Source organism: Gordionus sp. m RMFG-2023, chromosome 4 (assembly GCF_954871325.1).
Source record: "Gordionus sp. m RMFG-2023 chromosome 4, tfGorSpeb1-WG-v2, whole genome shotgun sequence".
Classification (NCBI taxonomy): domain Eukaryota; kingdom Metazoa; phylum Nematomorpha; class Gordioida; order Chordodea; family Parachordodidae; genus Gordionus; species Gordionus sp. m RMFG-2023.
The window spans coordinates 15912327-16042553 of NC_088778.1; the positions used below are offsets into that span (position 1 = coordinate 15912327).

The 130227-nt window shown below is 27.2% G+C and overlaps 3 protein-coding genes across 5 annotated transcripts; all 3 read left to right on the forward strand.

Moving 5' to 3' along the window:
• Positions 1–1177: 1177 nt before the first annotated feature.
• On the forward strand, positions 1178–68160 carry LOC135928477 (calcium/calmodulin-dependent protein kinase type II delta chain-like). 2 transcript variants are annotated; one of them, XM_065464941.1, is made up of 17 exons: positions 1178–1310; positions 12210–12304; positions 26586–26645; positions 28799–28853; positions 35250–35315; positions 35499–35571; positions 38329–38431; positions 39391–39474; positions 39664–39758; positions 40043–40165; positions 40494–40577; positions 40660–40702; positions 42651–42737; positions 55822–55897; positions 66016–66110; positions 66239–66353; positions 67472–68138. In XM_065464941.1, the coding sequence occupies exons 1-17, from the start codon at positions 1261–1263 to the stop codon at positions 67665–67667; spliced, it is 1500 nt and encodes a 499-aa protein (XP_065321013.1). In that variant the 5' UTR covers positions 1178–1260; the 3' UTR covers positions 67668–68138. The 2 variants fall into 2 exon arrangements, with proteins under 2 accessions (XP_065321013.1, XP_065321012.1); XM_065464940.1 differs by lacking the exons at positions 1178–1310; positions 12210–12304; positions 26586–26645; ... (8 more) ...; positions 40660–40702; positions 42651–42737 and adding an exon at positions 53397–54714 and having other exon boundaries at positions 67472–68160.
• An 8611-nt stretch (positions 68161–76771) lies between these two features.
• LOC135928356 (myosin light chain kinase family member 4-like) lies at positions 76772–95886 on the forward strand. 2 transcript variants are annotated; one of them, XM_065464805.1, is made up of 7 exons: positions 76772–76878; positions 87098–87193; positions 90195–90398; positions 92011–92352; positions 92747–92899; positions 94957–95080; positions 95163–95886. In XM_065464805.1, the coding sequence occupies exons 2-7, from the start codon at positions 87123–87125 to the stop codon at positions 95859–95861; spliced, it is 1593 nt and encodes a 530-aa protein (XP_065320877.1). In that variant the 5' UTR covers positions 76772–76878; positions 87098–87122; the 3' UTR covers positions 95862–95886. The 2 variants fall into 2 exon arrangements, with proteins under 2 accessions (XP_065320877.1, XP_065320878.1); XM_065464806.1 differs by lacking the exon at positions 90195–90398.
• Positions 95887–106560: 10674 nt separating this feature from the next.
• LOC135928670 (uncharacterized) lies at positions 106561–108062 on the forward strand. Its single transcript, XM_065465125.1, has 4 exons — positions 106561–106678; positions 107229–107622; positions 107670–107876; positions 107927–108062. Exons 1-4 carry the CDS (start codon positions 106561–106563, stop codon positions 108060–108062), a joined length of 855 nt encoding a protein of 284 aa, XP_065321197.1.
• Positions 108063–130227: the final 22165 nt, after the last annotated feature.

Consider the following 130227-nt stretch of genomic DNA (forward strand, 5'->3'; position numbering starts at 1 on the left):
CGAAATTCAAATTTGATAGATGGTACCTTAAGGTACCAAGCATCATTAACCCACAATTGCAATTAGACATCTGGAAATCCCGGTTTGGAAAATAACAATGTTGGGTTTTTTAAATATATCACTCAATTTTTTTAATATAAATTGATATATTTTAAAATGATTATATAAAACAAGGCGCCAATTATTTTAATTTGTAGAGTATTTTTTTACAATTACATGTGGGCTGGCGGACAAATAGTTTATTTTTATTTCGTGTCGGGCTTTACCGAAAACTAATTTAAAAAAAAGTGTTCGGAATCGGGCTGGAATTTATTAAAAAATATTTTGAATCAAGCTGGGCTTGAAAAATTATGCCCGATGCAGAATACTAATTGTAAATATAAGAAATTTAAAATTAATTATTGTTTTTAAAAATGTAAAGATTTTTATCTATAAAAAATAATTTATTTATTTTCATTAGTTCCGAAAGTTTGTTGACAATTTAATTTTTTTGATGGACACGACCTAACGTAATAAATTAAATACACCAAATAAAAGATTTTATTAATTTTATTTAAGAGTATTTTATGAAAAATTACATAGTAAACGATACTTCCCTTGCTTCTATGAACTCTTCCTCGCTTTATTTTGATATTTTAATTTTATTATATTAACTTAGTTTTAATGACTTTGATATTTAAGCCTGTGTCCGAAACTATTTTTAAAAAAATTTACAAATTTAATGAAATCCATGTGTCAAATTTTAAAATTTATAAATTTCCTAGAATTCGATTTTGGCCATACCTTTTTTAAAAAAATTAAAATAGCAAATTTATTTATTTTTAATAAAGATTTGTTGAAAGCTTGAGAATTTAATTTATTGATATTTTGGATATGATAACAGCCTAGAGAACAAAATTTATATACTTTTTATTATAATGTAAATCTTCAATAAAATATATATAATCTAAAATGAAAGTGGAAAATAAAATAGATGATAGAAAATGAAATAGACGATGTAAAACATAAAAGAGATTTTTAAATAAGATAATGGTAAAATTGTATTTTAAAATAAAATAATATAACAAACAATGAAATATCATACTGATAATCCGAAATACATTCGACCTAAAATCGGCCTGCCACGTTTACATAATATATAATAGAAAAGCACACTGGTATGATTTAGCATATGTCATATACCTTTCGTTCATTCATTTATTTACTATAATAATTTTTTTGTTTTATTATTAACATGTGATTATAATTTGTACAAGACGTATGACCAACAAATTTCTTGAAAAATACGAGCTAAAAGAAGAAATAGGAAAGTAAGTTAGTGCTTTAGCAGAACATTTTGCATTGATTTTTTTTACTATTTTTTGCATAGACCTAATCATAATGTTTCTATCAAATGATAATTAATATAACTAAAAAATGAATTTAAGCAGGATCTATTATTATAATTTAGGATATTCATAGGAATTTGTTTTATGATCATTAATGATAGGCTATAAGCAATTAAGGGGTAATAATTTTTGGTTAATTAAAATGGTTGAACTCATTTAATTTTTTATTATGATGAATTAATATATTATATATTTAAAAATGTGATTGAAGAATTTATGTTCGGATATTTCTTACATTATACTTATTATAGGATTAATCTAAAAAATGTTCACATATATGTTTAAAGTGAATAACAATTATAGGCATGCTTTTTAATCAAATTGCTTAGTTTATTTTATTAAAATGCTAAGTTTTTAGTTAGTTTTACATTGTTTTCTACCACCCTTTTTAGAAAACATTTATATATATAGATAATATAAGAGTAAGGCTAGTTTAAGTTTAAAAACAAATAAAAAATACTTTTCACTGTTAAAACTTATATCAATAATATAAAATTTAGCAAAATTATATTTTTTTACTATTATAAAAAACATTTTTTATATATTTTTTATTTTATTTAGGATTAAAATCAGATCCTAATTTCAAGTTATTGAATAATCAATTTTTCTTATATTTAATGATTGGTTGATAAAAAATATGCTCAAATTTTTTTATGTACCTTATAAAAATGACATTTTTAACAATAAATGTTTTATGGGTAAGAATTTATTTAAAATTTTAAATGTTTTATGTGTAAAATTTATTTCATTCAGTAAATTATGTATTTATACATTATTTATGGTAGACACTAAAATGTTGCTCTAATTAACACAAGTATTCTAAATATTTGTTGCAATGAACAAAATTTGGTACTTTTTGACATCTAATATAAAAACGATATGTTACATAGAGAATACACTCTGAAGAAATTATATTAAGGTTTTATTATATACAATATAATATAGATAGCCTATACGTAAGAATTTGGAGAACAGGCACTAGTGATTTTTAAAATTAATATATGTAGTCTATTATAAGACCAAAATTACTTATATACAAACTCTTATGACTATGTTAGTTTTGTATATTAGTTTTAGAATGTGAATTTAACAATATCCAGCTTAGGCCTCCAAAGAATCGAATAACAAAATATTAGTATTCCATTCTTAAATTTTGAATCTAGTTATTTAGTGTTTATTTTGTGCACATTGAACAAATGTAATATTTTGTAGGAATTGAATAATATGAATAATGAATAATTCGATTTTTATTAATTTGCAAATACAAAAAATAAAACAATTGATTGATCGTGGCTTTTTTAAAATTTTTTACTAATATTTGCATATAATTCTTAAATAAAATCAAAATTAACAAATAATTGGAATTTTTATAAATTTACGATATACGAATAACCAATAATTATGCCACAGAATCTATTATTCATTTATATTTGTAAATTTTGAGTAATACACCTTCATGTCACGTGACATTTCACTATAAATTCTTCAGAATATTATTTAAACTTTAGTAAAAATATTTAGTGGCCTTACCTAAGCTTAAAAATTAAATGATAATATTAAATTTTTTTCATCAATTTATTATATATTATATTTGTAACACTAACAAATAATACATAATATAGTATTGCCTTAAATGTAAATTTCAACAATAACAAATTAAATAAATAAGATTTTATCATTAAAATATTTAAAAAGAGAAACAAATTTTTCAGCTTTTATTCAAAGCCTGTTCCTAAATTTGGATTAATTTAGGCAAAAAAAGGAAACCAACTTTTTTGCAGAAGCTACTACACCAAAGAATTGAGTATACATTAGTTTTATTTCTGTATTATCACCAGCTCTAATTCTATTTTAGGGTCTCTCATTTATAATTTAAGACATTATTTAATATATCCAAAACATTGTTTTGCTTTTTAAATAATTGAAATTATCATCTTTAAAAGATCTTATGAGGTTGATATTTATAACTTTAGGTAAATTTGTCAGGTTTCTTCACAAATTTATATAGCATAGAGCATTGACCATGCTTGGATATTATCTGTTAGTGTTCTATTTGACCTCACTAGGATCCTTTTTAATACACCATTAAAATATTTATTATCTGTTCCTTTACATTTTTAACTTCTGAATTATTAGAGTGAATTAAGCATATATGACATGAGAAGCACATTTATGAGTTAAAATATTTCCTAAACAGAATTTATACTAATAGTTATTATCTTCAACATGTGTTATGCATTTCCATTACTACATCTGTAACTGTACAATTGAAATTTATTGTATCTTTTCAAATTGTAAATTTAATCTTATATTTGTAAGATGCATGAATTTTATCTTTTCATGTATTTAAATAAAAATATGATGGTATTCATTCCTCTTTAATATGGATAAGGATATCAAATAAGATGATATAAAAATTTTGTTCATTAATCTCCACTTTTAAAGCTTTGGTCATTTAAATTAAATCCGATTTAAATTGTAAAAAAATCCTCTAAAGTCTTAATCTGAGTTTTTGATTTAGATACATTCATACTTGTATATAAATAAATTGTTATAAATTACTAATCTATTTAATATTCTCTTAGTATAAAACTCATTTTTGCAAAAATTCTCCTAGAGTGGGGGATGCCTTTCATTTATAATTATGACCTTGATAATATAAAAAGTGTATTTAGTTCCATTGCATTTTCTGATATAGTGGTAAATTAGGGTCATAGGCGAAGCCAGGATTTTCCTAACGAGAGGAAATTTTTGGATAATTTTTTCTCGTATGCGTTTAAATAGATAGCCTTGATTCCGCTTTAACAGTGGTTAATTTACATGTCTTGAAAATAATTTTTTTTGCACTTTCTTTTTTTTAAAAATGATCTTGATATTATAGTCATTTTTTTCTAAAAAATTGTTTAATAATTATCATTTTTTTCAAGAGTGGAGGCGGATGGAAAGTAGGACGATACTTACTTTAATTTAGCAATGATATTTACTAAAATTATTTTAATAGTTTTTCAAATTCTACGTTTTATACTCTATAAATTATAAGATCTAGAAGTAAATTTATATTTCATAGGATATCAAAATAGCATTTTAACCAGGGATGTGAACCCTTCAACAAAAAAAAAGGGTCCGGGTTCGGGTCCTGTAATAAATTTTTAAAGGACCCGGGTCCAGGGTCCGGGTCCAGGGAACATAAAAATAATGACTCAAAATAAGACTTTTTTTTCATTCATTTTTATTATACTTCAATATATATACACATTCATAATTCAAAATGAAATAATTTAAATTTTAAATATTTTATTCAATCGAACGATCATAATATCTTCTAAAATATCATCCTTGAGATTTCCACGTAAATTAGACAATATGTATTTCAAAGAAGAAAATCCACGTTCTACGCTGACCTAAAATAGATAGTTATCTTTATAATATATAAATTATTGTACCTGTGTCGCCGGTACAGCCATGACGAATCTAGACAAGGTATACAATTCAGGATATATTAGAGAATTTTCCTCCCAGAATGTTAAAATATTTTTATCCCTATTATTTCTTTTAACTTCTGAGAATTTTTCAATTAAAGATACAATCGATATTTTTTTCACCTTTCTATCTGATCCTGATGATAATTTTATTTTTTTTTCTCTATCTAATAATAAAATTTCGAGATCGTCAATATTACTATCATCATTACTATCGCTACAACCATTAGATGTTGAAGCCTCCAATATATTGTTAATAATAGAGTTATGGTTATGCCATAAATCGTCGAGATGGTCTATTGCCATTTGCTTTTGCTCAATACTTAATAGAACTTGATATCGAGGATCTAAATATATTGAGGCATACACAACACTATTTTTCAAATATTGTTGCTCTCGTATTTTCATGTTTTCTAATATTTCGTATGAAAAGGAGCTTGTAAATTTTTCTAATTCTAATCGACATCTCACCCATATGCCATAAAAATCGGATAAACACAACTGTTCTGACTGCAATCGTAATGTAGTAATTTTCAAAGGAACCAACACCCTAGTAAGGTCTTTGATTTGATTCCAATCATCCTCTGACAAAATGATTTCATATGATCTTATAATAAAATCATCACAGAAATCTTTTAAACTTATTAATCGCTCTAGCATCATACAGATAGAGGACCAACGGGTTGTGCAATCTAATATTGCCATTTGCCTTTTCATGGATTTTAATATTCTAGCAATTGTGGGAGTTCTTAAATATTTTACAACATCCCTTGCTTTATCAATTATAGTTTTAAAGTGACTATTTTTTAGGGAATCATTAATAGCTACTTGTAGTGTGTGGGCTGCACATCTGATACAGTATATCTTCGTGGAAAAATCTTTTATTATCTCCGGTATGTCAAATTCACTTATGTCCTCAAAATTATTATCATCATTATTTATATCTATATCATCCATTTCGTCCAATGAACATTCATTTAATAATTTAATAGATTTGACTAGATTAGCACCATTATCCGTAGTAATGGTATAAACGTTTCTTAAAGGAATATGGAATTTATTTAAAGTTTCTATTATCATTCTTTTTATATTTTCAGAAGTTGAACTTTCTCCTTCATTGCTAAATTTCTTAAGGTTATATTATTTCCTTTAATATATTGTATATTTATTCCTAAAATATTTCTCCCTAATCTTTGGGCGGAATCTATTTTTAATGAAATTAATTTGTTTTTTGTTTCTTGTTTCTTTTATAATTTTTGCTTGTATTTTTTTCGATTCATCAACCACTAAGCCCTTAGTTTTAAAACGGTTAATTGATGTTCCAATTGCCTTACTAAAAGGATCAATAATTTTTTTTAAACCGGAATCCTCAAGAATATTGAAAGGTCTTCCATTTATTGTAACAAGCTCAACTAAAGCATTCATCAAATTCTCCTCAGACATTTGAATATGAATGCTTTTTTTTAGGCAAAAAGCATATTAATAAATTTACATAATAAAATATTATTACTTACACTAGAAAATAATTTATAAATAAAATGAAATGAAGTCCAGGAAGAAAATCAAAAGAAAAGCGCGAATATAAAATAAATGATTCCACGAAAAAAATTAATATTTTTACATTATTTAAAAAAAAATATTTATATGTTAAAATTTTTACCCTGAACCCTTGAATCCTCCACTTTTTAAAAGGGTTCGGGTCCGGGTTCGGGTTCAGCCAAAATACGAGGGTTCAGGGTCCGGGTCCGGGTTTACATCCCTGATTTTAACATTCCAGTAAAATGATTTTAGTTTTTTGAAAAGAATTTAAGACAAAGTTGTTGTAAATATATAAATTTGTAATAATTTATTTTCCACATGCTAAACGGTTGTTCAAATTAAAATTATGCATGTGAATTTTTTTTAAGAAACATCAAACTATAATTTTTTTAGCACTAATTACATAATGGTCAAAAATTAAATACATTTTATTTTGTAGAATAATTTAGGGGAATATAATACGTTTTACATTAATTATTATAAATATATTTCACTGTCCAACATTTCTGATCACCCTGTTGGACATAGTTCATAATTATATTGAACACATAAAAAATAACAATATTTCGATTTGGTTGGGTGACTGTAGTTGGGAAATATAAGAAAAAAAATCACACCTCAGCTTAAATCTTAAGCAAGAGAGTGACGGATAAAAATGAATACCAAATTAATTGCACTATTTAAAAAAGTCATTAATTAATGGATTATATAAAAAGATATCCAACAAATTCTTTCATATTAAACTAGTGTTATTAAACGGCTCGATTTTTTAAAAACGGCTCGATAACTTAATATTTTATAGGGAAAAATATTATTCAAGCCTGAAGATTTTGCTCATAGATGGCACAAAGGTCTAGACATCTATTACCAAAATCTCTAACCTTAGGGAATTTTTTTTGTGGTTAAAATATTGAGTTAGCTGTTTTTAAAAAGAGTCGTTTAGCAACACTATCCATACCGTAACTACGCGGTTGACTGGTAGACTACCACAATTTTTTAAAAAGTCGAAATCTACCACATTCAACTCAACTACCACACGTTTTTGAAATTTTATGCCAAAATCTTTTATATTATAATTTTTTTCTAAAATTCATGTTTTTTGAAAATATTTTTATATAAAAATATCATGTACAAAAAAGAAATTTCATAAATCATGAAATTCAATTCCCTCTTTCTATTGGATCCCATGTTCTTAAATTAGTTATGTTTTATCTGATAATGAATAAAAGGCGGGATTTTATATAATCAGCTAATAGCGACGATACATACCATAGTAATATTATATATGTTTCAAAATGATAAAATAAAAATTTAACGAAAATCTACCGCAATGAATAATTTTTACTTGGCAACCCTTTGCGATGGAAGGCATATGCGGAGTTCCAGACTTCTAAATAAATATATATCCATCCCCCCAAGTGACAGAATTTGTTTTAAAAAAATATATTTCTCCAGAAGTACAGAGTCAAACTGATCACTAAGAAAATTAAGGCGAGCGATATCATTCGAACTACTCGCCTTGCTTGCTCAGCAGACTAAATTCCCTAATAGACTAACCGATATTTAACTTTTATGCCAATTAACATCCTTCCTCGTTATCCAATTTCATACCTTCTTTCTTGCTTAGATGGGGTCTCAAACCTTAACATATTCAAGACATTATAGACCTTAATTTATTTATTAAGACATTTACTAAATTTTTGAATGAAATATTGCGACACTATCCTTAAGCCAGTTTTTTGGTGTTAGACTTGTATAACGATCGCGGCATTAGACTAATAGCCAGAGAATCTGTTTTCATAAAACTGATTTCCAAAACTGTAGTTAGAATTAGAAACTAAGTGATAATTTTTAGCCCCTTGTTTAGAGAGGCTTTGTCATAAAAGGATGGTATGAAATAGCAGTTCACGCTGCCCAAATTTACCGTAATAACCCATCCTCTGAATAGATGATATCAAACCTAACTTCCAAAACGATTTTAATAATTTTTACAGGAAAAACTTCAATCTTTCATTCTTATCTAACTTTCCCGAATACCACTAATTCGTGAAAGCCTAATTATGGTTACAAAACCACTCTTAATTTTAGCCCTCTTTGCACCAATTCACAGGAAAACATCCAGAGGTGCTCTTTTTAATCTTGATATAATCTGAATATATGGTAAAATCTTTATTAAACGATCTACTTAATGTCCAAAGTGATAATGAGTATACATATTTAGTCTTTATCTTGTAATATTAAACTCTCTTTGAATAAAAGTAAATATGAGATTCCCCTTCTACCCCCAATTGCTCACAACTTTATATTTTTTGGTTATTGAACTTAGTTGACTCAATGTTGAGATAGCCTAATTGGCAATTCGCCTTATATGCTTTATTTATTAAAATAAGGCGAAAAACCTAGGAATTTATTCCTATATTTAAAAAATATAAACGGCGTTTGTTTTGCTGCATTCCTTAAGGATTATCATACCTAGAATAAAACTTTCTTAAATTTCCTTGAATCCAACTAGTCACTAACATTCTTTCATAAAAATAGGCGGACTCTGGTTCAATAGTTTCCATAACTGTTTTTTTATCTTCGAATAACTCTTGAAATCATAGCGGAACAAATAACATCCACACCATACACTTTTTATGGCCGTGCATTATAAGAATGGAAATATATTCTTCATCATTCAAAATGTCTTTTTTAAATGGTTTTTACTAGACCCTTAATTAATTTATTACGCATTAGAAATTGCAATCCTCCTTTGTATCTTACCTTGAATAAATAAACAAGACGATGATTTTTGTTTTGCAGGAATATTATTAAGAGATGAAAAATTAATAGTCACAATAGGTCTGCGATTAGACCAATAGTAAAAATTTCATCTAAGTCGAGATCCCAATTCAGATGCAGCTAATCGGTATATCATTTCAAAATAACATGTGTCTGTCCTGATGGGGTCACAGCGCCTTGACATAGAAGGAAGCAATTCACATGGGAATACTCACGTGTTGCTAGGTTTCCTTCAACTGGAATCTTCTTTATTCGAACTCCTTATATCTAATTAATTTTGATATATAGGTCCTAAATTTGAAGACTTTTTAAACTCAATTGGCCAACCCTAAAAACATAAAATCTTGACTAGTGACCATAATCAGATTTTATATTTAGCCAAAAAACAGAACTTAACAATGTGATAAACTTTAGATGTTGCATAATACACTTCCTCTTCCTAGTTAGAGGCTATTATAAACGCCTTATTAATTATAGTTCTTTCTTTCTTATTCGATTAATTAAAATACTTATGTAAAAATAAATGGGATACATACATTATCTATTACAAAGAAGCCATACATCCACATTATATTTTTCTCAGAACACCAGTTAATAAACAAGAATAATAATTATAAAATGTTTTTACTTTGTTCACTTCAAAAAATAAATAGAAACCGGGTTTAGTATGCGAGAAGGTTAGGATTCGTAAAAAAAAGGTCAGTGAACTCTAGTTCATAAAATGGGATCCTATTTGGAAGCCTGGGTTTTTTTTAAAAAATCTATAAAATCAAGAATTTACTGATTCTATTTTTGTTTTTCAACTTCTTTAGAGCTGAGTAATGTTTCGTTATTATTTTATATTTTTTATTATAAGATTAGATGAATTGAAATTGCTTTTTACCTTTGTTATCTTAGAAAATAAAAAAATAGGAAATGATCATTGCTAAATTATTCATTTAATTATTAAAAGAAGCTTTTGTTTAAAAATTATAATATTATCGATGGAATATAAATACTCTTTAAAAAAATTGAATAATCAAATGTATATATATATCTCATCCACTTCCACCATTATCCAGGTATAAACCAAATATGACATTTGGTAGTTTGATTGCTATAGGGTTTAATTGCACTTTGATTAATTTTACAGGCTATAACAGTTTTTAAAAAAATGGAATCAATCTGGCTCTATTCTTCTTTTTTTAAAGAATATACCATTTTAATTTTTGCCCTTGCCATTCACTATCATTTGAAACATTACTATAAAATTCTATATTAATATAGAACTTTCAAATTATTTCCATCACGAGACTTCTTCAGCTCCCTAAATTATTTAGAAAATTTAAAGAAAAAAGTAATATAAGGAAGTGTGCGGGGGGGGGGGGGGTTATCAAGGAAAGAGGGGCTTTATCGGAAACTATAACACTACACGACTAAATATACAAACAAAAATCGATATCAGACGTTAATATTATATTAACGTCTTTTTCTTGTTTTAATTTTTATTTCTTCTATATATTAAATGTGCGCAAATATATAACATCTTCTATCCACTAATACTACTATACTTACTCTTATAAATATTTTTTTTATAATTAAAATTTATTAATTTTCTTTATAACATCTATATTGTAATTGTAATATTTGTATTAAGAGATGTATCTGCCATCTTTTTTTGTCGAAGAAAATTGAAATCCCTCCCCCTTCCCCCCACTGCCTTTCCTCAACCCCCCCCTCCCCCTCCCTTTTTTTATATCTTAATGAATTAAAACCAAAGAGTTTAATTATTTTCTTTTTTTTCAGATGCTAATTACCAGGATATCGATCTTTAATTATATAAAGTATACTATTAAATCTTTCATTCTTTAAATAATTATTAAAAATCGACCAGTACTTTTTGGGATTTGGAAATAATGATATAAAGAGAGAGAGAGAGAAGATAGAAAATGAATGATGGAAAATATTAAAAAGCGACCATTGCTTGGGATTATATTATATTTAACAGGGTCATTCATTTCTCTGTTTACAATAAAGAATTTAGTTTCTTTTTGTTTTTTTTATAATTGAAAGACAAGAAACAAAAAAATTTGTCAAATTGATTATAAAAGAAATTGATTTCCTAAGCTTTAAAATAAAATATTTTTTTTCGATTTATAAAATTTTTTACAAAAAAAGAATTAAAATGTTTTACTCACAGCCTATGAGAAATTCATATGGTAAAGGGAATTGAAAAATAGAACTATTTTGCAAATGAAAAGAAATAGAAGTAAGTTGATATGAGAAGTTTCAGAATTATTAAGAGTGTTTCATTTTTTTTATTCAAACATAATTATGATAAAATAATACTTTTAAAAAACTACAGTGATAAAATTTCAGGCATAGGCATTTTGAGATAGTGGCAATACACAACATCTAGGATGCTAAAATTTACCGAGTTCAAAATTCATTTCCAAAAACTTTAGGATTAATTTAGGAGCAGATTCGAATAATCAAAATACAAATAAGCTAAAATGCTCCAACTTTCTAAATCTAAAAACCCAACTCAGTTATAAATTCGAACAGGCCAGAAAAACCAAATACTAATCCTGATTATTACGAATTTTGTAACTTGTTTACAAATTTTTCAATTTTAAACTTTATTGATCCTAACCGAATTTATAAAATAGGGAATGAAACTCTTTATATGGAAGGCGCTTTATATGATTATGTTACCAGTATAAAAAGGCTTTGTATTCACCATATCTTCTGGAATTGACTTTGAATGACCACTTTATATATAGAATTCTTTTATTTAATTTAGATTCCTTTATCAATTAACATTTTCTCTTTATCATTTGACACTTTTTTTTTCAACAGAAAATTACTAATATTTTTTTTGATGAGATTTAATTATACGTTTATCAGGAGGCCCATCAAACATATTCTACCCCAAATTTATAATTACAAAAAAATTGTAATCATATTTTAATTTAATTATTGACCAAATTTAAATGGTTCTACAATATATTTAATTATATATTTAAAAAAAAACTAATGTTAGGGGTGCTTTTTCAATCGTAAAAAGATGCGTTCAAAAATCAACTGGATTAGAATTCGCTGCCAAAATCATAACGACAAAGCGTTTAACCGCGCGGGGTATAATATTATCTTTACACATAATTGTGCACATTCTCCAGCATCGGACCTGTTTCGGATAAATTTTTGTCCTTATTGCCAGGTCTGAGCCCTATGAATCTCCCAGAAAATTTTTCCATTAAGGTCTTCCTAATCTGACAAGAATCAAAATTTTAAACGTATATCCGGCACATCTAAGTCCGACTTAGGGTGGATGGACTCGGACAAGTTAGCGCATGGCTCTACGCACAATTTTGAATAATAGTGATTATTATTATTGCAATAAGTTTTATTTTTAGATTTTTGAATAATAGTGATTATTATTATTGCAATAAGTTTTATTTTTAGATTTAATTATCCTAAATAGGAGTATTAAATAACCAGTTTATTATTAAATTATAATAGCTTAGCATTTGAACTGTTTAATATAATTGCCCCCCCCCCCCCTAAGCCATCATTATCATATCAAAGTTTTTTTTAGTGAGTTATAAATACCAATGTTGTTGACATTAAATAATAATAGCGCATTACCTTTATGGCGTTATTTTCCTTTACTTTACTTTTATACCACCAATAATAAATACTAATTTCCCTATAGATATAAAGCATCCCTATTTTCCTAGTCACATCCACTGATCCAAAAATCTAATATATCAAATCTCAGTCAGCTAGGATTTAAAAAAATTATTACGAAATATTATGCTAAACAAGAAGATAATCAAATTGATAGAATCTTTTACTAAACTCTGTAGGCTTGATAGATTACGGAAGACCTCCACAACTCAACCTGAAAAAAGATTATATAAAATTGCCCATATCGAAATCTATTAAAAAAAGACCAAAATGATTGGGCCTTTTTTTAAACTCAACCCGAGAAAAGCAAGAAAAAATTGAAATGCCAGAGTTATAAAAAATATTAATAATAAATATTCCTTAAAACTAAATAAATCACAACCTATCTAAATGGCTGGCATACATTTTATGCCAAATTAAATATTAAAATAAATTATATTATATCGAGATTTATTAGAATTACTTTTATTAATAGTATCAGAGTTTTGCGGAAAGTTAAATTTCTCTTACTGGCCTAACCAAGATTTATTTTTCCATTTCAAGTCCGGCCCGAGTTTTTAAAGTTGGTCATTATTTTGGCTGTATTTTATAAATGTTTTCAAAGAAAAATCGAAAATATTGGTATAATTTAAATTAGCTACGGGTCGGTAGGGCATACAAGTCTGAATAGTTTAGTATTTTATGGGAAAGCCAAAATCCTAATGAGACCTTTTTTAAAAAAATTCTCTTCTCGATTTTTTTTCATCATTATAACTAAAGCCAGCGATTAATAAATTTATATAATTTTTTTTTGTCACTCACACACCATAAAAATTTATCGAAAATTCATCAAAGCTTAACCATATTATTTGTAACTTGATAAGTCTAATTATTATTATTTAACTCGCGCTTGTCAAGCTACATCGAGGAATGGTTCGAGCTGATTATTTCACGAATTTCCAAGCCACGCCCATTAAATAACACTATTTTTTTATTGTTTTGCTAAAAAATATATATACTTAAAAATATTTTGCAATTTTTATACTCATTTTTAACGTCTTAATCCCTTTTCATTATTCACAATTTTGCCATTTCTTATCCTGGATTAATTAAGAAAATAAGTATGTTTTTAAATATGCGTGTTCTGTCTCTTTTTACGAAACAAAATTTGTATAGAATTCTTACCTGACTGAGTAAGCCAAGGATTATGTAAAAGTTGACTAGCTTTTTTAAGTTACCTATTAATGGCAGGGCTGCTCATTGGTCATGCGTTGATTATTGACATTATGGTATCCAAAAAGTCCCCTTCCCCCCACCCAGGTTACCTTATTACTAATCTAAATTTTTTAAAATTTGCTATACACTGTATTAACTACCAATAAATGTGTATTAGATTTTTGAGCATAAAATCAATAAAAAATTTACAAACAAAATAATATTTTAAGATGATTAATGGTTGGTTATAGCTTATTTTGGGACTTTTTTATATTAAAGGAATCTCTCATAAAGTGGATTCTTAATGGCGGTTACATCCATATGACATTTGAAAATTATTTTTTTAAATAAGATTACGATATTGTGGTCAGATTTGAAGCTTCATAAAAAATTAACAAATATTTACAAATTTTTACTTTCCATTTTTGTGTATCACACCTTATCCGCTACTCATATCATGATTTTATTTAAATGATTTGGTGATCGAATCCTAGTCATCGAGTTTGACCCGATACTCAAAGGAATGGGCCAGGATTACCTCAAAATTCTTAGGCATCATTAATGCCATACCGAGAGGCATTATTTATGAAACTATCTCTAAAACTTCTATCATAGAACGAAGTATATTAGTATTCTGTCTATTTGTATAATTGAACATTTCACACACACACTATAAATTTTCTAATCATAGTTATTAATAGAGATAAATTAAATAGAATTCTTTGGTTGATAAAATTTTCTTATATCCATCACGGTTTAAGGTTTAAAATATGTAAGAATATAAACTTAATTTTCGTGCAATAAAATATTAATATACAAGAAATAAATATTTAAATTAATTTTAACTTTTGCTAATATTTAGAATAGAATATAACCTATTTGAAATAGAATATTTTGTATTACACAATTCATGAAGTCTTTTTATATTTTTTCAAAAATTCTTACTACGGCTACGCGCCTGTGTCCTTTTATATATTTTTTTAAAAATTTCCCCCCACTGGCTACGCGCCTGATTGTGTGGCTTTGTAAAAAAAATTCAGGTCTCAACTCGAGTTCAATATATAATATATTTATATATAATTACAATAAGCATTGATCACTCATTAAATGCTTCACCGATATATTTAGCTAAAATAAAAATCACTTTTAAAGGTGGTTTGCTCCTTCGAGGAAAATTCCATTTTTCAATTTTTCGCGCATCTTAACTATTAATTTATAAAATCAATATAACTCATAATTCATAGTTATTTAAACACTTAAAAAGACATTATTATATTTGTATATCTTTTTTAATAAAGATTAATTAAATTTAAAAAATAATCGATAATTATTGTTTCAATTATTATTTATAATAATTATTTTAAATGATAATATTTAAATGATGATTAATTAAGGTTGGAGTCTATTGCTGCTAATTTAAGGAAAGCGGAATTTTTTTTTAATCTATGAAAAATTAAATATTTATGGTGTAGTTATTTTATAAACAAGTTTATTTTTTATCCATATTATATTTATTTTTTATAGAAATTCGAAAATATCTAATAACGTTTTTACGTTTTGTTTGCACAAATAATTAAAATATAACTCATTAATATAATATATGTAGGGTATTTAAATTTAGTATCCGATATTACGCTAGGATAGGGGGAGGTCAATTCTTGAATTTAAATCACATTTATAGCTTACTAAAAAGAAAATTTCAGACTTTATTTTTCGGGAAGTGTATCCAGTAATGATATGCATCGGGCTTAATTTTTCAAGCCAGGCCTGGCCCGAAATTTTTTAAAAAGTTTTACTCGGCCCCGCACGTTTTTGAAAAAATTTACGGCCCGGCCCTGCCCGAATTTATTTAAATAAAAAAATTAATTTTTATAATTACTCAAAATAAACAATATATGTTATTTGGGTCTAGTTTCTATAAATAAAATCAAATATTTTTATTTTACATAAAAAATTCAACAAAATTGATAAATTTAGATATATTTAAAAAAATTTTTTAAATCCCAACCCAATCCGGCTTGAATTTTCTTAAAAAAAGGCCCGACCCATCCCGAATCCGATTTTTCCTAAAAATAGGCCCGGCCCGGCCCAGCCCGGGTACGTACCGGGCCGGCCTACTTTTGCAGATCTCTAATATTCAGTATACATATATAGTACCTACTACCCTATAAATTTCAGACAATTTTATTATGAAATTCTGAATCAATTTTAATTCAATTTCCCACAGATTTTTGTATATAATTAAAATTACCCATAACTTGTAGTGCTGTTTTCTTTAAAATTCATTGAACCGGAATATAATTCCGTCATAATCAGGACTTTTAAAATTTTAAAAAACGTAATCGCTAAATGATTAATTTTTTTTAAAATACTTTCATACCCTGTATTTTCACATAAATCCAGACCTTGATTTATTTTTTACCATTTTACAGTTCGCTTCAGGCTGGGTTAGGTTTTAGACGGACCTGCAGGCCTTTGATTAAAATGAATGGCTCAGAAAAATCGGTAAGTCGGGTTGGGAATTCCATGCTCATATCTAACCTCCAGGTCTTTATGCCAATTCATCATGATATGCATACACCCCTATACACCCCTTTGTTCCAATTTGGTTTGATCGATCCATTTGATTTATTGTCTTATCTTTTGAATGAGTCCGGGATGTTTGAATATCACAAGATTGGAATTCTCCTTAATAAGCCTATTACCTTTTTTTTGTCAAAATAAACCAGAATATGCTTCTCTATTTTTACCGCGGCATCGCGAGCTTTTCAACATCCATATTTGAAAGATTTGCACCTTTCGCCATAATAATTTTTAGAATCTTTTTTGTAGGAATCTTGGGGTTTCCCACAACAACCAATAAATTTTCACCCATATACCAATATATGTTTTTAGATATAAATTTTAAAGATTACTCTGTTCCAAAAATAAAATTCTGTCTTTAGCAAGAATGAACATAAATATAATTTTAAGTGATCATGAATTAATGGATGATGCTAAGATTTAAGAATTCTCAAAGTTTGATAGCATTATGCATAATATATTTGTCCAATTTAGAAGCTTCTTTGGCAAATATTAGCAGAGATTTTTCGCTACGTCTTTCTTTTTCATGTTTATAATAGCTTTTAAAATGGTTTGTCATTTTTTATTAGAAGGAGGGCCTTGATGTCATTACAAATAACTTATTTCTTTCCAATGTTATGGATAGGATTTCTTTGTATTAAAATTTGCTTTTTTTTCGAGCATCCCGACCTAATAGTAATAATATCTTTTTTATGAAGAACATATAAATATCCTTAGGAAATAATTTTTAATTTTTTAGTTTTTGTAGGTTACATATTTAAATGTTTGTATATTAAACGGGAGGGGGGGGGGGTGTTAATTTTCCGGGGGCCAATTTTCTGATTACATATTTTACAACCTGATAAGAATAAAATACCTCTATGTTTAAATATATAAAAAATATCGAGTTTAGAAGAATCCATAGTAAAACCGGCGGCTAATTTAAATTGGTGTTTATTTGCAAGTGATTACCCTAAAGCTTAGTCAAATAAGCTTATGACCTCATTTAAGACCAAATTATTTGACACTGGATAAAACTTTCTTCAACGCCTTTTCAGAAATACCTAATATTTATTAGGGGTGTACCGATACCACTTTTTGGAAGCCGATACGATCCTACATTCCCGATATTAAATTGATATCGGCCGATTACCGATCCGATATCATATCTAATTTTGTATTCTGTAAAAATACTAATGGTTTTAATTTTTAATATACTTTTTATTAGTATAACATCAATAATTTAACTATACGATAACATATGCCATTTAAATATATTATAATGATCAGTTATAGTTTATATTCAATTCAATTGCAATTCTAAAAGTATATAAAATATTTTTATTGAATCACTTATTTATGTAATAAGTAATAACATTAATCTATTTACATAAGTAATATAATATATTTTAAAATTTGATAAATATTTAAAATTAATATATCTAAGATTTCTTTTTAGAAATAAAAAAATTTCCATTTTTCAGTTTGCGGTGATGGGAACAATCATTATCACTAGCTTACTAAAAACCGATTCTGAAGAGATTATGCGAAAAAAATAACAATATGGCAGAATGTTTATTAAATAATTATTACTATTAAAAAAATTAAACATAAAAATGGATTTCGATTTTTTTAGATATAACTTTTTTAAAAAATTTTATATTTTATTTTTGTAAAACGCCATTTTTTATCGGATCGGATCGGAAAATTTTATAATATTTGACCGATATTTTAAAATGGGTCAAATATCGGCCCGATCCGATCCAATATAAAATATCAGTACATCCTTAATATTTATTTTATCAAATTATCTCGGATATAAATATTGCGCCTTGCTTTTTATTCGCTGAAAAAGTTCGGTCATATATTATAATTTGATAATTATACTTCAACACTCTAGAGTTAATTAGATCTTCCGGACCTTCATCTTTGCATTCTTCGCTCTACACATCCTCATTGTTCGACTTATTCTATTTTTTATCATTCATTTTGTACCTAGATGCTATCTGGCAGTTTTGAACAGATTTTTATTTCAATATGTTGCCATATTTTAACCTTTATTATGAATGTAAACGTAGTGCATTCATTTTCAATCACTTTATAAGCTACTGAGGTGTCCAATTATTTAAAAAATTTATATAATAAATTGAGCTGTAAGGGACATGGGGGTTTATTGTCAATAATAAATTGAAATACTATAAATAGATAAAGCATATTTTCCAAAATATTTAAAAGTAGTTTTATACTTTACATATATCTATTTCTACGGTATTAATTATTATGGAAAAAATGTTTTAATTTTTATTAATATAAAATTTTAAGAAAAATGAAAAACACTTGAGGTACCTTTTACCCTTTCGCGATTCGTATTATATATAGCACTTCTTTATTTTTAGATTTTTAAAAAAATATCATAAAAATGTTATCTTAAATAAATAAATAAAAATACATGGTAAATATGTTAAATGTACCAGGTTCATCCATATTTTATATATCACCCGGAAGAACTTGTTACTTAACGCTGTCATATAATTTCCTAAAAATAAATTAACCATCTTCATATTGTCATTAATGTCCCTAGATAAACTCGTGGTTTCGTGTTCTTATAAATATAGTTAATGGCTAATATGCACCAAAACCTGCCCCAGATCTTCACATTTAATTAAAATTTATATTAAATTACCAATATATTGTCAAAATTTTTATACATGTTAAAATTGAGATTAATTTATCAATTTGGTCTGTTATTTTAAAAAAAATTTATTAATAAAAATGTAAAAGTTACCTTTGATATGTTGAAATTTAAATTTGCATTAAGACTTTTCATGAGCATATTTCAGTGAAGAACCATTGAAGCATCTTATTAAAATACATTTATTACTTAAATTTTAAATATCCAAATTTTTTTAAAAATTATTTGTAAAGTAATTACCTGCCTCGGATAGCACTATCCTCGGTCTCTCCTATTTAGCTTTCTTAATTGGCACAAATCTTCAAACTTGAAACATTTTCTTCCTAGCTTCTTCTTTCTTGATAATACATATAAGATAAAAATCCCTAATATTAACTTATACGATAAAAAATATATAAATTTATTAGATCTACTTCTTTTTTGTTTTTTTTCTAATCGGCCTCTTTTTTCTTCTAGAGGTCAAAAATATTTACATTTTCTCGCTGCCTTGTATATAAAAACTCACCTACTCTTATGGCCAGCCGCCGGGCAGGACATAAAAACGTTCTTGATCAAAGTCTCTGTCATTCATTTCTATAATTTATTTGTTTCTTTTACTGTTATTATATATCTACATTTAGGGCTGTATCGATCCACAACTTATAAAAACATTTGTTTATTTTATTTTCTTTTCAGATCGGCTCTGGGAAATATCGGATTGAGTAATTAACACAGTCCTCTACATAAATGGCCACTATAAATACTATGAACAATTATTGAGAATTAGGTTCAACTGGAATATATTATTTTGTTTACTTTTTTTGCTCACAATTATTCGCACTTTAAGTATTTCAGTATAAAGCTTCCTCGCAGTTTCATTTTATAAAAATGGCCTTGTAAAACCGATTTGGAAAAATTCTAAATTTTTAGAAAATAAAATATGAATTATTTATTTGAAAATTTTGATTATACATAAGTGATTAAGCTATTAATAATTAATGATTTTCAAGGCAACTTAGCTATTGGTCTGTTATAGCAAACAAAAATTGTATATAATATTTATACCATAATTGCTAAATGCAAGTTATTTATTACTAATTGCTAATTATACAATAATTGCTAAATACAAGTTATTTTATTACTTTTTGCTACTAATTATAATTAATTGACAAAATTAAGATTTTTTTAAAAGCATATATTCACAACCTTATAATATTGTTTATAAATTTCCCCTCTTATAGATTAAAGTATATTATATTATAATATAATAAATGATAATGATCTGATGAAACCTCTAAATTATCATTAGGCAAAAAAAAGAGATCTTATGCATGATTATAATATCTTTGGTCGAATATTAATTTGTTGATATTTAGAGTTTATGAGAGTTGAATTTGAATTATATTGATGTTATTTGGAAAATGAATTCGCGATTCATATGATAAGTATTACTGATATCAGGCTTATTTATACCTTTATCCTGTGTATTTTTTACAAAGCCACCTTCAGAGCATACAGGCTCATGGGGAAATATGACCCTTCATCTCTTCTATCCCAATATGCTACAGAAATTTTAATAATAGTTATTTTGAATCCTGAAGAATATTATATATCAGTGACTTGAAGAGTAATTTAATAGGCCCGACCCGGATTTATTTCAGCCCCGGGTGGATTTTTGAAATTTATTTAATTAGAAATTCCTCAATAATCGAAATGTATTTTTCCTCCAACACATTTTACTTATTCATATACGTGATTTCCATTTCCCATACAATTTTTTGTGATTGTGATTTGTATTATAACAAAAGATTAAATAATATTAATATTATATTCTAAATTTACCCAACATAAAATTTAGAATATTAATCCGTTATAACAGTTATGAAATACTTTCACTTCATAATTCCTGTTTTATCTAAGATCTATTCAACTAAATAGCCTCAGATAAAATTGCTTATAGAATGGATCCAAATTGAAAACTGAAAAGATTAAAACAAGAATTTGAGACTAAAGAAAATACAAATGGAAAATCTGAAGTATAGAAAAAATCCCTACTTATATTTAATAAACAGGGTGAAAAATTCCAATTTTTTTTAGTCGGTCGTGTCGGCCTGGAATAAAAAATTTGTGCTTGGGTAGGGCTCGGACACGTATTTTTTTAAAATTCGAGATCGGGACGCGGAAAGATTACTTTGCAGGGCTCTGGGCTTACTCAAAAATATTATTTTGATAAGTTTCTATTTAATTTAAACTAAGACAAATTTTTTTATTAAATCTTATCCCTAAATTCAAATATTCATTGCAAATATTGCTGCCTTTTTGGGTATCTTAAAAATAGAAAAATATTTTTTAAATAAAAGGAGCCCTTTACACGTTTATGGGCACCTCACTCACTTGTATTCATAACAATCAGAAGATTGTTATTTAAATATCTAAGGGCTGACGTCAAAAGAAATGGACCAATGGAACTTCTTTTAAAATGTTACAATTGAACCTTCTTTTTGCCCCCCCCCCTTTATATGTTTTTAAATATAGATTTTATATTTTCCTTGTTTTAAATGTATACATGATTTTTTACATCTTATTTTAAGGTAGTTTAATATTTATGTTATTTTTTAATTAATTTTTTAAAATTTAATGAAAATCATTTTAATCGAAATGAGAAATTATAACCGAATTATTTAACATTACATCAAATAGATTTCTGACCGAACTTTCAAATATTTAGCAATAACTAAAGTTAATTATAACCTAGAGGTTTTACTATATCTTTTACATTATGTTATTAGGAAGCGAGGCAAGTCATCAAAGTATTTTTTTTAATATTTAATAATGGTGATATAATTACAAAATGAGATGTACATTTTTCCGGAGGGGGCTCCCCTTGTTCTTTCCTGCGGGTATCTGAGGTAGAGGAATTAACTAATAAATGAACTTTGATTATTGATTTACTATCTTATACTATTTTTATATACAATATATAATGTAATAAAATGTGTTTTAAAAAATGTCATCCATTCCCCTTTACTAAAAAATTATAATATTAATATTAACACCTTATATAGCCATTTTATTGGCTTTTTTTGTGTTCAAAATATATTCGCGTTCGTGATACGGTAAATGACAATTTTTGAAAATATTCTTATAATATTGACACCTTATTATATACGTCGATTAAAGGTTTAGCTAATCTAATTATTATTTTCTTTTCTTTTAATAATAAAAATAACCATTTTTTAAGCAATTTTTTTTAAAAAATAAGTTTGAAATTTATTTTATTTTGTCATCTTCTCGACGATGTATTTTTTTAAAATAATTTAATCTAAGTTATTTTTATTAGATAAAAAAATATACATTTTTATGTATCTTTAGTTTATTTATATGAATTTTACTTATAATATTAAAATCAATAATATTTATGACATTTTTTTTTGTAAAAACACGTTTAATTTATTTTTTTTTCAGAAAAAAAAAATGTAAATTAGTTATATTTATATTAATCTAGTCTACAGTTTTTAACCCTAATATGATGTTTGAAAACAGGAGTCAAAACGGATCAACCATTACCCGTAACATTTAGGGTGGGCGCGATAATTTTTGCCATAAATATCATAATATTATTATTAATCAAAGGAAGACTAAAATGGTATAAATTTACCCTGCATCTGATCTATTTATGGTTCTCTACGTTCTAAAAATAATTCGATTGAGCAGATAAAAAAAATGAATATGGCATTAAAAAAAATTTAAATGCACCATGAGAAATAAAATATGAAAGGCTGCTCATTCAAAAATTTTCTTAAAGTTTGAAATATAAGTTCTCGGTGTTTTTCATATCAGGTCTGAGTCCGCCAATTCTTTTTTACAAAATTTTGTCAGGACGACTCCATTAGTAACATCTTTAAGAGACTTTAATTTTTAAAGCAGCGTTATTTTTAAAATTAAGTTTCTTTTTTTTCACAAAGTAACGATAACGCTCTTACAAGTTAACTTAGATATAACAAAAATGCCTTTTACTCTCAATTATATAACATTGATCATTAACGACGATTCATATTTAACATAACCCATTTGTTCAAAATTATCTTTATTCCCAATAAAACAACAACAATCTAATATATAACATGTAGAAAAATATAATATAATAAATCATAATTATCCAATTCTTCATTTCCCAAAGGTCCACAGCTGACATCCAAAGGTCCGCCGCTGACATCTTATCCAATATCTCCTAATCTCCAACTAGGGGTTTTTCCAAACAATGAAACACACCCCGTGATCATCATCTCTTCTTCTTCCCCCAAGGAAAACTTAATTCCCCTGTCAGAAAATAACTGACATTTTATGCATTATATTAAATTTATTTCTTCTTTTTCAACAATTACAACACCCTTCACAACCCCAGCGTCCCTCTCTCTGTGGTGGTGTTGTATCCCCTCTCTCTGTGATAGTGTTGTATCGAATCACCTCTTTGAATTGTATCGAATCACCCCCTTGAATTGTATCGAATCACCTTTTTGAATTGTATCGAGACGCCTTGAAGACGTTCAGGGAATTTATCGAATTGTCTTCCCTTATGATGATTTATAATATAATATCGCCGATACCTTTCAATATATAATCGCGAAAACACATATTATCGATAATGACATGTACATTGGGGTATCTTCATTTATAATCTATGCAACATTATATGGACAATGTAATATCAGCAAAACATAATAATTCATTCATTTTAAGACATTTGGGAAATATGAGCTATAATACACATTATTTGGGTATGATTCATGGTAATTAAGAAATAATGATTTTACATATAATAATGTAATGTGAAAACATGGTCTATGTGTGAAAAGCAATTTCAACACATGTAATTTTCCTTCTGTCATGTGAAAAAAACAAAGCTACATCTTTATAAATATCTCAAAATGAATATAAAAATCCATCTTTAGGTATTAAAAATAATTGCAAAACTTTGCCGAACAAAGATTATAAATAAAATTACAATACATACCTATACAAATACATTTAATATTTTATATGAAGGAACAAATATAATATGTAGAAAATACAATATTCTCCATCTAGGAATTACTCAGTATCCTAAGAAAAATATACCATTTCTACCTAACTCTGTCATCACAATTGGCACAAATTTCATAAAAATGTAGAATGCCAAATAACAAAAATTGAGAATATAATGGGCTATATGGTATATACATAAGGAATTTTTAATATACCCTCACAATATAAAATAATTTGAGTCTTTTCTTTAAAAAATATGTTCATAATTAAATAGTAAAATGTGATGTATTATAAAATTATTAAAAAGATACAAAAAAAATGTATTATGCAGCATAAATTTACAAAAAAAAATTTACACCACAAAAAAAAAACTTTCCCCAGTATGCAAACTAAACAATATTCTCACCTCAAGGCATACCCATCAACACGGGCTGACCTTATCTGTAAAAATATTTTCCCTTCACATCATTGCATACCATAAACATAATATAATAATTGCAAATAAAACTTTTTATAAAATTTTATAATTAAAAAAAAATATATATTAAATATAGAGATTTCATAATTTAAAAAAAAATATTACGCATCAACTAATATATCATATAAATTCCTAACCAATTTATATATATATCAATGCAGACACTAAATCAAAATAACTATCCACCTCTAACATTGGATATTATTGACTTCATCATACTTCAATTCCTTTAAATTATCATTCATAATTTAATATATCATATGTGTAATTCACATTACACCCTATTTCATAAAAATGGTTAATTATTTCAAAATAAACAAAATTTAATATATCATATGTTTAATTCACATTACACTTTATTTCATAAAAATGGTTAATTACTTCAAAATAAACAAAATTTAATACATCATATGTGTAATTCACATTACACCCTATTTCATAAAAATGGTTAATTACTTCTGAATAAACAAAATTTAATATATCATATGTGTAATTCACATTACACCCTATTTCATAAAAATGATTAATTACTTCAAAATAAACAACCTTAACTCTACCATCAATGGATCCCTTAATAACATATCAACCTTAATTTAAACTAAATTACAAATACAATATATTAACATTAATTAATAATAAATGATCCCACACATGTCCATCCCTTTAAAAACCCAAAATGCATAATTGTAATATACACTTTATTCCAAAAGTCCATTTCCATATATATTTTCCTAAATTTCAAATATTTAAATATTTAGCAATCCTTTCTGTCCTGCTGATCATGAGGTCTAGCTTCCTATGACGGAATACCTATAACACCATTCAATGAATTTTAAGGCATATCAAATAATAATCAAAATTGGATGTACCATATACATCTAGACATAAGATAATATACCAAATATTACTGTCTTAAATTCCTGATCTTATTTCCATATTCTTGCCTAATACCCATTACCTACTTTCTATCGTGATCTTTGTAACCTAAATATATAAAAGTATAGAAATCCTTAAACTCACCCCTTCTTGTATAGTGGTTATTACATTGCCTTGTCAAAATTTATTATGTAATATGTATACAACAAAAATTTTGTTTTACTTTAAAACCGAATCAACCCACTCTTTAAATCCTGGTCATGGCACCACTGTTACAAGTTAACTTAGATATAACAAAAATGCCTTTTACTCTAAATTATATAACATTGATCATTAACGACGATTCATATTTAACATAACTCATTTGTTCAAAATTATCTTTATTCCCAATAAAACAACAACATTCTAATATATAACATGTAGAAAAATATAATATAATAAATCATAATTATCCAATTCTTCATTTCCCAAAGGTCCACAGCTGACATCCAAAGGTCCACCGCTGACATCTTATCCAATATCTCCCAATCTCCAACTAGGGGTTTTTCCAAACAATGAAACACACCCCGTAATCATCATCTCTTCTTCTTCCCCCAAGGAAAACTTAATTCCCCTGTCAGAAAATAACTGACATTTTATGCATTATATTAAATTTATTTCTTCTTTTTCAACAATTACAACACTTCCTTTTTTTGTAAAGTAGCTAATATAGTGTATTAACTATTAATTTATAAAGAACCATTTTAGGATTTTAAGATAATGATTTTAAAAATAAAATGAATTATATAATCTTTTTTAAGATTATTTTGGAATTATTGCTTTAAATTATATCATGGTATATCGTAATATAATGTACCTACTATTATTTATACCATTATTTAGGATCACAAACTTTTTGTTATAATAATCCATATATTTTTTAGATTTACAAAAATTGGAGAGAGAAGCTAGAATATGCCGCAAATTAAACCATCCTAATATAGGTAAACTAAAATTTAAATAATATTATTAATTATATCTTTTAGCGTCACCTTAACAACGCCTAATCTAATTTGGAATTATTTTATTTAACTTTTATAAAGATATTGTAAATAATCAGAATTTAAATTATTATTTTTTGTACCTATATATTATTTCTTCTTATAATTAGAAATAAAATTATAGTAAGTTAAAATAAGATTAAATTTTTTTAAATTACTTTTGTTTTTTTACGGGTAGGCTAATACTAGCAAAATATATAGGAGATCGGGGTAATAAGTCTGTATTTTGCATTTCTACCATAAAATTAAAAACAAGCACACATTTTGCTATTATTTTTAAAACATATTGCAATTAATATTGGAACCTTTTATCAATTTTCTTTTTTGTAGGACCTATTTGCTTTTTTGCCATTAAATTCGCTCTTGGGCATTATTCTAGGCGAAACAGCCATAGACGAAATGACGGTTTGCGCCTCTTATATTAACCCTTTCATGCACAGAGATTTAAAATTGAAAAGTCCGATTTTGCACAGATAAATTTTTTTATCGAAAATATTTAGTAAAATTCTCATAATGATACAGTTAAAAACAACTTCAACTTTAAGAGAGACATCACGCCTCAAATTTGAACTATGTTCATCGATAACTGTTGAATAATGAAAATATCTTCTCTTTTATTATTATCTTAAAGATAAATGTGAGGCTGTGCATCTCCTAATCTCTAAAGACACTTTTATTAATGATGGTGTTGGATGGCTGAGCTCTGCTGATAAGCTGTCTACATAAACTATCGTTTCTGCCAGCATACCAGCCCTCCTATGGTCTTTCATAGTCATACAAAGTCGGACTTTATAAAGTTTTTCGAAATCAAAAAATTCGCTTTGAGGGGTCAAAGTATTATTATTGTTTATATGGATATGGATAAGCAGCCATTCAAACCTATTTACAGGCATTAGTTTGGCTATATATTGATCGTGGAAATCAGGTACTATGTTCCAATAATTGGTATTTTTTCATCTCCATTAGCATGTTTATGGCTAAAAAAACAAAAATATTGGCAGATTTAAATTTATAAAATAATAATAATAACTATAAGTACTAATGGAAAAAATATTTATTTTATCTTTTCATACATATTGGGCTGCATATAATTATTCTTTATGGTGTTTTAGCAACTCCGATATTTTTTGGCCCATAAGTTTATTAAAGTTATTCGAGGATCATTTTTCCAATATGTAGGAGTATATAATAAATTTACAGAAGGCATATTATCTTCTAAAGCAGAGGATTCATCAATATAATCTAAACTGATATCCTTTCATCAGCTGACGGCATTCTGCTTAGTGGGATTCATTGAAACCCATTATAAATAATATAATTATTAAAAATGGATATGTTATTTATAAAAAAATGATATACATTTATAAGTTATATATATAAAATATTACCCTACCAAATTGAATACTTTTAGAAATATGAATTTTTAAAATATTCGTTTGGGAAAAATCTGGAAAAAAATACAAGATCAACCAATAAAAATCTCAATATGACTAATTTTTTAAAAATGTTAAATTTTATAAAAAAATAAATAATGTTTTAAGCATATGTAACAACGAAATAAATCCATTTTAAAGGTGGGTTAAATTTTGTACTATTATGCAAAATTTTGGAAAAATTGGTTGGTTATATTTTGGCCTAGGGTGAATAAAAGGGTTAAATTAGCTTTTATTTTGGACGAAATAGGATTTTTTGATTTAAAAAAAATAAATGATTTGACTACACCCTTGCTTTACTTCTAGTTTTGCTTTAAATTTTCAATAACTTTTACTTGTGTACAAAATTTAAAACTATTAGAATAAATATTTGTGCTATAGCAAAGAATAGTAAAAAGTGATTTTTTTTTTATAATTTATGGTTAATAAACATTCTTTTGGCAAAATATATCAAACCTGGAACATTTTCCAACAGATAAACATATGTATGAAATTATAAAAACATATTCGCTACCAAATTTAAAATTATTTCAGGAGTTAAAAAGTTATTCGCGCTAACTTTGTTACCCCGTCAACCGCTTTGCCCCGGTCTCCATTATACCCTTTAGACGACATCATATCAAAGAAATAATTATTTTAAAAAATCAATTATATACAAAATAGTAAGATTACACGCAAGTATCTCAGAAGAAGGCTTCCATTACCTGGTTTTCGACCTGTAAATACATAACTTATACACATAATATGGATATTTTAAGGATTTACATTTAATATCATAATTGATGTTGAAACAGTATTTTTTTTACCATTAACCTTAAAAATTTCCAGAGTTGTTAAAAGATACTTTTTAAATGGATCTAGATACAGATACATCGTCTAAAATAATATCTAGATACCGATATTTTAATCAAAAATCTATCTAGATACAGATACAGATACCACATTTTTATATCTAGATACAGGATTTAGATACTTGTATCTAGATCCTTTAACAACTCTGAAAATTTCTATGGGTCTGTTAATCAAAATGATGCATGTTTCGAAATATATTGTAATAAATATTATATCAAAAAATTTTTTTTATTTATTAATAAATAAATTACCGATATAATTTTATTATTAAAGTTTATAATTTAGTCTTATAATTTTACATATGGTACATTATATATTTTAATGTAAATTTTGATATCTTTTCAGAAAAATATTTTACCGTTATTTTTTTTAAAGTTTATAATTTAAATATGTCCTAATTTTACATAAGGGTAGAGAACATATTGAATATATTTAAAAAAATATAAATTTGGAGATATTTTCAAAAAGAATATTTTTTTTCTCATGAATTTACTGATTTCAATTTTTTTAAAATTATTGCATATAATATTTAAATTTATATTATAATATTAATTATGTATAAAATTTTATATCTTTAAAACTTATCAAGATACTTTTACCTTGATTTTTATAACGAAGATGATTAAAGTCTCAACAAAATAATGATGCTAGAACCCAATTAGGGAAGGTCAAATTTATAAAACCGGACCGATATGAGCCTTAAATTACGTGTCGGGCTGGGGCGAAATTTTGGAATTTTTTTAAAGTTGATATTTAGGCAAAATGTCGTTTTCCTACATAAATAAATATTACCGACCAGGCCAGGAAACTTGTACAAAATTATTTTTCCAGCAGGGAAGTAAAATCTTTTCATAAACTTCCACAAGCGGGCCCAGACCTCTAATCTCTATACATAAATTTATAAGATAAGAACATTATTTTACATATTTCGAAATTATTTTTATTTTATAATATTTGATTACAATATTAAACAAATTTATTGATATCAATCGATTCGATATAGTTCAACCAATTACCTAAATATGCTAAATCTCAATTCAGAACTAATTTGACAATACTTATATAAAGCTTCAGAGTTTATATCAAGCTCACTCTCAATAGAAATTACTAACAACATATTATCTTGGAAATAAAAATACAACACTCACATGCACTATTCATAATTAATTATTCTGATTCCATCTACAACAAAACCCTTATATACCAACATACCAGCAAATAACCCTACTCCAATGTTTTTGTCTTAGACTCAAACATACTCAAACATGAAAGAATCTGCCCAACCTGTCACAAACTTATTAATATAAAAATAAATGACCATCTATACAAACATGGCCCCCAAGCCCTCCCTTGCTTAGGTTCTAATACACTCTGCTCAAAACTAATAGAACCCCCAAATAATACCTAACACATACATGTAAATAACAAATCACTAGAAGAATTTATCTTTATTAAAAAAATACCAACAATAAAACGCATCCCATCTAGTGCTAATTACCAGATCACTGACCTTACTAAATTATGGAAAATTTAACACTATTAGAACACGTTAAAAATCCCAATAATTCTAATGAAAGTTTCAGTAATACCTGCAACAAAATATCCAAAAAAATAAATGAAGGCGACATATGCGGTGCACAAAAATTAATCTCTTCACAAACAAAAATGACGAGACCATTGACAACCTAATATCCCTCCACCCACATGCCTCTTATACTAGCTTACCAAACCCACCGCTCAATATCCCCACTTTTATAATTACAAACCAAGATATTCGCGAAACAATAATTGAATTTAATAAATTTTCAGCAGCAGGCCCGGATGGCTAGACCATCTTACTTCCAAACATTTCTAAAATCTCATAATTCCAATAATTTTTTTAACTCACTTACCACCTTCCTTAATTATATAACTACTAAAGATATTCCCACATTAGCTCATCAAATTATAATTGGAGCTAACTTGATTACTTTTGAAAAACATAATGGGGGCATCCGCCCAATCGCAATCAGTTCATTTTTCAGACGCCTGATAGCTAAATTTATTGCAAAAAAATAAAATCCGATCATTCACTGCTTGGCAAATACCAAATAGGATGCGGAACTAAAGGAAGCGTAGATAGCCTCTCACAACCTACGTATCTACCTTCAACATCCACCGATAAACTCCGTTATATGCTAAATCGATTTTAAGAATGCCTTTAATACAATTTCACTCGGCACTCGAATCTTTTTACGATAATTTCTCCCAATACACGCGCTTCATTGATATCTGCTATAACAATAGCACTCCTCTCATTTTTAATGGTAGCGTTATATATTCCGAAGAAGGAGTACAACAGGGAAACTCCCTCGGCCCTATTTTTTTCTGTCTAGCTATCCACAATATGATGAAAGATCTTAAATTCGATTTTGACCTAGACCTTAACCTATGGTACCTTAATGATGGCACCCTTAGCGGTAATCCACATCAAATTAGCAAAGCCCTTAACCACCTCGAAAGAGAATGCTCTAAAATTGGTTTAGAATTAAGCAAAACTAAAACTGAAATATGCTTCCTCAACCTTGAGATTTCCCTAGATTTATTTAAAGATTACACTATTATCGAAAAAGAAGAGATCCAACTCTTGGGCTCCTCATTACTCAATAATAATATATCCGAAAAATTATCGATAAAACTTTTTCTGAGATGCACACATTCCATCGCACCTGCTTTTTTACTTATTAAAAAAGTGTTTGTATCTCACTAAAATCTCGCATCTCTTCCACTCGTCCTCCTCATTCACCTCCGGTCACCAATGTTAAAACAACCTTATATTTTATTATTTTTCTAATCAGCACTCTTTTTAATATATATATATATTTATGTTTTGTTTCTTTTTTTGTTTTTACTTACTTCAAGTTTAACGCGGTAGTATTTTTTTTCTTTTCAAAACAACAAGTACAAAAAAAAATTTATTAAATGTTTTTCCTTTTTTTTCTTCAATTATATATTTATTTTTCACCACATCATCGTTATTCATCAAAAAAATAATAATAATTTACACAAACAAATAACAATAATTTATATAAAAAAATAATAATAATAATTTATAACAAAAAAATATTAATTTACAAAAATAACCATTCCTTTTTGCGTTCATCCTTGACACGCCCCCCTTCAACATAATCGATCCTCCGGCTATTCCTCCCAGAGGCTACCCCACTCCGACTCCTCCACCATAACGTCCAGCCATTCTCCTAGCTCATCCACATCATCCAACACCGCCACTAGATCTTGCCATTCTTCCGTTCCCATTACTATTATCCCCTACACGCTCTGCCTCCGCGGTAATATCCTCCCTCGTAATACCACTCGGACCCTCACTCTCGTCAGTCAGATCAACCACCGGCCACATCCTTGGCCCCCCGCTGGCTGCTCCCATATGCTCGAGCCGCTCCCCTTCTTCCAATCTCCTTGAATATTATGAATTAATTTCTTCAAATAATAAAAAATTGACACTATGTTACCGGTAATTTTTCCCTACAGGATGTATATCAAATTACAAAGGTTGGTAATCAAAATGGATTCGAATCATGTTCCGGGGACATAGAAGCTAGATCTGTGGAAACTATGAAGTAATACTCGGGATGCGGCCTCGTAGGACTGAGCGCCGGAGTATAAGAGGGGGACGGGGAAGCGAACGAAGTTAAAGAAGACAAGCGATGAAAGAAAGACGATGTTATCGATGTCAAGAGCGCAGTCATATTCAATATAGCTGCCCTTGGAATTGGAGAAGGACGGAGGGGAATCGAACATTGCAACAAGTTTGCCCAAGGGTGGAGGAAGTACCTACGAGGCAGATAGCAGCTGTTTTGGGGAAGCTAACGGAGCGAGTGCAAGGGACAAGCGATGAATCCAGACCGGTCGTCGAAGTCCTGGGAACAAGGAGCGATGAATCCAGACAGGTCGCCGAAGTCCTGGGAACAAGGAGATTGGAAGAAGGGGAGCGGCTCGAGCATCGTATGGGAGCAGCCAGCGGGGAGCTAAGGATGTGGCCGGTGGTTGATCTGACTGACGAGAGTGAGGGTCCGAGTGGTATTACGAGGGAGGATATTACCGCGGAGGCAGAGCGTGTAGGGGATAATACAGGAGTAATGGGAACGGAAGAATGGCAAGATCTAGTGGCGGTGTTGGATGAGCTAGGATAATGGCTGGACGTTATGGTGGAGGAGTCGGAGTGGGGTAGCCTCTGGGAGGAATAGCCGGAGGATCGATTATGTTGAAGGGGGGCGTGCCAAGGATGAACGCAAAAAGGAATGGTTATTTTTGCAAATTAATATTTTTTTGTTATAAATTATTATTATTATTTTTTTATATAAATTATTGTTATTTGTTTGTGTAAATTATTATTATTTTTTTTGATGAATAACGATGATGTGGTGAAAAATAAATATATAATTGAAGAAAAAAAAGGAAAAACATTTATAATCAAATTTTTTTTTGTACTTGTTGTTTTGAAAAGAAAAAAAATAAAGAAAAAAAATACTACCGCGTTAAACTTGAAGTAAGTAAAAACAAAAAAGAAACAAAACATAAATATATATATATATTAAAAAGAGTGCTGATTAGAAAAATAATAAAATATAAGGTTGTTTTAACTTTAATTTTTCATTCAACACAATATTCGCTTAAAGACCTTTATAGAAAGAATTCTCAACCTTTCATTATCAGACTTTATTTGTCACCTAGCCCAATTACCCGCTAAACTAGGTGGTATCGACTTGATCCCCTTAGAACTACTTTCCCTATCTATTCATCTCAAATCGCCTATCGCTCAATTCTGCGATCTCATCATTTATAACTCCCAGTGATGATTTAACAGCAGCAATTGAAAGATGGAATCTACCTACCGCAGACGGTTATACATTTCCAACCGAAATCTCTAACAAATTTATCATCGAACCCCTAATAAAGAAATTACAAAATAGTCTTAACCCTACCGATATTAGCGATATACAACTATTACAATTCAACGATAAATACGGCGGGTATGAATGGCTCGAAGCACTTCCAAGCCAAACCTTAGATAATCTCTTAACCAATGACCAACTGAGAGTTACTATAGGATTTAGACTTGGATGTTCACTTACACAGTCACACACTTGCCACCAATGCAGCTTACCCGTTCAATCTAATGCCAGACACGGCATAAACTGTACCCGCAGCCAAGGTCGCCATCTCCAGCATAAAGCTATTAATAAATCATCCATAACGCATTTAATAAGGCTAAAATACCCAACATCCTTGAACCAACCTCTCATTACAGGGCGGCCTCAGACCCGACGGTTTAATCTGCACCCCCTGGTCCAATGGGAAATCCCTTATTGGGCGCAACCTGCGTCTCCTCCTTTCCTTCATCAATTAATTCAAACCCTCTTACTTGTGGGAAAAATAAAAAAATTAATAAATATTCAAAATTAAATAACTTAATATTTCAGCCAATAATCATATCAACTAGCGGAAATTTTTCACAGTCTACATATTTTTTCTTAAAAACTTTATCGCGAAAAATTTTTAACATAACAAACGAAAATCGCGAATCCTTATTTCTTAAACAAAAACTTCAACTAGAAATTTTTAAACATAATTATACTTGTTTTTTAGGTACATTTTCATTATTAAATTAAGCTCTTTTTAGAGCCTTCGATACTTATAATATATATATTTATTTTTATTTAGTAATTTTACATATTTATATACTTGTTTTAATATTTTAATGTTTTATCATTTTTTTAAATAAATAAACATTTTAAACTTAAATTGATCTTATAATTTTTTTTCATTGGATATTTAATTTTTATTGCAAAGTCCTATGCAGATAATATATAGATAGGTTTACATTGGTATTTATTGATATGCAAAAACTATAAAATATTTGAAGAAAAGAAATAACAAATATTTAGCTATAATTTTAATGGGTAGAGATTTTTTTTAAAATTTATTTATAAAATACTTTTTATTTCTATCTAATTAAATTATTGTTAAATTAAATATTTTTTATCGGACTGAATTGTTAGCTGGTCTTCACTATTTTAAAACTTAATTAGTAATAATATTAGGAGATACATCGATAGCACTTTTTAGCCGATACTATCAATACAGATACCTATTTTGTGTAACGTTTACTGGTATCGATTTAAATAGAAATATCGGGGGATAAATCTTTCAGATATTTTTTAAATTAGGCGAATGTATAAAAATTAAAACAAATATATATAAGGGTAACCGGTGGTGAATTGTTTGAAGATATCGTTGCTCGCGAATTCTACAGTGAAGCTGATGCCAGGTTTATCATCAGAAATATTAAAAAAATTGCACCCTATAAATTCATAAAATTTTGGATTTCATTTTTTTTTAGAATTTCGCTATTCATATTTTTTTTCTGAATATGTAATTGAAATAATTTGGAACATAAATCATCAAAATAAAAAACAGTAAAAATATGTTTTGATTTTTTAAAAATATCTAGTCATTGCATTCAACAAATCTTAGAAAGCGTACACCATTGCCACGTTAATAGTATCGTCCATCGTGACTTAAAGGTTGGTTACTTTATTTTTAACAATTTCTTTTTAAAATTTCGTTTTTAACCAGAATTCAGAACTCTCAGAACCGCAATGAAAATAGGAGCCCCCTCCGGGTCATTCCATTTCAAATCAATCACTTTACAACCCGACCATCTCAGATTTTGCTAAAATTTAATGTATAAGTTCATGAGGTGTTGTAATTGACGATTCCAAAATATTAGTCGCTTAACTCTACTAGAACCGTAGATATAGGGTCGTAAAGTGGCTTTTTTGGTCATTTTTAGAAAAAAATGATTTTTTAAAATTTAGATAACTTTATTATTAGATGCACTATATATAAATCTACCATGGCTCATTTTATAGCCCTAAGTAAACTCTTCCTCATAATTTAAATGAAAAATTTTTTCCCCAAAATTTCAGATATTTTGTAAAGAGTACCAACCGTTTATATAACAATTTTTAAAATGATAAAAAAAAGTTAAATAGAAAAAATACTTAAAATAAAAATACAGCTAGATGGCGTTATTAATTTTAAATAGCTTAAGACTTTTTAAAAATATAAGTCCCTTTTTTTTATCCATAATATTATATTTGTTGAATAAAATCGCATTTAGGCACAAAAATAAAGTTATCGCTAGATATCATAAGTAATTTTTAAAAAATTGCTAATTATAATTTATATTTTATTATTTAGTAATATGTGATTTTTCTTAAAATTACTCTTTCATACTTCAAGATGATGTGCGTGTTACCACTGGGCTACTTCCCACGTCACCCTTCATCCCTTTATAATATATTACAAAGTTAATTCATTGAATCATATAAGTTTTGTTGCCATATCCGAATCGTTGGAACATAATACCTGCTTATTTCATTAATTTAAAAAAAAATTACTTTCAGAGCCTAGATACATTTATTATTATTCCGATGGGTCCGCGTCCCAATCTAAAAACAGGGAATATTTCATAAATTTGTGTTATCATTAGGTAGACTTCGCTATCCCAGCAAAATTACATTTCTTTGCTATTGCGCATGGGAAAAGTGCTTGCGATGGAATAGGGAGAACTGTAAGGTGCTTAGCTGCACGGGCCAGTTTACAACAACCTTATGAAAATTTAATAAAATATCCTTGCGATTTCTTCAAATTCGCTGAGGAAAATATAAAAAATATTTATTTTTATTATACATCCCATGAAGAATACCAAGAGGAGAAAGAATTTTTAAAGAATCGGGTTTCAAAAGCTCTTTCCATTCCTGGAACTCAAAAAATTCATGCAGTTTATCCTGTTAGCTTATCACAAATAATTACGAAAAAATATTCCAGTGCTGTTCAACAAACCACACCACAAAATATTCAAAATCGAATAGGCGAGATACCAACCAATGATATAAAAGGGTATGTAACATGTTTTTATGATAATGAATGGTGGGTGACCTTTATTCTAGCGATTATTATTGCTGATGAGGTAAAGGTAATATTTTTACAGCCTAATGGACCTTCTAATTCCTTTTATTATCCTTCAATACCTGATATTCTTATTCTTCCGAAAAATGATATTCTAACTGTCGTAAATCTTTTGACCACTATAGGAAGAACTTATAATTTAACTCTTTAAGAATCCGTAATGGTCATATACAAATTAAATTTAAGGAAATCAATATAACTAAGCTTCTATACTATAATAATTTTACTATGAATTAATTCAATAAATATTATCGAATAAATAAAAACATCTACTGACACATTTTACAAAAATGAGGTTTTTAGCTATTTTAAATTACTTGCGCTATCTAGTGGATATTTTATTTTTGTGCCAAAATGCGATTTTATTTAACAAATATTATAATTGACTTATATTTTCAAAAATTAAGTATTAAGCTATTTAAAATTATTAACGCCATCTAGCGATATTTTTATTTTAAGCATTTTTTTTACTTAACTTTTTTTTTTACCACTCCGAAAATATTTTTATGAACGGTTCTTGGTACTCTTTACAAAATAAAACTAACATTTAAAAAAATTAAATACAAATTTTTGACCTCAATTTTAAAAAAATTTATAAATTAAAAATTAATTTTATTCAAAATACGTGAACGGTATCTAATATTGAAGTTATCCCAATGAATAATCATTTTTTTCTAAAAATGACCAAGGAGAGCCACTTTGAGACCGAGTTAAAGGGCTAATTTGGATTAGTCAATTACAACACTTTATTAACTTGTATAGCTAATTTTAGCAAAATCTGAGATGGTCGGATTGTAAAGTGATTGATTTGATATGGAATGACACCCTCCCCCATAAAAATATTTGGGAACCGAACCCATTTTAAGATATCCAGGTACCGGTTCTAACAAAAGTGCGAGTAATATTTATGGGTTGTAATATATCGTTTAAATAATTAACTGAGTTTTATAACCTGGAATCCGCGTCAAATCAAAGAAGTATAATCCATTTTTAGGTACCTAGCACTTTTTAAAACAAATATTTAGAATCACAACTAGAACTCATTTTAGTCCCAACTTCCAATCTCAGGTTTTGATGCAAATTATTTTTAGGTAGAATTATTACAAGGTATGATTACAATGAATCATACTAATCAAAATGAGATTCGTTTATTTTTAAGGGATAGGCTAAATTTTGTTTATCACAATTATCTGAAAACGTGATAGAGAGAAAGAAATTAGAAACATAAAACAATTTGTGTTATGTTAATTTATGGATGTTACATTATGTTACTCTAAATAATTAATTACTATCAAATGAAAAAAAAGCCCGAGAATTTATTATTGGCAAGCAAGGCCAAAAACGCGGCAGTCAAATTAGCTGATTTCGGACTGGCAATCGAGATCGATGGTGATCAGCAATCTTGGTTCGGTAATATCTAAAAAAGAATTTTATATTCCTTACAATTAATTACTATGCGACCTGTTTTAAAAATAAATATATAATATATCTTAATGATTTTGCCACAAAATTTTAAAGGTGGTCATAGAAAGTTTGCTAGTTGTAAATGATTTGAGAACCATCTTATCTTATTTTAAAAATTGTGATAGAAGTTCAAGTTAAGTATATTAAAATTGAATCATTTCATTTGAAGCTTGTAAATTATTATATGATATTGAAAAATACCAAAGTTTATTAAAATTTATATCATAAAGATATAATTTATTTTAAAAATATATATAATTAATTATTCAACCTATCACTAAATTACCATGTTTTCAGCTTCAAACGGTTATATTGTTAATTTCATCTAATATTCAGCTAAACATAAGGGCGAAATCGAGATAGTATATAATTTATATTTATAATACGTAACGACATATAAGTTGGCAAATTATATTTTTCAAGACAAATATTTTCTTAAAAATGATAAAGGGCCTGATTGTTTAATTTAATTAAGATCCGGGTGGAGAATTTATTGGCAATACGAGGTTTTACTTTATTTTACCAGTATCAATGTTGTGATGAACAGAGATTATTAAATTTTAAAATTTTTACCTAACAACCTATACTGTGGAATTATTACGAGAACCAAAGTAATATTCGACAAAATATCACAAACATTACAAAAATTGTAAATTTTTATTTTACTTTATTTAAAATTCGCCTATGATATTTTATTAGTTTTATATAATGCTTTATAAAGTTTTAAATGGTACACTTTACAATTATTAAATGATTTTTACTAAATAAAATTTCGACTATATAATATCTAAATGAAAATAAGTATGTCATTTACAATTATTATTTTGCATATTTCCATGGAATAATTAAAAAAAAGGGAGATATGATTTCCCTCTTTGTTAATTGAAATTCAATTATTTTTTAAGGTTTTGCTGGTACACCGGGATATTTATCTCCTGAGGTTTTGAGGAAGGATCCCTATGGGAAACCGGTTGATGTCTGGGCTTGCGGTATGCACAAATGCTTCTTTTTTTTATTTCACGCAACAATTACTTTATAAATTCATAATATTTAAATGTAGCAGCATGTCGAAATTTATATTCTATTTCCTTATTATTTATTCTAAACTCCTTATCAAATCTAAAATACACTTTCAGTATTGTTTTTTATTATTATAAATATTTATTATTTTGGCTTAGGTGTAATTCTATATATTTTGTTGGTTGGATACCCACCTTTTTGGGACGAAGATCAACATCGATTATATGCTCAAATTAAATCCGGAGCTTATGATGTAATTATTATTTATTGTTGTATATATTTTTATTAAAATTAACATCAGAAAATGTTATATTACCTATTTAATAAATAAACGCTTTAATAAAATAGTAAATATTAGAGCCCTGTATAAATATCTTGGATCTGACACAGATTGAATCGGTCAGATTCGGGAAAACATTTTCCCGGACTCGTTCGAGCCGGACCTTGATTTTAAAATCATCATATAGGACGGATTCCGACCTCGACAATATTTTAAGCAATTGATAAAATCTGTCTATTTTTTTTACAATCATAAAGTTTCCCAGCCCCGAATGGGACACTGTAACCCCCGACGCCAAAAGCCTGATAACTCAAATGATGACCATAAACCCTTCCAAAAGAATCACAGCTGCTGAAGCCCTCAGGCATCCTTGGATTTGCGTAAAAATACTCCAATAAATTTCCATTTTTTTTAAACAAATTATTGGCTATTGCTTGATATCTTACAAAAATATTAAAAACATCTAATTATTAGTTATCTCAATTTTCATTTCTTTTTTTTTTAAAAATGAGCAACAAATAGATATTATACGAGATCATTTTATAATTGGAAATGAATGCAACCTTAAACATTAACATATTTTTATCAAATATTCTAATTCAGCAATATATACATTATTACAATTTTATTTGAAATGCATTTATGTCTACTCTAAAAACATCATATTGTTAAACTTAAATTACTTATTCTATTAAAATTTAATTTTAGCAAAGGGAAAAGGTAGCCGCCTCAGTGCACCGTCAAGAAACAGTGGACTGTTTAAAAAAATTCAACGCAAGACGAAAATTAAAAGTAAACTAATTATCATATTTATCGATTTTTTTTAAACTTTAAATTATCATTTATAAACCATAACAATATGTTATTTTTTTAGGGAGCTATTTTGACAGCTATGATTTCGACCAGAAATTTTTCCAGTAAATTTTTATTTTGTATATTCACATGAAAATAAGAACCGATTCTACCGGGTATCAAACGATTATCTACGATACCTAACAGTAGGCCTATTCAAAAATTTGATGCGAATCTAATAATAAATTATATGTATTCGATTCGTTTAAATTAATAGAGTAATTTCTTATTCGTATTCGCACGAATATTAAAACATTATTTTTATTCGAATGACGATATGTATAATTACGAATAGCAAATTTTTGCGATTCGTTTAAATGAATTTAATACTAATTTGATTCGTATTCATTTTTGAATAGGTTTATCTGACAACAATATTTTTATTTTTTAAAAATTACTGATAAATCATACACATTCATTTAACCAAATTTTGTGCAAATTTGCCATTTTTTTTAGTAAAATAATATAAAATAAATAAATTATTATTTGAAATTTATATTAGGTAATTTTTTTTATCAGGAATGAGATTTTTTCTTCTTGAATTATCAATGTTTCAATGTTGTCAATTTCCCTAAATATTTGTTTAGATATTGCTTTTTTATCAACGATAAAATAAAATTAATTTGAGATTTTTATTTCATTTTTACCTTTCCGATTTTTTTTAGAAACAGTCTTTATTGAAGGAACGAAAAGTAATAAAAGCATTTAAAAAATTAAATAGCTTTAAAAAACTAGGAAGCACTAGGAGTGCAAATTTTTTAAATTATTTTATTAAATCAAAATCTACAAACTAGCTAGCTAATATACCAACGAAATTGATTAGATAATGCACTTATTTTAATTTTGTTTTTTTGGTTAGCACAACAATATTATAAGATTATAATTCTGGAGTTAAAATTTGAAATGGATACCGCCGTATTTTCACTACCCTGCATTAATTAAAAATTGAAAAAAGATATAAATGTTAAAATTAACTAAATTTTAGACAATTTTTTGGGTAGTATAACAGGGTTTGTTATAAAATTTTTAGGGGCTATTTAAAATTAACACTACATTTTAGAGATCTGCAACACCCGATCCACCCGCTGCCCGGGCCAATAAAATTAAAAAAAAATAAAACGGGCTGGCAAAAAATTATACCGGGCCGAGCAATTCATACATGAAAAATTTTGGACCGGGCCGAGCTTGTCAATTTTAATTTCGGGTGATCCTAAGGACGGTTTTTACCTACGTCAACGAATTTTGATGAAAATTTATAGATCTCATAGTATATCAATCTATCCACGGTGCCATAAGCTAGATGCACCTCCTCATGTTCATATTACATTATTTTATTACCTTTTTAAAAATATATATTACATACATTGCGATACTGCCCAACTCTGGCTGTAACATATATAAAATTAGAAGTATAAAATAGGGTAATGATGTATGGTGTTGAACGTTATTGATTTTTATGTGTTTTATTAAAATATTAGATAGCGTTGTAATTTTATCTTTATATACAAAAAAATTTGATACCTTCGAATAGCGCCTGAAGTTCAGTCGGTTCATTGCGTGTATCACAATCCGATAGTTCTGGGTTCGAATCCAGCAATGATCTTGTTTTTTCTAAGCCAACTAGGTGGTTCTGTTTTTGAAGGGGAGGGGGGTGGGTATAGTGATTCCGTTAATATTTATTAAAAATAAATGGGTCTTATTGCATTTTAATAAATTTTGGTCTTTGTTTAGCAAGTAAAAAGCATTATATATAATTACACTATATAATATAAAATCAAAAGTGTATATATCTTTTTTAACAAGACCCTTTTCCAATGTCTGAGGGAAGCGCTATAAATGAGAAATGTTTATATGCATGAAGGAAAAAATTAAATATTATTGAATCACCTGTTAGTGACCATTTTTATTGATCTTTAAATCTAAGTAATTACTGCGTGTTCCCTATTATACAACATTATCAATTTGCACGAATCCTTTATCGAGACTTCACGTTAATGTTACTTCTAATTTTAGGTGGCAAAACCTTGCTCGGCAAGAAAATTGAAGGCATAAAAGAGTCCACCGAAAGCACTGTTACGATCGAAGATGAAGAAACCAAAAGTTTGCAAATATAACTCATATTTTTTTATCTAAATATGTGATAAATCAATTATATATATAATACTACGATCCGTCCATTAAAGTGTACAAACATAGGAGTCATCTGTAGACGCCATTTTATGGTTTGCGCATAGACTTAAATGATGTTTATCTTTTGATGTATACCAGACTTGCATTTGTAGAAATTAATCTAAATTTTTTGCCTAGCAAGAGATTAAATTTTTTTTTCAAACATCGACCCAGACTGGGATATTTTTTTTGGCCCTGCCCGGATTTTCGTTAAATTTTTGAATACTGAGAATCTGTATTTTAAAATATTTTCTAAAGGAAATGGAAAATATGACTAATACATTGTTTAAAAATATTGGAGTATGATTTTTTTTTAAAGCAAAGTAAATGCCATTTAGATAACGTACAGACCCCACTGACTTTTGTATATGTTCATTTTTAATTTATATGTTATATTTTATAGCTTTAACATATTAAAAAACTTTATTTCTATTAACTTTATTTATTATATATTGTGTTTTAATATGAGAACCAAGAATATATAAATTTTATAATAAGATAGTAATGGTATTTTTATTTAATATTCAAGTTAATATATCATTTTGAAATAATAACGGAAATGATCTTGAACAAAGATATCATGTAGACGATATTAGTTACAACATATCCTTTTTTCCAAAGCGAAATTGTCTAATCAAATTTCCTCTTCCCTAAGTTAATTTGTTCGTTGGGCCTATTCTTTTCCTTATTTAGTTTATATATCTCATCCTAGTCAACATATATTATTTCTTCAAGTTTCCATTTAATATATTTACTTCTAGTAACTATAATTATTATATACTGTTTTTGATATAGGAACTAACAATGTGTATATATGTTTTATAATATGGTAATAACAGCATATATCTTCGGCCTAGAATTGGAGTGCTCCATTTGCGCAAATGTTTAAAATGAGAAAATCAACATTAAAGTTAAAAATCAAATATATGAAATTATTGATCAATTTTGACAGAGCTATAACTTTGGCAAAAATTAATATTTTTTAATCTAGTTTTTATTTTTATATTGGGAATAAAAGTTATTATCCACTTTTAACTCAAACATTTTGAAAATGTCGAGTGGAGCACTCCAATTCTAGACCGACTATATATACTGATTGAAAAATTGAAAACTAAATATAATAATCAATTTCTAATAGGTAAAAATTTACCTTGTTCCCATTTGGGAACGGTGAGAAAAATGAGTTGAACGTTAATTAAAAACTAATTGTCTGTTAACAATCTTACAATCATATTTTATTTTATTGTAATTTTTTAAAAATTACTTGCAGACGTGTAATATAGAAATCTTATCCATTAATAAATTATACACATATTTCAAAAAAAAAAACGATTTGATAAAAAGGCATAAAAATTGACACCATTTTTTTAAAATAAGATTTCCCAACCTAATACCGATATATTATTTATTCATCGGGGATTTTAAATTTTACATACAGATTACGGTTCATGAGCAAATAGTATAGATATTCGCATTCGGTTTAGATTAACAAAATCCTAACTGTTTTTTTCTATTATTATATAATCAGTTAAATTTATAGCGCATAGTAACTACCATAAAAAAATTTCTTAAAGTTAATTAGATAATTTTTATTTTTTAAAAAAAAGTAGCTTTGAAATTCTAGGTAAAATAAATTTTATTCGTCTAAATTAAAAAGAAGGAAATTAAAATTATTAATCTTTGATCTTAAAATATAATTAAATACTTTGCAAGAAAAGTAATGCGATGGTCTAAATTTTACAAATATGATATGTACGAACGAAACCGATCAATGATGTTACTAGATCTTATGATTTGAGGGTGAAATTTAAAAAAAACAACTATTTTAGGCATCCCAACCCGACTAGCAGGAAGAAAAGTATTTCACCATTCATGGGTCGGGTTTTGTAGACTTCTAGCACATACCAATTTTAATTCCCAGTGACGCCACTGAGGTAGATCAAATTTATGGTGTACCGTTTCGAACCAAATTGTATTATCTATTTTGTTGTAAAGAAATTAAAATTCATATTTTTATTAGCTGACCAAAATCCTTTTGCAATAAATCGCATCACGTAGTTAAAAAAAGAATAATTCACATAAGTTTTTAAAATATTAAAAATTATTTTATATTATAATGTTTGGGTGATAACATTTTTAATTATGACGTAGGGGAAGGGAGTGCGGGGTTTAATTATCCATAAAAAATTGAAGTGGTATAAAAATTAATGAAAAAATTTAAGCAATTTAAGTTATCATTTACTTTTGTGATAAGTTTTGTAACAAAATTTGAAATTAGGTTTCTAGATTTATTTGGTAGATATGTTATAGTGGGTCCTTTTTTCCATTCAAAAAATCTTTTAAGAAAATCTGTGTTAATAGGAGGAGGATGAGGCTCAATAATATTTAATAAGGGTTTGAATATTGTTATAATTTCATTGGTTGGAGATTTTTGAGAGGAAGGACATGTTGTCCCTTTGAAACTATGTTTGTATAAAAGATTGGCCTTTGTCACTTTTATTAATTTTGCACAAATGTTACAAATTGTTGACATTATTTTTTTAAAAAATTTTTTTTTATTATGAGAATAAAAATTTCTTAGCAAAACTATGTATATAAGATTATAAATTGTTAAATTGGTGTTACAATTGCTTGTTACATGTTTGAGGGTATGTGTAATGTGAAAGTGGAAAACTATGAGAGGTATAGTTTGTAATATGGATCTTGCACATCTAGACAATGATGGGCCAATGAGACAAATGTTCTTTACTTAGGATTAACATTTTTATATAAAAAAAATTTAAAAATAAAGTAGAGCTAAAACACGCAGCGAGAAAAGCTAACCCCAGGTGTTTTTTTATTTTTCTACATTCATTTTTCCAAATTTTATATTACACATCTATCGCTCCAGCTGAATAGGCTGTTTTAACACTTTTAAATATTTTTTCATAAATTGCTAATATGTTAAATATACCAGGTTAATCCATATTATATATCACCCAGTTGAACTTTAATTTTAAACTGTTATATAAGTTACATAAAATAAGTCAACTATCTTCATAATGCCATTCGTGACCCTTGGCACACTCGTGGCTTCTAGTGTTCTTATAAATTTGGTTAGAATTTTTTTATTATTAAAAATAAATCCCTGCTTAAAAATGGCTAATGTCGATTTTTAAAAACGGATCGATTAAGATTTTAGCCAAAAAATATTATGTAAGCCTCGAGATCTGGTAAATAGAGATTCAACTTTCCTGCCACCTGTGAGCCAAATCTCCAGGTTTACATAATATTTTATTTTGGATTAATCAATTTTTTAAAATCAACCCAAATCACTAGTCTTAGATCCTCACGTTTAATTGAAATTTAATTTCAAGATAATAAATTACCATAAATATTGTCAATATTTTTATACATGAAAAAATTGAAATTACTTTATCAATTCGAATTGATAAAGAAAGAAAGAAAGGTCTAGGTTAGGTAAATTTTATAAAAAAATTTATTATTAAAAATGTATTTTTACATGTTAAAATTTAAATTTGACATATTTTCTTTGAAATATTTTTGAAATTATTTGAGAAAAATTTATCAGCCCCTGGGTAACACTACCACCGGTCTTCCCTAGTAATAATATAATCAATTGTTAAAAAAATAACCAATTATAAATATCATATTTCAGGCTCTTATGGTGATGATTATATTTCCTTGTTTTTTTTATTAATTTATTAATATATGAACTTAATTCGCATCACTATCAGTATTATATTACATAATATATAAAACTAGACGCTAAGATGGTAGATAAATATTATGATTTAAGCATTATAAATCCTTGCTATGGTGCATTAAAAAAATGCAAATACGATGTTATGTTAAGTCTAGACTCATGCGATTTAAAGGACCAAATTTTATAATTTATTGATTTTCACCCCATTAATATGCTTTGTTATTTTATAGACGATAAAATAATTATGAATTTATGTTGCTTTATCCAATTGTTAATTATTTTAAATGTACTTAAAATATAAATGGAAATTAAATCAGTTAGGAATAAAGCAATATCTTCTCCGTTTTATGGCGATTTCCAGGTTTACCCGGGTAAGCTAGTTTTCCCTCTGATTTTTCTTTTCCATTTTAACTGTCCTGAGCATCAATCTTTGTAAGATTTATGCTTCTCATATCCGCCGCTATCACATTTTTCCACGTCATCTTGGGCCTTCCTCTAGGTCTTGATCCTCCTACTTCCATAAAATGCATCTCTTTACCCAGTCATCTTTTGTCATACGTTCCACATGCCCAAACCATCTTAGTCTATTTCGTCGCATTACCACTCCAATCATTTCTAGACCCAATCTTGCTCGCAATTCCTTGTTAGTTGTTCTCTCTCTCAGAGATACCCCACACATCCATCTAATCATCCTCATCTCTGTTCTTTCTAATTTGGCTTAGTGAGTCGCTTTCATTGCCCATGTTTCGCCGCCATAAACTAAACAACTCCTCACACAGCTTACGTAAACTTTCCCCTTTAACTTCAGAGAGACTTTTTTATTTGTAAGAATAGACGACATCTATCTGAACTTCTTCCAAGCTTGTCTAACCCTTGCAACCACGGCAGAATCTACACCACCATCTGCCTTTAGCATATCACCCAAATAACAAACTTATCCACTTTTTCTAGGGTTAATCCATTGCCAATATCCAGACTACCATTTTCTACGTTATCATTATTATGTATCCCTTTCATACATGTTCTACAAATGTCATTTTTTCTAACATCAAACTTCATTTTTTTCCCGCTACATCTATTATGTACCCATTTTTGGCATCTGGTGCATTGGATTGAATTTCTATCCTTTTCCACATACACCACAAGGCCACTTACCGGATTCCTCCATCTTTAGATTTTCCCCACTAATCATCATCATTGTCTTTGATGCATTCATTATCAGACCCTTTGCTTCCATAGTCATCTTCCATATACTAATTTTATCCCTCAATTATTCCTCACTGTTTGCCATTAATACAAGGTCATCAGCATATAATAGCACCCAGAGAAGTCCTTCACACATTTCTCTAGCCACCACATCCATTACTAAGATAAATAATAATGGACTCAGCACGGATCCTTGATGAAGTCCTACTTTCACCTCAAAGCTTTTACTATCACCATAATCCTTCCGTACTGCATCTTCTAGGTGTTCTTAATACCATTAATATCAATTACCATTTTTCCTTCCATATTTTTCAAACATTTAATCTTGCCTCTTTTTTGCCATCTGCTTTGCCATTCGAACCACATTCCATACTCCTGCCTTTTTTCTTCTTGCGCCTTCACAATTAATTTCTTAGCATTTCTTTTCGCCATCTTGTAAATATCGTTATCTCTATTATCCTTACTATTATAACATTCTTTAAAACACCTGCGTTTCTCATCCACAACTTAAAGCAGAGTTAATATAAAGTTTATATTTCATTTGCAAGATATTTAAGTATTTTATTATAGAATTATCCTAAATTTGGGTTGCATTTGTACTAACATTCGATTCTCCATCATAGCTTTGACCTTGATAGAGATGCGCATCGAAACCTGTAATTTTTTTGTAATTTCCAAATTTAACTACAAATTTTATCGAGCGGGTCATAAATTTATTTGAATTAAATTTATAATAATATGGTTTATAATTAATAAATTAATTTCTTCGATTTACCTCTTCAACGCGAATTATAATTTATAAAGAATGAAATTCTATAAATGTTGTTGGGGCTCTCTCTCAGTAATAATCTAAAAAGGATATAAGAAACTTTTCTAAATTATATCTTTGCTTACCTGGTCCTATTTAAAATTTAGATTATCTCACCTTGTTAAGAAAGGATAAGGTGCGAAGTATAAGAATACTAGAAAGTTTAAATAGTGTCCATTAAGACTAAGATAATGCTAAACATTAGGTTGTATGAGCATACAATGAGAAGGCCTATGAACTACATAGGAAATAAGGTTGAGAGTTTGGAAGTGATGGGTAAACGTAAAAGAGGAAGGCCAAAACTTCAATGGGGCCATAAAGTTAGAGCCAAGAAGTATAAATTAGATAAACGAAATAGCATGAATAACATAAAGTGGAGAGAGATATTGAAGGAGCTTACCACCAGAAAAGGTGAAAGCTAAAGAGAAAAAAAGACAAAAAAACCTTGTTTAAAATAAGAAAAATTGCCTACTTAGACCTGCAGGCCTCGATTGACACATCTCCTCCAGCCAAGTAGACCTGGGCCTTCAAGTCAATTTTTCCAACTAGGAATGATGTCGAAATTTATTTTAAAAACCGACCCGCTCCTAAAAATAAAAATAAAGAGGGAGGGTGCATAATGATAAAATCAATTATTTTTTATGACCGGTCCAAATTAAGAGCGAATATAATACGATTAAAAAATATTATAGATATATAAACCGGTATGTAAATCACAATAAAATATAAAATTAATTTTATAATGATTTAAAAAGTTAGTAAAATATCTTTCATAAATGAAAATTTAATCTTTGTGGCAATTTTTTAATAATTTTTTGTGTTGGGGATTAGATCTCGATGAGTAAAGTTAATCTATTCAATTAATTTTAAGATTTCATACTTTTGGTATAGGTTTTTATTTCTACAATGAAGAAATGGTTCGCGCATTTGTGCTTGTACTAATTGGTATCATTGCCAAAATATATAGTAATTTTAATATATTTGGAAAACATAAAAAATATATTAAACTATGCAATGCTTCCACTGTATTTCGTGGAGAATTCTGAAATTAATTTGTTAGATACTATTGCCTCTGAATAAAATTTAACTAATGATTAATTTTTCAATATCAAGATTTTGAAATATCCGCAGATCAGATGGAGTTATGAGATATAGTATTTGTAAATTGGATAGAGCCATTTCATATATCACAAATCATTCATTTATTTGAGTCAAAATTAAATCCAAAAGTGGAATAAAAATGGTTATTTTATAATGATCTCTAATTGAGTATACATTAATATTGGAGATACTTGTTTGTAGGTAAAGTCGAGGCTTGTGAATCTCAAAATCTTAAAACTTTCACCTCAACAAACTTTTAAATCTCGAGAAATTCCTGATCGATATTATCTCTTCTAATTTGTAATATAATAATATTCGCGATTCTTTCTCATAACTTCAGCCATATCCATTTTTTTCAAAAATATTGCATAAAATTGTTGTGTTAAATAATTTATTAATATATTCCAATGAAAAAATTCATAGTCATATTAAATCTAACAATGTATCAGCTTCATATGAAATATGTGTTTAAGGTGATTCTAATATTTCTCCATGGGCATACAAAATAGGTTCTTCTAGATCCAAAAAATGCGGTAACAGTTTGATCTCGAATGCTCCATCTTGTCGTTCAGACTTTTTTCTGTTTCATTATTCCTGTGGCACAATAAGTCTCAGAAATAATTATATTCAGTAAAATCTCTTTATAAACTTTAAATTTCGTGAGATAAATTAATCTTAACTTTTTGCTAATATTTTGAATAGAATATAACTTATGTTCTTAAAAGTTACTTTTAAAATTTAACTAGTTACAGTTACAGTATCATTCGTAAAATGGTAACTAGTTACATATTTTCAGATGTAACTAATTACAGTATATTTCAAAAGTAACGAGTTACATTATAAGTTACCTTATAAATCATTTATATAACACATTCTTTTTTATTTAAAAGAAAATATACTGATTATTTTTATAAAAATGCGGCTTAGTAAATTATTATTTGCCTTTAATATTAAACTGTTTTAAAAATTCTGTCTAAAACACCCGCTTGTTTCTATTCAAAAATAAGCTAAGTAATAATTTAATTTCTTTTTAATTAGTTCAGATGATGGCCCAGTTTGTTTTGTTCCACAAAGTATTTTCATATGGCAATGTTATATGCTTTTTATAAATTATATAAAAAGATCTTGTTAGCATCTTATGTTGCTACTAAGTATAATGTATGACAAGAAAATCATCATTCGCTGGGAAGGTAGTTTAAGTAATTTTAATTATAAAGTTAGTTTAATTTAAATCATAATTCTGTATAATATTTAGCTATACAAAAATCTTGTTTTAACTAAAATTTAGTACAATTATTTAAGGCATATTATGTAAAAATAATCCTACAGAGATGTGTTCCCATAGCTTGGTTATGGATGACATAGATGCTGAAATATACCTGTTTTTTGGAAGGCATAGTAGTAGTTTTGTTAAACGACATTATTTGGGTCCACTTTTAAAAATGGTCCGATTAAGATTTAAGCCAAAATAATATTATGTAAACCTCGAGATTTGACAAAAAGAGTTGTAATTTCTGTCATCTATGAGCAAAATCTTAAGACTTATTATTTTAGCTAAAATCTTAATCGGGACCTTTTTAAAAATCGAAATTGAGCGGTTTAACAATACTACATAGGAAACATTTAACGCTAAAATTGCTTGTACTACCAGTTTTCTCTATGGAATCCATATTGCTTGGCTAAGGTATTTTAACATATAAGTCTGTTGTTTTAGTAATACTTTTAGAAAGGGATGGTACAATTTCTATTTCATCATTCTAAATCATTTGAATGTCATCCTCATTAAATGACGAGTCAGAGTTAGAATTCATATTAAATTCTGTACATGGGCATAGCTAAGGAGAAATACCCCCCTTCGAAAATTATTACAATAAACAAGAATTTGAAAAAAATAAATAATTTTTTTAAATAATGACTATAATTCAAAATTTTTTAAAAGGGTAAAAGCCAATATTATTTTTATAAAAAATAACCTAGACCTACCAATAAAATTTATGCTAAAACCCAGAAATTGTGCTTTCCCCTTAGCAAAATCCAGGCTGCGGCCATGATGCTGTATCTATCTGATTTATTTTTCAATATTTACTATAAAAAAAAGTCCCGCATACAGAATCAGATATTTAATTTAAAAAATATATTATGATATAACATGTTAAAAATAAAATTAACTATTTGAATATATTTATAATAATATATGAATATTTGTAAAAGTAAATAGTTACTCTAAATATAACCTATTTGAAATAGAAAGCTTTGAAATTCACACCTTTTATATTTTTTCAAAAATTCTTGCTCCCGCTGGTTACGCTCCTGAGCCCTTATATATTTTTTCTAAAAAATTTGCTACCGAGGGATCCTCCTCTCGGTGGATACGCTTCTGGATTTATAAGGATTAAAGTAAAATAGAGAGCCTTCATGAATTAAAGCAATTTTTAAAATAAAAATATATGGGTGTGAGTTTTTTATTGCACATCTCTAATTTGAACCATTAATAATAAATATCGTACAAAAGTTTAAATCTGATGCCGTTAACCCAGGAACTTCTAGAGGGGGTGGGGAGGGTGGTGCAAGATCATCATTGAACAGAATTTCCCAAATGCCATATTTATTATGATATACACATGATTAATAAATTACAAAAAAATTTTTACGGATCCATCTTCAGATTGTTTTTAGATTTAATTATGACCCTATATGCATAAAGATCATTTTTAGCAATAAAACGTATATAAATATATATGCATTCAACGAGTAGCCAGGAATGAATGAATGGGCTATGACTTATGAGCATGAAATTTATTTTTATAAAATAATATTTGTGTATTCTATATATTGATGAATATGCCATAGTTTTAAATAGAGAATATTAAGGTTTAATTATGGAACCCGTTTTTTATATTTGTTCTACTTTCAAAGAATTCAATTCTAAAATTTATAAATAAAAAATAAAATACCTGGCCAAAATATTATTTTTCAAATTTTGTAATTTTCAATACTTGCCCCGCTCTAATTTTTTAAAAATTTTAATCTTTTTACGGTCCTTATTTTTAATATTCCGATAGTTTAAATAATTCGTAAATTGTTTAAATTGATGTAATTTTAATCTATTTTCATAGCCCGGCACTAATTTTTAAAATCATAATATTTTACGGATGGGTTCCTTATCTGCCAGGTATACAAAAATAAATTATAAACCATTAGGTAGACATTTGAGATTACGTTGCACGATGCTGATTAGTTAGCTTAGTACGGGTGACATTTAAAAAACATCTATCATTAAACTTTTTTTCTTTTATCTTTTTACATAACCATTGGTGGTAGTAAAACTACATTGTATTAATTTCATCAATATTTTTATATTATAAATTAGATAATCATAAAATATATTTATAATTTTTTTATATAAACAATTTTAATATATGCACATGTGATTTTTTTAATCCATTAACTTTTATTTATTATTCCTATTCGATTAACAAAATTTAAATAAATAATAGCAAAGCAACTAAAAATATACGCAGGAATAAAGTAAATATATGCATGCTTCATATATCTCACTTTTTATCTGATGATAATTTTATTGATTATCATTTTGATTATTAGCAATCATATGGTCAGATTTTTTATTTACGCTAAAAAAATAATAAACCATTCTCAATCAATGATTCATTTTCGTTATTTATTTTGAATATTTTTAAATCTATCTCTGTCTTTTTATATAAAAATAACTCGAGATTATAATATTATCTCCGTATACATTTTTTTAAGGATAATTTACCATCAATCGATATACATTAGTATTTTTCTAGTCACATGATGCGTGATCAAATAGAAATATAGTATGAAAGATCAAATATTTGATGAAGGTGAGAATAAGTTGCATAGCGATCGGTTTATTAACAAAGTTGATCACATACCCAATTTTGCGAAAAAGAAGCCAAAAACATTTTATTTATTACAAAACTATTTCTTTACAAAAAAATCTTCTAACCTCCCACGAGAAGATGGCATGGAAACCAAATGTAGGAACGGCAAAATTTGCAATGATTCAGATATCTCTTTAAGTGTTAAACCCCGAATTTTGATTGACCAGGGCACCATTAGTTTGGACCAAAATGGCGATTATATAAATAAAGATGAGATTAGCTCTTCCAAAACCCGATGCAATAGCGCTCCTTTGTGCCATCCATATCCGATAGTCAATTCAACAACCCAAGAAAAATGTAATACAAACAATTACTTATTTTCTAAATCGCCAGAGCTCGATAAATTATCTCAGCTATCCCTTAGCGATTCCAACTTAAGGGATAATGCTTATAATAATAATAATCACTTCAGAAATTTCTTTGATTATTACGATCAAGATTTTCTCGGAAATTCGCCACTCTCCTCCAAGAAAAAAGCCAAACTTTTATTCCCATTTACAGCACCTTTACGTCTCAAGCAATCTCGCCACCACTCTAGAAACTTAAAATTAAACCCGGAATGCCCAGTTTCAGATGATAATACGAAATTTCAAATTAATTGCCCAGAACAACTTGAAGATATTCCACCAATTAATTCTTATACTCTGAGCAACACAACGGATTCCTTGACATCGTTATCCTCATATTTTTCTACATACAAATGCTTCAATAACCTAACACTGCCCCACAAGGAATGCGTAAATCAAAAGAGGATTACAGATGAGAAATTTGGAAAGGGTAATCGAGTTATGTCTACTTTAAAAAACCATTTGGCTTATCTCTTATCGCTCAAAGACAACAATTTCAATTATCAAGATTCAAACGATGATAAAAGAATTCCCTCACTTCTTTTGCCAACTTGGTTCAGTCCAGGGGCAGCCATCAAAAATCATCGAAATTCGAAAACCTCTTTCTCATCTAGCACCGGGCTTATGCCATTATCTGCACCCCCACCCAATCCTTTTTTCTCAACATGCCATATTAATAATGTTTCAAATGATTTTGCTGAATCTTCTAAGGAGAGTCAAGCCACCCTAAAATCCAGGAATCGCCTTAATATACAACATAATAGTGTCAAAGTTGTGACAAATACCAGTACTCCGAAATTCAGAATAATTCTAAGTTTATTATTTTAATAAATCTCATAATATTAGGAAGCATAAACGAAATAACTTTACACAAATTGGAAAATTGTAAATTAGGACGAATTTTAATTGGATCTAAGGTTTTGATTTTCATTCCTGATAATAGTATCACCCTCGCGCTGTCTCATTTAAAATTTGATGACTTATGCATGCTCACCAAACTGCTTAAAAACATCCCCCCCCCTCCTACGATGTCCGATCCAAAGTAAATTGATTTCATTTAGTTTTATAGATTGATTTGATCCCTAAAATTCTTAGGAAGGTTGATCTCTCTGTTCTCTACAAATGATACCATATTCATGTTATAATTTTTTTTATCATTTCCTTAAACATTGATCATAAAAAAATTTAGCATTCATTCATAACGTTAATTGGATACATGCACCCTATATTGAATATTTAGAAAAAATCGATAAAACAGTTTAATTAAAAAATTTATGCTCCCATTAGAGGTGAAAATGTATTTAATCTTTTCATTAATAAAATATTTTATCTATAAATAAATATTTTTAATTATATTATAAAACCCCTTATATGAGCCTTCATTCCGAGATGCCTCATTTCATATGAGGATTTCGGTTCGATAGGGAACCTGAGCCAAACTCATTAAAAAAATAGCGATTTGAATCCTTTTTTTGTCCTTGTTTAATGCTAAAATTGATAAGGATTTTCCCTACCTTCTAAAATTATTAAAAATAAAAATATATTGGTAAACCCGATATTTATATAAGATAATATAAAATGAGGGAAGGATATATTTTAACTCAATCTAAATAAATATTATATATTTAGGTTAATTCAATTTATTATTATTCTTTTTTTTAAGAAATCGGATCATACCATCCATCCTCCTGCATCTTATTTTGTATTTGTATAACTTTTAATATATATATTTTTTTAAAAAAATATTTCACTTTTTGAATATTCTTTCCGATATTTATCATACTGGATTTCTTTCTTTACTTAAAAAGATTTTATTTAGAATAAATGAGTAAAATATATAAAATTATACGTTTTTTAAAATCAAATTTTATATAAAAAATAACTTTTCGAAATTATTCTAAATCATTATTATTAATCATAGATCGCAAGCAGGATATAATCAAAGTTACCGAGCAACTCCTAGAAGCCATAACAAACGGTGATTTTGAAGCCTACACGTAAGTCCCATTTTTTTAAATCAAATGATTCACAATCTTAAGTGAAATATGAAGTTTTTCGCAAATATAATTTTAAGCTAATAAAAATTACAAATTGATATTCGCGGTATCCTTATTTAGAGCTTCCAATTAAAGTTATGGAGAAACTGCTTTAAATTCTGGCAATTCTATTCAATTAAAATTGGGCCAATAAACTGAATTAAGGAGTGAATCCAACCATAATGTATTTCTATATAAAACTGTTTTGTTGTAAAGTATTTATGAGGTCAAATTTCAGGTCCGCCATTGACTTGAATAATATAAATATTTTTAAGCTCAGCCCGGAATTTATATAAATAAATTATATTATTTCCAAGTTCAGCCCGGGATTTGAATTTATTTTATTTTCACACCCAGCCCTGTATTTTTAAAGCAAATTTTGGCCAGCTTGAAATTTTATTTTTGATAATCTTTCGTTCGACTACAATTTCTTTATGTTGAATAATTTTGGCTGTATATTGCATTTCAAAAAAAACAATAATTCCATTTAAAATTTTACCATGCGGGTTTACCCTCAAATACTCCGATGAGAATAAAATATATAGGGTTTAATAAATAATAATGAAAAAATTTTTTAACTTGAAATATTAATTTATTTATCAAGATTAAATGGTAATTTTTAAAACAAATATCTTAACCTAGGCTTAAGAAAACGCGTAAACACTCATGTGGGGTTTGACAGATCCAAGTCCGCCACAAATGGCTTATATTTTAAAAACATCTGAACTAAAATTAATAATATTTTAGATATTATATTTTAAGATAAATTTATTGAAGCTAATCAAGATATAATATCATTATGTAAGGGATGTGAACCCTTCGACAAAAAAAAGGGTCCGGATTCGGGTACAGTAATAAAATTCAAAAAGGTTCGGGTCGGGGTTCAGGGAACATAAAAACTTAAAATAAGACCTTTTTTTCATTCATTTATCAATATATACACATTCATAATTTACAAATAAAAAATTTTGAATGAAATAAATTATATGTTAAATGTTTTATTCAATTGCACAATCATAATATGTTCTAAATTATCATCCTTGAGATTTCCACCTAAATTAGACAATATATACTTCAAAGATAGAAAAGTTCTACCCTTACCTGAAATAGATAGTTATCTTTATAATACATAAATTATTGTACTTGTGTCGCCGGTACAGCTATGACGATTCTAAACAAGATATATATATAATTCTGGATATATTGAAGAATTTTTTCCCAAAATTTAAAAATATTTATCTTATTTATTCTCTTAACTTCTGAGAACTTTTCTCCTAAAAATGCAATAAGCATTTTTTGATCCTCCTTTCTATTTGATGATAATAAGCATTTTTTGATCCTCCTTTCTATTTGATGATAATATGATTTTTTTTCTCTATCTAAAAGTAAAATTTCAAGATCATCAATGTTGCTATCATTATCATTATTATCACTACAACCAGTAGGTTTTATTGTCATAGGCTCCAAATATTGGAAATAATGGAGTTCTGACTATGCCATTGATCCTTAAGATGGTCTTTAGCCATTTGGTTTTGCTTAGGGCTGTGCCGATCCACATATTTTCACCGATCCGATCCGGTATTAGTTCAAAACCGATCGAATACCTATCCGATATTTATATTGATTTTTAACCACCCCTCTTTGAACCAAATGTAATTAAGAAATCTATTTTTTATGCAAAAGAATTATGCATTTAATTTAATTTTTTTTATTTCAACTATAATTTAAAAAAAATTATATTATAATAGATAAAATAAATATAATTATATATTAGATTTTTTAAAATAAATATAAGAGCCTCTAGATTTTCAGGCAAAGGATCAGAATATTTTCAAATATTATTTTTATTAAGAATGGCTGATATTGTAGCCTCTAGATTTTCAGGCAAAGGATCAGAATATTTCCAAATATTAGTTTTATTAAGAATGGCTGACTTTCAGGGCTCTTTTTTAAAAAAATTTGATTTGTTTTTTCTAATATTTCTTGTTCTTTTTGTATTAGCTCTTCGAATTCCGTTTGATGGAATCGCTTTAAATGTTTCCGAATATTTGTTGTATTAAATTAATTTTTCATTATTCCCCCCCCCCTGAAATTAGAATTCCGCAGATAACGCATTTTGCAAAATTCTCTTTATATATTTCCATAATTCAGAAACCATATTTAAAATAATTCTTTTATTTAAAGTATAAATAATAAAATTGGTGTTATTTTTTAAAAAAATTAAAAATAAATAAAACTTTGGGTGTTCCTTTCTATTTTTATAATAAACTTAATCTATTTAAAAAAATAAATAACATTTGCATTGTTTAAAAAAAAATTATTTAGAAAATATTATTGTAAAATAGAAACTCACTGAAACTCGGAAATTTTTTTTATTTTTTTTTTTAAATATTTTTAAAAAAAATTTTTATTAAAAAAATAATAAATATGATGTAATAATAATTCAAAGTTTCATTACTCAAAAGTTTTAAGAATTGCATTTTTAGTAAAAGGATCGGATCGGGGTTTTTACAGGTATCGGGCCGATCCGATATTTTTGGAAAACGCTAAATATCGGTACTGATCCGATCCGATATTTAATATCGGCACAGCCCTAGTTTTGCTCAATACTCAATAAAACTTGATAGCGAGAGTAGTGGTGGGCGCGGGCCGTGAAATTCCGCGTGACCCATCGTGTCTTTAAATTATTTAACGTGACTGGGCGTGACAGGCCTTCCCAAAATTTTTCACGGGCGTAATCGGGCGTGAACATGAATTTCCCGTGAATCATGGAAATTTTAATTTTTTTTATAAATATAAATTTGCAATTTTATAATTATAATTAGACCTGTGCTCCGATGTTTCAATCAACGGCGGCGGTTTTTTTAAATTTTTTATCGGCGTTCGATCGCACGCCGGTTTCGCCGCCGCCTACTAAATTGTCGGAGGCGGTGGTGCAATATTTATTTTAAAAATTTTTTTAATGAATTTAATTTATAAATTAATGTATTACATTTTTTTATAATTTATTTAGGCGATCTTTTCTAACACATTGTTAACATAGTTTAATTGATCTTAAATTATTTCCTGTTTCACTCCAATTTAAATTTATGTATTTTCTCATTCTCGGAAATAGACTAAGGAATTATATTTTTACTCAGACCAGAGTCACATCAACAACACATATAAGAAATATTCTATTGATTTTTATTATAATTAAAATAAATTTGGAATGCAAGCAAAATATAAAGTGTGAAATATAATAAGTCAGAATTCAGATTTAGCAAAATTATAATTGTCATGAATAAACAGTATTTTATCAAGATTTGTGGGACATAAAAAAGTCCTTTTCGCATTGAGTATTAATCCTATAATGGAAAAAATTCTTTCGCTGGGTGTACTGGTTGCAGGTATACAAAGAACCTTCCTAGCTAAATATGCAAGCATAGGAAGTTCCAGTCGCTTTTTCTTCCAAAAGATTAATGCATCCTCTTCTGAGATATTATTTTGGCTGAGCAAAATATGGCATTCTTGTTCAAGATTACTAATATTGTTATAATCGATAATAGGAAGGGAATGTTTACGAGCTAATTTAGCTATATAAGAGCTTGATTGACCATTATCCTCAACTTGAATTTCACTCTGTGCATTTCTATCATGCTCTACAAGTTTTAAATTTCGAATTAAAAATTGCAATGAGGTCGTAGAATTCGAATTATATTCTGAAACAACTTTGAGATTTTGAAATCTGGGATCAAGTAGAGTTGCTAATATCTAATGTTTAAAATATAATTTTATTAATAAAAATATAAAATAACTTGAAGTTCAGTAATGGGAAACCTATGGTCAAGCTTTTTTTTCATATTTTCTTTTAAGCATATAATATCTGAGCAATCAGATCTATTGATTTGTATATGAGCTTCTATTTCACTGCGAAATAATAACCCTAAGTTTATTGTAGATCCTTTTGGGGAGGAAAGAAATTCTACCGACTTTCGGAATGGATTTAATAGTGCGTAAAGCTCATCAATCATATCCCATTCATCATTAAAGAGTTTTAAAGACTGTTTTCCTATTTTATTTAGAACATTATTTAAAGGAATTTTGTTTACACTGCGAACACCGCTGATTTTTTAAATACTTTTTAAAATTATTTTTTTCTATCATGTTTCGGATTGAAAGTTGATAAAATATACAAATCATATGTACGTATTTTATACTCTCATAATGCGAGTTTCTATTCAAAACGGAAAACTCTAGTTATATAATGACTATTTGTCCTCCTGCCCGTTATTAGCAACTATAACTTATTCCTTTATTTCAAGTCTCCCAACAGTTTATTTACGTTAATATATTTTCTATCGGTCATACTGGCACTTCTGCACTCCCCTCCCCATTTTTCAAGCCGATGGGGATGTATTTTAACAAACATTTTTGCAAAATAAATGAAACCTTGTATTAAAATTCGAACTTTAAGAGTTCTAGCCCATAACCGGCGCTCTTGATTTAACGATTCTCAAATTAATAAAAAAATATTGTTGACAAAGTTACAAATATTTCTTCTACTGAAAATACACTAAAAAAATATATCTTCAGTGATCTACTATTTTCGCGAAAACTATTTTTGTTTTGGTAAACTGCAATTGATGATGCTAGAACTCATTCAGGCCTGTTCATTACCTTTATAATTAAATAATTAAGTGGAAAATAAAATTGGAGGAGAGTAATGTTTTTAAATTTTATTTAATTTTAAATTTTATTTAATTTTAAATTTTGGAAATAAAAAAAATTAGGCAATGCTAATAATTTTATTGTTTTTCAATAAAAATAAAAACTCCACAGTTAATCAAATAAAAAAATTATATAACACCAAAAAAAAACATTAATGATAAAAATTAAAAAATATCAATAGCCCCACCATTCATTAACCCTTCCTCCCATACCCATTTCAATTTTATACTAATAAACATAGCCTCTTCACAACTTCATACCCAACTCCAATTTTATCGTATCATCTCCCCAGCGCCTGTTCTTGCCCTTTTGGTAAATTTGAACCATTTTATAAGGTTTAAATAAACCAGCCATTGGAAATATTGAGAGTTTATTGGCAATAAAAAACATTTTAAACTAAGACACAGATAAACATATAAATTTGAAGCGAACAAATGAAGTATTAGTTTTTTTAATAATTCTAACATGCTTAAATAAATAGCTTTTCATATTTAGTATATTTGAAAGTAAAAAGAAAAAATATAAAAATTTTCAACTATAGTTTTGTTAGTAATTTAGCTCATTTCAATAGATAAGGGCATAAGGCCAGTTATTATAATAATATATACTACTTTTGAAACAGATTTTTGGGGATATTAAAAAGATAAACACAACCAGAATTGAAATAAATAGTGTGTCATTTCATTTTGATTAATTGTAAAACACTTCATAGTTTAAATATAATTTAATGCGATAACTATGATTGTTTGGGGTATTTGGAAGACACGTAACTGTTTTTCCTTTTTCACATTTTAATTTTTTTAACACACCATTGAATATTATTGTTTATATTTTAATTTAAATATTATTATTTCATCATCATTATTTGATTCTGAAGATTCAAAATTAGATAAATGAACATTACCATGGCCCAAATATAATAAATATTTTAACGTAACATCCTATATTGAAGGAACTAATTCAATACTTACCAAATGTAAAATGTGCCTAAAAAGTATTATATCAGTTTCAATATCTTCAAGTTCCAATTTAAAACGACATTTGATTTTATTAATTTTTATGGTAACTAACGGTATCTCGGGAAAATTTTCGATATTATTATTTTTTTTATTGTTTTTTTTTAAATATTTTTTTTATTTTTATTTATTTTTTTTATTAATAAATAAAAAAATAGATAAAACTAGATATTCATAATATACTAGAGAATTAAGATTTTTTCTTGAAATTTTCAATTATTTAAGATTTATTCTTAAAATTTTCAATTATTTAAGATTTATTTAAAATTTTTCAAATACTAGATATTTAAGATTTTTTTCTTAAAATTTAAATTTTCTAAAACTATATAATCATAATATACTAGAGAATTAAGAGTTTTTCTTGAAATTTTCAATTATTTAAGATTCATTCTAAAAATTTTCAATTTAATTTAAAATTTTGAATCAAATACTAAATATTTAAGATAAAAATATAATCATAATATACTAGAGAATTAAGATTTTTTCTTGAAATTTTCAATCAAATTCTAGATAAATAACCAATTTATTTGAATAAACACTGATAATCAAAAATAGTTTTATACATATTTATATCATTTAAAAATTTTATCGGTAAAAATAAGATATTCCATTATAATATTATAATTATGGTCTTTTAAAAAAGCTATATTAAATAAAAATAAATAAAAAATAAATTTATAAAAAAAGATGAAAAATTTTCCCGAGATACCGTTAGTTACCATTTTTATATAATATAACTAAGTAAAATCATTAAATTTAGAAAAAATACATTTAAGGTTATTTGACCCCAACATTATCGATAGTTATTTTAAAATTAAAATAATTAGTGGTTAAATTATGGTCAACTATTGATAGATGCATTATTCAATGGGATTAATAAAAAGTATTAAACCTATCATTATCAAATTAATTACATATATATTTTATTTTTTTTAAAGATTTGAACATATATATGAAGATCAATATGTTCTTTCTGCAATTATAAATCCAATATTCAAGCTTCAATGGCCATGGATAAAACTTCCACAGAACAAACCTATAAAAAATAAATTTATAACGCTATTGAAGAAATGCATTGAAAACCCTAGAAATGATATTGCAAGAACTGTTAATTTCGAGATATTCTTTTTTTCGCGAGTAAAGGATGAATTGGAGGATAATTAATTATCTCAATTTTTGTAGCAAAGGACAAAACAATAAATGTTTTTAATAAATTCTCCACGTTGTTTATTAAGTATAATACCGCAATCCCCTCATCTGCCCCTGTAGAGCGCGTTTTTAGTATAACTAATGCCGCATTAACTTAACTGCCAAGTGTTCCTGTCTATCAGATAAAAATTTTAAAATAATTATTATTAAAATTTAATAAGAAAAATTTATTCCCTCTATTACATTGTATTTATAATTATATTATCAAAATAAAACTATATTATTTTGTAATATAGCTAATATATTGTGTTAAAAAATATAAGATATTTATTTATATTAAATTAAATTTGTCATAAAATTTTGAACGAACTTGAACGCGTTCGATTTTTGTCAATGAACGTTGAACTTGAACGCGTTCGATTTTTTAGAAATGTTTACAGTACTATAAATAAGTAATTGAACAACCTTTTGTTCTTTCCGGTAGGCTCTGGGACCTATGTTTCCCTCAAGCCCTAAAGTTATTTTAAACAATAGGACAATCCCTTCGTATACCGATCTATTAGTTAAATGCCACATAGCACAAATCCAACAGTTTGGGTAAACTATCAACTTATAATTTACCCATCTTACCTAGTTATAGTCTTTTCCACCTTCCAAACAAGGTCTTGATATTCGTTCTCCATTTCATTTTTTAATCACAGCCTTCATATCCTTATGGCTTTTAAATTATTCTTTAGTTGACAGCAGGGTTGTGCATTTGACCGGTCAAATACGTTTCGATCAATTGGCCGATATTTGACCGGTCAAATTCAAATATATGTTTTTTTTAAGTTAACATTAACTTTATTTTGAATATAAATAGTAAAATGAAATCTATAATATAAATTTTTTAAATTCATTGTCATTCAATAACTAACGTGTAGCTATCTGTAGCAGAGTTCTTGTTCTGATTCATATTCAATATTATCATTTTCTTTAATATTTTTTAATCAATTTTCCTGATGTCTTAGATCTTCAATCGATTTCCATTTTCATAAGAATATTAACCCTAATCGACCTATTTCTTTCTAAAGAAGAAGTAGAACTAGGAATTGTTAGTCTCTTAATGGGCAGGGTGGACAAAGTTTAATCTATTAACTAGAGGTCGGAATTGATTGTTTCTGGAAATTACTACTTTCCGCATAATTGACTATATTAAACATGCTGATTTTGCTTCTGAAATTAATTATATCACTTAAAATATTTTGGTCATCACTACCTTGTAAAAGAGCTAATTCTTGAATTATATCACATACTTGTGAGTTCTCCTCTTTATATTGTGGACACAAAAAATAAGCAAACATTGTGATCACATGTATTTACATCTTTTTTCCCTTTTTTAAACATATTTTCAATTTATTTTTCCTTTAAATTTTTTAAAGTATTTGACCGTATTTGACAGGTCAAATACTCCTCCGGTCAATTGACTGAATTTTACTGGTCAATTGACCGACTTGCCAACCCTGGTTGACAGGTTGTCTCTTAACCCTATCAACACCTCTCGCATGCCCTAGAATCTGGTTAAATTCATGACAAATCACTCAGTGGTTCGGACGACCATTTTAAAAATGGATGAAATTGGTATAAAGGTTAAATAGATTGTATATTTTATATGGGCCTTTTCCTTTATTAACGAATCTCAAAATATTCTTGGTCTCAAGTCACAAATCAAATTATATAACATTTTATAGCCCTGAAAATGCAAAATTTATTTTAAAATATCTTCATTGTTGTATTTCCGGTAAATTAAAAAAAAATATTTTGAAGAATGCACTATTTAAAACTATGAAACTCAAGAAATGTGTTTATTACCAATATATAATTTAATATATAAATTTAGTTTTTTGTAATTTTAAGAATAAATAAATCAATTTTAAAGGGCGTTAAAACGATGAAACTCATCATATATGTTTATTGTCACTTGTCAGTATATTTAAATATTTTATTAAAAATATTAACGGAGAATATAAAATTTAAATTTTATTTTATAATGGAATAAAAAATCAATTATAGAGAAAGATTATATTTTCTTTTTATTAAAGTAAAAAAATTGTATTTTTTAGAAATTTCTAGCTTTTATAGAAATATTAATATCTATAATATATAATGCATATTTTTATTTATAAATTACATTATAATTTAAAAATAACGCTACCTATAATTGATTTATTTATTCATAAAATTATAAAAACATTAGAATTTAAATTCCTTTTTCTCCGATAATATTTTTACTTAAATATTTTAATATATTGGTAATAAATATCTTTGATGAGGTTTATCGTTTCAAATTACGCCCTTCTCAAAATAATTTTTAGCTTTACCGGAAATATAACGACACTGAAGATTTTTTTTAAAACAATTTTTACATTTTGTTAAAGAGAATTTTAAGGGCTTACAAAATGACATATAATTTCTTACTTTGTACTAAAAATATTTTGAGTAATTTGAGATTCGTTATAAGAAAAGGCTCTCATCAAATTTTGAAGGTCCATATCTCGGGATATATTTAAGCTAGAGCATTAAAATTTTTATAAAATACACAATCTATTTAACCTTCAGGCCAAGTTTCATCTATTTTAAAAATAGTCTTTGAAAATCAGGTTATTTCAGTCGATTTATCATGGAATTACCTATCTGGTATTTTATTATATTCTCATTTTTATCATACGCCATAAAAAAAATTAAAATCATATTTCCATTCCTCTAAATTCTGGCATGTTACGGTTAAGTTCCTGAATTTAAGATATTAGAGAACACATGGGTGTGGTTGTATCTTTAATTTAATACGACGGAGATTTGATAAAAGATACAAAACTTTATTTATTTAGCTCAAGTTATAATCTTTATTTTAAAACGCAAATGAATATGCTTTATCAAATTTATATATTATTCTTGCAGGAATGAAAGTGATAACATTTATAATTTTGAAATTGAATAATTCAAAATCCATATTAAAAAACAGAGCTACAAAATTATAAATTCAAAAAAGGCCTTTTAGATTTATAATTCTTGTCATACGCTTGTAAGTGTCTTAATTAAGTTATTAATCTATATTTATTGTATAATCAGGTTATATCAAAATTAATTTTTTTTAATTTTCGAGATCTTTTTGTGGATTAAATTATAAATTAAAGCATATTATATATTTTTTATACATATATACAGCAAAATATGTGATCCAAATATAACTGCATTTGAACCAGAAGCTATGGGCTACTTAGTCGAAGGAACCGACTTTCATAAATTCTACTTTGAAAATGGTATAAATTTAGATTTTGAACATTTATATAATATATTGTATATAGTAAGTAAAATATTGAACTCATTGACCAGATATTAAATACATTAAATTTTATATTAAAATAATTATGATATATATTTTTTAAAGTATTAGGTAAAAATTCGAAATCCATAAACACCACGATCCTAAATCCTCACGTTCACCTCCTTTCCGATGAAATATCGTGCATCGCCTATATTCGTTTAACCCAATATATCGATAAGTTTGTCTTAAAAATTATAATAAAGTATATAATAATATATTGTCGATCTCACTGCAAACCGTTGATACCCTTTTAAAAATATACAGAAGCGATAAAAAAAATCCATTTAATAAATTAATGAGATAAACTATTTAAATAATTTATCCTTTTGTAATATGGAATATATCCAGTAAACAAAAATATAGATTTTGCCAAAAATACTTTGCACCAGTTTCCCCGCTTAGCCAAATTTTTTTAACTCAACCCGGACACTGGCCTGTTTTTCGGATATGGCAAGTTTTATAGATTTTCTTCACCGATATATCATTTGTCAAAATTAGTTACAATTTCTTTTTTTTAAAAAGTGTTGATTTTGTATATTTTCCAAATTGAGGTTTGTTAATTTATCAGCGGCCAAAAAATATAGATCAAAATATTATTCTTTATTTAAATGGTTTATCAAACCGAGATTTTTTTGTTAGGGGAAACGGGGAGGGGGTTATAATGCCTTTTAGCGTTATTGATTGTTAATCATCGTGTAACATGCCATCCACAAAATAGAGAAACCCGATAAGTTCGTGTAGCCCGACCCGAAATTTTTATTTACTTTGCTCGGCCAGGCTCATTTTCTAAAATAAAAATCTTCAATTAATCACCAGGTCTGATTTATAAAAAAATAAATTCTAGTCTGATTTATTTAATTTTTATCCTCACCCTATTTTATCCAGAATTCAGGACTTTCTGAGCTCTACATAGGTAACAGTTTTTTTATACCCCATAAATTTTACTGACTCCTGGAATGCACAAAAAATATAAAATTCTTGACATTAAATATTACCCTTGCTAATTTTATTTTTAAAAATATAGTATATACCGATTTATTTAACGAATACTTTTATTCCTACAATTTTATTTTCACAGTCTTTAGTTTCTCCGCTTTTTTATGTAGTTTCCACAGGCTTTTTCTCAATTCCCATTTTATTTATTATACATAAAATGAGGAAGGGGAAGAAAGAAGAAAAAAAGGAGAAATTAATATTTATAGAAACTATTTTACAATTTTTAAATAGTAAAATACTAAATATTAAGTAAAATACTAAATATTAATCAAATTTAAATTTAAATTTAAAAAAAATTAGAAGTGGATCTCCACATACCCAACAATCCGAAGAGACGAGGATTTGGCAAAAGAAAGATGGAAAATGGCAAAACATTCATTTTCATCGGACGGGATATTTAATACCTCCCAATATAATGAGTAACAGCAATTCCAATCCAAATTCGCTAAGTGCTAAAACCGTTAATCACTATAATGTGAACAGTAATCATAAATGAAATTTACAACAATAAAAATATTCCACCATCCGTAAAAAAATGTGCCTCAAACGAAAATGGCCCGAATTATTGTTTGCGATGACTGAATTTTTTTACTCATATTTGAGATATTATTTACATGGTCTTTGGGTATGATATTTCTATGTAAATTAAATGTGTCTTTATTTATATAACTAACTTAAACAAATCTTTATAAATTATTTTGTAAAAAATAAACATTCTTTTATAAATCAGGCAGGCAACCCTGCACAACTAACTAAATAATAATTTCGCTATTACGAATATTTTTTTAATTAATAAAACATTTAACTAAAATTTGCTTTACAATTATATGTTATGTATTAGATCAATTTTAAGAAGTTACAGTAAATCAATCGTGACAAATAAAAAATTTTGTTAATCCGCTTATAAGATATTATATATTTACTCGCCATTATTTTATTATCATTTTATTTTCTACCCTTTTTTGCCTATTTTATTAGGAAAAAAATCTCAAAAATCAAGTTATTCACCGATTATAAATATATTTTCTGTTTTTATTGTAATTTGTAAATTAAATTATTTATATGATATAGTTAAAAAAAACTTAATAAATAAAGGTTTTGAGCTATGACTACATTTTAAAATAGTATTCAACTCCTCGTAATTATATCTAAAACGAATTATTTGTTATTCGATATTCGATTCGTATTTTACTTATACGAATAATACAATTATTCGATTCGAAAATACGAATCGAATTCGAATAACGAAAATATATTATTCGTCGAATAATTTTTTTTCTATCATTCGACTAAAATAATTTATAGTATTATATTAATAAATGTTGAAAAATAATTATATATATATTAGATAATTAGGAATTACTTGAAATTATTCTTATTTAATAAAATTTCTTAGTGGAATATTGAAGAAGCATTTTATATTTTAAAAATTTTATATAACTTCATAATCCAAAACAACTTCAGAAAATTCTTTTATGGACGAAGGTATTTATTTTATGGAATTAATAACACATACACAATTATAATAAACTAGGAGCTATCCCGTCTAGAATGACGGGCGATGCAGATATTTCTCCTTTGTTTGATGATAGAGAAATCATAAATTTTACTTTTCTCCTAAATTTTAACCACTTTATTTGTAAAATATTGCTAGATGTGAGTTTTGTATTTTTAGATTGCATAGCTTTTTGACAATCTATTATTCCCTACAATTATTTGTACTCATATACAAGGTACTAATAATCTATTAACTTAAATAATGTTGGGGGTAATTTATAAATTTTATGAACAGTTTTTATATTAAAACCTATAAATCCAAATCATTTTTGTAAAAAATATTTTATAAGTAAATCTGTATAAAATTTAATATAAGTACATGTGATACTATTTTTAAACTTATATCAAAATTCACTAAAATATGTGTTATCATTTTGTGATAAATTTTTTAAAACTATTATCTCATCTACATTTGGTGATAGTATTAACTCTGAAGTATAGTTAAATAATATTTTATAATATTATTTTTATTTAAATACAACAAAACAATCAAGCTTAAATTTATTTTATTATACAATAAATTCTGATATTATAATTATAGGATATGATGATTTTGACATATATTTTACTGACTAACCTATTTCCCATTTGGCCATGCTATAAATTTTATAATAATATTTAATTAATTAAATAGATATTCATCCCATTGGTATAATGGATATTTCTGAATCAGAAAGCAATATAGAACAAAGCCATTCATCCACCTTCAAATTCTATTACAATAATAATTAATTAATTAAATAGATATTCATCCCATTGGTATAATGGATATTTCTGAATCAGAAAGCAATATAGAACAAAGCCAATATTCATCCACTTTAAATTCTATACAGTCGGGAGGACGGAAAAATGTAGATATATGGAAACATTATATTTACCAAGCATCAACAGAAACTGCTAGATATAAGATTTGTCGGGTTGAAATAAAGTGTAAAAAAAACTTCTTCAACTTTAATTAATCATAACAAACGATTCCCCCAAAAAACCTATAATAATAAATTTATTGAATCATATTTTAATAATGATTTAAATAATAATCATATGCACAACATTAATGATATCAAACATTATTTATTAAAATTTTTAATCAAATCTAATATTCCATTTAAAATCCTTGCAACAAATGAATTTAAATGTTTTATTAAAGCATTAAACCCTATTATTCAAATATGTTCAATTCCTACATTAAAACAATACATAAATGAATGTTTTGATGATGAGTTCAAAAAAAATTAAATAAACAATGCAATATCACAAAAAAATTTTACAATAGATATTTGGTCAAGTCCAACAAATGTCCCATTCTTAGGTTTAACCTGCCATTACATTGATGATGAATGGGTACTAAAATCTATATTATTAGACATTATTCCATTTACAAATTCCCATTCAGGAGAAAACATATGTAAAACATTTTATAGAATAATTATAACATAGATATAAGGTCAACAGCTATTACATGTGACAATGCCACATCAAACACTACCTTTATAAATACCCTTAAGATTAAAAATCCCAGATCAAAAATTGCATATATTCGTTGTTTTACACATGTTTTAAATCTTGTTGTTCAAGAAATAATAAAACAAATAGATTAGCAATTAATGAAATTAAGATGCAATATAAAAAGCATCCAAAATTCTTTTAAAGAAAATTACATTGATGAAGGAATTTTGTAATTCTCAAAATCCAACTATTAAATATTTAAAGTTAAAATTAGATACACCAATCAGGTGGAATAGCTCATATTCTATGATAAGAGCAATAACAATGAGAAAGGTCATTGATCATGTTATTATTAATAGTTATGATATATCTATTATTGAAGAGAAACAACTAAGTGAAGTATTTATATATATTTAAATGCTAATTTTTATTTGTTATTATAGGATGAATGGGCTTTAGAAAGAATACATAAAAACTTGAAAACCTTTTATGATTTTACTGTTGCTATATCAGGAGAAACCTATCCTACCCTTAATCTAGTCATCCCATTTTATATTTCATTAATTGAGTACTTAAGTCTCTTTGACATGCTCAACAGAAAATGATATCTTATTATAATTTAACAGATTTCGAAACTATTATATCTTCTATATTAGATCCCAGACTTAAGAGTCGCTATGGCGTTGAAGATCCTTGTACTGACAATATGTCTCGTCAATTTTGATAAAACGGGAAAATGATCTCCTTGTAGTTTCTACCATTCTAGTGGATTTCTATTCGAAGTGATTCTCGCTTCTTTTAATTATGTTTCAATTTCGGAAATTGGCATTATAGTCTGTTTAAAAATCACGTACATATTTGATTGTATTAATAGTTGACATATTGCTACATCATATTTTATTTTATAATCGTCGAACATTTTCTTAAAATTATTTAATAAAGTTGTAACGTTGATATTATAAGACGTAGGTAGGCACTCAAAAAATTCCATTTCTGTTGGAGCGCATATGGTAACCAAATATAGAGCTAAAAGAGGATACAATTCGAAAAACTTTGTGTTTGAAGAATTGGTTGTCAGATATGTTCTATACATGATATAAATATTATATTTATTTTTCTACATTATATATAAATATACTAATATATGTATGCTTCTATTTTATCTTACTAATAAAATTTGTTTGTCTTTTATCCATAGTTAAATTTTACAAAATAAATTTTATAATCGATCTTTTTTAATTTATTAATAAAATTTTCGAATCGAATCGAATATTCGACGAATCAAATCGAATAATTATTTTATTATTCGTACGAATACGAATAATGAATTATTCGATTTAAACGAATACGAACAATTTTATTATTCAATTCGAATCGAATACGAATAATGCAATTATTCGATTCGTATTTTTGTAGGTATACTCGTAATGTAAATAAAATTACTAATCTGAAATTTTTTTAAATACTATTCTACTACCGAAAACATTTTATGTACAAAGGATTCTTAGATAAAGAATGTTATAAATTGGTTGAAATATTATTAATCTTTCTAAATTTATTTTTAAAATAGTAATTTTTTAACCTTGTAAGTTCCCTCATAAAACTAATATGATGCAAACACAGATTTATTAAATTTTTATTGATTCATTTATGGTAAAATATAAAACATAAAAATAATTTTTTATTTAAAATGAATGCTCTTTCTGGTGGTTTAACACATCATTGACACTTTGTGGAAACTTTCTAAACAGTTTCTATTTTTATTAGATAAGTGGTACGTTAATGACATCAACATATTCATTAGTATTTCTAAAAAAATTGGCTGAATAAAAATTAATAAACTTATTAAAAATGATAAAAAATAAGAATTCTAGATTTTGAAAGGTGGCAGCTTTTAATATATTATACCATAGGGTTGGCAAGTCGGTCAATTGATGAAGAATATAAGATTTTCATATTGATATTAGATTTTCATATTGAAATATTAGATTTTCATATTGAAATACTAGAATTTCATTTTAAAATATAAAAATAAAAGATTTGATTTGATATCAATATATAAATAAATATAATAATTTTTCTAAAGCATGGTTTAAGAAAATTACTAATTGCCAATTTATATTACATTATGAATATCCAAACAAGATACAAGATGCACATCATTAATAAAATACAAGGAGTAAATCAGCTGTTAAAGAAGTGATATTTTTCCAGAAAGAAATTATCAATAATATATTAAATGAAGAAATATTTTGGACGGAAAATTTAAAATATTAAATTATTCTTTAACATATAGCTATCTTATTGTTGTAAGTGCAAAGAGATAAATGTACTTTAGCCCATGTAAAAAATGAGATGCTTTATTTGGAAAACATAATTTAATCATGTCATTATTATATCATTTCGCCACCTGAAGAAAAAAATCATATGATATTAGATAAATGGGATTCTACTATACGCCCACTTTGTTTACAGCGTGATAGCATTAAAGAAATATTACATTTTTAAAATTATTTTTAATGACTCATTTGCCTTTACAGCCCGGGTTATCCAAAAAATATTATTATTAAATGATATTTAATAAAAAAATATTTTCAAGGATTCATTTTGAATCAGAGTTCTTCAGCTACTATAATCCCATACGTAAGTCACTTAATTGTTCATTTTAAGTCGTTCATCGGCTATAATCCCATACGCCTTCTGGCATGATTTTTTTACAACGAATCATAGGTTTAATGGAGCATTTATGATTTATAAGGACGGACAATTTCGTAAAAATATTAAATCAGTGACTTGATGTAACATTACAAATATTAGCGTAGGGGTTTGATGTAACATAAATCTCAAGTTATGGGTAATTGGTATAACATAAAAATATCAATTCAGGGGAAATACAATTTTATTAAAAATAAATCAGCGAGGTGTAAGTAAACGATGCCGTGTAATCATTAAAAACAAATAATAATGATGAGATTTGTTTAAATTTAATCTGACATCTATCATTTAAAAATAAATAACCATTATACGGTTATCTAAAATGGACCAACTTTATTTAAAAATGGACCAATACATAATTCAAAGGTTTAACACTTGTCTTATTTAAAAAAAATTAGAATTTGATTAGGTAAAATTAATCTCTAAATATTTTTTATTTTTTAAAAATCAAGTTTTAGATTCTGATTAGAAAAAAAATTTAGCCAATGAATGAAAAGGGAACTATTTATTTTTCTATATAAATTTTAAATATTATAAATTATTGTAAAATACATTTATAAATAAAAGTATAATTTTGCAATTCTATATTTATATTTTATAGATTTCCCTTATTTCTGCTAAAACAAATTATATGAATTAGAATGCTTTTAATGCGATAAACAGAAATTCTTGTATTTGTGGATTTTGAGAATTTATCAAAATTCTTGAACATCTTCCAAAATGTATACAAATTTGTTATAATATTGAACTTATTTAATTTATGTAATAAAATAAGAGGTCATTCATTTAAAATAGTTTAATAATCTATGTAATAAAACAAACATAATTTGAAATAATGTCTTAGCATTCACATTTTCCTAACCTTTTACTGAAACCTGTTTTAATTTATATATATATATATACGGGAGAATAAAAAAATTTAATTGATTCTCTATTAGTGATGATAAAAAACCCCATTTGGGTCGATTTTTAAGAACGACCCCGAATAGGATTTTAGCCAAAGTAATGTTATATAAGCTTCGAGATTTGGCAAATAGAGGTCCAAATACATTTGCCATCTAAAAATCTCTAGGCTTGCGTAATATATTTTTTGGCTAAAATTTTAATCAACCCTTTTTTTTAATCTTTCCAAATCTGTCATTTTAACGACACTACTCTCCATACAGAATATTTGAATTATTTTATAGTCTATTTTTTCTTTATTTTTATAGAGTCGCACAAGGACTCAATACAAAAGTAAGGTAAGTATCAAAAATAAGATATACTTATATGAATGACGGTTCACTATGAAAAAAAGTATAATGTAAACTTACTTTCCATATCACGGGAAATCATATACCAATTTAGAAAGAGTTTAGGATCATGTATTAATTGAATTTATAAATGATGACATGAATATAAAATGTTATAAATCTATAACTGAAAAAAAAAAATTTCAATATTTGATTCCAGCATTTGTTTTTTTTATACTTCAGATCCCGTCTCGTCTCCAAAACGGGCTCGTTAAATACGTCACAGATAGGCGATTTGCCTAGAAATATCAACCAAGAAGATATTCATTACTTGAAGAATAAACCATTATTAACACAAAATATTATTATAAATTCTTCGCCAAAAAATTTTATCTTTAACTAGATTCTCATAAATATTCTAATGATAATTCATACATTCAGTTTCTTGTGAAATAAAAAAGAATTTATGGAATTTGTTTATTGTTTGAGAGTGGAGGTGTATAAAAAATGGTCAAATATTTAAAAAATGAGGTATATTCTACATGGAGAGGCGAGGGAGGAATTGTTTCAAAATGCGAACATTGAGGCCAGTGAGGATTTCCCGTCATTAGATCGGAATATGGGTACACTATCTTATATTATTCTTATTTTAAATTAATGATAATTATCAGAGTTGTTAAAGTATCTAATGTCGTCTCAGTAACTTTATCTAGATACACTTTTATAAAAAAAATATTTGTATCTATTTCTAGATACTATTTTAGGGGTGTCGGTTTCTGTTTTTAAATGCTTTTTAAGATATGATATCCTTTTATCTAACGCTTATTTACTTAAAATAAAAATATTTTAATGCAAAATTCATTTTATCTCGTATGAGCTGAGCATTTAATTTAAATAAATATATTAAAGAATATTAAGAATATAATAAAAAAAATATGTATTAAATAGTAAAACTTAAAAAAAAAATTTCCCATTTAAATCTATAGATATCAGTTCAAGATTGTGAAGGATATTTTTATCATGTAAAGAAATATATAAATCTTGCTTAGCCATGACACCCACTAATATTAAAACAATACTATTGATGCACAAAATTATTTTAAGTAAATAAATTTATTTAGAATTTTTTGAAATAATTTTATAGATATTCCGTTAACTTTTAATGAATAAATTGTAAGTTCAATGTAAAATTATTTTTTTTATTGTTCTTAAGAACGATAAAAAAGGGATATTGACCATTTAAAATATGGTGATAGAATTGAATGAGAGCAAAATGTAAAAATATTTTTTACGTATCTGTCATAATAAGAGTTGTTTATGTTCGGGTTATACAGCCAACCTATATAAAAGTTATAAATGTATCTGTTGTAAAATTGTATCAATATCTTCATACATTTTTAGACGTTGTATCTGTATCAGATTTATTTTTAAACAATGTATCTGTATCTAGATCTATTTTGACGATGTATCTGTATTCCTTTAAAAAAGTATCTTATAACATCTCTAGTAATTATATCATATGCCATTAGTCTGACATACCATTCAAACCATTAGAAATTATTAACATAGAATGAAACTTTGATCAAATGTGCGACTCATTATAAATCAAGGACCATGCCTGCACCAAGATGAAAATCGAATCAAGCCTATTTTCATTTAAAATATACTCCTTTTTATTTGAGATTAAGTGACGTGACATCATTATTAAAAATTTTTACAAATATATTCTTGAAAAGGTTTAAAAATTCAAATATTATATTTGATTTGTTCCTTTCATATAAAATGTTGTGGCTTATTTTTTAGTAGTTTAAAAAATTCCCGCATATTACCTTTTTAACTAGGCGATTTCCAAAGAAAAGAAAAAGGATTTGTCTTAAAATCGAAATATGAATTAAGATATTATTTATTATAAAATAAATTAATGGCATTTATGAGTTTAAAATATGAGGAAATACCAACCCCGGTCTCTGCTGATAATGTCAAAAGAAAACTTATAAAGAAATAGTGAATAAAAAAAAAATCCAAATTTGCATCTGTTATAAAAGAATAGTAAATTTATATTCTATATACTATGAGAGCAAGGTTTTGAACATGTATACTAATTTATCATCATTAACTTACATCCATATTTTGGTAACGTGAAGAAAAAAATTAGTGTTTTATATTTTATTAGAGAAATATTTCGATTAGCATAACAATAATGTTTTTGTTGCACATTTTCGAAAGTGAATGAAATAAAATTTAGTTATTTTTGAATTTGTCAGAAATTTTGAAATAATATCATATTGTAGAGAAATGTCAAAAAAAATCTTAAATGATAACGTTAGAGAAATATGTAACTTACACTTAGACTAAAAAAAATATAAATATAATATTATTTATTTATATTATCTTATAATAAATAAATAAATCAGATAAAATATTTAACATCCTAAATCATATGTTTCGACCTTCAAACCACGATAAATATTTTAATATATATATATCGTCACCCCTGCCCCGTTTTCATTAAACTTAATTTTATTTTATTGGAATTTATTATGAAATATAGTTAAGAACTTATTTCAAGTTTTGTTAATGAATTTTTTGTGACAAAAGTTTTTTTATTGATTTTACAATAATTAATTTCAATAATACTATTCAAAGAAAGAGAACGGATTTTAATTTTAAAAAATTCTTTATGGTAAAATTATTCCATTGGGGATTTATTTATTCTAAGGGCGAAGATTCTCTGTATATATATATCTCGGAATAATCGTATGTATTATATATTCGTTTAAATAAAAAAGAAAATTTTATTTAATTTTAGAGATAGCTAGCTATAAATCATAATTACTGACATTTAAAATTGGTGTTCGACTTATTTCAATTTCAAAAAATCGCCCCATAGAATAACGATATTTTTATTTTAAGGTTGTTCGTCGAATAAATTTTTAACTTATGCAGAATAGAGATTATTTTCTTATATATTATACATTTCCTTTTTTTATTTAAACTTTTGATTGAAAAATATTAACCCAATGATATTTTATTTAGATAACGATCTATGATGGAAATTCATATAGGGGTTGGAGATAATGAATATTTTTAAATTCCAACGGCTCGTTTTGAGCCGATTTTTAAAACGGCTAACTCAATTTGCAGCTAGAAAAATATTGCCTAAGCCTGGAGATTTCGACAAAATATGTCTAGACCTTTGTTCATTCTAAGAGCAAAATCTTCAGGCTTGCATAATATTTTCTGGATGAAATATTGAGTTAGCCGTTTTTAAAAATCGGTTCAAAACGAGCCGTTTAACAACACTAATTATTTTAGATAACGATCTATGATGGAAAATTCATATAGGGTTGGAGATAAGGAATATTTTAAAATTTATACAGATTAAAAATAAAACAAGCATCAGAATTCTATCGTAGTCATTTTCTAAATAACAAAAGATTTCAGTTAGTACACCTTGGTTTTATCTTTAAAGATAACATTTTTCACATAATAAAATAAAAAAGAGAGGCTTCTAATACTAAAACTTTTGCATTAAATTTATATAAAAAAGCCCACAAGAAGAGAGGAGCCCAGATATACTGGTTCCTCTAGTGAGATTTTTAAACAGTGGAATTTTAGCTTTACCCCAGAATAAAGAATAAAACATATTTATTGTTATAATTTAAAAACTAACCTCCAATAAGAAGGAGAGTTCTGAAATTTCTTAATTATGGGGTCACATCATAATCACATATATACAAATAAATATGGGGTTTTTTAAATTCTAGTATAAAAAATTCCTCTGAAAATTTTTAAATTAATATTGCGTTTGCCTTTTAGGGCTCGCCATAACCCTGATCTCCTTTAACTTCTATTTTGTTTTGTATTCTTATTTTTAAGTTCTAGCATAAATTTAAAAAAATATATGATATTTCAGTACTTCCGCATAAATGATAAGAAATAGCTATGAACAATAATTTTAATATTATATAGCCAAATTTAGCCCTTAGGCCACAAAAATTAGTTCATAAAAAAAATGTTAATAATAAATTTTATCATTTGTGCTTTTTATGACCCATCTATTTTTTCATATGGCATAGAAAACTTTAGAAACTTCTAGAAATATAACCATTTTCATGTACCCATAATTTAATAAAAATCTAGCCCAGTATGGATTTGTAAAATTTGGTCATTTTTGTCCAGGTTTGCTATTCCTAAATTTTATGACATGAAATAATTTTAGTCTATTTATCAATGATTTCAAGATGATAAGTTACTAAATGTTTGTTTAAATGATCCATAGTATGCTTTTATCTAGTTATTAATAATCTAAAAAAATTATTATTTTATTGGCCCTGGATTCTACGAACCTGGCGCTTTTGTGAAATAAGATTCTAGTTATTAATAAACTAGAGAAATATTTTATTTCTAAGACCCTGATTTTACTAGCCTGGCGCTTCTGTGAAAGATTATGATAGTTAGTGATTAAGGGAAAAGTAAATTTGGTTTAAAGGAATTGTTATGGAGAAGTGATTCTTAATTTAACATTCGAAGACTTGTGTTAAATTATATTTAAAATTTATTTTATATTAGTAAGTATAACAAAACAAAATCATCCAATATAATAATGTGCTTAATTTTATTTTATTTTTGTTTATCATTATTGAAATCAATTTTAATTTTGTATCTTTTTAAAAAATATAAGAAGAATACTAATTCATCGTGTAAGCGATAATCTTTATTTTTTTAGAAATTTAGGTGTTGGTTTTGCTAAAACTATAAAAAAAATAAATGTTCCTTATCTCAATTATCGTTATGATTACCACATTTCATACCAATTTAAACATTAAAAAAATGTGGCTCCCCTATTTTTGACTCATCATCATCATAAAACTTTTAATAATGTGATTTAATCTTTATTATCATTCCCATTTTGAACCCATGCATCGATTATGCAGTTAAGCTTGGATATTTCCTATTTACCCCAAACATTTTAATAATCAGGTTTAATAAATATAAATAAATGTTACGGGTAATCAGGGCAGCATCTAGATGAGCGGGGGGTGGGGGGGGGGGGGGGTAGGAACATTTTACATCCAATTTTTTTTGAGGGGGGGGGGTATAAATTTTTTGGGGTGTTATCTATTAAATTTTGAAATGAAATAAGACAAAATATATTGCTGTAAAAATTAATACTTTTATTATAGACCTATTATAATACAATGATATTGCTAATCATCGATCAAATCTATATATTGCATACAATCATAGACATTATTTCCCAAATAAAACTTTCTGCATTTCAATGAATGCATTCATTCATTGCAAATGAGGGGGTTTTTAATTGAATTCATTACATTATCTAAAAAATAACTCCTATATATTCACAAAATTTTGATAGTGGTAGTAGAGATAAAATAATTTAAGTTATTCATTTTAAAATTTCTGAAAGGAGTATCATTATAATTAAAAAGGTGTAATTAATAATAGGAAAACATCGGCGCCGAAGGAGGCGAAAATTTTTTAGGGAGGTAGGCATAGGTTTTGGATTTGCATCCAGTGAAAATCCTGTCATGTCTGAATCAGGAGCGTCGTAAAGTTGGCCAATTTTTGTTACTAATAATTTTTCATTTATTCTGGCTGCTTGGCTACATAAGTTCTGGCTACGCCACTGATAGCAATTATTTACAAGACAGAATATGTAAACTATGATGTTTGGGTAAAAAAAAATTGCTAACAGATGCACACAAAGCTTCTGAAAAAGGCTATAACAAAATATAAAAATATACTGCAAAATTTAATAATGCAAATTATCTTGCAAAAACAAATCCCCGTTTGTAGATTTTGAATCGTTAATAGATTTACAAAAGCACAATGGTTTAGATATGAGATACGTTTTGTATTCTAAGCATTCTGGTTTGTTAATAAATAAAAGCATTTTCAAAGAAATACATATGAAAAAATGCATATGAAAATTGTAAATATATTATCAATTTAAAATTCAAAATCGCTATTCTGATAGATAAATCTAAGTTAAATATAGCAAACCGTGGTTATTTATTTAAAATCAGTATTGGGGTCCTCTTTTGATATACCTATTTTTATATTTCCAGACCTGATCGAACTGGAATCAAAAGATGCAGAGGAGATTGTTCTACCCTACTAGATTTTCTTAAATCTGCTGAAAAAAAGAATTTCTTTTGTTAGTCCTGAAGCCAGTATCATGACTGGGAAGAAATCTGGTGTAGCCACACCTTTGCACATTATACCCAACGATCATACCCTGGAATGTTTAAATCACAGTTTGTAATTAGCGGTTCCAATGTGTTACAGGTGTTAATCACTTTAAACCTTTAATGACCCAATATACAGTTAATATAGTCAATCTAACAAAAATCAAAAGACTTTAGATCAAATAGAATCAGTATTAGGGATTCAGTTGCTGAAGATTGGATTGATATACCGCGGATATATGGGCATCTTCATATATAGTTAAGGCAGTTTGGAATAACTATGAAGCCATATATACGATTTTAAAAATTCGGCAAATTCTATCATCAGTGCAAAATTTTACGGGCTGTTCACTTTATTAAAAAGTGGTGAATTCTTGTTAAATCTCGCCTTGATATAATACATTCTATATGAATTATCCAATTTGAGGCTTCAGACAGTAAGAATCAGTTTATCTACAGTTGAAAAAAAATCAATAAAGCGAACTATTCATTTTTTAAATTCTTTGGATATGCCTGGTAGGTTCTAAATCTCTCTAATTTCTAAATGAATGCTTATTTAACATTCCTATAGGGGAACATATAAAAATCGCTCAAGAAGCTAGGGAAATAAATATTTTTGGATTAGTAATATTGAAGAAAAACAGAAGGCACTCTGATATCAACGAAAATCAATTCATTACTTCCTTATAATAGAAATATACAAAATAGGTTAATGGATACTAATTCCAATAATTCTAGTAATAAGACTATATCAAATTATACAGTTTCCTCACATTTTTGGAAAAACAAAAAGTTGTCCCTATTTTTTGCCCATTTTAGCGTGCTCCCTACAATTTTTTTAGAGCAATAGGTGCCCCGCCGCAATTTTTAGGACAACAACACTCATTATATAGTGCTTACAAATTGAATTGAAGCGTTTAGCTTTAAATTAACCATTTAAATTAAAGAAGTATTTTTTTAAATATAAAAAACAAACAATTTTGTGCCTTTTAAGGCAAAAACGCGATGCCAATTTAAAAACATTCTTTTACCTCTAACGTAAAATAAAGCGCTTCAATTTGCAAGAACTATTCCATTGCAAATATAAAACCAATATATTTCAAATATGGTTTTAATTACTAATAGAATAAGTTAATTCTCATTAACTTCAATTTTGGTGCAAATAAACAAAAACATTTTTTACAATTTGCGCCAATTACTTCAACGGACATCATCTTTTATTGAATCCTTGCTTTGCCCATGGACTATTTTTATAATTTATTTTCAAATTACTATTCGTTTTTCAGAAGTCACTTCTGTAAATGATCATGTTAGTAAATATTCATAGATAAAAAATATATTGTATTAGTGCATTTGTGGTGTGCATATTATAACTCCAGACATCATTAACACTGAGTACACTTGTTATTGCATTTGGAGCAGTCTTGTAACCAGCAATTTTCTACGTGGAGAATGGGAGGGGGATAATTTTAAAAAATTGAAATAATTATTTTTGGAGCATTAAAAATTTATTAGAACTAATCAACATATGATATTTTATTATAAGCAATCTTAGCATTTCCATACAGAAAGTTTTTTCAAAACGGTTTTTGGGTAATGTTACCGGGTCATTCCACGTCAAATGAGCAAAAAAAATGAGATTTTCGGCCGACCCCCTTCGATTTTTTTAAAATTTGGTAATCAAAGAAAGGTCGATGTAACTAAGAAATAGCCAAAATTTTAGCCTCCTAACATTTATATTTTTGAAGATATTAGGGTTCAAAGTGTCAAAAATGACGTATTTTTACCATTATCTGCCTTCATTCAATTAAGCATATCTTAAAAACTACATAATTGTAAATAACAAATTTAATATCAAAATTACATACAAAGATTCTACTTTTAGATAAAAAAAATTTTTTATTTTTTTTCCCAATTTCCGGTCATTTTATTTAATATATAAGGATTAAAAACGATTTTTTGGAAATAATACGACCTTCAATTTTTTTAAAAAATTTAGTAGACATTATTAAACTCTTCCTTTATATTTATAAAAAAAAATTGGTCTGGGACGCGGCCATCTTCATTCTCAAAATCGATAAAAATGTTTAGAAAAGTGTATAAATATTTCCCCGAAAGGGGGCGTCTTTGTATAAAATTATATATTAATAATTTTTTAATGGTTTTTCTTGGACTATTTGATATAATTTAAAGGATTATTCATCTTGTAAGTGAAAATAACAATAAATGGGGCTTTCATTCAATTATAGAAATTGTCTAACGATAACAGAAATTCAATTTATTACTTTATTTATAATTTATTATAAAAATTTTTGCCCATATAACATATATTTAATAAATATTAATAAAATATGTTTAATTAAGTTTCGAGTTCTTGAATATATGAATCAGAATCTTGTGCATTTCATATATGGCGCCCTAAATATTAAAAAAATTACTATAATTTAAATTTAAACTTACTTTTAAAAGATTCTAATTTTTCGGTAGCGCATTTACTTTCTTGTGACGACAATGTATAGTATAACTACGGCCAGTAGCATTTAACAGTGAAACTAATGTTAAGATATGACATTTGGGCAAGCAAAGAGTGTCGTCTATCTTGGAAATGTAAAGGAATTTGAAGGTCCGGATGGGTGTAGAAACTTTATATATATTTCTTCCTGCTTTTGATTTTTCACTAAAACAAAGCTAACCACCAATTAGAATCATAAAAATAAGTTAGGTATCATGATATTTCTTCAATAATTATACTTTCATCATTATATGATAACTATTCCAAAGTACTTTCTATTAAATTGGAATATATTTTACTTTTAAATTATGTAGATCTGTTGGAATCAAGGTGTATTTTGTGTGTTCCAGGTATAGATCTAGTTTTTGAAAATCTTTCCCTGAGTAATAGATCTTCGTAATCATAATTTATTTTGATCATCTATTCAAAATATATGACATTAATATTTTCTTTAGCTAACTCGTACAATTCATATGATGTGTACTTTGAGTAAGGCCTTGTAAACTAGCTCTAGCGGCTAATCTTTTAACAGTGCCACCAATCCCATCACAAACACTTTTCCCGTGTGCTGTAGCAGAAAAATGCCATTTCGCCTGTACCCCGAAATCCATCTCATGATGGCAAATATTAATAAAAATTTTACGTTTTTGTACTGTGCAGCGGATCCACCGAAAAATATAAAATTTTATTAATTAAAAAATTTAGCAATGTTTTTTTAAAATTATGTACTGCTATTGTATTGTGTTGCAAAGATTCGGATATCATTACATAATTTAGGCAACAAATATTGGCAAAATTATCTTTATAATATATAACAAAAGGGTGAACAGTGGATTGAGCCCTATTCCAATGATAATTTTGTACTTCATCCTAAAGTATAAAGCTATAGTTTTCTTAAAAATCACAAAATTAAATATTGGTCTTCGTCTAAGTTCAATTTTAGATTGTTTTGGTACAACGATTGTTGCGTTGAAATAAAAAAATGATAAAGATTCCATTTATTTTAAAAAGGCATTAATAAATTCACCTACTGGTTTGGTTATTGTTTCAAGGGTGGTTCTATCTACGGATAGCCATTGTTTGTATGTTATAAATTCGATGTCCTTAGAACGAAACAATATTTCTATTTGATCGCGTAAATGTGTTGACCCTGGACAATTATCACATTTGCCCATATAAATGGATGGTTGAGGCGAATTACAAATTATTAAGTGTAAAATATGTTTGTATGTTTTAAAGGCATTGGTTAAATTTGATCCAATGATCATTAATTTAAATTTTGGTGGTAGCTGCAATCACATACATGTGTACCACTACCTTCAACGAGTATACAATTTTTGGGCGAATGCTTGCGAATTTCGAAAAACCAATTTTAACATCAGGCCTCATTTCTTTAAAAAATATATAAATTTTTTTCAAATTATCTAAAATTAATCTCTTATGGTATTCTTTTTTCCGTCTTTGGTCAAAATCGAAACGCAATCTTTCTTGTCTGGTATGATTCTTCTTATTTCGTCCATACAATAAAATTCTTGTACAATTTTAACTGTATATTCGTCTATAGTTTTTCCAGGCTTGGGGTTAGGTGTTGATAGAAATCAAAATACCAAGAAATTTATTAAAAAATGAATTAATATAGTGAGTATGTGTTATTGAATGAATAAAACCCTTTCGCGCTTGAAATATTTCCCATAAACAAAAAATACTTGTACTTTGATATAATAAAATAATCATTTTGACATAATAAAATAATGATTTTGACAGGTTAATGATAAAATATGAAATAATAAATATTGTTTTATAAATTAATATCTCTAAGTACCAACCATTAGTTTCTTTAAATATAAAAATTAATTGATTAAAAATTTTAATGACAAATGATCTCGCTGGGCGCGAAAGGGTTAATCAATTTTAAAATTTTTATTTATTTTATTGATTGAAACACTTATTTATTGTTATTCTAATTTAGAAAGACTATGCCGATTTTAGAAAATCCGATCCAATATTTATATTGTTTTGGGTAATTTTATGATAATACTTTTATTTTGTATATAATTTCATAATAATAATAAATTAATATTTGTAATATTTTAAAAATTTCAAATTATTTTAAAAAAATGAGTAGAGAAAATTTTGATATTATTTTTGGCGTCTATGAAATGAACAAGATTCTGATTCATATATTCAAGAACTATAAACTTGGTTGAATATATTTTATTAATATTCATTAAGTATATGTTATATGGGCAAAAAATTTTATAATAAAGTAATAAATTGAATTTCTTTTATCGATAGACAATTTCTATAATTGAATGAAAGCCCCATTTATTGTTATTTTCACTTACAAGATGAATAATCCTTTAAATTATATCAAGTCCAAGAAAAACCATTAAAAACTGATTAATATATAATTTTATACAAAGACGCCCCCTTTCGGGAAAATATTTATACACTTTTCTAAACATTTTTATCGATTTTGAGAATGAAGATGGCCGCGTCCCAGACCAATTTTTTTTTATAAATATAAAGGAAGAGTTTAATAATGTCTACTAAATTTTTTAAAAAAATTGAAGGTCGTATTATTTCCAAAAAATCGTTTTAGTCCTTATATATTAAATAAAATGACCGGAAATTGGGAAAAAAAATAAAAAAATTTTTTTATCTAAAAGTAGAATCTTTGTATGTAATTTTGATATTAAATTTGTTATTTACAATTATGTAGTTTTTAAGATATGCTTAATTGAATGAAGGCAGATAATGGTAAAAATACGTCATTTTTGACACTTTGAACCCTAATATCTTCAAAAATATAAATGTTAGGAGGCTAAAATTTTGGCTATTTCTTAGTTACATCGACCTTACTTTGCTTACCAAATTTTAAAAAAATCGAAGGGGGTCGGCCGAATCGTGGTTGATTTGTCATGGAATGACCCTACCAGCACTTTTTTTATTTATTTCCAAACAAAAGAAAATTATTTGTTGAATTATTAATATTTTTATAATATAATATTTTTAAATAAAAATGTTCGACGAGCTCCATTTCAGATGTCATTTAATCGTTAATAAAAATCAAAACAGTTTGTTTTCTGTTTATGATTAAATAGCTTCTGAAATGGGGTTCGTCCAATGACATATATAATACCTAGACTGACGATTCATTCATTAAAAGTGTACATCAATGTAAATCAGCTTGAGACGCCATCTTGGTTACACTAATGATTATTAAAATTTTAAACGAGCGCCTAATTTATTCCTATATCTGATGCAAACTTTATTACAGAATTACCGGATAATCAAGATAATAAGGAAGCAAGTTATCAATTTAATAGTAGTTTTTAACATGAGAATAATTACTATATGTGTTACCAAAATGGCGGGTCTAGCTGATTTGCTTTTAACGACGCTTAAAAATGTATTTTAATGAATGAATCGTCAGTCTAGGTATTATATATGTCATTGGGTTCTTCGAACATTTTTTTTAAAAAATATTATATTATAAAAAACGATAAATTATCATCTTTTTTGAAAATAAGTAAAAAAAATTGATAGTAAAATTACCCAAAAACCGCTTTGTAAAAACGTTCAGTCTGGAAGTAGCCTTATTTATAAAAATAACTATTTCTAACATAAATATAAAATGTTGAAAAATACAAAATATCTAAGAGCGATTATTATTAAAAATTATATCTATATAAACCAGAATGTAAATTAGTGATCTGCAGGGCCTAATTTATCTCCAAAAACCTCGCACGAAATAAAAATAAAAATTATTTATTAGATCGGTCCAGCCCGAATTTATTTAAATATATAAAATATTTAATATTTTTTAATTGTAAAAATAATATTCTATAAATAAAAAATATTGGAGTTTTATTTCTCGCAAATTTTTTTAAAAATATCAAGTTTACACAAAATATAATGATATTATATCTAAAAATTTAAACCCAGCCCGGCCCAAATTTTTTAAAAATATTAGACCTGACTCAACCTGACCTTAATTTTTAAAAATAGGGTCAGGCCCGAAGCTCGTTCGATCTGGCTGATTTTGGGCAGGGCTTTGCAGATTTCTAATGTAAGTCACAATAAAATATCGAAGCAAACATTATTTATGATGATTTAAAAAGTTAATCACCATATTGTTCATAAATAGGAATTTAATCTTCTATGGAATTGCGCGAATTGTAAAGGCTAGAGTGGCGCACCTGGAATATATGCAATTATTTATTATTTTGATTATTTAAATATATATTAGTGCTATTGTCGATTGTGAACTTTAGATGCTTGACACAAAAATAGAACCTATAGAACGATTCTACGAATCATTCGACGAGAAGAATGACGTTGGAAAGTAAAAAAAAACAATTTTTTTTAATTTTTCATTTAGTGGAGAAATCCCATTCATTTAACTAAGGTATTCCTTTCCCCGCAAATTTGTTAATTTTCGTAAATATTTAAGACAATATGATTTTTTCCCAACACTACCCCGACTCCCTCTCCTCAATAAATGAATACTATTCACTAAGTCATGATAAATAATTTTTTTTTAAATATAATAGAGATTTTCGAGAAATGTAATTATTTTATAATCTAATCCGGTTAAATTTTCCAAGATGTGGGGGGGGGGGAGGGGGGGGGTGGTAAACTATCCAACAAAATTTATGATAAAAAGACATCCACCCTCCCTCTCTACGAAAATTCGCCTATGAGAAATTTATTATTTATTTGTACACAGGAGATTATGAGCTAAACTAAACGAATACCTAAATTAATACAGTTACATTTTTTTAGTCATAAATATTAGTACATAATATAGTCAATATTAACTTTAAATCTTATATAATTAGAGCCCTGCAAAGTAATTTTTTGGTCACACTAACTAGAATGTCTGAGCCCGATCTGAGCCCGACCCGAGTCCGAGCACATTTTTTACTCGAGCCAACACGATTGAAGTTGGAACTTGAGTTTAATATAATATTCAAGGAAAAATTAAAAATTAGTGTATTTATTCACATCTCGCCACCTTAAATAAAAGTATATGTAACCCCCATAAATAGGCTATTCTATTATTAATTTGGGAAATGGAAATCACTTAAATGAATAAATGACCTGGAAAAGATAAAAAATAAAATATGATTCTGATTCTGATTAACATTTCGCTGGAACAAAAAAATTAAGCATATATTTTAATATTTAATCTTACGGTCGGGTAGGGCTATCTTCTTACAGCCCGACCCGAGCCGAGAAAAAATTTTCAATTTCAGAGGGACGGGTTGGGTCTGGCTTCAAGCAGCCCGTGCAGGCCGCTAATCATAATAAACATAAAGATATAAATATAATGTAATTTTAGATCATTTTACTACGCAATTTTACATTATTATGTAATGATAATATTAAAATAAATCGGCTATTTTTTATGGGACATTCCGAATCATTTTTTTGGACTAATTTACGAATGAAATAATAATGGAAAATTTATTGTTATGAATTCCATTGAACCTAAAATTTTATTTGTTGACATAAGAAACATAATTTTGCTATTTTTTTATATTAAATTAAAAGGATTATAAATAATATTTAACCTCGACTTTGAAATTTCTTGAAAATGTTTTTAATCGATATCAAAAAAAGAATTTTAAAAAAATCTTTGCTCAAACACCTGTGATTCATTTGATTTTTCGCAGAAAGCAAATACATTCATAAATTTTTTATGTGTATTTTGGTGGTGCTAGCCACCCTGAATATCGAATACAATATAACCCGCATACAAGAAGGATACTTAAAATAACATTTACGAGAACAGGAAAATTTGAGATAGGAGACCGCCCACCTACCTGGTTACCCGCCTGTTAGAAAATTCCCTATATTTAATTTTCTAAAATTGATATAAAAAAGATAAGCATCATATTCTTTTATATAGCATATTAATAAATAACATTTATAACAAAATACTTTACCTACACTACAAAATTCACTTCATTTTCTAAATTTGATATAAATTAAAACATATTACCTACAAAATGGAAGTATAAAAACCAGAAAATTTGGAGGAATGCTAAGAAAAAAAAATTATCAAAAAATTTATAGCGTAGGTATCCCACACATGCTGGAATACATTTCCGGTCAAATCAGATTATCAAATTTAAAAAACGCCCTCAGTAGGTAAATTATAAAAAATTGAGAGATTCTGAATCGCAATGAATTCCATATCACAATACGACAATAAATGGATGGAAAATTTGAATACTAGTTCATTGTTTGCAGATCTTAATGTAAAAAGAATATAAGATATTAAAAGGAAGCCCGACCGAAGGCCGAGAGAAAAAGGTACGAAAGTCCGCAAAATAGAGGGTATGAGGGGTAGAAGCCCCATAAACTTTTTTGGTCAAGCCCCTTGAGATGGTAAAGCTGGTGACGCCACTGGACATTTGCCACCTTTTAAATTACATAATCTATCGCTAAAATTATAGCAAAATATATTGATTAAAAATTCATTTAGTCTCCCCTAACCCCCTCCCCTCACCCTCCTAAAAAAATTTTGAAAAGTATAATAGTTACTATTATTACACTTCGATTATAATAGAAAACATCCTCATAGAACTGAATAAGAAATTTTTATTTCAGAGAAGTTGATACCTATCGTTTTAATGGGCATTATCATATCATTCAAAGAAATGTTTGGGAGAGGATGTATACCATTTTGTTTTAGTTAACATCTGATTTAATCATTCACATATATAAACTTTTATATCATTTTCAATCAAATTTTCTAGCGAAGCACCTAGAGAGGGGGGCCTTAGAGACGCCCCTTATAACATATTTGTAGGTCTATGATAATTTATTCTAAAAGAGAAATTAATGCTCAGCAATAAATCTGAGTATCCAGGGCTTGCTCAAGGTATAGACTGATGTGACGCGACCCAAGGGAGAAGGAAGATTAAACTTTTAGAGATGTTTTTCCGAAAAATATAGACAAATATATTTATAAAAAAACTTTAGTCTAGATCCGGCCCTGTGAGCATTTAATACATTAATCTGAACAATTTATAATTAAATCTGAGAGAGACCCAGAAAATAGCAATACCTAAAAGTTGCCTTATTCTGGAAATACATAGCAACTACTTTTCGAAGATTCTAGAGCGTTCCAAGTTTTCACAAAATATTCAGGCCTTACGGGCCTTTAAAAATGAAAATTGGAAAGGGGGTAGAATTGAACATTTTTAATTATAAAAGATCGAACGTAACAAAATCAAAAATGCTATTGTACCAGGTTCCTAGACCAGAACTATATAAGTTATACTATTTTAGTTTTAATATCGAATATATTATTTTATTTTGTCTACCAAAAACAGGGGAAGGTTTGGAGTTGTAAAATTGTGTTCTCAAAAGTTTACGAAAAAAATTTATGCGGCCAAATTTTTTAGCCCTTACAATGCCATGGAAAAAGAAAACGCGATAAATGAATTTGATATTTTAAAATCTTTGCATCACCCAAACATCGTTGAATGTTACGGGGCCTTCGAAACTGGCAACGAATTTATCTTGGTTTTAGAATAGTAAATACATTGTATTTTATACGTTTATAATCTATGTAGATGTATTATTTTCTTTCATTTTAAGTTTTGTAATAAAAATTAATTTTTTTTTTGGCCGAACAGGTATAATTTATCCAATTATTATCTAAGTTAAAATAAAATAAGGAATAATGTAAAATATTACAAAACTATTTTTACAAAATAAGAAAAGATTTTAAAAAAATTACTATAGAAAAAAATTAATAAAAATATAATTCCAAAATCTATTTTAAAAATTCCTATAATTTTCTAAACATTCAGAAGTTTTGAAATTTTAATGAAATCATATGGAATAGCATTTGCATTTATAATAAAATATCAATAATATATAATAATAATCAGAGTTGTTAAGGAGCAATGCTATGGAGCGCCGCTACATTTTTTAAAAAACACCTGGAGCGCCTCTCCTTTTTAAAATTGAGGAACGGGAGTTAGCTCCTTTTAGGGCTGGAGTGGAGGAGCGCCGCTCCACCGCTGCTTTAAATTTAAGTAAAAATTAAATTATTTTTTAAATATTAATAATATTTGTTAATTAAAATTCAATAAAGTTTAAATTTTATTTTATTTAAATTTATCCATTATTAAATGTTTAGCCGAGTTTTATATTGGTTTTTCATCTAATTATTTTAAATATTAAATATTAAGTTTTTCCTTTTTATATTGAAAATTTTTTGAAAATTTTGTAAGTCATATTAATATAGTTTTAGATATTATGGAGTTAGAGATCATAGATGTAGAAATTGAATTTCCATTTCCATCATACAAAAAATATTTTAAACTTATAAAAGATGTTGATCCAAATGATCAAACAAATTTAAGGGCATAATGCCTTTTGTGTTTAAATAAGACTATTTCAAAAGTGAGCAGCTTCAATCTAAAAAAGCATCTAAAAGTAAAAAATCTATCTTTAAATACAAGATTTGAAAGATTTTTTTGGATTCCATGAAATTGATCATCAGGAAGATAATATATTGTTGGACAAATATTTTTTAAATAATCATACCAAAATTACTATTTTTGATAAATTCCCTGAATTAAAAAATATCTTTATAAAATATAATACCCCGCTTCTCTCTAATGCTCCTGTGGGGAAAATGGTCTTAGGGGAGAGGCGTGGATGTGGATGTTTGTTAGATTCTAATTTAGAAAATTATTACTTTTAAAAGCTAATAAAAGGTTATAAATATTTTGATAGATTATTTTTGATAAAAAAAATATGATTTTGTTTCGTATACCTTCTAAAAAAATGAAAATCAAAGCAGCGGTTATGGAGTACTCCATTACTTGGAGCAGGAGCTAGCTCCAAAAATGTAGTAGCGGGAGCTAGCTCCTTTTAAGAAGGTAGGAGCGGGAGCGAGAGCTAGATACTTTTAAATAGGAGCGTTAACAACTCTGATAGTAATATACATGGCTTTATTAGAATTTTTTTTAGTTAATTAATTAAACTTATACAATTTTTAATATCAGCAACTGATAAGTTAAGAAAAATATATAAAATAGTTTCAAATAGGACTAATTTTAATGTTGCTTAATGGTATTATTTATTTTTATCATTTTTATGCATTAAACATTTCTTGTTTTTAAATATTAAAAGTGTCTCTGGAGGAGAACTCTTCGAGAAAGTTGTGGACGAAGATTTTTGCTTGACCGAAAAAGATTGCCAAAATTATGTTCGGCAGATTTGTTTGGCCCTCCAATATTTGCACACGCATAGTATAATACATTTAGATTTAAAACCTGAGAATATTATGTGTGTCCACAATTCGGCTCATAAGATCAAGGTTATCGATTTTGGACTTGCTCAACGTTATAACCCCGGTAAAAAAATTAAAGTTCTTTTCGGAACACCTGAATTCATGGCCCCCGAGGTTGTTAACTATGAGGATATTGACCTTAATACGGATATGTGGAGCTTGGGTGTAGTCGCCTATGTTCTGTAATTCTTATTTAACTTTATTCAACATTTTTACATCGAGTGTATCTCCATGTTTATAATATAATATATATAATGGCGTCGCAATTGCTCATATAGATTTGTCAAAGTGTCTTTTTTTATTTATTCATACCGGTATCATAAAAGAGGGTTTATAGCCTGCAAGGTATGCCTAAATATTTTCATATAAACGTTTTCCTATATGCATCCTAAATTAAAACATTTTTTCAGTACTTCTGAATGATAGAATCTAGCGACGTCACTGCGAAACTGAAATTTATATAATAATAAAATTGCTTTAAATAAGTTCATTGCAAATTACAAATGATTAATACGATTAAGTTAATAGATGGCGCTATTATACAAAATAATTATACACATTATTTATTTTACGAAGACTATCAGGATTATCACCTTTTATGGGGGAAAGTACTGGCGAAACTTTAAGCAGTATAACTAAAGCAGAATTTGATTTCGATGACGAAGAGTTTGATGAAGTTTCCAATGAGGCCAGAGATTTTATCAGCAAATTACTCGTAAAAAATAAAAGGTATGTTAAATTTTATTATAAGCCCTTTGAACGAGGTCTTTTCTTGGAAAAAGGGTGGTTAGCAAAGGTAGGGAATAATTTTTTAAAAATTTTATATAGTAAGAAATATTGCTTATATAGACTTTCAAAACTAATAGCGCTAGTTTAATATAATAGCTAGAGGGACTTCTACAAGCCCTTAAGCCATTGTCGATTTGCACTTACCCTTTTCTTAAAAGATACTCCCTATTTCCCTTAAATTTTAATGACGATCTCGCATCATATCACTCCTCCTCCCCTCGTGGGATAGGTCCCTGCCTAACAAATCATGGAAGGCGTATTAAGGATTATTTCCAGGGGGAGATTATATATTTGCTTACAGTTAACAGATACTATTGTAAAAATATTATAACGAATAACCTTAAAACATATAAAGCATTTAATTAGGAATAAAATAGATAAGGATGAATATGTTATGTTGCAACAAACTCTATATACTGATTTGTTAATCGAAATAGCAGAAAGCATTTAAGGAATATTTTTAAAAAGTCTCAAGGGTTGCCAGGTCTACCACATTGACTAGTGTACTATCACAATTTCCTGAAAAAGTAATGAAATTTAAAAATCAACTGAAAAGGTAATGAAATTTAAAAATCAAAATTTTCAATTACCCTTTTCCATTTGATCCCCGATTCTTAAAAGGATGGGAAAAAATATAATTAGCGGTCACATCATATTAGCTAATTTATATAAATTTTAAAATGATAAAACAATAATTATTAAAATCTTTTTTAAGAATAAATTATCCCTTTTTTATAAATCTTTGAAAAATATTGTATTTTTTTAGAAGGAGTTAAGTTCAAACTTTTTTTTACGAAAATCTACCAAAATCATATTGTTTTTATCTGGCAACCCTGCTCATAAGTATATAATAGTCCTGGATGTTTATAAGTTAAGTTTACGATGTTCATATTTATAAGTAACCCTATGCTTTCAACATAATAGAAAATACAACATTTTTCAATTAAATAAGTAATATTTGTTAAAGTAAATTTAAAGAATGAGTTCCTGGAACAAAAACATAAGATTATAATACTTATCAATTTAACTATGCTTATATTATTTTAAAGATCAATAACCATAAAATATTATCAATTTAGAAAAGGTTTGAACAGGTAAATCTTACTGGAAAAATAGAAACATATAACTAAATAAGAATACCAATAGGAAAAACGATGACATAGCAAATATACAATGCTATCCTCACATTTAACTCTATAAAGTTTAAGAATTAAATATACATTAATAGATTATTCAAAATGCTTTAATGTATGTTTTCACAAATCACAAGTATTAATGTTTAAACATATTGCTAAATAATAATCATTAATTAACAAGAGGATTATTTCTTTCCAAATTTTAATGAAAATAATATATATTTTTTTATTATAATTTATGATACAAATATGACATATCCTTTTGAAATCCATGGGAACTTGAATTTCTCTATTTATAAGTATTTCCTGAGAGCGATTTAAAAATTTTTTTAATCCAATTTATCCGGAAATGTATTCCAGCATGTCTAGAGTACCTATCCTATAAATTTTCGCTTAAAATCTTTGTGTATTTTTTAATTTATATGAAAAATTCATGCAAAATTAACTATAAATTAAGGGTAATTCTAAGGTTCATGGCAAAATTATTTGAAATTTCTCAGTATGGTACTCTATATATTCTAGAATATATTTTCAGTTAAATCATATTTTTAAAATTTAAAAATCGCCCTCAGTGAATGATTTAAAATCGAGAGATTCCAAATCCTCGTAGATTGCATATCTCAATATGCTATATATATTGAAATTGTAAAAATATTAGATAGACCATTTTGGTAAGGGGTATATTTTAACCTTCTTAATCTCCCTGCTGGATACGCTTATGCTATAGAATATAAATTAATATTTAGTAAATTATCTGATATCTCATGGTTGTACATTTTAGATACTCTTTCTTTCTTTCTTTTTCCTTCTCTCTTTCATTAGTTCCATTTTTTATTAATAAAGTATTTATTATGATTAAAGTAAAAGAATGACTTCGACTCAAGCATTAGACCATCCATGGTTAAATCCGACACCCGAAAAGAGAAAATTAAGAAGGATAAATACCAAAAGGCATCAAAAATATTTGGTTCATCATAGATGGCAGGTATCTTTATCATTTAAACCGTTGATATATAAATTAATAGCAAATATCGAAATAATATTTTTTAAAATTTAATTATATTTAGCAAGCAATCGGTGCTATCAAAACTATCAATATTCTCAATTTAAAAGATCGTGAAAATAGATCTTTAAATCGACGAGGTTCGGCTCTCATGAAAAGCTCGAAAAGTGAAATTTCACTCAATACTCTAAAACCTTTAATCACCCCAAAATATTCACCTCTTCCTTTAAATAAAAAGCCAAGCATCACTCCCAAAGTTCAACCCCCTTCCTCTATTCAAATATTCATGCCATCACCTAAACCTATCTCTTCAAACGCTTCCTCGAATAACTACGTACTCAATAAAGATAAATCTCCACCCAATTCCAACAATGCAAAAACCATAGATAACAAACCCCTCCCAAATTCGTCAACTTTCCCTAAGACCACTCGGCATGTAGAATTTGAAAAGCAAAATACAAAACCAAATCAAAGTTTTTTCAATACTCAAAATGCAAAATCTTCTAGCGAAATAACCATCAATCCTTTACCATCTTCATTTGATTATAATAAGAGAAATACTCTAACGGGAACGACTATCGACCTTAATTCCTCAGATTCGAAACGGAAAAAGGAATCAGTTACTAATACCCCAAATCAAGAATATAAGGGTAATACACCTAGAAATCATCATAGCATGGCTGAAAATTTCTTCAAGCCCATCAGCAATTTAAGGAGAATGTTCACTCATGCTAAACATGATGGTCGAACAGGAAAAAAATAAAAATATATTTCTAAAAAATGCGAAAAAAATTTTTTTTTTTATTTTATTGTTATTAATATTGTATTAAACTTATATTTTTTTTTGTACATTTATTTTTTACTTCCAAAATTTTAAATTGTATATTATTCAAACGAATTAACCGGTATCATCATACATTATCTTATATATTAATTGGAGGTATTAAAACATTTATTAAATAAAAATCTATTTAAAAAATATTAACGTTACTTTAGTTACCTAACTTGTTACATTCCAAAAATAGTAACGCGTTATGTTACTCTGAAAGAGTACTGATTTTACTATTTATTTTTTTTAGATATAATATTTATATCAGCAGCAGAGGTGCCATTTCTACGGCCCGACCCAGATTTTTTTTTTTAAAAAAAATTTCGGCCTTGCTGGAATTTTTTAAAAATATATTACATTAATTTTTAAAGCTAATAATGGCGATTTAAAATACTCGTTTTAAAATATACAGTCTCGGCTCGTTATTTTTAAAAAAATATTAGGCCCGGCAGGTATTTTTAAAAAAAATTTTAGGTCTGGCCCGGCCCGGGTATATTTAAAAAATAAAACACTGGTCGGGTCTGCAGGTTTCTGATGTAAATAAAAAGCTATAAAAATACAATATTATAATAGATTAAATAAAAATAGATTTATAATTATTATATAGAACATTTTCTAACCATATTTTATTTATTTTTAACAACAATTTCTTTTCCAAAAGACAGGAACGTTTACAACCTAACATAACTTTTTCAGTACCAAAGACACGCTCAATTGTTGCCTATGATTGATGGCTAGTGTCATATTTAATGAAATTCGTTAAAAATACTCAAATAATTTTTTTTTTACTCTCTAAAAATACTTAAAGAATTATAATTTTACCATCTAAACCTTAATTTTTTAATTCTATAAAATATAAGAAATTTTTATTAAAAAATCTTAGACACATTTCTTTTATAATCAAACTTTCATTTCACTTTAAAAACTTGTAAATTATATTTAAAAAAACTAAACAACGCGACGATTCGTATCAGAGACCATCATGGGCCGGCCCGCGGCCCGCAGGCCCATACCTTGCCCATTCATATTTTTTAGCGGGTCTGGGCCGGGCCGGGGTTTAAAAAAAATTTTTTTAATGTGCTTATGCCTAAAATTATTAAATTTAAGTTTAGATTATCTAAAACAGTTGCTAATTTAATGAAATATTGACTTTTATTTTTCTAATAATAATATATTTCAGTATTGTAAACAAAATGATTGCCTAAATATATTAAAATATTGTTATTTTTATTAAATAAAAAAAATTATTTTTTATATATGGTCTTGGGCCGGGTTGGGAAATTTTTGTGAAACTTATTATGGGATTGGGCCGGATTTGGGAATTTTTTTAAAATTAAATATGGGCCGGGCTTGGTCAAAAAATTAAGGCTCATGAAGGTCTCTGATTCCTATAAACGCTATAATACGAATATGGTTAGATTTTGACATTTCCTATTTTAATTGTAAAAGCGCACTTAGTAATAGAATACTTTAATAAACAATCGCTTAACCTTAATGCTTAAAGTCAAAAAATTGGAATCCTCTTTCAATTTCACCATAATCATTTTATCTTATTTTTGTATCACATTTTCCACAAATGACACAAGTATATTTGACTACCCTTTTATGCTACCGCTAAATTATAAGAATATTTATTAAAGCTTGATTCAGAGTCTTATTTTTTGAAATATGATAATTGATCTTTGATAAAGGTGATAGTATATTATTTTTTTTATATATTTCGTTTATTTAAATATTTCGTTTATTTAAATTTTTTATATTATAATTATTACTTTAGTACTTCTAAATTCTTGGTTCTATCTTAAATCTTGATATGAATTTTAGGAATTTTCATATTTCGTTATTATTTTTTTGTTTATACTGTTTACGCAATGGATTGATGATTAAACCAAAATACATACTATTTAACATATTGATCTAAGTTTTAGAATGAGTGCTTTCAAAAGTTGGTAAACTTCATCCTTAAGACTGCGTCTTAATATGAGTCAGAACTGAAAAGAACAAAGCTTCAAATATATTTTCAATCGAGGAAGAGGAATCAATGCATTTAGACGTATTTTTGAATCGCAATTTATACAAAATTTACTCAGCCCAAGGCGTGCCCTATTTTTAATTGACTTATAACTGGTTTTTATTTATTGACTGAAATTCTGATTGATGATACGTACTAATCTGGCATTACATATTTAGGTCACCCCCTAGATATTCAATGCATCTGTTTTCGTTCAAGCATGATGCATGCCGATCTTGGCTTTTATTATTTTTGCCAATAATGAGTATTTCTTAAAACGATATACAACACGGATTCAACTACCAATATATACTAAATACGTACAATTATTAATATAAATTTCAAGAGTTAATGCTTACAGGTTTGACTGACTCTATTCAAGTTTTTATTTCGCTTGTTATCAGATATTTTTCTATATTTTTTGTTCTGGCATTATTCCAATTTTTTTAAAAAAATCTTATTTTAAGTGCTGTAAACGTTACTAGAAAAGAAACGCGTTACCGTTACTCGTTACCTTTCAAAAAAGTAACGGACTACTTGTTACTTAAAAAAATTAAATATATACAAAAATAATATTTATTTTTTTCCGACAATATATAATAAAATAAAATTATACAAAAAGAATATATAAGATCGTTTTATAAAAAAAATATTCATATATTTAATTTTAATATAAATAAAATTATATAAAAATAATATATTATAAGATAACTTTTTAAGTGTATTCTGGATATCCATAGTTGATATTGAATTGTATTAAACGATAGAATAAGTATAACAAAATACTATTTAAATTATTTAAATTATTCAAAATTTCTTTATTTCTTATAATAATCTTTTTCTTTAAAACTTTGACAATTTTTTTTAATGAATTAATCTTTACAAAATAAAAACTAAAATTATATAATTATTATTTCTTCTTTTTTTATAAATTTAACAAAAATTTTTCAATGAATTAATTTTACAAAAAAATATCTTTTCAAAAAAATATATTATTATAATAATTATTATTTTTTTTTTTACATTAAATAATAATTATTTTTTTCCTCCAATCAGATGTCTACAATCCATCTGATTGACATTTGAGGCTTATATATATACATTTTTTTAACATACTAAGACATGTCACCCCTTTATGGGTCAACGACATTCTTCACCATTAAATATAATATTTAATATATATTTTGAAAAATATTATATTATTAATTATGTTGTTATAATAAGAGAATTTTCTTCTTTAGAATGTATTCATAAGGAAAAATACGGATATCCAGTTGTCCCTTTTTACTCCATATTTATATACTCTTGAGCTTGATTACTAGTTGTACCGATAATCATCATGCGATTGCAGGCTTGACTCGAATAACGATAGTCAGCATTTAATCGTTGGCTTGATCTGAATAACGCTGGCCCTCCATAACATCAATTGAAACGACCGAAAATTTTTCCCGAATTGTCTTCTCACTTTTGTGAATCCCATTGGTTCAATCACAAGGTCAAAGTTTATAGTCTTAGTTCAACTATAAGGTCAAAGTTTATAGTCTCTTTATTGTCTAACACAATTTGAATCTTTTTTCTTTATACCATAGCAACATCAAAGTAAACCGTCCATGAAAACAAAAAAAACATAACTTTCTTTTTCTTTTTCCACTGACCATCCATCACAAAAATTTACATTTTTTATTAACTTTTTCTTTACTTTCCTTGAAAAAAAAAACAACTGCTCGGTATATAACATAATCATAAACGATTCCCTCGTTATACCATTTAATTACTTATATTATACTCCTATCACTCTACAATGAGGATACTCGAGTATATAAAATAATCAATAAATTAATAAAATACTTTCCTCCGATGGACTTTAATACCATGTAACCGAAAGTATAAATTACCAAAACACCCCCAGTTGTTCAGTATTCAACTAATTCATTAAGTTATATAATTTTGTTTTGTAATCCACTAATTTTATCAATTACGTGATTATTTAAATAACCAAAGGAATCTCTTCCTTCAAGGGAATACAAAAAAAATTGTCTTTGCCCTTCAATACCCTGAGACTCAATTATAATCCCGTATAATTATAGGATGTTGAGTTCTCCCTCCGAAATATAAAAATCCCTTCATTTTCCAGGCTTTTCAAAGTTTCAATTAAGCATCCTCTAATGGATTCCATTAACACTTAATCCCAAAGAAGCCTACCCCTATCTTTATGATAGTATCTTACTCCCAATACTACGCAAGTATCGTTATCAGAGTATCCCAAAAGAATCAATATTTTCATTATTCACATTTAACATATTATGCTATATTACTACAATAAATTTCATTATTCATCTTTAACACATTATGCTATATGATTCCAATAATCTAAGATTCTGGAAAAATAATCAGATAAGATTAATATTTAAGTATTTTCATATTATCTTTATCCTTTCTTACTTTCTCCTAACCTTACGTGATCATTGTGTCTGATTACCGTAATTCCATTTATTAGCAAAATTTCATTTAATTTGGAACCAAGGTTTTCTACTATACGACCTTTTTCCCATTTCTTCCCTTTGTTATCAAACAAACGGGCCCATATAATTCTTCCCACAGGATATTTTATTACAATCTTATCAACCGAAGGTACACCAGTTCCATCTTTGGATTTTAAGAAATCCAACGGCATTCTGGTCCTTCTTCCCAAAAATAACTCCACCGGAGTAATTCCCTCTCGGTTTCTGGAATTATTATAATATAAATGTACCATCCAAACATCATTACTTTCTTGTTTGGCCTTTTTAATTCAATTTTTCACGATAGCTACCATTCTCTCCGCCTGTCCATTGTAACTGGGATGATATGGTGGAGCTAATACGTGTTTAATTTCCATCGCATTACAAAAATCTTTGAAACTTTCACTTACAAAGGCCGGACCTCCATCAGACACTATTGTCTTTGGAATCCCAAATCTAGCCCATAACCTTTGTAACAATTTGATAACAATTCAAGTGGTTAATCCATGAACCTCTTCATATTCAATCCACTTAGAATATGCATCAACAACTAAAAAATACGACTTCTTGTTTAAGTCAAAGAAATCCACGTGAACACGCTCCCACGGCCTTTCAGGTCTCGGCCAATAACTGCCTATTTCCTTCCGGGGCATAACGGCACACGAATTACATGGAATACAACTCCTTGTAATCTTTTCAATATCATCGCTCATTCCAGGCCACCATACATACTCACGAGCCCAAGATTTCATTTTATCCCGACCCTGATGTCCTGCATGCAACAATCGTACAATTTTACTCCGTAATTTCAACCGAATCACGGCTCTATTACCCCGCATCAAACAATCATCCACTATGGACAATTCCTTTTCAATTTTTTTATAAACTTTACTATTATTTTTCCACGGTTCTTGTCCCGTCAAAAATAATTTTACTCGACCCAATTCCTTATCCCCTAAGGTATTGCTTTTAAGATCCTCCCAATTCGTAGGACCACCCTTTAACATATGTGATAAAGAACAAATTAATACCCTGTCTTCATTCACCATTATACTTTTGTTACCGTCAAGATCCCCTTCACTGGATCCTAACCTAGATAAAATATCAGGCAAACAATTTTCCTTGCCCCTGCGATATCTGATTTCCACATTAAAACTTCCCACCAGTAACAACCAACGTTGCAACCGGGGAGACAGCATTAACTCTTTATTATCTTTTTTAAATAAATGAATTAACGGCTTATGATCCGTGTAAATTATAAATCTTTTACCGATCAAATATTCACGACATTTGGTTAATCCAAAGATAACCGCTAGGGCTTCTTGTTCAATAACCGAATATCTAGTTTACACTTCCCTGAAAACTCTCGAAAAAAATATGATGGGTCTTTCCACACCATCCATTAAATGTAACAATGCACCTCCAACCCCCTTGTTGGATGCATCAACTGCCAATATGATCTCTAAATCATTATTAAAATATACCAAAATCGGTTCCTCACCAATTTTTCCTTTTAAAATATCAAAAGCATTTTTCTGTTCAATTTTCCACACAAAATGAACACCTTTCTTTAATAAACCATACAATGGAGATGCCAATTTTGCAAAATCTTCCACAAAACGATGATAATAATTTACCATTCCCAAAAATGATTGCAACTCCGCTTTATTGGTTGGCGGATTCATATTCGTTATATTTTTTTAATTTTTTTCCAGAGGTTTCACCTCCATTACATTTATGCGATGTCCTAAGTAGATAACTTCCGTTACCCCAAGAACACTCTTTTCCTTGCTGGCCCTCAGACCCTTATCACGAATCCGCTTGAAAACCTCTTCCAAACGTTGATTATGTTGCTCTGGTGTTATACCAGTCACCAACACATCATCCATATAATAATAAACTCCTTCTAGGCCCTGGAAAACTGATGCCATAGTGCGCTGAAATATCGGCGCTGACACACTTAATCCAAACGGTAGCCTACAAAAGGCAAATAATCCTTTCGGAGTCGTTATTTTGTAAATAATTTATGAATTTCTTCTTTCAAAGGCAATTGCAAATAAGCCGAAGAAAAATCAACCTTGGAAAAATACTTGGCACCTTTTAAACTGGCCAAAATTTCCTCAATCCTAGGCAAGGGATATTTTACCTCCACTACCCATCTATTTAACGTTACACGGAAATCAGCACATAGCCTTAACTTTCCATTCGATTTTCTAACAGGTACCAATGGTGTGGCCCACTCACTATATTCCACAAGAACAATGATGCCATCTCTAACCCATTGATCCAATTCTTCATCGATTTCCCTTTTCCACTCAAAAGGAACTCTTCGACAAGCCAAAAAGATGGGTGAAAAACCCTCTTTAAGTTTAACGTCTACTTGATAATCATTTAAACGTCCTAATTTTTCTTCAAAAATTATACCATATTTTCTAACCAAAACAGGTATAGCCAGATCGATCTTTTTTAATCCATCGATTTCAATTTCCATAAATTGATCCCTATCAATTTTACCATTTATTTCCGTATGATCAGAACTGATCCCTACCCTTTCAGGAGTTTCAATAAAATTATTATTACCGACAATCCTATTTTCATCGTTCAATAATTTAGATATCCCTTCTTTCTGAAGTTCATCTCGGATATTATCCGCCATTAAATCTCCTTTATCACTAGCTAATCCGCTATCAATAATAAATAAATTCCAATAATTATTATAGGGTCCAATTGTGGTAATCCAATCCCATCCCATAATAGTTTCCACTGCTTTTCCCACTATCCATAAATCTAAACTTATGATAGTATCATTAAAAACCACATACCATTGAGTTTTAACCAAAACCTCAATTTCAGAACCATCGAACTGTTTTAAACACATATTTTCTTTAATAATCACGCCATTAGGCCAATATTTATAAAAATTTTCACAAGACATTATCGAAATGCTCACACCAGTGTCAAATAGCATATCAATATACCTGCAGTCAATTCTCAAGTTAACCCTAGGACATTGACTCAGTCTATTTATTCCATCAGTCCTTAAAATTTCACAAGTTTTAAGGGGCTGATCGTTATACATTCCTCATGCATTTCATTAAAATTTAAATTTCCTCCTAAATTCAACTCAGAATTTCGAGGCTTTTTGCTAATATAACTATATTTTTTCATAATATCCCGAGGATATTTCTCCCATTTAAAATTATCAACATTTTTTCTATTTGTATATTTCACAATGCTCCCAGGAAATTCCCATTTAAAAGCATTATTTTTCATTATATTCACATTAAAACTATAATCCGTTTTAACTTTATCTTCATGATAACAAACATTTTCATTAAAACCATTAAAATTATGAGAATCCCATCTCTTTTTATTATAATATACTTTCTTAAAATTTTTACTAGAATTATATAATTATTATTTCTTCTTTTTTTATAAATTTAACAAAAATTTTTCAATGAATTAATTTTACAAAAAAATATCTTTTCAAAAAAATATATTATTATAATAATTATTATTATAACGAAAAAATATTTTTTTTGTGGTTAAAATCTAAATATAGTTGCGATGCAAAATATATATAAAATTAACAATGACTATATTTGATAAACTAGGAGGGAAATGGGAGTGTTTCGAAGAAACATTTGTAGTTCCCCTTTAGGATTTCAAATTGGACTTTTTGTTTAAGAGATAGGGACTCGTTTTTGACCCCTGTCCTTAACGAAATTCTTCTACCCAATTGATTTAAGAACTTTAGGGATTGGGGACCGGGGTTTCCAAGGACGCTAAAAATTAGGGGAATAAATATAAAAGAGTTAGGGAGGAATCTATATTTATTAAACTTATTGGTTTCTTGTAGTTCCAAGGGGTCGGTATTTCCGTTAGCCGGAAAGGAGGTAACACAAGAGACGTCCCAGACAAGTCTTTTGCCGCCGTGCCAAGACGTTAAAGACATGCCGTCAGGGCGCTTACCGTCAGCATTTAGGAGCCCCAATGGCTCCAAGCTATTGGGGAAACCGGCCGAAATCAAGGCTTTGCCGATTAACCTATTAAGATTGTCGTGCCTCAGGAAACGGCCACTGACTTTGAGGCACGAGAAACAATGTCTAGAGAAAGGATCAACCTGTTTGTGACAGGCGGCACAGGTGTCCACAGAAGGGATAAGGCAACCAAGCCTATGGCCAATGGCAGTTTGAAACTCATCGTCTGTGAGTAACGTTTCCTTTTTACCACTCGGAATCGCGTCTAGCCATTCATGGCCGTTAGAGTTTTTTTTTGCGTTTCTGAGCAGTTGAAGGTTAGTTAGCTCAGGATACATACAAAGTTTTTCAAACGAGCATTGAAGCATAGGGACCAGGAAGCTCTTTAGATGGCAGGAAATTGGCTGCTCGGAGCCTTGGGTGATTAGAGTAAGCCACTCTTGTTTAGCTGAAGATAGAAGGGGATCGTTTAACTCGATAAGCGAGGAAATAGAATCGGCGAAGGATATTCGAGATGAAAGAAAACACGATTTTTTTTACATTAAATAATAATTATTTTTTTCCTCCAATCAGATGTCTACAATCCATCTGATTGACATTTGAGGCTTATATATATATACATTTTTTTAACATACTAAGACAATAACATCTTTATGTAACAATTTTTTATTTATTTTTAGCAACAATTGATTTCAAAATTTTGATCATACAAACAAGAGCGCTTAGTGCTCAACACAGCTGGTTAAATAATGGGATGTTATATATAGTATTATATTAATGAATAAAATCTATAATGAAATTCTCTATAAAATTTTGTTATTGGATAAATTCTGGTTACGCCACTCTTTCATATATATTTATTATTTAGACAAAGATTTGTAAAATCACTATTTTTTTATTAATTTATTAACAATTATAGTCAAACCAATAGCAATACTTAAACAAAGATATAAAAAACTCAATATAATACTTTAAACCAACACCAATATTTTGTTAATTTTGGGTTTTTAATGTTGGTTTCCAGCCCAATACTGTAGTATTATTTAATTGCTTATAGATGCGATACTGATACCGATCCAATATTTATATTGTTTTTAACCACCCCCCTTTGAACCAAGTGTAATTAAGAAATCAATATTTTTTATGCAAAAAATCAAATTATCCATTTAATTTAATTTTTTTTATTTCTCCAATTAAGACTATAATTTAAAAAACATATATTTGATAATATATCCATTTTATGTTGGTATGAATTATAAAATTATATTTAATATATAAAATTATAGTATATTTTTTTTAAATAAATACGAGAGCCTCTCGATTTTCTGGCAATAAGCTTCTACGATATGGAGTATCTAATCTATATCCCCTGCCGTATTGAAAGTAAACTCAGATGATTCCACAGATAACGCATTTTGCAAAATTATCTTTGTCTTTTGTAAAATATTTCCATAATTCAGATACCATATTTAAAAATATTCTTTTATTTAAAGTATAATTAATAAAATTGGCGTTATTATTTAAAAAGATTTAAAATAATTAAAACTTTGGATGTTCCTTTCTTTCTATTTTAATAAAAAAAACTTTTAAAATACTATAAATCTATTTTAAAAAATAAAATTTAAAGGGTGTTTATGCATTTGCATTGTTTAAAAAAATATTATTTAGAAAATATTATAATAATGTAAAATAAATATACATAACATAAAATAACAGAAAAAAGAAAAGTAAAAAGATCGGATCGGTTTTTTACAGTTATCGGCCCGATCCGATATTTTTGGAAAATCCCTTCTTTTTAAAAATGAGGAGCGGGAGCGGGAGCGGGAGCGGGAGTAGCTCCTTTTAAGGCTGGAGCGGAAGAGCGCCGCTTCACCGCTTTTTTAAATTTAATATATAAATTATATTATTTTTTAAATATTAATAATATTTGTTAATTAAAATTTAATGAAAATAAAATTTTATTTTATTTAAATTTATTCATTATTAAATGTTGAGCCGAGTTTTATATTGATTTTTCATCTAATCATTTTAAACATTAAACATCAGTTTTTCCTTTTTATACTGAAAATTTTTTGAAAAATCTTGTAAGTCATATTAATATTCATTTTATAGATATATAATAAAAAATAGTTTTAGATATTATGGATTTAGAGATCATAGAAGAAGAAACCGAATTTCCATTTCCACTATATAAAAAATATTTCAAGCTTATAGATGATACAGATGATAAAGTCAACTTAAAGGCGAAATGCCTATTATGTATTAACAACAAAAGGATATCTTTCTCTAAAATCTCAAGCTTTAATTTAAAAAAACATTTAAAAGTAAAATCAATATTTGTTTATTTTATAATAATTTTTTTAAAATGGTTTTAATTATTTTTGGGCAATTCATTATATTAGTTGAGCTTGGGTTGTCAGATATGATGCTTTTTTATATTTTAATTTTTATTTTAATTTTCTCATTACTTGTTCAACCTCCTTTTTATACATTTTTTTCTAAATAAAGTATTTTTTTAAATTGAATTGTAACATCCAAATTAAAAATATACATTTTATTATGGTAAAATTTATATTTTATTTAATCTTAATTTGATTTTTTCTTATTTTATTTTGATCAATAAACTTGGAAAATAATTATTTATTTTTATTTTATATTAATAAAATAAGTAAAACAAAATAATAAAAAAATTTACAAAAATAAAAAAAAATAAAAAAAAATAAAGTACCTAAAAATATATTTATACTGCTCCTTAAATATTTGTCAATTTCTTATTTAAAAAATCTACCTTAATAATTTGATGTTTTAGATTATCAGAGAGAACATGTTAATCAATATTCAAAAATTGAAAATCATATCAATAGTTATAATAAAAAAGATATTAGCCAAAATATAAAGTCTTCTGAGAAAAAACAGTCAATTATAAATTTTAGTCAAAAAATATATGAACCTACAAAAACTGAAGGAGATAATGCAATCATTGATTATGTCATTGAGACACTAGTTCCTTTATCAACTGTAGACAATCCTAACTTTGTCAAAATGATAAAAGCGTTTTCCCCTTCAGCAAAGGTAATGTGCCGCCAAACACTAATAGCAAAGATAGGTTTGCGTTATGATAAAATGATGGATGATATTATAGAAATGCTTTCTGGAGTATCTTATGTGTGTACCACAGCTAATTGCTGGAGTGGATTTAGAAGGTAGTGCCTATATTTTTAAATGTGCTTGATTAATTAAACTTATAAAGGTCTTTTTTGGGTGTAACAGCTCATTGGATTGACACAAAATCATTGCAAAGAAAATCAGCAGCTTTAGCCCTAAGACGTGTTCAAGGCAACCATACTTTTGATGTTTTGGTCAAGATGATAATTGATATATATAAAAGCTTTAAAATTCAGAATAAAGTGATAAAAACCATTACTGATAATGGTAGGAACCTTGTGAAAGCATTCAGGTAATCTTAAATATTTATTTTAAAATTATAACTTTCCTTTTATTTTTTAGAATGTTTGAAGATAAAAGTTCTGAGATGGATGATGATTTCCAATTTCTGGATAATGATAATATCCTAAATAATAGGGCAGAAAGCTCAACATTCACGATGTACATGCCACAATCTCAATTTGGTGGCAACAGTTGACGCAGAGAAAGCTTTAGGTGATAGAAGCTTTCAAATAGTATCTCAAAGTTTATTCCAAAAGTGTCAATCTTTGTGGAATAAACAAAATATGTCTACAAATATGGCGGACGATATTATCAGAAAGTTGGGTAGGTATCTAATATGCCCAAAATTCCACTAGGTGGAATTCGTATTATGAGTCTATGGTTTTGCTAGATAAAATATTAGATGAAAAACAAAAGGACCTTGATGAGTTGTGTGATAACCATGGGCTTATACGTTTTAACTCCCAAGAACGTAAATTTATTAAAGAGTATAGTCAAGTAAATATTAATGTAATCGTTATCTTAGTGAAATAAATAAATTTTAGGTTATGGAGCCTATGAAAAAAGCTCTAAAAATCCTTGAAGGGGAGCTTCATATGGACATGGGTTTCCTAAGTCCAACCATTTCTAAACTTATTTCAAAATTAAACGAATTAACAGATTTAGAGTTTTGCCAACCTCTTGTAAAGTCCCTTATAAGCGGTATTAATAAAAGGTTTAAAATAAAAAATAAATTATATCATTTTAAATAACTTTATTGCAGATTTTCAAATATTTATAATGATGATAATATCATTGCAGCGATTGTCCATCCTGCATTCAAATTGAATTGGGAATGGATAAAAAATCCAAAAAATATGGAACTTAAAGGCAGATTAATTAATTTTTTAAGGAAACAAATACCCGACGGAAAAATAGCTACTACTAGTTCACGGGAACCTTGCAATGATTTGGAAGATTTCTTTGGATTCCATGAAATTGATCACCATGAAGATAATAAATTGGATAGATATTTTTTAAATAATGATAGCAAAATTACTATTTTTGAACAATTCCTTGAATTAAAAAATATTTATATAAAATACAATACCCCGCTTCCCTCTAGTGCTCCTGTGGAGCGCCTATTTAGTATTGCAAAACAGGTCTTAGGGGAGAGGCGTGGGTGTTTGTTAGATTCTAATTTAGAAAATTTATTACTTTTAAAAGCTAATAAAAGATTATAAATATTTTGATATATCATATAATATAAATAAAACGTTTTGATAAAAAAATATGATTTTGTTTCGTGTACCTTCTAAAAAAATGAAAATCAAAGGAGCGGTTATGGAGCGGCACTCCATTAGTTGGAGCGGGAGCGCTCCTTTTAATATGTAGTAGCGGGAGCTCGCTCCTTTTGAGTAGGTAGGAACGGTAGCGGGAGCTCGCTACTTTTAAAAAGGAGCGTTAACAACTCTGGCACAGCCCTACTTATATTTTAATTCCATGATTAAGCTTTTCAAAATATGAAAGAATATTATTCTATTATTAAAGTAATTTAAAATAATGATATATTAATTTATCTTTTTACCTTCAAATGCTTTTTTAAGTTTGAACTGCTGGACATTGAGGTTGAAATATTTGTGATGGGATATAATTTACATTTCCAAAGTGTACACTTGGTACCATTAATTTTCCTTATTGGTTTAAAATATATTTCAAATTGGGGCTAGGGAAGGGTTAAATCATCTTCATCTGAAGAAGTAAGTACTATGGACATAATATTCTTAAAATAAATTATAAGAATAATAATATCATTATTAACATTTACTTTGAATTTTGATTGAATATTAATTTCGACAGAAAATTTAACAATGAGAATTTAAAATAAAAATGAAGGCAGTGGTTGATATGAATTAAAACTCGGATTAAATTATTTATATTATTAATAATTAAAAAATAAATAAAAGTAATTTTATAATACAATAAAATATGTTTTTCATTTTGTTGATATTTTTAAGAAAAAATATAAGGTAACGAGTAATGTTTTGTGTTACCGTTACTCAAAAAAAAGAAATGCGTTAACGTTACTCATTACCTCTAGAAGAAGGTAACGAATGGCGTTCCTTTTCTTCAAAAAAAGTATCGTTAGTAACGACGTTAATTTTTTGACGTTACTTCACAGCACTATATTTTACCATTAATTATTTTTCTCTTTAGCCATTTACCAAACAGAATAAAGCAATAAAATATACTAATAAAGCATTACTTAATGATTTGATCTAGCTGCCAATTTTTTCCCGATTAAGATTTTATCCAAAATAATATTATGTAAGCCTCGACATTTGGCAAATAGATATCTATTTCTGCCTTCTATGAGAAAATTTCCAGGCTTACATAATATTTTTTTGGCTAAAATCTTAATTGGCCCGTTTTAAAAATCCACCCAAATGGGTCGTTAAACAATATTAGTTTGTTATAAGTTTTATTAGTAATTTCAAAAGCTTGTTTCACTTCACGCTTAAAGTACATCGTTTTCCATTTGTTAAATAACTCGGTTTCTTTTTTTTTGGTGGTTCTCAAAATTAATTGAAGGAAGGATTAGCCAGGCACTAAATATTAACGTAAATAAATTTGTTCTTCTTCTATTTTTCATAATAGAATTATGCCAATTTTGTCTAATTTTTCTTAATTTGCTAATAACATTTTTCATTTATACTGCCTACCAAACGGATTAAAATGATATATAATCTTGTACTAGACATTGATAAAATTTTTTAAAAATGCTTTCAGTCACTTTTTAATTGTAAGATTGGCCAAAATTTTGTTACTATTAATTTTCTCTATATAGTGGCTAAAATTAGCCACTAATCGAAATACTTGCATAGATATTAAAATTAGAACTTCCAAGTTACTAACTCTAACGGAGGTAATACAAAGATATTACATATCATAAAAAGTAAAATAAAAATAATAATCATAATTTTTTTTATGGGAAGGGTCCGGCTGAAGGCTAAGCAAATGAGAGTTTGGAGGCGAAATTTCCTAATTCATAAACCCCATTGGTTCCGACTCGAACTCGGTTTCATCTATCTAATTTTTTAAATTATTTCTTCCAACTATCATATATTCTTTTATTTTAATCCTGCAAAAGAAAGCTTAGGTATAAAATGATCAATCATTGTATAAAATACATTATGAATATTTAAAAATGATTCTTAATCTATCACATAAAAAATAGACAAATATTATATTCAAAAGTATTTGCATTTGCAGTTGCAACTTGCTACTGAAATGCAATATCTGCGTTGCATTTAAAGATTCCACATTTTACTTTAAATTAAAACTATTTTCATACTTGTTATTATAGATTAGGTAATTAAATTTATTCTTCTCATTTGCTATTATTACGTTTCTTCATTTATTCTTAAATTTGCTTATATATACTATTTATTCCTAAATTTGCTCATTTGCAATTATATTTCTTCATTGACTATTAAATTCGTTAATTTGCTATTATTTTATCATTTGGTAAAACTGGGAACCCAAGCATCTGAAGGTTTGAAGCTTAAAAAATGAGTTTGAATCTTTTAACATCCAAACGTATATTTTTTAAATTATATCACTAGGATGATAGATAGATAGTAGATCGGAAGTGACCGTATTGTATGATCCACCATTTAATATATTGAAAAATAGATATTAACGCATTATAAAATATAATTGGTCGTTGTTTAGCAAATTAGGTTGTTCTTAGAAAATTGCTATATCTTGACTTGGCAATATTTAACATTAACCCATTTTTTATTTCCATATCAAATCCACTTTATTATTATGTCATTAACTGCAACGAAAAGTAATCTTCATTTTAGAATATAAGATAATTTTAAAAGTTATCAGATATTAAATTATTTCTTATTAGCTGAAAGTAAAATGCCTAATTGGCGTATTGGCCTATTTTTAAAGCCTTCATTTTTTTTATTTACGACAGCAAAAAATATAGAAAAATTTAATATTCATTTTTTAAGTGCAATGTATTGTTTATATCAGCGACATAGAATGGAACTATGAATAATAACTTATTTTTGGAACGGTATCCCGTAAGAGTATTTAATTTATTACAAAATTATAAATGCAAAATTTATTTAGAGACATGCAGACCCGGTCCTGACCTTTAATATGGTGATTTTTAAAATTGGAGCTGGGCTTATATATTTTTAAAATCAGGCCGGGTTTATTTAAAAAAAATAATTTAGATTATATAAATTAATCAATTGGAAAATATTGAAATATCATATAATGGAGTATTTAATATTCATTTATTGTTCATCTTCATATTATTAATTTCCCTTTGAAACAATTTGCAAAATATTGCCAAACAAAATTTTATAATGCCTGGCCTGACCATAAAAATAATCAAAAAAAAATCTGAGGCGGGCCAAAAATATCCAATAAAATCCCGAACTTGGCTTGAAAAAAACATTTAAAATCCTGGTCAGACTTAAAAAGGAAAAGTTTATTCAAATATAGGCCTAAAATTTTTACCTCTCTAGGTTTCTGATATTTATATTTGTAATAATATCCTTTTTGTTTTTTTTAATTTGTAGTTTGTTTCACATAATTGTCTGTTTAGTATTGAAAAGCGCAGGTAATTTCATTTTGAATGACATTATAGAAAATGCCTAAATACGCCAAAATATTAGAAAAATACCAAAAACGAAAATAATATAAAATTATAACGTTATTGTGATAAAATTATGTATAAACTTTTCTTAAAATTAAAATCATTTTAACTGTTGGTTGTGCTATTCCCATAATATAATAAAAGTTTTAGTTAGTGTTGAAGTTTTTTTGTCCGGCATGTAAATTTGTAATAACACCAGCGCACAAATTTAAATATTAATCTTTTATAAAATATACTGAAGAAAAAAAAGAAATACAATTAGATATTTTTTCAGGAACACGTTCCGAAACTTTAACGGAAAAGGAGCAGGATATATTTTTTGCCCGGAACGAAATAGACGCAAAAATGCCATGTTGGCCGGGTTTATATAAATTAGAGATCTGTGATTTGCACGGCCCGGCTCGGTAGGATTTTTTTAAAATATATTACATTTATTTTTCATTTTTATAACAAATGATGGCGATTTAAAATATACTGCCCGGCCTTGGTATTTTTTTTAAAAAAATTTAAGCCCAGCCCGGGTATATTTAAAAAAGTAATTTAAAAGCCCTACCCGTGTACTCGGGCAGGGCTTGGGGTCGGGCCGGGCCTTTAGGTCTCTGATATAAATAGTAAAAGTTGTGAATATTTGATAGCTTAGAAGTTATTTTTTTAAATAAATCATGTTGTTATTATGTTTAATGTTTAAGTTTAATTTACTTAGAAATTGGTGAAACTTATGCATTAATTTTTTTAAATTTATTAGCATAATTTAAATATTTTACTTAATGGCAATTCTTTTATGTTTTGGGGAAAAAATGTAAATATGATATAGCCTTCCTGTCTATTGGTATTCATTCAAGTTTTACACGTGAAATTATAAGATTATTATTTTATAAAAAAATAGAGATTAATTACTCATTTTTTCTTATCTTAGATAAATTGTTATTTAGATCTTTAAAATAAGATTGACTTTTTTGAAAAAAAAAATATTATACATTTGTCATTCCAATGTCATTCAAGCAGGAAATGATAAATTATATTATTAAAAATAGGCAATAACTTTGTCTAACAAATTTTGAATATAAGATTTCATATCTGTTTTAATTTTTATGAATTTTAAATTTATTAAAATATTGATGAACCGATTTTATCCCCATATTTGTTATTATAATATAAATATGAATGAAATATCGACCAGGCGTTCTAAAAAGCGAGTTTTCTTTAAACAAAAATTTTTTAAGGTTAATTCAAATCAAACTGGATTTATTTTAATATAAGGAATAAAATTAAATTATATTTATAAATTTATAATAAAAAAAATTTTTTGTGGTATATTTATTAGTTAATTTATTTATTCTTGTAAAAATTTTATAGAGAATAAAATCAACCATGATTAATAAAAAATTAAATAAGTAATACTGAAATTCAGAACCAGAAAATAAGAACTAATAATGAAATTCATTTCATTTTATTGACCAAAATCTTATTTTCATTTTTATCTCTAAATATACTATATATAATATTTTTGTTTGCATATCAAATTAGAGTATACATATATTCAGTCATAATTTAAAAATAAAAATAATTTTAGTTAATCATGTAAATTAAGCACCAAGTTGATACCCTGATCATGTATATAATAAAACTTGATTTAAATTTCAAATTATTATTATTTTTGTCCTAAGCACGTTTCATTTTCAGGGACGTTCGATGTAGCAAAAGGCCATACCTTAAATTGTAAAATATATTATATTTTGTATATTAGCATCAATTTGATATATAATTTTGACAAAATCTAAACTTAAAAAGGAATATTCATGGTTATAGGGTTTAATTTATAACGGGATTAGTAAGCTTATTTTTTATCAAGTAGTTTACTTTTATCGAAATTAACATTGTTACTCGGAAGTCAGAAAATACAAAAAGATGATACCAGGCGCTTACGCAGGAATTTGGTCTGGGGGGGGGGGGGGATAATAAATTATTTTAAGAAATATTATTGTTAATTAAGAATACTAAGCATAAATTTATTAGGACTAATAACTTTTCTAATACACAATTTTAAATTAATGTGAATTACAAAAAAATTATATATATAGACCGATTTTGAAAAACTATAAAATAAATGTAAATTATAAATTATAAAGTGAATATAACTACGATATGAATCACTTAAATGATCCAAAATTGAAATTTGAATTTTTTTGAACCTTTAAAATATATAAAGTATAAAAAATTTAAATGTTGGAAATATAAATTAATACACAAAAAGTTTCTTAGGAATAATTGTATTTTGTATGTTTTGAGCTAATTTTTCAATTATCTATCCTTGCTTGGCGTTAAATGCCTATGAATATTCAAGATCCAATCATTCAATCTACTTTCAGAAGTTGTATTTCATAGGTATGTTTTTTAGAGACTTGCAGACCCGGCCTCCGAGCCGGACCATATTTTAATTTTTTTAAACATACCCTGGCCGGGCCCGAAATTTTTTTAAAAAAAACACCCGGACTGGGCCTGAAAATTTTTTTAAAAAAAAATCTGGGCTGAGCTGTATTTTAAAACCAAATATTGCCATTATTAGCTATAAAAATCAAAAATAAATATAATTTATTTTAAAAAAATTCGGGCCGGGCCTGAAAATTTTATTTTCAAAAAAGTCGGGCTGGGTCTGAAAATTTTTTTAAAAAAAACTCGGGCCGAAAAATTTTTTTTTTTAAATCTGGGCCGTGCCATGCAAATGGTACCTTTGCAGGGCTCTGTTATTCTTCTTAAAAAAGAGAGTGTTCTCTCATTAGTTTACTAATTGGAAGAGTTGCTAATATATATAACCATTTTAATATATTGGGAATATAATCTAAAAGTGTTTGAAATAATGTAAAGCATCCTTAGTATTTTTTGGAACTATAGTTAATCTTTTAATCCTAGTTATTCAGCTAATAAGGCATCATAAGATATTTTAAGATCTTCTTTATAAAAATCTAACAAATATTTTTTTTTTCCATCACCATCTGAAAAAGGTTGGAAAGGCTTTTGTGGAAGTAATATCTGCGGATTTGTAAGTGCTGCATGATGAATTAAAAATTATTTGGGTTATAACTGTATCTAAGAGAGGGGCCATTTGTTTTATAAACTCTTCTACTGATCCTATATTAATGTTTTTACCATGAGCTTGCTTGCTACAAGTCGAGGGTGGCAAATATTAAACACTTATAGCTCTGCTTTTGACTCAAAAATAACATATAAAATATGAAATTCTTCATCAACATTAGCTCTAATTTCCTTGAGTTCTAATAAAATGCTCTCCTCTATTCTCATCTTCTTAATCAAGTCAATGTAATGTTTTTGAAAAGTAATACATAAAATAGTTGTATAATTAAATAATACATTCAATGAGAAAAAAAATTTGGAATAAGTATTGAATTCAATAATTTTCTTGCTTCTGAGGAAACATTTATTTCAAGCCATTGTGATATTTCAGTAATAGATTTATTAATCGGCTCTTCTAACTCCATAAAAGCTGTTACTGCTTGGTGGCGGAGACTCGATCTCGTTGGGCAAGCTTGCAATTTCTTTCTCCCTGTTGGACAAGGAGTTTCAGAGATAATTATAATTTGACTAGAAATTTAGATAAATAATACACCACTAAAATTTGAAAATAATAGGTAAATTACGCCGCCAAGGAAAACTTGAAATTGAAATTAATTGATAAAATAACTTAGTAGATGAATGTGATAAATAAATGTAATTAAATATATATATGAGATAGGAATAAATATTAATAAATATAAATTAATATTAACAATAATATTTTTGAAAAATATAATTCGGCATCTGCATTTTTGGCTTTAAGGGGGGGGGGGGGGGTTGTCTCCCTGCCCCTTTCCACGCTGCGTACGCGCCTGGATGATACTCTTGCCTGCAATTCAGTAACGTATTTAAAGGATCCGTTTTGGGGAGGATACGGCTCCCAAAGTAGAAAAAAAATGCAAGTATAGCGAAAAAAATTGATGTCGCGATTTTAAGTTTTAATAATTAAGGAAATTCTTTAGTATTCATTTTATTTATATTAAATATTAAAAAATTATATAATAAAGAAGTACATACCACCCCTCCTTCTATCCAAGTGATTGATATATATAAAACCTGCAGGCCTGGACCGGAGTCTGATTCAAAAGTTAAGCCCGGACAGGCCCTAAAAAGGCTCGGAATTATCAAATCATGCCTGGTAAGAATTAAATATATATCTTTGAAATAATTTATAAAATACAGCCAAATTATATATAATAGCGTTATTTCAAAAATTACAAGTGGGGCAGAAAATTGATTAAAAATAAAAATCAGGACGGGACAAAAAATTTTTCTAAAAAATTCTGGGTTTTTTTAAATCCGGGCCGGGCCTAAAATTTCTATCTTTATCGGTCTCTTATAAGATATAATTTATTTAGAAAAGTATTAACATACCAAAGGAAGAGATTGCATCATGGTGTTGGTACTTGAGCTGACAACATTGTTGTAAGGTTGACCTATCATTTCCATATTCATACCCAAACTTAACATGAAATCTTTATGCTGCTTAAGTTGATATTGTAAATCTTTAATTTTATCGTTATCGAGAAAATCCTTATTATCATCATCAAAATTATTTGTTGATACATGTTTATTATCGATTGGTCTTGTTAAAGAATCTGACTCGATTTGGTTATCATCTTCCTGGAGTATCGATCTTAAATGGGCAATATAACTTGAGGCAAGTCTTAAGGTATCCAACTTAGACAGTTTTGTGTCAGGCGGGACCCAGGGTAGTGTTGTTTTTAATCTTATGAAAGCTTTGCTCAGTACTCTCATTCTAGCTCTTTCCCTGGCATTAGCTGCATTTCTTTGTACCGGATTCAATTCTTTAACCACCAAATTTATTATATCGAATTTGGATTGAGGAGAACCCAAATTTAATTCTTCTTCTGGTATGGATGAATACGTCCCTGGCAAGTAATATCCATTCAAACTATTGTCGTAATGGGGAGATGTGTAAAACTCTAATTTTTTATCGCTTACCATATCTTGGTAAATAAAGCTATCATTATTTGAGTAATCTTCCACATTCTGAATAATTTTGTTAGATTTATGTTTTTTGTTTGGATTCGCATCGTTGAATTTTCTCTTAACGAATTTGTGAGTTTTACCGCTTTTAGTATTTATTGTTTCTGCATCAAGATTATTGTAAGAAAATTCCATATTTATTTATAGCCACGTACTAAAATATAATTCATTAATTATTAGTAGAATGTTTTAGTGTTTTTTTAAAAATAATTTAAAATAACACCTCAAATTAAGTGATTGACGTATAATAAAATAATTTAAATTATCCTATTCGCTTGCAAATGCAAACATATGTTTTATTTTGACATTCAAAGGGATTATCCAATCCGCACTGATCAAAAAAGTTTACAATCGAACTCGATGATTTATAATATTTAAATAATATCAAATCAATAAATAGTTTGAATCATGGTGCATTTAAGAGATCCTTTTTGAAAATTGAACTGGCCCCAAAATTATTTATTTTACTGATATTAGATTTGGATTTCCCTTTTTTTTGTTATTTTTAGATTGCGTTTCCTTTTTTGATTGGATTTTAAAATGAAAAACTGGACACTGGTGTAAATATATTTATACCTTTTCCAATTTTGAGTTAATTTAATTTATTTTCTATTTTTTATTATAATAATTAAAGCGAAAACAATAGTTGTTGATTATAATCTAGACTTGGTAAAGAGTCAATTTTTTCTATCAATTATGCATGTTAATAATGTTTTGTAAAAACTAAACCCTTATCGGAAGACACCAAAAGTTGCAAATGGGAAATATAAATAATTAGAGCTTCGGGCCCGTTAAGAATTTTTGTACTAGCTGATAAGTCCACCCCGAAATATTTTTGCCAGGCCCTGTTCGTTATAGTTTTTAAAAAACATCTCGGTCAGGCCCGTAAAAGTTTTATGAAAAGACAAGCCCGGCTCTATCCGTTAAAGATTTACGGAGAGTCCACCCCGGCCTGTAAGATTTTTTTGTACAAATTTTCTGGCCTTCAGATTTTCAATATCTACATTTAATTTTTTTCATATGTCAATTAAGGCTCTATATCTTTCTTCTATGTTGATTAATTTGTCAGTTTACTTCATTAATTTTTAGATTTATATTTTAGTTAAACAGCTTTTAAAATACAAAGAAATAAGCATATATTGTAATTTATTTTTAAATAGTATTAATCAAAATAAAAATCCTGGCTTGAAATTAAAAAATACATTTTAATGTCCGCGCCGCTGACCTTAATTTTTTGTGTCAAAATTGTGGGCTTGACCCGGTCCGTTAAATTTCGGGCAAGGCTTTCGGGCGGGCCGGGCAGGACTTTGCAGATCACTGATTCAAAATAAAATTTTATCCAACGACTAACATATAATAGAATTTATTTATTTATATTATAAATATTAGATACATTTTTTGACACGTTTATGAATTTGAACGGGTTCTTTTAAAAAATAAATAGGCTTTCTTACAATTAAAATTCAATATCTTATTCTTTATTTTAACATTAATTTCGAATTAGCATAATGTAATATTATAATATGAAGGGATAAGAAAGTGGTTATTTGGAAAAATTTTATAAATTTTTTTTTATTAGAGGTCCTTAAATTTTAAATATTTCCCAAGAACTGCTACACTGGCCACCATTTCCTAAGCATGGCCAAGTCTGCCAATTCATCCTTTTTTTTATTGTTTAAATTAAAATCTTTAAAATTCAGATTTATTTAAGTAAACCATGATATCCCATCATATTTTCATCATAATATTCAGCTTATAATAATTCCTTTTCAAAATTATTATTTAATTAAAAATTTAATATGATTCTAGAAACGAGAATAAATTATCTTTTAAATTAATTATGATATTATACATTTGGTGATTTTATGTTATTGATCGATTTTATTTATATCATAATTATCAAATTTTCAATTTGTATTTATATATGTGAAAAGTAAATATGAATGTAATAACATACAAATAGATTTACACTAAAATGTGGAATAAAATAACATCCAATAATCCTTTTTACAAAAAAATAGATGCCATATTTTTAAAAGAGAATTGAATCTTAGACCGTCGCAATGTTGAAGAAAATTTTATTATTATATATATTCTATTTTACCGGGTTTAGGCTCGTTATAAAAAGTTATCCCAGCGATGAGATGGATTTACTGGAAAAAAAATTTATGCCTGAAATTGAAAAATTTGAAAAAAATATAGAGCCCGCTGGGAGAGGCAAATCGATACAAATAGTGAAAGAAGAGGAAGAAAAAGAAAATATAAACGGAAATAAAGTAAGGTTGGTAATTAATTATGTCTATATATTTATACGAATGTTATATTTTTTCAAAATTCTCATGTTCATTACTCATGAAAAATTTTTTTTGGTAATTAATAGTATCTCGTAGATATGGTTCAATCTATAAATGGCTAGGGGGGGGGGAATAAAAACGTTTCTGGCATACCTTCAAAAGTATCTATTTTGAAAATATGTTTTGTTTATCATTTCTAAATCGAAATATTGAATTATTTTTTATACTGACAAGAATATTTTAGTCTTCACTACCCATCAGTGGCATATTTAAGGGGCTCGTTTTGAGATTGATCTGGCCTCGATTTAATTTACAAATTTCGCCACTGCCACCAACTTTGTATTGTATATTATTTTTTAAGTTATTTGTTTTTGTTACACAAAAATATTTTAATGTTTTATAAATAATTTAAATATATGCAAAAATTAATTTTAGAAGCTAACCACAAAGGATGCAATATAGAAAAAGAATTGAGTAAGATTTTAAGGGAAGGGTTAGGATTTCTAAATAAATGAGGACTGAAGGTCAAAAATTTTGACATGCATTAGAGGTGACAAGGGTATATTCAAAAAAAGATTCATCTTTCTCCTCGCTGAATTTGATCTGACATACGAACAAATATACATAATTTTATATTTGAAAGACGCCTTGAACCGGATTTTCTAACCCAATTAAAGCTGTGAATATAACAAAAAAATTACTAATCTCTCAAAGGTATCTGACTAACTTGCCTGTCTAGTATATATGATAATTTATTTAAATAGGAGAAATCGGGGCTCTTCAGCAGGTGGGGTAAAAAGGTAAATGTCTGTAACTTTTTCATCCTTAAGATTAATTGTTTTAAATTAGGTCAAAAGATGTATTTCTGTACATGCTATATTCCATATGTTCATAGTAGTGGGTGAGCCGAATTCAAAAGATATTGATTAAAAATAATTTTCTAGACCTTTTTAGCCAACTTTTTTATTTGGTATATTTTGAGGCATAAGTACTGTTTCGAATTTTATGAAATTTATAGAATGATCAATGTTTAAGCTACTGAAAAGATTGAATCCGTGGTTTCTAGAAAATTAAAAATCAGAATTATTTAAGATAACTCATTTCTGTGACTATATAGCATGTGAAGTAAAAATTTTTGGTGTGGCGCCACAAAATATTTTTAGTTGGTTTTATGCCTGTGTAATCTATCGACCAAACCCAAATATTTTTATTAATTATGAGTAATAAATATTCTAGGGATGAAATCATTTGGATTACGTTATTCTTGGTGTAGCCTAAAACACTGATGTAAATCTTGACCAGCTGATGAGTTTATAGCTGACTCATTATCTAATCATGATAGCAGGTTATTATACCTCAGGGGGAGGGGTATGAGGCAAGCTAGTTTGAAATATAATAAGAGTGGAAGGGAGAAGATGAAATAGAAGTGGAAGGGGGGGTAGTAGATATGGTCTAAACGAATTTTGATGAGTTCGATTATTTTTTCTAAAAATATTTAGGGATAGGTAAAAATATATTAAGGGGGATTTTAGGGATAGTGTGAAATATGACATAACTCACTAATTATCCTGTATTGGTATATTCGACTTATGCCACGAATTACCTATTTTATGTGAATATTAATTGTGAAGAATAATTATTTTAAATATAATTTGTTTTAAATGTATATTAAATATAACAATTATAAATGAAAAATTTGTGTTTTTTGGTAGTATTCGATATTTTCCAAATTATTCTAAAGAGCTCGCTATCCTACCCATAGTTATTGGTAAATAGTAAAAAGTACGACTTTTAAGTAAAAACCCCCAATTTTTTTTATTTTGTAATTTAATAATGAGACTATCCTATGATATAATTAGTTTAATTTTATAAAATAAAAATTATTAGCAAAAGAGCATAACACCTGCCATACATTGGCGTACGCAGCGGGGGGGGGGGCAGGGGGACAAATCCCCCCCAAAGCCAAAAAATGCAGATGCCGGATATATTTTTCAAAAATATTTTTGTTTAGAGTGTTGTGCAGATTTAATTTAAAACATTTCCATATTTTTTAATTCGTTTGTAAATAAAAATTTTAACTTGTAAAAATTGATAAGAATATATATAAATATGTTATTTTAACAACTTTTTACAAGTCAAATAATTTTATTTTCAAATAAATTAATAAATATGGAAATGTTTTGAATAATTTACATAGTACTATATTAATTTATATTTGTTAATATTTATTCCTATCTCATATTAATTTATTATCACATTCATCACTAAGTTTATCAATTAATTTCGATTTCAAGTTTTCCGGCGTAATATTATCTTATTATTTTCAAATTTTTAGTGGCGTAATATTTATCTACCATTTTTAAATTTCTAGTCAAATAATAATTATTCTGAAATTGTCCAATAGGGAGAAAGAAATTGCAACCTTGCCCTACGAGATAGAGTCTCCACCATCAAGCAGTAACAGCTTTTATGGAGTTAGAAGAGCCGATTATTTGCTATTTACTGACATATCACAATGGCCTGAAAAGAATTTTTCCTTAGAAGCAAGAAAATTATTGGATTCAATGCTTATTCCAAATTTTTTTTTCTCATTAATGTACAACTATTTTATGTATTACTTTTCAAAAACATGATGACTTGATTAAGAAGATGAGAATAGCGAGGAGCATTTTATTAGAATTCAAGGAAATTAGGGCTAATGTTTATGAAGAATTTCATATTTTATATGTTATTGTTAAGTCAAAAGCAGAGCTATACGTGTTTAATATTTGTCTCACTGGACTTGCAGCAAGGCAAGCTCATAGTTAAAACATTAATATAGGATCAGTAGAAGAGTATATCCTAGATACAAATACATTTATAAACCAAATAAATGAATGGTTTTTAATTCATTATGCAGCACTTACCAATCTGCAAATATTATTTCCATAAAAGCCTTCCCAACCTTTTTCAGATGGTGATAGAAAAAAAAATATTTGTTGGATTTTTATCATGAAGATGTTAAAGTATCTTATGATGCCTTATTAGCTGAATAACTATGTTTATAAGATTAACTATGGTTGATACAGTCCCAAAAAAGCTATGGATGCTCTGCATTATTTCAAACACATTTTAGATTATATTTACAATGTATTAAAAGGGTTTATATATTAGCAACTCTTCTCAATAGTAAACTAGTGAGAGAACATTCTCTTTTTTAAGAAGAATAACAGAGCCCTGCAGAGGTACCATTTGCAGGGCACGACCCGGATTTTTTAAAGATTTTTACGGCTAAGTTCAATTTTCAGGCCCGGCCCGGCCTTTTTTAAAATAAAATTTTCAGGCCCGACCCGGATTTTTTAAAAATAAATTATATTTATTTTTGATTTTTATAGCTAATAATAACGATTTCAAATATAGGCTGTAAAAAAAATTTTCAGCCCGCCTAGATGTTTTTTTAAAAAAATCAGGCTCAGCCCGGGTGTTTATTTTTAAAAATTTCAGGCCCGGCCATACTGTTCAGCCCGGGTGCCGGGCCTGCAGGTCTCTGAAAAACATACCAAGAAGTACAACTTTTGAAAGCAGATTGAAAGGTTTGGATCTTTTGAATATTCATAGGCATTTGACAACAAGCAAGGATGAGATAATTGAAAAATCAGCTCAATCCCAACGAAGATTGGATTTTACATTGTAAATATATAACATACAAAATACAATTATTCCCTAAGCTTTTTGTGTATTAATTTATATTTCTAACATTTAAATTTTTTATACTTTATATATAAATTTTAAAGCTCAAAAAATTCAAATTTCTATTTTGTGTCATTTAAGTGATTCTTTAACATATAATTTTTTTATAATTCACATTAATTTAAAATTGTGTATTAGAAATAGTTATTAGTCCTGATAAATTTATGCTTGATATTTTTAAAAAACAATAATATTTCTTAAAAAATTTTATTATCCCCCCCCCCCCAGACTAAATTCCTGCTACGCGCTGCTGCCATATAATCTCGCTCTCCACTAAATAATAATATTTATATACTTCAATAAGCTAAAAAACAGGGTAGGACATATTAAAGGCCATACATAGGATCATATTAAAAAATATTTAAATAATAAAATATCTTTTACTTAATAACAATTCAAGAAACAAAACTTAAAATTTCATGATTTAATTTTTTATTGTGCAATTATATTTTAATACACATAACCAGGATTTCGCCAAGGGGAGGCGGCATTTACTTGAGTTCCCCATAAATTTTATTGGGGGTCTTAAGGTCCATTCTATATCTTTGGCTATATTAGATTTTTATAAAAATAATAATGAGTTTTCACTTCTTTTTTTTAATAAATATACATATTTTCTAAAAATTTTGAATTATAATCGTTATGTTAAAAAGTTATTAACTTTTATTAATTTTTCTTTCAAATTCTTTTTATAGTGACATATTGTATTGATTTTTGGGACTTTAAAATGATATTTATGAGAATAATAGTATTTCCGAAAGGAGGATGTTCCCTTGCATCCTCCTGCCCCACCCCACTCTCTTGACTATGCCTATACACATATGCCACAAAAAAGGGTATAAACTAATCATTTACTTTCTCTTACTACATGGTATGTATTTAGATATTCTTATATTTTATTTATTCCTAAAATTAAATTCGTCAAAAATAAAAGACAGATATCAATATTATAATTCTATAATACGTAGTGGACAACTTTCGAATTATTTTATTACATTTTATAAATAATATCATCTTTTCTGTTGATTTTTTTTAAGGGGCAAGAGGTTAATAATCATATTGAATGGATAAAAGAAATATTTTATATTAAAATATATTTTATACTCATCAATAGTGTTAAATTTTAATTTTTAAGTTTTAAGGTATGTGAACCCAGATTCACAATGCGCAATAAAAAATAAGAATCGGGTTTTATTGATATTATGAAATGTTTTTTGCTATCTATCTAAATTTATTCTGATCTATGTGGCTCATCAGTGAGGAAGTATTTGCTTCCAGATAAACTGATAATAATACCATATGTACATTATAAAACATGGATTTTTGAAAATTTACTAAAAGAAATTTGTAGAAGATTTTGACCGGTTAAATAGAAGGGAATAATGGAAAGTTAAAACTCCATGTTCAGCAGAAGTTAAAGTTAAAATATGTTAGATGTAGATTTAATGGACTCGTTGATTGCTTCATACCGAATACACACGCAAATGATATCAACGCACAGTTTTTCATATCTGGACAAGATCCTGATTAATTCATGACTTGTATATTGGTGGAATTATGGAGCGCGAAAATTTAAATTTCCTTAGCAGAAGTACTTTGTTAATGCAATAGAGATATGAATCCTGGTACAAAAAGAATTTCAGCAAGATATATATGAAAATGCCGCCAGGGGTGGGCATGCTTATTTCCACAGACGGAAATAAGAAAGGATCTAATCGCTCATTGTTCTATTAAAAGGACGCGGTGTAAAAATGCTGGATGTAAATTTGTTACTTGATTTGTATAAAATGTTGTGTATCATTATGTTTTACATAAAGAAACGACTGATTTAAATCATTTCATGAGAACTAATATGAATATGTAATTATGGCTTTTATCAAATAGTAAAATTATATGCGTCATATTTAGTTTGAAATTTAAAAAAAACCTTTACACGCATTGTACATTTATTAAATATAATATATATACTGAAAAAATTTAGCGATTTTTAGATTTATTTTTAAATTTTAGAATGCTAATTAAAAGACGATAATATTAACCTTTTAAAGTATGTCATTTATTGGTATGTCGTGCAATATAATAAAAAGAAATTATGTTAAAATATTGCAAAATAGGTTATATTTTAATTATATAGTCTTATCCAACATGTCCATTTTCCTCAGTCATGATAAAAGATGATATGAAAATACAAATAGATAATCTTATAATAGGCGAGTAACCAATAGGGCCCCCCCCCATCGTAAATTTTGCTTGTTCTCATAAATATTATTTTAAACTAATAAAAATTACCCCCATACCCCCACCCCCTCTCCCCCAAAAATGTATACAATATATTATTATAAAGAAAAATTAGTAAAAGTTAATAACTTTTTTAAATAACGACTATACTTCATAAAATTTTAATGAATTTGTCATAAGGCAAATATTTTTTTGACGAGAGGTGCATATTTAATAGTTATTTTTTATAGAAGATTTGATTTCAAATCTTAGATGAATGTTTTTAAATAAATGGATTGAACCCACATACCATTTAACACCATGAGCCCAGACCTCCACTGGTTTTCATTTATATAAATGATGGCATGGCTATAATGATAGGGAAAATTAGTGGCCAGTAAGCACAACCCCCCCCCTCCTCACTCAACAACAATTCCTCATATTTTTCTTTTGTATGCGGGAATCGTAATTTTTAAAAAACATTTATTATATAAATTATGCTTACAATTACCATTCAGTTATTTATTATAAATTATTCATATGCAACTGTAAAACGTGTGGCACTTCAGTGCCTCCCAAAAATGTATGTCGAATGTCAAAGAAGTTGCTATTTGCCGAATCGGAAAAATATAAAAAATATAATACTAAGAAAATGAAAATGCCTAGTCTTATCATTATTTTGAAGTTGTTGCTCCTCATTGATTGTGAATCTGCTTCTGTAAAACTGTTTGTATGTTTTCATGCATTTTTTTTCTCTCTCAATTTATAAGTGCTGAAGGATATTTGTTGAAAAAATATATGAAAGGAATGATTAGTCAAAATTACAATAGACAGCTTGATGTTATTATTTATACTCTATTAGTTAATGATGATTTTATGCTTATATTAAGTTATTATATCTGATATAAAGACAATGTAGATATGCATCTTTTTTTATTTTATTTTATGACATTTATATTTATAATTTTTCAAAATAAATAGTCGAGTTTTACAAGTAGGAGAAGAAGTTAAGGATGTTAACAGTGGTGATGTTGTTGGAAGATTTAAGGAGGATTTAATTCAAGGCTCGGAGAATGAGGACCCTATTAAGCATATCATGGTTGATGTTCCCTCTCAAAACATACACATACACGAACATATAAGGGGTTGATTAGATATTATATATTATTTCTCGTTACAAATATTTTATTTTATTTATGATTTCTTAACTTACTTCTAGTAATCAAGCGTTTTATATTGTATACGAATCATTATAATTCCGATTTATAAATAAAATAGAATACATAATTGTGAAAGCTTTTTCCTATATACTTTTAATCGTCAATCATGTTTTCGTTTACCATCTTTAAAATAATTGACCCTTTATATTAAAATGTGACCTAGTATAATAACCATAGGCGTCCAGGATTTTCCTAAATAGGAATTTTTACTGGAAGGCTTAGGTCCAATTTTTTTATAATGATATTCCCTTGACTTACAGGGTTTCCCATACAAAAAAAGAAAAGTACCAATCAAAAAAGTAAAAGTGTCAATCATGAAAGGAAATGGTCCTATCAAAAAAGAAAAGGGTCACATAAAAGGAAAAGGTCCGATCAAAAAAGGAAGTATCAATCAAAAAAGTAAAAACCCCAAAGACTTAGTAAAAAGTCTCCCACTCCCATTAAAAGGAAAATCGTTATTTTCTTGCATAATTTTTAAAAAAAATTATAAATTTTTTTCTTGTCAATTTTTCTTAAATTTTTGTTTTTTATTCTTCCTTCTTATTATATTTCTAACTTTTTTGCAATTTCTTTATTATTTTTCTTATCTTCTCTCAATTTTCTTTCCACTTTTGATAATTCATTTTTGCCTTTTTAAAAATAATTTATAATTTTTCCTGTTATTTATTTTCACTTCTCTACTCCATTTTTTATGTCATTTTTAACAATTTTTCCTTTTTTTTCATCCTACATAATTTTTTGATTATTTACTATTTTTTCTCCTTATATTTTTATCTTTAAAATTTCACTTAATTTTTATTTCTCTTTTCCAATTAAATTTTTTTATTAATATTTTTTGCCTATCAATTATTTCATTTCAACTACGATGCATATATGTCGTAATTTGTAAAGGGATATACAGGATCATCACTGGATTTAAAGGAATCCCTTTAAGAATTTATTTTTTAAAAGAATATAATCGATAGATAATCAAAAGATCCATTCAACTGGAGATCAATCTCTCCTCATTAATTGGCGAATGTGGGTCTGGTGGTTCAGGGATATTTAATAGCTAATTATATTTTTTGACTGAAAGTATTAATTTATGGTTTTGATGAGTAGTCTTGGTCTGGGTGGGGGGAAGGAGTGGAGAGGGTAAAAAAAAAAAAAATATTGATATAGGTATCAAATGAAAGGTAATAAAAATATATTTTTTTTTGATTGTATTAATAATTATCACTCTAAGTGGGTGGGTCGAGGTCTTGGGTGGTAAAGAATTTTTTTATCAACACAAAATGTCGATATGAGCCCCAAATGAAAGCTAATTCAAATATCTTATGCCTGATAGTATTCATTCTTGATCTTGATGGGTAGGACTTTGTAAAGGTAAGGATGGAGTGGGGGGGGGGGGGGTAAAATATAATAAATAATTTTTGACACCACAAGACCCTGACTCCACTAATTAGAGTGATAATTATTAATACAATCAAAAGATATTTTATTTACCTTTTATTCAATTATTTTTATCCCCTCCTCCACGCCCCCCCCTTCTAGACCAAGTCATACCTATCAAAAGCAGGAATAAATACTTTCAGTCAAAAAATATTTATATTAGCTATTATTTGATACATATATCGATATATTGTTTTGATAAAATATTCCTGACCCACCAGACCTAAACTTGCCCATTAAGGGGAGAGATTGCTCTCCAGTTGAATAGATCCTTTAATTAGCTTTCAACTAATATCCTTTAAAAAATTGAATTCTTAAAGGGATCCCTTTAAATCCAGTGATGATCCCAGATTCTAATGCTTTTGAAAATTACGTTATATTATATACATCGTAATTGTAATGAAATAATTTTATGTGCAAAAATTATTAATAAAAAAATTTGATTGCAAAAGAGAAATAAAAATTAAGTAAAATTTAAAAGATAAAATATATGAAGAAAAAAATCATAAAAAGTCAAAAAATTGTTATATAGGATGAAAAAAGGGGAAAGAATTGTTAAAAAATGACATAAAATGGAGTAGAGAAGTGAAAAAAAATAACAGGGAAAATTAATAAATTATTTTTAAAAAGACAATAAGAATTATCAAAAAAGAAAAATAAAGATTAAAAATGAATTAAAGAAATCGCAAAAATTTAGAAATAAAATAAGAAGGAAAAATAAAAATAACTAAAAATTTAAGACAAATTGACAAGAAAAAAATATAACTTTTTTTTAGAAAATAACGATTTTCCTTTTTTGAATGGCAATTTTCCTTTTTGGACTGACACTTTCCTTTTCTTTTAGGAATTTTCCTATATTGATTGCACCTTTTCCTTTTTTGTTTGACACCTTTCTTTTTTTGATTGAACCTTTTCCTTTTTGTTTGACACTTTTCCTTTTTTGATCGGACTTTTTCCTAAGCCTTTAGGACTTTTTTTTTTTGATTGGCACCTTTCCTTTTTTAATAGGACCTTTTTTTTTTATTGAACCTTTTCCTTTTATGAATGACCCTTCTCCTTTTTTGATCTTATGATTGACACTTTTCCTTTTTTGAATGGGAAACCCTGTAAGCCGATAGACGAATACCGTTCTTTATCCTTTTATCTATTATTGAACCCATTTTTCTCAAAATTAGTCAAACAATGTATATTTATGACATGTGCCTCCTATAGAAGTTTATTTATTCAGTTGAGAAAACCATTACATACATATTTTTAAAAATGTTTCCTTAATAACAAATATCAGAGACCTGCAGAGGTACCAAGGAAAAATATTTTAAAAAAATTTTAAAGGAAAAGGATTTTCGTCATTTTCGGTCCAGATTTATCTTCCAAAAAATTTTTTCGACCCGGCTAGGGTTTTATTTTTAACCCGACTCGGGTTTATCTTAAAAAAAAATTTTTAGGCCCTGGCCCAGATTTTTTTAAAAAATATATTATATTTATTTATGATTGTATAGCTAATAAGGGCGATTTAAAATATTTTTTAAAATATACGGTCCGACCTAGCCCGGATATTTTTTTAAAAAATTTTCAGGCCCGGCTCGGGTATTTTTTAAAAAAAGTTTAAGAGATCCTACCCATTTATACAACCATATTAATATTTATTATAACCATAAATTCTGATTTTTAATTTTTTAAATATTATTTAACATGAATAACTATTGCATAGGTAATAAATATCTATAA

Excerpts from the sequence above, each read along its gene's own strand:
- LOC135928477 (XM_065464940.1), top strand. The coding sequence starts at position 53,469 with ATGAAAGATCAAATATTTGATGAAGGTGAGAATAAGTTGCATAGCGAT. Across the intron at positions 54,715-55,821 it reads GAAATTCAGAATAATTCTAA|ATCGCAAGCAGGATATAATC; the intron begins GTTTATTATTTT and ends TATTAATCATAG. Across the intron at positions 66,111-66,238 it reads TAAATTCTACTTTGAAAATG|TATTAGGTAAAAATTCGAAA; the intron begins GTATAAATTTAG and ends TATTTTTTAAAG.
- LOC135928356 (XM_065464805.1), top strand. The coding sequence starts at position 87,123 with ATGCTTGACACAAAAATAGAACCTATAGAACGATTCTACGAATCATTC. Across the intron at positions 90,399-92,010 it reads TTTATCTTGGTTTTAGAATA|TGTCTCTGGAGGAGAACTCT; the intron begins GTAAATACATTG and ends AAATATTAAAAG. Across the intron at positions 92,353-92,746 it reads GGTGTAGTCGCCTATGTTCT|ACTATCAGGATTATCACCTT; the intron begins GTAATTCTTATT and ends TATTTTACGAAG.
- LOC135928670 (XM_065465125.1), top strand. The coding sequence starts at position 106,561 with ATGGATTTAGAGATCATAGAAGAAGAAACCGAATTTCCATTTCCACTA. Across the intron at positions 106,679-107,228 it reads AAAGGCGAAATGCCTATTAT|ATTATCAGAGAGAACATGTT; the intron begins GTATTAACAACA and ends TTGATGTTTTAG. Across the intron at positions 107,877-107,926 it reads AACCTTGTGAAAGCATTCAG|AATGTTTGAAGATAAAAGTT; the intron begins GTAATCTTAAAT and ends TTTATTTTTTAG.